The 118,873-nt window shown below is 39.8% G+C and overlaps 2 protein-coding genes, 2 long non-coding RNA genes and 16 gene segments (V, D, J or C); all 20 read right to left on the bottom strand.

Moving 5' to 3' along the window:
* LOC114547185 (immunoglobulin lambda-1 light chain-like) overlaps positions 1-15,581 on the bottom strand; it is a 16,761-nt gene extending 1,180 nt beyond the window's left edge. The window contains exons 1-4 of the mRNA XM_028566423.1: positions 15,514-15,581; positions 15,083-15,383; positions 11,856-11,862; positions 1,837-1,879 (exon numbers count right to left, since the gene is read on the bottom strand). Coding sequence (XP_028422224.1) covers positions 1,837-1,879; positions 11,856-11,862; positions 15,083-15,383; positions 15,514-15,556 — 394 coding nt within the window. The 5' untranslated portion in view covers positions 15,557-15,581. The remainder of the gene's footprint in view (positions 1-1,836; positions 1,880-11,855; positions 11,863-15,082; positions 15,384-15,513) is intronic.
* A 5,292-nt stretch (positions 15,582-20,873) lies between these two features.
* On the bottom strand, positions 20,874-21,224 carry LOC114546408 (immunoglobulin kappa variable 1D-17-like). The segment is given in 1 exon segment: positions 20,874-21,224. A coding segment is annotated over 1 exon segment (351 nt).
* A 17,063-nt stretch (positions 21,225-38,287) lies between these two features.
* Positions 38,288-40,489, bottom strand: LOC114547188 (T cell receptor beta variable 29-1-like). The segment is given in 5 exon segments: positions 38,288-38,377; positions 38,792-39,084; positions 39,217-39,365; positions 40,039-40,317; positions 40,400-40,489. Coding segments are annotated over 3 exon segments (360 nt in total).
* A 6,116-nt stretch (positions 40,490-46,605) lies between these two features.
* Positions 46,606-56,778, bottom strand: LOC114547197 (T-cell receptor beta chain C region-like). The segment is given in 8 exon segments: positions 46,606-46,920; positions 47,035-47,141; positions 47,410-47,436; positions 47,542-47,892; positions 50,662-50,704; positions 55,332-55,336; positions 56,286-56,564; positions 56,720-56,778. Coding segments are annotated over 8 exon segments (882 nt in total).
* Positions 56,779-59,527: 2,749 nt separating this feature from the next.
* Positions 59,528-60,647, bottom strand: LOC114546407 (uncharacterized). Its single transcript, XM_028565167.1, has 3 exons — positions 60,569-60,647; positions 60,109-60,402; positions 59,528-59,832 (listed from the first exon to the last, which is right to left on the bottom strand). Exons 1-3 carry the CDS (start codon positions 60,618-60,620, stop codon positions 59,528-59,530), a joined length of 651 nt encoding a protein of 216 aa, XP_028420968.1. The 5' UTR covers positions 60,621-60,647.
* A 1,817-nt stretch (positions 60,648-62,464) lies between these two features.
* Positions 62,465-63,058, bottom strand: LOC114546406 (T cell receptor alpha variable 12-3-like). The segment is given in 2 exon segments: positions 62,465-62,865; positions 62,959-63,058. Coding segments are annotated over 2 exon segments (441 nt in total).
* A 6,404-nt stretch (positions 63,059-69,462) lies between these two features.
* Positions 69,463-69,977, bottom strand: LOC114547194 (immunoglobulin kappa variable 1-16-like). The segment is given in 2 exon segments: positions 69,463-69,808; positions 69,901-69,977. Coding segments are annotated over 2 exon segments (357 nt in total).
* A 1,667-nt stretch (positions 69,978-71,644) lies between these two features.
* LOC114547191 (T cell receptor beta variable 6-6-like) lies at positions 71,645-74,006 on the bottom strand. The segment is given in 2 exon segments: positions 71,645-72,045; positions 73,939-74,006. Coding segments are annotated over 2 exon segments (378 nt in total).
* A 149-nt stretch (positions 74,007-74,155) lies between these two features.
* LOC114546405 (T cell receptor alpha variable 36/delta variable 7-like) lies at positions 74,156-75,686 on the bottom strand. The segment is given in 3 exon segments: positions 74,156-74,184; positions 74,273-74,554; positions 75,567-75,686. Coding segments are annotated over 3 exon segments (360 nt in total).
* Positions 75,687-76,837: 1,151 nt separating this feature from the next.
* On the bottom strand, positions 76,838-77,447 carry LOC114546404 (T cell receptor beta variable 16-like). The segment is given in 3 exon segments: positions 76,838-76,872; positions 76,960-77,262; positions 77,369-77,447. Coding segments are annotated over 3 exon segments (384 nt in total).
* A 4,002-nt stretch (positions 77,448-81,449) lies between these two features.
* Positions 81,450-82,078, bottom strand: LOC114547175 (Ig kappa chain V region 3381-like). The segment is given in 2 exon segments: positions 81,450-81,859; positions 81,964-82,078. Coding segments are annotated over 2 exon segments (456 nt in total).
* A 4,327-nt stretch (positions 82,079-86,405) lies between these two features.
* Positions 86,406-87,596, bottom strand: LOC114547199 (uncharacterized). The gene is made up of 3 exons (XR_003691119.1): positions 87,509-87,596; positions 86,752-87,416; positions 86,406-86,661 (listed from the first exon to the last, which is right to left on the bottom strand). It is a non-coding gene; the product is annotated as an uncharacterized LOC114547199 (long non-coding RNA).
* A 191-nt stretch (positions 87,597-87,787) lies between these two features.
* On the bottom strand, positions 87,788-88,580 carry LOC114547174 (T cell receptor beta variable 6-6-like). The segment is given in 2 exon segments: positions 87,788-88,116; positions 88,476-88,580. Coding segments are annotated over 2 exon segments (378 nt in total).
* Positions 88,581-88,682: 102 nt separating this feature from the next.
* LOC114547173 (Ig kappa chain V region 3381-like) lies at positions 88,683-89,309 on the bottom strand. The segment is given in 3 exon segments: positions 88,683-88,721; positions 88,769-89,091; positions 89,197-89,309. Coding segments are annotated over 3 exon segments (408 nt in total).
* Positions 89,310-95,626: 6,317 nt separating this feature from the next.
* On the bottom strand, positions 95,627-96,147 carry LOC114547198 (uncharacterized). Its single transcript, XR_003691118.1, has 2 exons — positions 96,074-96,147; positions 95,627-95,726 (listed from the first exon to the last, which is right to left on the bottom strand). It is a non-coding gene; the product is annotated as an uncharacterized LOC114547198 (long non-coding RNA).
* Positions 96,148-96,280: 133 nt separating this feature from the next.
* LOC114547172 (T cell receptor beta variable 16-like) lies at positions 96,281-96,878 on the bottom strand. The segment is given in 3 exon segments: positions 96,281-96,319; positions 96,367-96,692; positions 96,797-96,878. Coding segments are annotated over 3 exon segments (411 nt in total).
* Positions 96,879-100,332: 3,454 nt separating this feature from the next.
* LOC114547171 (T cell receptor beta variable 29-1-like) lies at positions 100,333-100,847 on the bottom strand. The segment is given in 2 exon segments: positions 100,333-100,658; positions 100,792-100,847. Coding segments are annotated over 2 exon segments (378 nt in total).
* A 797-nt stretch (positions 100,848-101,644) lies between these two features.
* Positions 101,645-102,230, bottom strand: LOC114547170 (immunoglobulin kappa variable 1-9-like). The segment is given in 2 exon segments: positions 101,645-101,982; positions 102,115-102,230. Coding segments are annotated over 2 exon segments (396 nt in total).
* Positions 102,231-102,407: 177 nt separating this feature from the next.
* LOC114547169 (T cell receptor beta variable 29-1-like) lies at positions 102,408-102,996 on the bottom strand. The segment is given in 2 exon segments: positions 102,408-102,742; positions 102,903-102,996. Coding segments are annotated over 2 exon segments (399 nt in total).
* A 13,382-nt stretch (positions 102,997-116,378) lies between these two features.
* LOC114547168 (T cell receptor beta variable 29-1-like) lies at positions 116,379-116,991 on the bottom strand. The segment is given in 2 exon segments: positions 116,379-116,713; positions 116,856-116,991. Coding segments are annotated over 2 exon segments (393 nt in total).
* Positions 116,992-118,873: the final 1,882 nt, after the last annotated feature.

The following is a 118,873-nucleotide window of genomic DNA, read 5'->3' as shown; positions in this document are numbered from 1 at the left end:
GATCTACAGCAAACCAATGTGCAATATTAACTCATCTTCATGTGACCTCTCAATACCAGAATTTAGACATGCACCCAGGAGAACCATTAACTCCAAATAAAAGATAATCATTACAGGTTACAGAGCTCACACTGAGAGACATTAAAATCAAATTCCTTCAGAGAAATTATTGGCTTTATGATGCTGTGATCTTACCAAGAACTGTTAGTTTGGTTCCCTCTCCAAATTCAGCAGGATAAGTTTTGGAGCACACCGCTGACTCACATGTAAAAAACTGACCAAGATCTACAACGGCTGAATTATGTCTAACTTTTTGTTTTGTACGCCATTTGTGACTATATAAGCTTGAAATAAAAGCATTAAGTCAGGTTTCTAGACCAAATAGCTGTTTGCTATAGAAAAGTTTCCTCAATTATTTCTGTTGCAGTTTAGGCACAAAGCAACACAATGCTGCTCCAGCGAAGACACAGAGACATTTATTTATTTTTTATTTTTTTATTTTTTTTAACTAAAAAAAAAAGCTAACTTAGTACTTCTCAGATTGAAGTTAAGAGAAGGGCACGAGACAACCATTTCTGCTCATGATTTTAGTAATTTTCTTACCCAACACGGTCAGTCTGGTGCCACTGCCAAAGTAAGCAGGATCGTAGTTGTTCACACTGATACGAGGTTACAGAAAAACTGCTCAACCTCTCACCACTGACAGCTGTACACTGACTTTGGGCTCTTTTTTTTTCAGAAAACTCAACTGTTGTAGAAACAATACATAGTCATACCAAATTGCATTAGTTGCTAAGACCATTAAACTTCTAATTTAGGGTCTATTTAAGATTAGAACATTTGAAAACAACCCTTCGCTCTACTAGTTTGCCATTATATCCTATGGAATATTATGTTATCACGCAGCCTTGTTACATTACTTAAGTTTAGTAATTGTCTTACCTAAAACGGTGAGTTTAGTTCCAGCTCCAAAGTAAGCCTCTGACTGGAACTCACAGTGTCTGACAGCTCTGATAAGAACTGGCTGTGAGAGTAATAATCTGGGCATAGAGCCAAATGTTTTCTAGCTGCAGCACTTTGACTGGAGAACATAGACTAGGATTGTTTTTACTGGCACAAACGGTCTTCTACATTTAACTTCTTTCACACATTTACTCTGTGTTCACTGCCATCAAATAAAATGTCTATTAAATATATTCGTAACATTGCCCATGATCTTAGCATACCAACAAGCTGAGAATCGTGCCCTGAGCTGTTTTGTTGCAGGTTTTCTTACCTAAAACGGTGAGTTTAGTTCCAGCTCCAAAGAAAGCCTCGTTGTAGGAGCACAGAGACCTTCAGCTGGAAAAAAAACTCTTCCTACTGCCTCTCTTCATCTGGGCCACTTTCAAATTACTCCAACTTTCTCTCTCTTTCTCTGACATTTAAAGACTTGAACGTATAGCTTACAAAATAGTCATATCCTAGACTTATTGACCCAATTTAAAAATCTATTCATGCTTTTTGTGGTTATTTTATTATTTGTGTCTATAATTTATCTAATAATGGGTAAAACATGAGTTGTTTGAGCCTTTAAATTCTTAAAAACATCTTAACAAAATCAAAACTTAATGTTTTCTTACCTAAAACAGTTAACTTTGTTCCTCCACCAAAGTAAGCCTCTGCAGCCCCACCAGAGTCACAGTGCACCTGATCAGTGCTCAAAACATGCTGCTTCTACTTTCTACCTTTTTTGCTTTTTTAGTTTTGTACTAAATGTACAGTAACTTTCCTTTTAAAACCAACACCTAAATGAATAAATACAATAGGAGCATCTCTTTTACCAAGGTACCTTACCCAGAACAGTCAGTTTAGTTCCCTGGCCGAAATAGGCTTCGCGCTGACACAGCGTTGAAACTTAAGAACAAAAAGCTCTGAGCACTGAGCAGCACCTAAATCAAAGGAACTCACTAGAATGGAGTGCTGTGCAATTCTTAAAATGAATTGCAATTTTATATTTTCATTTGATTTCTTACCTAAAACGGTTAACTTTGTTCCTCCACCAAAGTAAGCTTCATAACCAGAGTCACAGTGTACTCCATCAGTGCTCAAACCAGCCCAACATGCTGCTTTTACTTACTTACTGAATCTTTGCTTTTTAGTTTTGCAACTTTAAGGTTTATCGCAAGTTGTATGCAACGCAAACTTCTGACTTATCAACCTGATAAACTTTATTTCAACTTACCGAGACCAGTCCGTTTAGTTCCCTGGCTGAAATAGAGTAGTACTGCTTCCAACTGTCAGTGTTTTAGCTTGAGAACAAAAACTTTGAGCAGAACTGAAACTTTAAAGAGCTTGAGTGCAGTAAGTTTAAGTATGAAACACTCCAATAACTGCTATTTTTTCATTTCTTACCTAGAACAGTCAACTTTGTTCCTCCACCAAAGTAAGCCTCTGCAGTCTGGGTCACAGTGTACTCCATCAGTGCCCAAACCAGCCCAACATGCTGCTTTTACCGAGCTTCTTTGCTTCCAGGTGTTTTAAATGTTAGTTGTATCAAATATGACTTTTTCTTTAAATCCAATACCAACATTTGCTGCACTGCAGTCTGGTTATTACAAGATTAATGTGACACAAACTTTCCCCCTCAACAACCAACCTGCTTGTGTATGTTGAACTTCTCCTACAGGAAAATGAATGTGAAGATTTTTGGATGTCTTACTTACCGAGAACAGTCAGTTTGGTTCCCTGACCAAAGTAGGCTTCAGAATTGGCACAGCGCTCCGGGTTAATATCAAAAAGCACTGAGCTCAACTTAGACTATGAAGACCCAAGTACATTATGATTCTTATTGAACCACACATCTTATACAGCTTATGTTCAGGTTTAACCATCCTTGACTTACCCAAAACGGTCAGTTTGGTTCCTTTTCCAAAGTAAGCTTCGTTTAAGTTGTCACAGTGCAAAGAACTGAGCATGAAACTCTCTCCTCTTTCTCTACCAGAATTCTCTTTAGAAAGTTTGTACTGTTTATACTAAGACTCTAAAGCAATGTGACAATTATGAAAACAAAGTAATAAACAGAAATATTACCTAAAACAGTCAGTTTGGTTCCTTTTCCAAAGTAAGCTTCGTTTGCATTGTCACAGTGCAGAATTACTGAGCATGAAACTCAAGTCTTTCTCTACCAAAATTATCTTTGGAAGGTTTTTACCAATACTTCTCTCATACCAAAACTCTAAAGCAAGGTGACATTTATAAAAACAAAGAAATAAACTGAAATATTATCTAAAACTGTCAGTTTGGTTCCTTTTCCAAAGAAAGCAGGATTATTGTAGGTCACAGTGTTCTGTCTTCAGCTCAATATTTCAACATTTTCATATTAAGAGTTTCTACCTTCACTTTCATACCAACATGTCTACTATTGTAAGTTTGCTGCAGTGAACTGAAGCCGTGAGAGATGCTACTTACCCAAAACAGTGAGTTTTGTTCCCTTTCCAAAGTAAGCTTCAGATCCAGCGTCACACTGAATATCTCCTCAACCAAAAAGTCTCAAAACATCCCATAATCAGCATGTTGAGACAGTGTAATAATCCAGGGGATGAAGAAGGTTTAAACATGTAGGATTCGCCTCATAATGTCCAATTATGTTGGTTTTTGTCAAGGTGAGTGGAAGAAGCATCCCAATGCTCCACATTTGAATTAAAAGTCATTTAAAAAACTTTTTTTCCAGCAGATTTTCTGCATAAACATGGACTTTTCAATGCCAAAGTGTGCTGCCTTCAGATTATTGATTTTTCTGCTCTCCCAGCTGTCCCAGGTAGCATGTAGCAGTCTAAACAATGGCTGTTAATGGGAGGAGGTTTTTGTACAGCGGCTCTATGGGATTGTATCACCGTGGCTCCCTGTCCCCACGATGAAAAAGCATCATACAAAAACCTGAAGTCTCTTTGGTTGTCTCCCCTCTCCCTCCCCCAGCCTGCGTCTCCATATCTCAGCCTCCATCTCTCTCTGTGTGAGAGCAGCTGTACAGCTCGGGCTGGCTGACTCCAACCTGACTGCTGCTATTTCTGTGACAGCTAAGAAAAGAAGCAGAACAGAGGGAAGGAAAAGGGAAACTGGTCTTTGTTTGTAGCTGTTCAGAGGGAGTGACATCTCAGCTGGTCACACCTCTTTATCCACCCAGTTATCAGTGAACTGAGGAGAACCATTCACTGACAGATGTGACTGATGCTCTAGGTGATCCTTAAACAGTTTCTTGTCTTCAACGTAACATTGGATTCAAAAGTGGCATTAAAGCAGTTTATTCCTTAACAATAAATGACCACATCACATATTTATAGTACAAACTAGCCTACACAAGTTACGAATTAAAGTCCTGCATCAGTACATTATGTGTACCTAAAGTACTCCAATGCAGACAGGGCCATTTCAGAATCTTATATATTCTAGGATCATAATTCACTGATGGATCTGCAGCTGCTAACTGTGGAGCTAACCATAACTATAAACTCAAATCTATAATAAATCATATTTGTTTATATTTTGTTATTAAAGTGAATCTGCAAAGTAACTAAAGCTACAAAATAAATGTAGTGGAAAAGTGCAATATTGCTTTCTGAAGTGTAGTAAATGTATAAAGTAAATCATGGGTTGAATATACAACTGTTATAAAATAAACATTAAATATATTTTTAAAATCATAACACATTACTGTCCTACATGTTGAGATGATTTGTTGGCTACTGTGAGCTCATGCCTAAAATGAAATTTTTTATTTGAAATATTTGTTTTACAATTAATTGTGAAATATAACAATTGTTACATTGGAGTTGTTCTGCAGAGGTCCCTTGTATGTTAAATGTAGCTTATTCAGCCTAATTCTTCTTTTTTTTTTTTTGGGGGGCTTTTCTGCCTATAATGGACAGGACAGCTAGGTGAGAAAAGGGGGAGAGAGAGGGGGAAGACGTGCAGGAAATCGTAACAGGTTGGACTCGAACCCTGGACCTCTATGTCGAGGCATAAACCTCAGTATATGTGTGCCTGCTCTACCCACTGATCCAACCCGGCCACCCAGTTCTTCATTTTAATACCACTTTAATTATTTGACTGGCTTCCCTTTGACATATCCTGACTTCTAAAAAATGCTTGAGGTGATTATATATATATATATATTTTTTTTTTTACATGTGTAATCCCACATGAACCCTGTAGAGGTCAGTGTATGATAACCTCTTCAATTTAACATACTTTCATCTCGTCAGACTGCACACAGAATTATAGTGAAATAACGGAGACTAAAGTACACAGTGACACAGACGAGACAAACTCTGTAGGACAATAATACTGAATGTGACAAGTAATCTTCAGCATGTTAACACCTGCTCGCTTATCTGAACAGATCAGCTTTGTGGTGTTGTTGCAAGAACACAATGAATTGCAGTGAAGCATTCTTATACCTTTTTGTAATGAATACATTTTTTTTTTTTTTTTTTCAAATTGTCATGTCCCATGTATGTTGGTCTGTTGTCAGACTTCAGCATATTAGTCTGGATCATAGGTCTGAATCAGCAGAAGTACATTTCCATGAAAATTGCCTGACATGATGTCCCTCACCTTCTGCTCCCTGTGTGTTGCCGTTCTCAAACTGTGTTCGCTTCGGGAAACGACAAACTTCGAGCTAGCAAGCTACATGCTGAAAATGTCAAATTTTGAAGAAAATTTGGATTGTGCACCAAAGCAGGCCTGCTTGGTTCTTTCGGGGAATGATTGTAAAGATTTACAAAGAATATGTTTACACACAGCAATACACTGGTAAGAGCAAATGAGGTTCAACCATGTATCAGCTAATTTATATGGGGTCAGCCATGTTCCCACAGCCCTATGTTCCCATATTTCTAAGATTTTTTTCTTAAAATTAGGCCTTATTGAAAATTAGGCCCTATGTTCCCACAGCCCTATCTAGAAAATCTTAGAAATGTGGGAGCTGTGGGAACATAGGGCCTAATTATGAAAAAAATCTTAGAAATGTGGGAACATAAGGTTGTGGGAACATATAGCTCACATTACTGTATTGTGTGAACCGTTAACTTCAGTTTAAATTGTATGTGGCATTTACTTTTCGGGTGCAAATGTTCCACCAAAACAGATCCTTCCTGAGACTGTTTTGCAGAGCCACTGGCCCTCATTTATCAATCTAACGTAGAAACCAGCGCAGATATGAGCGCAGAAATCAGACAGGCTTCACGTGTGATTCATGAAACGTTCGTATCACACCAATCAGAGCGTAAGAATGGTCGTACATTGATAAATGCAGCGGCTGGAAACAATCGTAATTTAAATATCACGCCCCAATATATTCTCGGTTTTGAGGCCTTGCCCCTACAATTTACGACACGGTGAGACGTAATCTGGCTGAGAAGCGGCACTTTTCAGAGGTGGAGATTGAAACCCTGATATCTCTGGTTCATTTGCACTAACGTGTGTACTATTTGGCATCCTGAAAACTGGTATTAAAGGCTGTAGAAAGAATGCGGGATGAAAAGAGATCACGGATGCGGTCAACCGTGTTGCCGGAGCTTAAATACATGTTGATCAGATAAAATAGGATGACAATACACCTCACCGTAGTAAATCGGACTCCAGCTAAAGTTTAGCCTATTTAATTTATCGGAGTGTTTATTTGCACCCCCGGTACGAATAGCCTCGGCCACACAGCTGAGCTATTCACACCTTGTGACGTAACAACAAAAACACGTTGCTCGCGTGCACCGAAATCATGGCGGACGTTCATCTTCCAAGACCGCAGAAGCTGGCATATTAGGGAAGTTTTGTCTCTAAAGTTTATAACAATTGAATTTCTAGCGGAAAATGGATACTACAGTTGCGCTTTCTGTCTTCAGTGAAAGCATACAACCGTTGGTTTGTTAGGTGGTATCTATTTTTTGTATACAGTACAGTTACCTAGCAACCGAGGCTTGAAGAAAGCAAGTGGTAAACAGTTGTTCAACATCCTGTAAGAACTGCTAGGTAAGTGGTTAGAACGCTTACCTTTGGTATTGGAGTTAGGAGTTTGATTCCCCTGTGAGGTGATCTTGATTTTGTAATTTTAGATTGGATAATTTGCATGTAATTGCGTAAGTCAGGACACTCGAACGTGAAATTATTTTTTTTTGCAGGGTGGTAGGGGAAGACTCATGAATATGCCTGCTCTGGTTGGGTTGGTTAGGTTTAGGCAAGAGGAGTGGGATTGGTTATGCTTAGGGTAAGAATGTCAGGGCGATAATATTCCAAAAAGGTGTAACACATGAGTAGTATGGATAACTGTGTGTAAATATATGCCAAGGTACTGTAAATGTACAGGGGTGCAAATAGCATACATTGATATTTGTACCAGACGGGGTATTAATAGAACACATTGCTGTGTGCACCGGCGGGGTACAAATAGCATTCATTTCTAATTGCACCAGGGTACAAATAGCATACACTGCTAATTGTACCAGGGGTGCAAATAGCCCCACCCTTAATTTATACATCCTTGACACATTTTCTATAGTCCTAATAGTAATATTCATGCTTCTATTGTAATCTCATAGGCCTACATGGTGTACCTATATTTAAATAAACACACGGTAGCGGAGTTTATGCAGTGTCTTTTATTTTACTCGTGTTTTATTCATGAGTCAGAACGAGGCTCCCCCCCGTGCTGGACCACCACCCCGACCCAGCTGTCTCCTGACATCAGAGGGGCTGGGAAAACAAGCCGAAATAACTCTGTCAATGGCAGAAATAAATCGTTCACGACAGAGAAATAAAAACCTGAATAATAGATAAAAATGTTGTGCATCGTCATGTTTCCTGTATTGAATATCATTGACAAACATAACACTATAGGCTACCTTTTTAAAAGGGAGGAATAATAATATCCTGTCTCCTTCGTATAGCCCCCAGTTGGGGCTGTGCTGGAGACTGCTCTCTGGGCATCGGGTGATCTGGCTCCATCAGTAGACTACATTTATGGCACCGTGTCTTCCTGCGAGATGTTGTGCAGAACACCACAGGCTAAAACAACGTTGCAGACTTTTTCTGCTGTGTATAGGGTCCCCCCGCCCCCCACTGATGCGAGCCATCTGCCCTTAAACAATCCGATGGAGCGCTCCACCGTGGCACATACGCGTACGTGTGCACTGTTGTACCGGCTCATAGATGTCTTCTAAAAGAGCCAGATCTGCCATTGCTGATAAGTGCACTCCTGTTAAACTGATTATATGCCACCGGCTCAAAACTTGATACACAAGTTCAGACCAAAAGAGCCAGATCTGCCATTGTTCAAATTGATAAATGATCAACTGATGACCTACACCTTCTCCTGTTAAACTGATTATATGCTGCACAAGACGATTTGTGATTGGTTTAAAGCAGGGGTTCACTGACTCAAAAACCACATCAGAAGTTCATTCCAGGTCAAAGTTCCAGGGTTAGGGGTCTCATTTATAAAACTGTGCGATCCTTACTATTTGGACCGGGAAAAGTCAGATTTATAAAACCGTTGACAATGTTCCCTTTATAAATCACAGATTGTCACAAGTGTGCGTACGTGGATCAGCCTCTTATCTTGGACCCCAATTTTTAACCATAAAGTCAATGTAAAGCATAGAATCCTGAAAGATGTTAATGACCCTGGCAGTTCTTTTAAACCGAATCATGAACTGGCGGAAAAAAAAAAAAACTCTACGCCAATTGAATTATAATTCGGGATCTATTTTTATTAATAAATCCCAAAACGGCAGGCATTACGGCACTCAGCTTTGATATACCTGATTCTTCCAAACAAGCCTTAGTGATGAAGTTGAAGTTATATATAATATTTATTTAAAAAAACTCCTGACAGACTGTCTGGCCCCAGAGTGGCGAGGACCTGTATTTGACCGATGGCACGGTGCCCTCATGGACCCAATTCAGTACATAGATCCAAGAGCTCAGGGGAATCTAAATCGGAAAATTAGCCAGTCATCGTCATTGTCCCATTTTCTCCTGATTCTTCCATTGGGGTTAGTCCTCCTGCAGGGCCAGCAGTGCCATCATGCAGCATTACGCACGGGGTCACCGCAGTATTTACAGCAATTTGTGATTAACACCTTGCCAACACAGCAATTCAGTCCGAAGACGAAAGAAAGTGTAATAAGCAAACACACTTTTCTTCATGAAGGTTTTGTTAACAGTTTAAGTTCGGACTGATAATGAGGACATTATAGGTAAAGATTGCACGAGAGCTTAACGGCTGTATTTTCAGACTTTGACGTTTGATGATATATGCATAGTTTTAAAGCTATATATTTAGTTATTTACACTGTGTTCTGCCGTTATCTATTGCCGTTTGATGCTATCCTGTATTCCATGTAGTCGGGCCATCCTCTCCTCCTGCGCTCCGTAGTGGACAATGTGACGGCGAGACAGCGCCGATTAAATATTAAGAACTAATTTTTATTCAAGATTTCAGTTTATGGAACGGTTATCACTGAGTACAAGCGCAAATAACACTGCTGGATTTAATCTTCATGGTTACATGGATGATATGGAGTGAAAAAATGTGCAAGGCATCAATATTTTTATTTTTTCTACTCTTATAGTTATTCCCATTTACTTTCTGCAGTCTGACTTCAGTTCACCACCTCACCATCTGCGTCGCCAATTCCTATTTTGTCTCCATAATGTGCGTACGCACGGTTCAGAGTTTGCATGGAGGACCGCACATTCTCCCGTCAAGTTTGTTTTTTATAAATCACAACCTTTGCGTGGGATGTGGCGTACGCACGTTTTTTTTTTAGCTTTATGCAGTTAAAGTACAGCAGTATTCTTAACTTCATGTAATAAAAGGAAGCTTTTGTCGCTTAGACATTGTTGACATTTTTTTCTGCCGTTTCAGCCTTTTGTATGTGTGCTGTAGCTAGACCTTAGTCCACAGTTCTGTAGAGAGAGGTCTGGCAGACCTATCAATACATTAACCACCCTCATTCATGCCTCCTCTCTGTCGCCTCTTCCTGGTTTCTTCTTGAGGTTGTTGTTAAGCTGCTGAGGCTTTCTGAACCATTGTGCTCTACTGGAGGCACAGTAATACACAGCTGAGTCTCCAGTCTCAACAGGGTGTATCTGCACAGAGGAATGAAGCACTGTAGCCCGGGTCATGCTGTACTTGGATTTGTTGAAAGGAGCTTCAATGCTGCACACATCTTTACCGAGAGAATATGCTACGAGCTGCATTTCCCTACCGCTGCTGCTTTGTCTGTACCAGTACATGTACAAGTATTGTTCGTCGTCTTGTTCACACTGCAAAGTGACAGCATGGGGGTCTCCTTCACGGCTGATTACAAATGGAGGCTGGTGAAGTTTTACACCACCGGAGGAATCTAGAAAGTAGGAAAGAAGAGAACTTGAAATTTAAAAACTTGAAGGAAATCTGTAAGGAAAAAATATTAAACTGTAAAAATGTTCTTACTGGTGAAGATGAGAACGGCAAACAGTAGCAGCTTCATTTTGACATTGATCAAACGATAAAACTAATTTGAAGACAGACATATATTTACAATCGCAACTCTTGTCTTCAGGCTGAACAGCTGCTGGCAGACCTTACTGCCACAGTCACAACTTCTGAAATAAGTGTGAAGGGTTTCTCAGTACATCCTCTGTCTCCTGGTGGACACTGGGGGAGTTTTTTCCCTTTGGGCTGGGTCAGGAGCTGTTGATGCTATTGGTGTGTGTGAAGCTCATTACGTATTCATGTATTCTGCCACCAGCAAATGGTTTTAGTTTTGTACAGTTTCTAGCGGCAACCCTTAATGGCACAGTTCTAGCAGCTAAAGTGACATTGGTGACCATTTACAGTGATTACCTCAAATTTGATTTCTTACAGTAGATGGCAGTTGGCACGCCTCCAATTTGGAGATGCATACATGAGTACCGACACGGAAGCTAAGCAACGTACTGCTGTGGATGGGGTCAACAGCTAAACATTTTAGAAACCTAAAACATTCGGTTTCAGTTTACGCTATAGTCACTGCTTTACTTTGCCATCAGACAGCCCTTTTTGACGGGGAACTAAAGACGTTATATCAATCTCTTCTCTCTTCAAAGCCACCAGACTCCTTTTTGACAAAAACTGTATTTTTACCCCACAGAAAACGGGAGTTGCTGGTCAACTGCTGCCTTGATCAGTTAAGTAAGTTAGTGTTATTTTGTAACTTTGGTATTTGTAAAGGGTTAGTTGGCATTCACCAAAGTCACACAATAACCAATCGTGGCAATGGTAGACCAGCAACTCCTGTTTCTGCAAGGTAAGATTATTGTTTTGAGTGTGGTGGCTTAGAAAAGAGCATACATACTGTAAAAGGTTATAACCGCTTCCCTTTACTGTCATAAAGGGCTGTTTGAGAGCAAGGTAAAGGCACAAATATAACATACACTTAAAGTGATATTGATTGTTTTAGGTGGCTAAAATACATTTATCTGCTGCCCCCGTCCACAGCGGTAACGTACTATCTGTACTCCAGTCAGTTTCTCCAAACTGAAGGCGTGCCGACCCCCATCTACTGTAGCTAATACACTGACCGTTGAGTACCTCATGCAACGGCACTTAAAAAATTCTTTGCCAGACCCTCCTCCAAAGCGCACTGGAGGAGAGTCTGGCTGCTCCACATAGCATTCGGATTATAAATCCACCAGAGGTAGCCCAAAGCAAGGATATATCCGGCCTAAATGAGGGAAATCCCAACGGAGCAATCCCAGAAGTGGAACGTCAAGGATATAGACTACCTGTACAACAAAATAATCTTTTACATATCCTAACAAGATGTTACTTTATTAGTGAATGCAATTTTGACATTATTACTAACGGTATAGTCCATTTCCACAACGTTCCACTTCCACTCTTTTCAGCCAGATGTTCGTTAGCTTCCTCTTTCTTTGTGTTGTAATTTTAAACTCCGGTGGATTTCTGAGGACTGTGGTTAACTGCTCTTCAGATCTCTGCAGGGTAAATCCAGACAGTCGTGCGAGTTTTCTCTTGCACGACTAAAACGAGCTTTAACCTGAACGTACACATGTTCCTTCCCGAGACTATTTTGCAGAGGCACTGTTGCTCTGTCCAGCTCTTGGCGCCGCCCGAGATGAGTGTGATTGGTTTAAAGAAATGCCAATAAATGAGATGAGAAGGGTATGTATCGACTTGTCTTACTCTGGGGGTTACAGTGAATAAGCTAAATTCCCAATAAGTCGGCGTGTTCCTTTAAGCTCCCAACGTCATTTTTAGGTCAGGATTAGGCAGTGGTTAGGGTTAGGTGCCTTGAAGACAATGTTGGGGGCTTAAAACACCATTGAGCGTCTGAGTGCTTGTTTGTCCCAAACGGATCTCTCTTGAGACTGGAACCCTGCGTCTTAATGAGGTTACCTGTAAAAAATGAAGGTAAAATAAAAATGTTATAACTGTCAGTCAATGTAATGTGTATGAAAGTCTATATTGATTTTCATTCATATTTTTAAATGAAACTTTCAATATATACATTATTACACTTTGGTACATGATTGTGGTTATATCTTTTTTTATTTTTATTTTTGCAGTTAATAAATTTACATTAGCAGTACATTCAGTTGTCAAAGAACTAAACCCCTGAGCAGCAGCTGTTAGAAGTCCTAGGAGGTTTTTAGTGAAGCAGTGGCATCAAACCACATCACTGTGTGCTGGCAGCGCAGAAATACACAGCTGAGTCGGATAGATTCACTGTGCGAATGAGCAGAGATGCTTTCGATGTGCCTCCTCCCTTAATCTGGAATCTGGAGTCTTTGAACTGGTCCTCGTAGCTTGGATCACCCTGGAGGACTGTGTACCCGATGAGGCTCATAGAGCGCCTGCTCTGTGTAGTTTGGTGTTGGTACCACAGCATAACTTGGAGGCTGCTGTCATCATGACTGCAGTTAATCCTGAGCTCGTCAGTCCCTTCCTGCACAAGTTGAGGAGAGGACTGTTCAAAGGTAACACTCTCCACTTTTCCTGTGACGAAAGTCAATTCTTAGCTTAAAATACCAAATGTTCACACCATAAGCACACAGAAATTGATGTTACAGAGAAATGTCATACAAAATTGAATCAGACTTACTTGTAAGCATGAGCAGTAAACCTCCAAATGTGTATAAAGCTGGAGGCATCCTGGAAACTAAAACCAAGATTTGTGTAGTAGCGTATACTAAAACCTGGTATCAGAGCTGGAGCATTCACATGTCACTCTACTCTGACAAGCTTATTACAAATGAGAGATGACTATCTTCCATTCTTGATATATCACACCTCCTCTATCCCCACCTTCTTCCTCTGCTCGCAGCTGATCTTCTGCCTGCTACTGCTTCTTTGGTGCATTTTCTGATCAGAAACGAATAATACATATATGATACTGTATATTGTGATGGATTGTCTTGGTGTAGTGGTTTTAGGCCTTCAATTAATCAGAAATGTCTGACTGTAAAGCTGTTGTATAGAGTGATTCTGGAAAACAAAAAATGTGAGAAACTGAACACTAAAGCTTGATGAATTTAAAGGTCCAGTGTCTAATTTATGTTGTAAAACGTGAGAATGACTTTACATTTCTAAAAGCAAGTTTACTGCCTACAGTTCAATAATGTTTCTTCAGAATGGGCATCTGGAGGAATTGGTTTTTGCTGTGCATGGAGTCCACTTGTAGGTTGTTCGTCATGCGGTTGGCTGCAAAGTGCGTCCGGTTCTGACTTGAAGTCAGAACCGGAGTATTCCTCTCCTGCTTTTGGCTGCTTCGGAAGCATTTATTCACCTTTTAGCGTCACCTCACCAAGGTGTTAATTAGCGGTTTGTGCTAACATGTTTATCATATTTATTTATTTATTTATTTATTTATTTATTTATTTACTTATTATATTTACACAAACGATCCGAAATGGCAAAATAAAAGCCTCTTATTTACGGAACCGGTCTAAAAGACCTCCGGGGTCCTAAAGCGGGGTCTCAAAGTGTGACTGTCGGAGTGCCGAGCTAGAGGCCCCGGCATGCGCAAGTTGGCGGCCGCGTCATTTTATGGAGCTCTGAAAACTTTGGAGCAAATTGTCAATTCGGCAAAGATTTTTGCAAGACTGCTTATATTCGAAATATAAACCGTTCATTTCTCGCCTAAAATGTTCTCAGAAGTGAATTTAGTGATGAATAAGATTGCGAAAATTATTAAAATTGTCCCGTTTTTGGGCTGTATGTACTGGAAATCCAACCATCACTGAATGCCGAAATGAATGTTGGGATACAGGTGCTGCGAAGTTCATACAAGTTACCAACCGATGTATCCTCGGTAAATGGGCGTGTCAAGAATACATCCGGGAATTTTAACTGTTCTTGGCGAAATGCGAACTTGTGTATTGGGACAGTACTTTGGCAACACGAGATGACGTTTCACAGGGACACAAGAACACAAGTAGAAAGTGATGTGACGCGTTTTTTAGGCTCCAACATTTTTCGTCCCATACAGCAAACATCTCCTCACTATCTGCTAGCTGCCTGTCCCCTGAACACACTGTAAAAAAAACGCGGTCTCTGTAGACAGCCGAGGCTCCCCACACGGCAACGAAAACAAACTGCGCCAACCTGCCCCACGAACCATAACAAACAGTGTTCCAGCCAATAACTGACCAGAAGGAGCTGGTTGAGCCATCACTGCAGCAGCGTTAGCATGTAGGCTACTTCCACAATGCGTATTCATGACTCGACCAACTCCTTATTGTCAGTTATTGGCTGGAACACTGTTATGGTTCGTGGGGCAGGTTGGCACAGTTTGTTTATCTTGCCATTTGTGGAGCGTGGGCTGTCTACAGAGACCGCATTTTTTATTTTTTTTTGGTGTGTTCAGGAGACAGGCAGCTAAAGGATAGTGTGGAGATGTTTGCTGTATGTGACAAAAAATGTTGTAGCCTAAAAAACACGTCACATCAGTTAGAGCACCTTTAATGTAATAACAGTTATTTAGCCAGCCTTGAACATGAACACAGAGGAAAAAAGAGAACAGGGTTTTGGTGATGGGGTGTCATTAAACCACATCACTGTGTACTGGCGGCGCAGAAATACACAGCAGAGTCTGCTAGATTGACACTGGGAATGATCAGAGCTCCTGTTTGGATGTCCTTTCGTGTAATGTTAAACCGATCTTTAAACTCCTGCTCATATTTGGGCTCACCGCCAGTGTAGCTGTATCCAATTAAATTAATCAGACCACTATCTGTTTGCTGGTACCAGAGCATTGTATACATGCTGTTATCATTATGACTGCATTCAATTTCTACCCTGGATGTTTTGTTGACTATTCTTGCATGAGACCGCTGAAACGTCACACTCTTAACTTGGTCTGTGGGGAAAAACAGATTTAGAAAGTGGTTGATACAGAAGCCAATGTGGGGAAAAAAAAAACAATTGTCTAGTTGCTGTAAAAATGTGTATCACAATTAAATAGTTGTTTTTGCAGTTCATTTCATTACATGGAAGCAAGATGAGAAGAAATCCGATCACAGTTAGAGACATCGTCCAGGTTTGTTTCTGCTGCAGGAGAAACTTCCTTCACTGAGAGTCTGTTTAAAGAGACTCAGAGCCTCATGTGAGACCATGAGGGTTTTTAGTGAGGGAGTGGCATTAAACCACATCACTGTGTACTGGCAGCGCAGAAATACACAGCAGAGTCTGATAGATTGACACGGTGAATGATCACAGCTCCTGTTTGGATTTCCGTTTGTGTAAACCAATCTTTAAACTGCTGCTCATAGCTGTATAGCTGCCACTGTTGCTGTATCCAATCAAGCTCATAAAACTTCTCTCTGTTTGCTGGTACCAGAGCATTGTATATATGCTTTTATCATTATGACTGCATTCAATTTCTACCCTTGTCGCTTCGTTGGCTCTTCTTTTACGAGACGGCTGAAACGTTGCACTCTTAGCTTGGTCTGTTGGGGGAAGACAGATTTAAAAAGAAGTTGATACAGAAGCCATAGAGCAAAAAACATGAATATAAGTTCTGTTTACAATTAACAACACAATTGAATTTCAATTTTTGCAGCTAATTTCTTTACATTGAAGTAAGATGAGAAGAAATGCTATCACAACTTCAGACATCCTTCAAGTTTGTGCTGTAGCAGGAGAAACACTGCCTCTTCCGATGGTTTATTGGGCCTCTTGTGCAAATGCACACCTCATGTACAGGAAAAAGATGAGGGTTTTTAGTGAGGGAGTGGCATTAAACCACATCACTGTGTACTGGCAGTGCAGAAATACACAGCCGAGTGTGACCGGGTTGCTTTGCATATAATCAGAGCTTCTCTCACTGAGCAGTCTCTTGTCAGCTTGAATTGTTCTTCAAACTGACCCTCGTAGGTTGGGGAGCTTTCATATCCATACCCAATGAGGGTCATAGACAGACTGTCCTCTCTTTGCATTACTGGAAGATTAGTATCGTCATGGCTGCAGTTTATCTGGACCTCAGTGCCCTCATTCACTATCTGGGGATCAGATTGTTGAAATGCGCTCGCCTGACCTGTGGAGAAAGCAGATTTAGATTATTGTTTAGCATGTCATATAAATAAAATATAAATAGTGACTACTTTTTATGTAATTCAGAATGACATTTGAGATCTTACAATAAAAAACGATGAAGAGAAAAGCAAAGGTTTGCATAGACCAAGACATTATCAGGCACTGATGTGAGAAATCTAAGGGTGTGTGTGTGTGTGTGTGTGTGTGTGTGTGTGTGTGTGTGTGTGTGTGTGTGTGTAAAGCTGCATACTAAGTGCTGTGCCTCCACCTATTGGTTGAATGGTTTTTCAGCATTCTTAATTATAAATATTAGAATTTCAGCAGACTTTGTATGCCCAGATATTGTGAGAGGTCATTATTTGAATGGGCGCATAGGTCAAACACAAACAATATATAAGTAATATATCGGTACAAGACAACTACATTTTTGCCCTGTTTTTCCCTACTTTTTTTTTTTTTTTTTCTTTTGGGGGGCTTTTCTGCCTTACATTTTTGGGACAGCTAGGTGAGAAAGAGGAAAGAGAGGGGGAAGAAATGCAGGAAATTTGTCACAGGTTGGATTTTAACCCTGGACCTCTGCGTCAAGGCAATAAACCTCTCTGTATATGTGCGCCTGCTCTACCACTGAACCAACCCGGCTACGCCTACCTCTTTCTGACATATGGTTCATTGGCGCGCTCCTGTAACACTCATCAGTTATTCCTTGTGGGATCTTTAACATCTCAGAAGATGAATAAATGCATTAGGTTTAGTCAAACACTGTCACTCTCTCAAAATATAGTGGCAGAAGTAGAATTTGTCTTGAAAGAAGTTGTCCTGAAATTGTCCCATAATCAAAGTTCAAGTTGCAATGCACTGAACTCCGACATCACCTGGGCCACAATCTGCAGACACTGAGTTATTAGCAGATTTTCTGAAGATTTAAAACTTTTTTTTTTTTTTTTAATAACCGTGTTAATACATCTCCACCGCAAGCAGGAAAAACACTCCGCTAAATCTAAAATTTTCATTTTTAATCATTGCTGAAAACTGTAAAAAAGAATCCTGCAGATTCCGTTTGGGCTTGGACATCACCAATGACTCAATTTATCATTTTTGACTAACTGCGCAGTAAAGAGAGCTGTCCATTAATATTGCATTTTTGAAAATGTCTGTATTATCACAATTTGTATTGTCTTTTACTACCTACATTATATAACTTCACTTCAGTTCTAATGAAACCATTTAGTTCTAATGAAGTATTTTCTCCAGAGTTTTGATACTGTGTCACATGGTTTCAGTGGTTTCCTGTTGGCGTGCTGTTATCGTCTTGATCATTTTTGGAGGTTTTTGTACGAGAGCATCACTGTTTTTATTACTGTGTATACTCGCTGCTCCAAAATATTCTCCGCTGTCTTCAGGGTGGCTCAGGTTCAGGATGTGAAGATAAGCTGTTTTCTCTCCATCTCCACTCACGCTAAAGTGGCTTTCAAACGCTGGCTCAACCTTAGGAGTTTTATAATTCATGTAGGCAATCAGCTTGAGGGAAGTGTCTCCTGCTGATCGCTGATACCAGAGGATGGTGTCATAGCTCGGGATTTGATGTGTGAGGCTCAGGTTGGCTTCAACGTTGGGTCTCCAAAACAGCTGAGTCGGAGTCTGAGACACTTGTTTTTCTTTACTGAGGTAAACCCCTGTAGAGAGATCAAGACAACTGTAGTTTGTAGTGCAGTGGATGAAACCTTGTGTGTAAATTACAGTAAGAAATAAGGAATCCATTATCAGTGGATGTAAATGTTCCACCTCAGTTCCTCCACCTATAAAGATTTTCGAGGGTTATATTCTAAATGAGCAAATATGGCTTCATGAATGTGTAATACCTTTAATCCAGAAGACAGTGATGATGGAAAGGATGAAATGAGATGGCATCTTGTTGAATGTGACGAACCAGCTAGAGTCTCTTGACTTTGTGGAGCAGAAGGCGGGACAGGAAGAACAAGTTGACAATGAAAAACCTTTCATTCAGTATGTCTGCCTTTTCTGGAAAGGAAAGACAACGCTGATGGCTGAAACTTTGATAAGTGAAAGTTTACCTTGTGCACTGATGACCTACTTTAGTCTAAAATCTGTAAATGAATGTTGATAGCGGGCACAGAGTGGTGAAAAAAATGCAGCACAGACTGTGCCAAATTCAAGATAATTACCAGAAAAATAGCCTACAATAAATCTAAAGTTGTATTACTTTCAAAGAGGCGATGGTGTTGTGTGACATGGTTTCCTTCAGCAGAGTAGAAAGTCTTTCGTGGTCTGGCATGACATGGTAACCACCAGCTGGGATTGGGAATATTTAAAGTGCTCGTATTATGCTCATTTTCAGGTTCATAATTGTATTTAGAGGTTATATCAGAATAGGTTTACATGGTTTAATTTTCAAAAAACACCATATATTTATTGTACTGCACATGCACATTGCTGCAGCTCCTCTTTTCACTCTGTGTGTTGAGCTCTCTGTTTTAGCTACAGAGTGAAACATCTCCTTATGTTCAATCTTTGTTGGGAGTCGCACATGCGCAGTAGCTAGGTAAGGACTACTAGCCAGTCAGAGTATGAGGGCGTGCCACGCTAGCAGCTAGGTAAGGACTACTAGCCAGTCAGAAGCAGAGTAGGAGGGCGTGCCACGCTAGCAGCTAGGTAAGACTACTAGCCAGTCAGAAGCAGAGTATGAAGGTGTGCCATGCTAGCAGCTAGGCTAGCATTATAACGTGTTACAAAGTGACCCACGTTTGTCTCTGAAGTAAAGGCTGGACTACAATAGAGCTGTTTGGAGCAGTTTGGGAACAGTGTTTTCTGTTGGAGATGGTAAGTCCCTTTGGGGGGGACTTTGGGCTTTTTCACTTTGTAAACTTATAACATGCACAAAAACATACAACCCAATTAAAGAAGGGGGGGGGAGCCAAAAAAAGCATAATATGAGCACTTTAAGGCTTTACCTGTGAGGAATAAATGTACTTGTTTGGTTAATCCCAAAAAATTGCCTGATAATTATAAATCAAGCTATGTTCGTGAGTGTCAATGCTGTTGAGTATGACAAGCTGTGTACAACAGTAAAGGGAAGTGAATTGTGGCAACTTATAAACATGATGAACAAGAGTGATAAGTTGGCAAATCAAAGTGAAACTACAAATAATCACACGATCATGGGGGAGATCATCTTTGACCTACATTCAGAGTGGAGGTTTTTGTCAAGAGCAGATGGATGTTTGATGTACTGTGCTTCTCTTGCTGCACAAAAGTAGGTTGCCGTGTGTTCAAGTGCTTTTAGATTATTTATGGAAAGGGAACCATTTTTTGCATCGCCACTCAAATCTCCGGCTAATTTGAAATGTTCTCTAAATGGCTTTTCCACGCTGTCGTTTGTGAACTGTACATATCCATATCCGACCAGTTTCAGAGCCGTGTCTCCAGGTGACTGCTGGTACCACAGCATCACTCTGTAGTCGCTTTGTCCGTGTGTGCAGAAAAACTTCACATCATCACCGGCCTTTCTGATCGCAGCGGAGGGAGACTGATGGATCTGAACCCCCAGAGAAAAACCTACAAAAAGAGACAAAACCCAAGGTTTATTTTAAAACTGCACGGTATGAGGAAATATGCGACACGCAATAACGATATTACTTGCAATAAATAAACAAGATATTAAGGTGTCCTCGGTTCTGCCTTTCTGCTGCTTTCAGTATTCTACTAAAATACAACAAATTGCTTGTTGAATTTAAAACAAATGAAAGGAAATCCTTACCAATGTTTTATCGAACAAATTGAACACTGACTATAAAAGGCACGACTAAAAAAAAAAAAAGTGATAGTTACATTTTAAAGTGCAGTTTTCTACAGATTTTTTTTTTTTTTTTTTTCAACTAACACAAAAAATCTCTCTGTTGCGATGTGTTTATTGCACCGGTTATCGCGATGATGATAAACAAAAAACGATATATTGTGTAGCCCTAGTTTATTTGCTTCCTCATCTAAAAAAAACTACAAACTTGTTGATTCGGAGAAGAGATAACATTACCTATGAGATGACAACAAAGTAGAAAACGAATCATTATGTTGGACAGTTGTTTGTCCCATGCAGATTTAATTATCTGATGGTGAAGATCATCAGACGTCTACTCTGGCTATATGACTGAACTGAATATGTAAAAACCGAGTGGAGATGCGAGGAAGTCAGGTAGAAATCACATGACCAAGACCTCGACTGCAGCTGGCTGCTGTTGACAAAACCACAGTTGATAAAGTGGGTGTTTTTAGTTTTTGAGCAGTTGAAAGGAGATCCTCCTCAACGTGTATATCGAGCTGCACAGTAGTACGTTGCACTGTGCTCCGGCTCTTTTAGGTCCACTATGAACAGGGAGACATTCTTTGCTGTGTTTCCACTTAGATCTCCGGTGATATTGAAATGCCCTTTATACGATTCTTCATAGCTTATCGTACTATATTCTACATATCCGATGAGTTTCAGAGCCGTGTCTCCAGGTGACTGCTGGTACCACAGCATCACGGTGTAGTCAGGTTGTCCGTGAGTGCAGACGAGCTGCACGCCATCCCCGGCCTTTCTGATCGCAGCAGAGGGAGACTGATGGACCTGAACCCCCAGAGATAAACCTGCTGGAAGGACAGTTGGACACATAATTGATTTAAGATGGCGCTGCACTATATATATATATATATATATATATATATATATATATATATATATATATATATATATATATATATATATATATATATATATATATATACTGCGACATCACAAAAGACACTTCGAGATTTTTTATGTTAGTTGAATGAAAAACTACACTTTAAAATGTTCTTTTAGTGGTGCATTTAATGTTAAATTAATTCAATTAAAGAATATTGGAAATTATTTTCTTTTGGCTTTTTTAAATTCAACAAGCATTTGCTTTTGTTGAGCAGAATACTGAAAAGAGCAGAACGGAGTACATTCTGATACCTGTTCATTTATCGTGAGTAATATCGTTATCGCAACGTTATCGCATATTTTCCTGATTGTGCAGCTTGTATTTAAGATGTGGAAGTAAATACAGTACATTGTACTGCACAGTGAAGCAGTTGTTACCTGTGAGGAGAAAGCAAAAGACAAATCTAATCATCATGTGGAGACAGAGTTAATCTGAAGTCATGGATCAAACTTGGTACTAAGTTATGACAGCGCCTCTTCTGTTTGTTTTCTCTTTAAACAAAGTCACAATAAGTAGGAAGCAAACGTGACGTAGAAAGGAGGAGTGGCTTCATGTTGCACATTAAGCTGATATGCTCTTCCTTTCACCTGATTCCTTCAAAAGAGGTTTTCACTAGTGACAGATTTCATTACAGTACATATTAAAGTGTAACTAATGGCTTGACTGGTTAACATGGCACAGTTGCAGTAGCTGTTGATGATATGATTGCATCAAACCAAAGTTCACCCACAAAAGCAGGTGTTTGGGAGCAGTTTATTCCATGTCTTATTATAAACCACTGATGAGAAAAGATTGAGCAGAGTTTTTGTAAAGTGCAGACGGGATATTTGTCAGCGTGCTTCACTAGCTGCACAGTAGTAAACAGCACTGTGCTCTTGTTCTACAAGTTTGATTTTAAGAGAGGCATTCTTTGCTGTATTTCCCCCCAAATCTCCAAATATATTAAAGGCCTCTTTATATGTATCTTCCATTTTGACATCTTTAAAGTACAAATATCCAATGAGTTTCATAGCCGTGTCTCCAGGTGAGCGCTGGTACCAGAGCATCAGCCTGTAGTCAGTTTTATCATGGCTGCAGAATATCTCCACTTTGTCTCCAGGTTTGGTGATGAGATCAGAGGGAGACTGACGGACATCAAGACCCAGACACACACCTGGAAAAGGGGAAATCAATTAGCAATGCAGAAGATATAGATAAAGTTGTATTCCTGAATTATAATGATGATTACCAATGAGCCAAGAGAATAGGAATAGTGTTGGCATGTTGTCCTCCTGTCTGTCTGAATGAACACAGAGCTGCTGGCAGAATAGTGGCTCTGTTAACTTGAGAATCTTTATCAGCACCCTCCAATCAAATCTAAATCAGCTACATCATATTTCCTAGTGCTTCATGTGTTGAACTGAAGAGTATTTCTGGAACTCCAGCGCCGCCTGCTGGAACGATATCAAAGCAAACATTTGGTTCCTAATCCGCTCACCAAATGTGTTGGCAACCAGTTATTGTTCAGCTGCTCATACTTGTCACATCACTGTGTTTACTGACGGCACAGAAGTACACAGCGCTGTCCTCAAGCTGCAAGTCTTTCTCAGTGATTTCTTTGATGGCTGAATATTTGGTTTGAGGAGCCCCCCCGTAGTCTGGCTGTCCACCAACAACTGTGTAGACAACAAGGGTCATGGTCTCCCCTGGACGCTGTCTGTACCAGTACATCTGGTTATGAGAAATATCTTTGTTGTGGCTGCAGTTCATCTCTGCAGATTGGGAAACATAACTCCAACTGATTTCAGGGTGTTTGCTCACATCCTGGCACTGACCTGTGTGGAGAAAATCCAAAACAAAGTATAATTTGCATTCCTTCTGAAAAAGGAATATTAACAATGTAACACTTGTTAATGTTTAAGATTTCATTTTACTGTTTTCAGTATTCAGAGAGCCAAAATGTTAGTTTCTTTTGCTGAAGAAGCCCACGTCTACAAAGAATGCAAAATCAATTGTAATCATCCTAACAGTGAAAGACAGCAAAAACATGTTGACATGGAAAAAGATAAAGATTGGAAAAGATGGTGATTGAAAACAAAAAGCCCAGTGTAGTCCAAATAAGCATATATACTGTATATACTACCATGTTAATACATGCATGGAAGCAATTACAGATGGTAATCTACTAATCATACTCTCTTAGAAAATACATAAACATATTTATTCTTGTACCTTGAAGCCACAGAGACGAGACTTAAACGTGATGAGATCTTGAGTTGTCATAGTGATCCTGTCAACATGAGATGCAGCTTCAGTAGACATGATGAGTATTTGACAGAGGTTAAACCCAGAAGGAATCTCCCATTTAAATCTCTGATCTTAATAGGAGGAAAAAACTAGGTTGGTGAGAAGGGGTTGATACAGGTGCAAGGGGCTGTAATACAGAGATGAAACAATGTGTGAGGAGGTTTTTGTACGGAGGAGCAGTGATATGTAGCACTGTGTAAACTAGCAGCACAGAAGTACACTGCACTGCTGCTCAGGCTGAGTTCTTTAATTATTAATGTGCAGTTTTGGTCTTTATCTGCACTCCCTTCCATCGTCACATTCACTCCGGTCTCTGGATATCCATCATTATAATACACATATCCCAGGAACTGTAGTTGTCTTTTTGACGGTTTGTACCAGAGGATTTGGTTATAGCTTGGAACTGTGTGTAAACATCTGATTTTGGCTTGCTCTCCTGGGGCCTGTTTCACAAAAGCAGAATATATAAATCCAGGATAACTGATAAAGCGAGGCTTGACCTAGTCTAATCTGTGCATCCTTGCTTGGTGCGTTTCACGAAGGCCAAGCCAGGCTGAGGAGGAGCGACTAGGTCGAGCCAGGCTGAACTAATTCAGATAGATGCGCGTCCACGGATTTCCTCAAAAGACCGCGAGGTCGATCACAGATTTACTGATGCCAAAATGGAGAATACGCATTGTAGATAGGCTACTTTATACAGAGTGAGCAGCAGCTTCTTTTTTTTGGAATACTTTATTTTCATTTTCCAGTTTACAAGAACAGGAACAAACACAAACCAATAACCCCCATCCCCCCTCCCCAAAAGGATGCTCCAAAGTTTTAAAGTAGGTATACAATGTTTCGATGTCAGTCACATTCCAACAACACATTATCCACATAATCTAGATAGGGTTGCCAAATTTTAATAAAGGTGTTGTATCCCTTTCTAAGATTATATGTTATTTTCTCTAAAGGCACACAGTTATTCATTTCTAAATACCATTTAGTCATGGATAGAGGGGAATCAGACTTCCATGTGACAGCAATACACTTTCTGGCCACTGCCAGGGCTATTTCCAGAAATTTTATTTGAAATTTATTAAGTGGTTTATCAATTTTCGCAAAGTTCCCCAACAAGCAAAATTCTGGGTCAACAGGTAATGAAATCTGATTAATCTTAGACATAACGTCACAAAAGTCAATCCAGAAATCTTTCACTTTCACACATAACCAAGTACAGTGTAGGAAAGAGCCCACATCAGCAGCACATCGGAAACATGTATCCGATAGATCAGGCTTAGACTTATGAATTTTCTCTGGGGTCAAATACAGCTGATGAAGGAAATTATAGTGGACAAGCCTGTACCGTGCATTAATTGTGGCAGATAAACTGTCTTGACACAGCTCTGACCAATGTTGGTCTTCAATCGTGATATTTAAGTCTGATTCCCACCTCTCCTTAGACCTGTACAGAGCCGGTTTAGGACATTCAGATATTAACAAAGAATATACCTTAGAGATTAACTTATATGGACCACCATCATGTAACAATTTTTCCATTTCCGTGAGTTTGGGTATAGCCATGGTATTGTTCAAAGTGCTTCTCAGGAATGACCGCAGTTGGAGGTAACAAAAGAAAGTATTGTTAGACAAATTGTTTTCTTCTTAATTGTTCAAAAGTCATGAAGAATCCGTTTTCACAACAGTCCTCCAATTTACGAATCCCATTATGATACCATGCTTCCAGGATCTTATTGTTTACAGTCAGAGGGATAAGGTAGTTTTGTTTTAAAGGTGATTTTGGTGACAGTCCTATCTCCTTGCCAATGATTTTATGTACATCATACCAAAGTTTAATGAGATGTAATAAAATTGGATTATCAGTCTTTTTGGACAAAAGTCGGTAGTTTTATTTGTAAACAAAATCACTGAAAAAATTGTCTTTCAAAGAAGAGAATGCAATATGAGCCCAGGACGGAGTTGCGTCATTCTAAAACAGAGACAAAAGAAATCGCATTTGGGCTGCAAAGTAATATTTTTTAAGATTGGGTAGCTGAAGTCCCACTGATTTATAGTCCCACGTCAATTTCTCCAAAGATATTCTTGGTACCTTGTTATTCCAAATGAACTGTCTTACATTTTTATTAAGAGTTTTAAAAAAAGTTTGAGGTAATGAAATAGGCAGTGATTGAAAGAGGTACTGCAGCCTCGGCAAAATGTTCATTTTAATGCAGTTAATCCTCCCAATCAAAGTGATGGGGAGGTTAATCCATCTGTGCAGATCTTCAATTTTTTAAGTAGTGGACTGTAATTCAATTTATAAAGATTTTTTAAGTTATTGTCCACTACTATACCAAGATATTTTATTCCAGTTGGGGCCCATTTGAACGCAGATGCACTTTGACACGCAGGGTAGTTGAATGTTGTTAATGGGATTATTTCACTTTTATCATAGTTTACCTTATATCCTGAGACAGTACCATAGGTGTCCAATAAATCCGTTAGATATAAGAGGACATCATCGGCTAGTAAGTTAATTTTATGGGTTGTCTGACCAACCTTAAATCCTTTTATATCAGGGTCCCTTCTGATTGCCTCCGCCAGAGGCTCAATGGCTAAGACAAACGGACTCGGGGACAGTGGACATCCCTGTCTACTGGATCTATTTAGGAAAAACGGCGATGAGGTTTGCCCATTAGTAGTGATCCTTGCTTTGGGTTTGTGATATAGGGTTCTCACCCAACTAATAAACACTTGTCCAAAACCAAATTTCGTTAATACCTTAAATAAATAAAGCCATTCCAGCCTATCGAAGGCTTTTTCGGTGTCTAACGCTACAGCCACAGTGTGATCAGATCTTGATTTAGCTAAATGGATTATATTAAAAAACCTACTTAAATTATTGGCAGATAGGCGTTTTTGAATAAAGCCACTCTGGTCCGGGTTAATTATTTTTGGTAATATCAGACTAAGCCTATTTGCTAACACCTTAGAAATCAATTTATAATCTGAGTTCAATAATGAGATGGGCCTATAAGAGGCGCATTTTAGTGGGCCTTTACCTTTTTTAAATATAACTGTGATTATGGCAGTCGAAAAAGATTTGGGAAGCGTATGTGTTTTGGACGAAAGGCTTATTACATCCATAATCAGTGGGACAAGTAAATCTTTAAATTCTTTATAAAATTCGGGGGGAAAACCGTCCTCTCCTGGGGATTTATTAGACTGTAGTGAATTTAGGGCTTTTATAATTTCTGCCCGAGTGAAAGGAAGGTCAAGATTCTTTTGGTCCTCTTCACTAATTTCTTGCAATTTAATTTTAGACAAAAAGTTGTCAATATGAGTCAAATCGCCGGGCAGTTCTGATTTGTACAAATTTGAATAAAAATGTTTAAATGTATCATTTATTTCTGTTGGGTTATATGAGATAGGGCCTGCTTCAGTTTGAATGGCATTGATACTCCTAGTGCTTTCCTCTGCCTTCAGTTGCCAGGACAAGATTTTATGTGCCTTCTCTCCCAATTCATAATACCTCTGTTTAGTTCTTAAAATAGCTCTTTCAATTTTATAGGTATTTAACGTATTGTATTGAAGTTTTTTCTGGACTAAATATTGATATGTGTCCGAAGAACCATTTCTTTGATAATCTTTTTCCAAGAGCAAAATTTCTTTTTCCAATTTATCAATATCCTCTGTGTATTGCTTTTTCAGACCCTTTGTATAAGAGATTATCTGTCCCCTCAGAAAGGCCTTTAACGTATCCCATAAAATAAAACTGTTGGGAGATGAGGCACAGTTTGTTTCACAAAACAATTTAATCTGACCCCTTATGAACGCGCAAAAATCGGCTCTTTGGAGGAGAGTGGGATTAAGGCGCCACTTATAGGGCGTTTCGGGCTTATCTGGGAATAAAATGGACAAGGTCAATGGCGAGTGATCAGATAAAGTTCTAGATAAATATTCCGCATTTAATGCTCTATGAAATAGGTGGGTGGACAATAAGAATAAATCAGTTCTAGTATGGGATTTATGAGGGCATGAGTAAAAGGAATAATCCCGAGTCTGAGGATGCATCTGCCTCCAAATGTCTATTAAATTGAGATCTCTCATATACATTTGAGTGGTCTTGGCTGTCTTGACTTGAAGATGGTCTTAGTCGATTTGTCCAGAGCAGGATCTAAACAGAAATTGAAATCACCTCCTATAAGTATGTTTTGCTGCCCCCCTGCAATTTTTAAAAATATATCTTGCATGAACAACTCATCATCATAATTGGGTGCATATACATTTAGGAGTGACCATTGTTCTGAGAATATTCTACAGTTAATAAAGACATAACGCCCTGAGGGATCAGTGATAGTATCAAGTATTTCCAGAGGTGTATTTTTATTTATCAAAATGGCCACTCCTCTGGCCTTTGAATTGAATGATGACGACACTACCTGCCCTACCCATTCTCTCTTTTAGTTTTTTATGCTCCTGCGAAGTGAGGTGAGTTTCTTGTAGGAAAGCGATATCTACTTGTAACTTTTTAAGATATGTCAAGACCCTTTTCCTTTTAATCGGCCCATTCAATCCATTAACATTAAAACTGACAAACTTCAATATGCTGTCCATAAAGATTCTATTTTGTTCACAAGTTTCCCCTGACCTCTCAAAATATTAGAGTAAACAAAGTATTTGGAAGATAGCGTGTAACATAAGTGGAGCACCCAACCAAAAAGGAAAACAAAAAGGAAAAATACCCCGAAAATAGCACATACAGTAGAACCCCACAGTGCCAGCCCCAAAACAAGTGGCACACCTCCCTTCATCTGAAAAGGTCTTGTATTCGTGAATAACAAATCTAACTTAAATCTAAGGTATCCTGCCCCCCCCGGGGGGCTCTCCGACATATAATATAAGACATTATATTAAACACTCTAGAGTAACAATGACTGCCACGACAGTTTCTTTTAAGAAAAAAAAAAAAAAAAAAACTAGAACAAACTAGTGAACAATATCAGGCAGTGGTAGCTTACATTTTTTGCGATGACCACAAAAATATATCCGGTAACTTGCTTACACCTCTCTTCAGTTTCCCCATGCGTGGCCTCTCACAAACATTGCTGCTTCTTTTGGTGTTTTAAATACTTTCCTTTTCCCATCTGGGAGCGTTATCCTCAAAGTAGCAGGGTAGAGTAAAGCAAACTGGACATCCCTAGATCTCAGCTTATTCTTCACCTGGTCGTATTCCTTTCGGCGCTTCACCAGGCTGGCACTTAGGTCAGGAAAAAACATCACTGGCGTATTCTCGTACATTATGGGGCCTTTGTTTTCTCTGGATAGTTTTGCGGCCGTACGGAGTATCTTCTCCCGGTCCTGGTACTTCAGCAGGCGTATCAACACGGCCCTCGGCCTCTCCTCCACGGATGGTCTTGGTGCGAGTGCCCGGTGTGCTCGCTCTATTATTAGCGGCTCGGGAAAGTGCTCTTGTCCCAACACAGTCGGCAGCCAGTTGGCGAAAAATTTAACCGGGTCACTCCCCTCACAACCCTCACGTACGTTAAGGACGCGGATATTATTTCGTCTGCTGTAATTCTCAAGTGACTCAACTTTCTCCATCAAATGCTCATTGTCTTTAGCTAACTTGTTCACCCGAGAGTCCAACCCGATGAGCTGGTCTTCCGCCGTCCCGATCCTCGCTCCTCCGGGATGTCAGGTTATCAAGCAAAGACTTTAGCCCGGTGATTGATCTCTGCGGGATCCAGTTTATTGGAGAGGGCTTGGTTTCCATTTCGTATCTCCTGAAGTATGAGAGCATTGTCCCCAGTAGATTGCACTTGACCGTGCGCCATCTTGCTAACGCTAGCCTCCTGTTTCGGGCTTTCCTCTTGGCACGATGCAAAGGGCACAGTTACCGAATTTGCTTGCTTATTTTTAGATCTTAGGTCCATTGAACAGTTTATAAATCTGAATAGATGAAATTTTTGGGTTTTTTTTAAAGGGTTAAGAGTGTTTTTTAAGGATAAAGTCTTGGAGAGCCTTCAGAGATGCGTCCTTCTAGCTCTGCTGCATCACGTGACCGAGCAGCAGCTTCTTGTGGAAGTATGATGACGTGAAACACATTAATTGAATAAAAAGAAAATAACAGGGCCGCTGTACTGAAACAGCGAGAGAAAGCTTAGCAGACGATCACGGACCGACTGAATGCGTAAGCAGCCTAAATATCTACATTAACTGACTGAATGGAAACCGTCATAATCCTACCATTCAATGATTAGGCTACTAATCATTTGCACAAATTAACAATTATACTCTTTGCCTTAAAAGTAAGCAGAAGATAATGTTATCCCAGGAAATTTACCATGAAGATCCATTTTCTATAACGCTAGAATATGAAGCGTAAATATCTCTTTCACTCTGTTCCTCCCTCTCTCTCATTGGCTAAAATATTAATTTCCTAAGTTATATTAACTTCCACTACTCGCTTTTAATGCAAAGTGTACAGGTGTTCGTTTTTGCAAATGACAAGTGACACATTGAATGGTTTCATTTAAGAGCAGTAGTTCATAAATGTATATTTTTAGACTATCATTTGGTCTGTCCGCTATTATCTGTCACGCTTTTTCTCGCGTTTTTTTTATTTTTTATAGAGGACGAGTTTCCTTCTCTATATATTATATGCCTTGCTCCCTGGTATATATGGACATAGAAAATAAAAACACTGAAGAAATTGCACTGTAAAATCTAGAAACTATAAAGATAATAAAGTGATAAATTCCATGCACACTATAAACATGAATGGAACAGAGTATATTCATCAGTTATTTCCCCCCAGGCAAAATATAAGGTCAAAAACCATTAAGGTGTCCTCCCCTGTTGTTACATGAATGTACAGTAGCCTACATCACTAGATAGTTACTGGTCCAGTGAACTAAGTCTATAATTTGGGAGGATTGTACAGTTAGGAAATGTTCTTAAAATTGTACAATCCTCCCAAATTATAGTCCCAGTTTACTGGACAACACAAATTGTGTGCTAAGAATGCCAAATACAATGCACATGGAAGCAGAACAAACATGATCCTTATTGTTAAAGAATACAAAAATAAATTATAAACTAAAATAATTTAAGGTGCATTGGGGAACTATAGAAATGTACAGCATTGTATGTATTGCCCTTAGTAACAGACTTCATTTAAAACTCATTTTACATTTTATCAGCCTTTTCTAATTATCTCAACAACTGCCATAATATATTCATCAAACTTCTTACAACAATATGAACAGCAGTCTTCATACAGCAATATAACAGTAACAATGACAAATTTATAATTATAAAAAAAATAATGGTCACAACTTTAAATAATAACAGTACTTAAATGAACAGCAATATGCACCTGTTGTATTTTAATCCAGGCTGATAACAAAAGGGTAAAACCCTTTGGTCAGGACCAGGCTAGCTGCACAGAATAAATCTCCATGGTGATTTATGTGCCTCTGCTTTCGTGAAACCGAGTCAAGGCTAAATTCATCCAGGATAACCAGGAAATCCCGGCTTAATCCCTTATCTTGGTTTTGTGAAACACGCCCCTGGTCTGCTGTAAATGTCAGCTGGAGTCTGGAAGACTTGATCACTGAAAGAGGTGCCTGTTGAAAAGACACAAACCAAAAAAACATGACACAATGTTTAAGAATAACCACAGGTAAATTCAGCAATGTAATAATGTTATGTTATATTGTAACTATCCCTTTAACATTATAATCATTATGTCAACTACCACTCTACGCCACTGACTGGCTCAGTGTAAAGATCTGATTAAAGATATACTACCACCCTACGAAAGGAAGGAATACAGGTGCAGGGGCTGAGAGCTGTAATAAAGACGTGGAACAACATGAGGAGGTTTTTGTACTGAGGAGCAGTGATATGTAGCACTGTGTAAACTAGCAGCACAGAAGTACACTGCACTGCTGCTCAGGCTGAGTTCTATAACTGTTAATGTGCAGTTTTGGTCTTGGGTAGCACTCCCTTCCATCGCCACATTCACTCCGGTCTCTGGATATCCATTATTATAATTCACATATCCCAGGAACTGTAGTTGTCTTTTTGACTGTTTGTACCAGAGGATTCGGTTATAGCTTTGAATGGTGTGTAAACATCTGATTTTGGCTGGCTGTCCTGGTCTGCTGTAAGTGTCAGCTGGAGTCTGGAAGACTTGATCACTGAGAGAAGAACCTGTTGAAAAGACACAAACCAAAAAACATGACACAATGTGTAAAAAATGGTAAATTTAGCAATGTAATATAAAATTCAGCAATGTAATAAAAATACAAAATTCAGTTATAGCTAAAATAACAGTGCCATAGTAAACTTGCTGTACACAAAACTATAACCCGATGTTAAAAATGAATATCTTTTGATGACATTACCTGAAACCAGAATAGTGTTCAAATGAATGCTTAGGAATAGGATGATCATGTTGTCTTTTTGGTTTGGTTATTTTGTTTGGTGGTAATTTTATTGTTTATGAAAGATATCCTCAGCATATCAGCAGTCCTACTGATTATTTCCAACCTCCTCTTTGAGTAAACCCTCCTGTCAGCAAACCAACAGGAAGTCATTAGGTGGGTGGTGTCATAGTTCATCCTCCCCCTTCTCCTCCATTATAACCCTCATGTCAACTACCACTATATGCCACTGGCTCAGTATAAATATCTGATTAAAGATATACTGCCACCTTTATGAAAGGAGGGAATACAGGTATCAGTGAGGCTAAGCTGTTACATCCCAGGAACTGTAGTTGTCTTTTTGACTGTTTGTACCTGAGGATTTGGTTATAGCTTGGAATGGTGTGTAAAGTTTCAGTGTTTTAAGCCCCAAACGTCTCCATCCAGGAAGCGCTGCCTGGAAGGCACTAGGATTAGGCAAGGGTTAGGGTTAGTTGCATTGAAGTCAACGGTGACAGCGCTGCCTGGAAGGAGACTTTGGGGGCTTAAAACACCATTGAGCAGATGTAAACATCTGATTTTGGCTGGCTCTCCTGGTCTGCTGTAAATGTCAGCTGGAGTCTGGAAGATTTGATCCCTGAAATAGGTGCCTGTTGAAAAGACACAAACCAAAAAAACATGACACAATGTGTAAGGCATACTGATTATTTCCAACCTCCTCTTTGAGTAAACCCTTCTGTCAGCAAACCAACAGGAAGTCATTAGGTGGGTGGTGTCATAGTTCATCCTCCCCCTTCTCCTCCATTATAACCCTCATGTCAACTACCACTATATGCCACTGGCTCAGTATAAAGATCTGATTAAAGATATACTGCCACCTTTATGAAAGGAGGGAATACAGGTATCGGTGAGACTGTAAGCTGTTACGTGGACATGAAGAGGTTTTTGTACTGAGGAGCAGTGATATGTAGCACTGTGTAAACTAGCAGCACAGAAGTACACTGCACTGCTGTTGAGGCTGAGTTCTTCTATTGTTAATGTGCAGTTTTGGTCTTTGTTTGCACTCCCTTCCATTGTCACACCCAGTCCAGCCTCTGGATATTTATCGTTAAAATATACATATCCCAGGAACTGTAGTTGTCTTTTTGATTGTTTATACCAGAGGATTCGATCATAGCTTTGAATACTGTGTGAACAGTGTATTCTGGCTTTTTGTCCAAGGTTGTTGTAAGTGTTGGCTGGAGTCTGGTGGACTTGGTCACTTGGAGAGGAACCTACGGAAAAGCAAGTGCAAGACACAAGTTTAATTTTGAAAGTAACTAGGGAGAAAACTGTCCTTTCTCTCCCAATGCTTTCTTTGGATCGGTTTGTACTGGGTGTAATTGAATGTCCATGACAGAGCTCATAGTATGAAACCTAAATATCAAAAGCAAACTGCAAAGAAAAAGAGCAAATGTGCCCCAATTCATTACCTGAAACCAGGATACAATTCAAGGTTATGCAGCAGACAACAATCAGCATATTGTGTGTTCAGACTGAATATGAAGACTGTCTTCTTTCTGGAACTATTTTCGCCACTATACATGCAGATATGACAATCATTCCCGCCTCTTTATTTTCTAAAAAGGCCCTCCTATCGGAAAATGAAGGTGGGCGTGGCCATAGTGCATCTTCCTGTTCAAAGTTAAAAAAGCATAAAACCATAGGGCTACTCCATTATGGAAAAAATTAAAATGTTGGTCAATATTGAAATCCCAATTATTTAACATGATTACTCACTGACTTTTGGAAAGGCGTTGCAATTATTGAACTTTAAAAATTTTTAAACTGTTAAACAAATCAACAGAAAAAAAACAAAACCCCTTAAACTGTGAAATTTCCCCAAATACTTTTTTCATTTAACTTTTTGAATTCCTCTTCAGAAGACAATAAGATAAGTTTTTTTCGATTACATTGTTAGTTGCTGTGATCAATAGGAGTCAAAATCTGATTAATTACAAAGCCCTAGTATCAGGGGTAAAAAAAAAATAGACAGACACCTAATGAAAGGATCTATATATCGCAATATATATGAATAAAACCTATGGCGAAGACCTGAAATGAACAAGCGATGCATTTCTTTTATTATATTGATCAATTCAACTTTCTTTATTAAAGCCCAGATGTGGACATAAAAGTTCATTTTCATTTGTGTTGCATTGTTTTCCCACATAGTTTGTCAAAAAGAAACTGTCACACATCAAAAGATGTGTGGAGAAACACTGCACCCTAACGGATGAAACAAGAATCTAGCTGTCTCAAAGCGAGCCAGCTGTCTTGATATCAGTCATTCACGATGTGGTTTATTTGTCGTTTCATGTGGTAAATTGTGTGCTTGTGTAACCGGCTGCACCAGAGAGGGTTTTTGTTAAAGACGTTGGGGTTAGTGCAGCACTGTGCTTTACTGGCAGCACAGAAATACACCGCGCTGTCCTCGGATCCACTCAGCTTTGGGATATGAAGACTTGCCAGGCTTCCTCCGTTACCACTCACGTCATACGTGTCTTTGAATTGAGCTTCAACAACTGCAGAAGTGAATCGTGCGTAGCCAACTAGGACCATGTCATTTTTCCCAGCAGACTGTTTATACCACTGGATCATATCAAAATTAGTGTTTGAATGGCTGCAGTTCATCACGACGACTTCTCCAGCATGTTTGATCACAGCAGTAGGAGTCTGATGAACACTGTTCTGTGGGAGTTCTGCAGGAGACATTTAAAACAAGTGGTGAAAATATACTTCAATGAAAATATTGAGGTCATTTTTGCATGCAACTAGGACTACAGTTGAAAATTAGCCGACTGGCTAACACTGGCGCATTTACAGAAATGATGATTAATGTGCGTTGTCCTAATCAAATAAATCTAAACACACATACAGTGTGTCATGGATGTAGTGGAAATAAGTCCAATAGTGCAAGGATAAAGTCTAGAGACCAGCATTAAATATGGACAATATAAGAGAATAATGTAGACATAGTAATATACAAACTATAGCAGTGCAATGATAAAGTAAAAAAAATTAAACGCATTGAATATGGGCATTATAAGGGAATAAAGTAGACGGTAGGATAGACACAAATCAACAGTCACTATTACCTGTTAAACAGAACGGCAGAGCTGCTAAATGTACGAGGAGTCTAATCATGATCCTTAACGCAGATAAAAACAAAACTATAATGACTACTGCAAACTGAGTAGAGCTGCCTGGATGTAGAGGAGGAGGAAGAGGAGGAGGAGGGGTCGACTTTATGAGCCGTTATGTCTTCATCTGTGATTTTGTACAGTATCCTGCTGTGTTGGCTCACACAGGTATCCTGATGATATCAATGGTGATTTCCTGCCACAGGCTGCAGTAAGATGCAGGTGTGCTCTTTCTTCTTTAGTGTGGAGTTTACGTGGCTGATTATCAGAGAGGGTTTTTGTACAAGCAAGATTGAAATTGAGTCACTGTGTCTACTAGCTGCGCAGTAATACACGCCGCTGTCTTCTGGCTGTCGGAGTTTCAGTACCTCAAGTTGAGATTTCTTTGAGCCATCTCCAGTCACACTGAAATACGGTTTGAATGGCTCCTCAAGGACTGGGTTAGTATATTGAATATATCCAATGAGTTTAAGGCCAGAGTCAGCCGTCGGCTGCTGGTACCACAATATTACATAGTATGCACTGATTGAATGGTTGCAACTGATGTTTGCTGAACCACGAGGACTTCCTAAAATTGATGATGGAGCCTGATGGACGTTAGTGCTCTGTGAATGACCTGCATTTAAAGAGAGAAAAAACATTAAGAAAACAGAAATGGTTGCAAAAAAAACCCGTTTAGCTAAGAGTTTGAATTGAAACGTACAGGAGAGCCAGAGAAGCAGCAGAGTGATCCTGCTGATGTGTCTGATCATGATGTGTTAATCTTCCTGTCTCTGCATCGACTGGCAGACTGAACAGACGTTACGGGATTAACTTTGAGGGGAGGAGACAGATTTTGGTTATTTTAAGGCACCACTGTATTATACCGTATACAGTGGTGTAGTCTACGCAGGTATACGCAGTATACCCGATAAGAAAACTCCAGGATTTCCACCCACTTAATGCCCAATATCACGCAACAATATACTTTCCATTATATTTTGAATTGTCATCTGTGTTTTTCTTCTTCACATGGGCTAAATAAAGGGATTTCCACCGTAAATTGGAACGCATAAAAGTGTATCTGCATACAGGAAATGAAGTCGTTGATGCTCAAAACTTCCCTAAGGGAGGACACCCACACCCCCCACTATGATATCCCCCCCTTTAAATAGATGTACAGTACAGTATACCCACTACAATACATTAGACTACACCACTGACCGTATGTTATGATAAAGTATAACTTATCGGATAAAAAAAAACATTTACTGGTGCCCACTTCTGAAATGTGAGGACTTTGTGCTGTTTTTATATTACATGTTATATCAGTGTAACTTGAATGTGTTTTTTAATAAGCACATACAAGGTGTCACCTTTTGCACTGGGGGATTGTTGATTGGGGATTTTCAAATAAATGATTAATTGATTAATCGGGTGTACTTATAGTAGTATTTTCTCATCAAGGGTTTGAAATGTTCTTAATGTCAAACTTACAATGTGTCTTACAAGGGGCCCTTTCCCTTTTATGTAACTTGGTATTAGTTATTTTTGTCTTTTTCATGCTGTATCTCATTTTGTTTTTCCACTTTTATCACTTTCATTAGTGTCTGTAATCTTGAATCCAGTAGGTTAAGCAGCTCATTGTAATTTGATCATTTCAGGCAGATTGCCCCACTAAGTCATGTGTGTCTGGTTTTTGTAGATCTTGACAAAAGTTCTGTCTATAGAACACTCCACTGTCACCCTATTCCGCATTTTTTAATGTGGAAGATTCACGCTCATCTTGTCCGGGCTAAAATCCTCAAAGTCTGGCTGCCTGGCGATCAGTTTCCTCCCTTTCCTCTGGCTCTGTTGATACCAGTACATCTGATAGTATTTGCTATGAATATCCCAAATGCAGTTCATCTGAGCAGACTGGCCCCTCTGTACCGATCCCTGTGGACTGGTGTACTTCCAGTGCTACCTGGAACCAAAACCATAAACCAAACCAAACATCAAAACTAATTCAAAGATGTTGGCAAAAGTATAAAACCTGAAGCACAGAACAGAAACCTCGAGAAAATGAGGGCTGAGATAATTTTGAGCTTCTGAACAGATGACAGTGAAGCATTCAATTAAGCAGCTGATCTCAGCATCACATCATCCATCCTGTCACATGATAGGGCTTTCTGTAAGAAGGTACATCATCATAACTGAAAACACACACTTGGATACTTGACAATTCACACTGTCATCTATAATTGGTCTACATTTATCTCAATTAACATTTGTTGGTAGTCAAACAGTGTATTGAACTGTGCTTGGGTCCTGTTGTCATGTGCAAGTCCCTAGCTTTGGCAGTAGACACAGAGGGAATGGTAGTTTATACATAACACGTTTTTTATTCTAGATTCTGATTACAGTACAGTCCTTGTAACCATCGAACAGTGGTTCAATGTAGTTCTGCCATGCATGAAAAGGCAAATAGAAATGTCTACTGAAAATAAAGAGAAACCTAATACATGCAACTTGGCTGTAATTCCAAAGGATGATAATAATGAAATCAGCTCAGCACTGAATTAGATACTTCAAATGTCAGGGCACCTGTTCAGTAGTAGTACAATTATGTTAATTTCACATTTACTGTGACATTATTATTGCTGTAAAAAAAAAAAATATATTTAATGTTGCTACGTTCCAGTGTAAAAGCCATGAATTACACTGAATACTAACCACAAATCTTAACAGTCTACGTGTCTAGAGCTCCCCCTACAGATAGACACAGCTGTCTATTTTTGATTTTTATTCATTGTGACGAATATTAGGCTCCAGCCGTAGATCCCTCCCTACAGTACTGCAGATAGACTCACTAATAGAGCCAACGGTGCTCTGGGGTTTTTGTTCAGCTGTTGAATGTGTCTGTATCACTGTGTTCACTCACAGCACAGAAATACAAGCCTTTATCTTCTGGCTCCAGATTCTTCACTGTGAATGTCCCACTCTCAGCTTCAGTCTTGGTGGCTGAGAATTTCTCTTTGCTGAACTCTCCAAAATCATGATCTTTGTTGGCAGTTGTTGTGAACACGATTAGTTTCATTGTTTCTCCTGGCAGCTGTCTGTACCAGTACATCTGGAAGTAGCCAGCACCCTTGGTGTGGCTGCAGCTTATTGTTGCACTGTCGGTCGTGTTTTTCCACAGTCTGTCTGGAGTCTGGTTGACATCACTCCCATCAGTTAGACCTGTGTGTTTAACAGTAAAAAGTTACCATAAGTGGACATTTATTCTCTGAAATAAACTTGCAGATATTAATGTACTTAACCTTGTATGCAGAGCAGTGATATTAAAAAGCTGAGGCGTCCATGTTTGATAATGTCCATGTTCTAAAACTGAGAGAGTGTCATATACTGTACGTCTGTCGGTGTGGTTACAGAGATATGAAGAGCTGCAGGTGGGAGTGTCTCTGCCGAGTGTGACCTTCTCTGATCCTGTTAGCTGCTCTATCAAAACCCACGTGGTGAATCAAAGTGTAACTGAGTATTTGTGGTCCTTGAGGTCCCCCTACAGTACAGCAGATAGACTCACTAATAGAGCCAATGGTGCTCTGGGGTTTTTGTTCATCTGTTGAATGTGTCTGTATCACTGTGTTGACTCACAGCACAGAAATACAAGCCTTTATCTTCTGGCTTCAGATTGTTCACTGTGAATGTCCCACTCTCAGCGTCAGGCTTGGTGGCTGAGAATTTCTCTTTGCTGAAATCTCCAAAATCATGATTGTTGTTGATGGCACCAGTTGTTGTGAACACTATTAGTTTCATTGTTTCTCCTGGCAGCTGTCTGTACCAGTACATCTGAGCACCCTTGGTGTGGCTACAGTTCATTGTTGCATTGTCCTCCTGTTGTTTCCAAAGTATGGAGGTCTGGGTGACATCACTCCCATCAGTTAGACCTGTGTGTTTAACAATAAAAGGGTCAATAGTGAACTTTTGTTGTTGGATTCTACTTCTATTCTCTGACATCACATCTACAGAAAAAACATGAAAATAATTGTATATAAATGTTAGAATTGATTGTAAGTTACCTGTAGTCCACAGCACAAAGACTGACAATGTGAGCAGGCCTCGTTTAATGATATTATCCATGTTCTGCAGGACAGGAGCTACCAGACTCTCATATGGTTGATACGTAGAGCTGCAGGTGGGAGTGTCACTGTATGTGTCATCCTGTTAGCTGAATACAAGTACAAAGTATAGATGTTGGTATAAGTGATACGGGGATCCCCCTACAGTACGTTACATACTTTCATTTGCATACTGATCAGTATCACTGAGGAGCTGAAGAGTCTAGTTGGATACATTTTATGAAGACAAGACCAACTAGACTTCAGCTGCTCAGTGTTACTGATAACACTAGATTCAAGTTGGACTGACATAACTAAAAAGTGGCAACACTGTATCAATACATGGACGCCAAGTATCAATCTTTTTATTATATAAATTGGACAGGAGAATTGCATTTTGAAGCAATAAAATTGAAGTAAGATGAACAAACAGAGAAACGTATCTTATTAGATAACTATGTTAAAGTTTTCCTTTAGGGACATCATTTGTGTTCTTTGACTTTCTTTCAGATCCTACAACTGCTGAACCTGAACTCAACAATAATACATGATTTGTAATATTCAAATGCTTAAACAATCTACAATTTCACACAGTGACACAAAGAATGTGTGTTGTCCTCAGTGGGTCACACTTGTGTCTTAACAGTAAATGTAATCTTCAAAGCCGCAGGTGTTCAAGCGTCTGAACAGGTTGTCTCTCTGCAGACAGACTAAGGAGAGTTTTTGTATTGACTTGAGGGGAATCTGCAGCACTGTGCCGACTGGCAGCACAGAAATACACACCGTTGTCATTTAATGACAGATCAGAAACGCTGAGGTGGGAATGTGAACTGCCAACTCCATCAAAGCTGATTTTTCCTTTCACGTCGTCCTCGAGATTTACAAAATTTACATTCAGATATCCCAGAAGCTTTAGAGCTCCTTGATCTTCCTGTTTGTACCAGAGAATTACATCATAATTTGTTATGCTGTGCGAACAGTTGATCTCACTGGCAACGGATTCATTATTTCTCTTAATGATGAAAGATGGCGTTTGGAAGACACTGTTAATGTGAGAGGCACCTGTAGGGGGGGAAAAAAACCACATTTTAGTTATTAAAGTCATTACATAACATTTTACTTTGTTTGCTGTATTTTCTCTCACCCTTAATCCACGGCAGATAAAAGAAGCAAAACATGAAGAGCATTAACATCATGTTAAAGCCGACGTGACGCTCTGTCACCTTTCTGTTCAGGTCCTGTCAGCTCAGCACCTGCAGAGAAGAGCACGTCACGATTACATTATGATGAACAGGGGAGGTGTCTGTTATCTACATCACAGCTATCTTCATTAGCACTGCGTTGATACCGTCTATCAGAGTGCAAGCTGTTATCCCCGTTTTATTTGTTGAAGTATGTCTCCCCCTGCTGGTGTGGAACAAACTGTTGGTGCGTTCAGTTAGTGAAAGCTTTGTGTAGTTTGACCATAAAACATTTGGTACCACTTTACTTGAAGTTATCTACATAAGAGTGACATGACACTGTCATGACACATTCATGACACCTGAACCCTAACCATAACTTGTCATGACAAAACCAAATGACACTTACCAAAAGAAGCGTTATGTCATAAATGTTTGACTTGTTTATGTTTATGACCCGTTCATGACAGTGTCATGTCACTCTTATGTAGATACCTTCAAGTAAAGTTTAACCAAAAGTCTTTCCCTTGAACAGAAATAAAAACAATATAACATGTACTACGATAGAGAAACTTAAAATGCACACTTGATTGGTCTGTTGTGTTAGCTCTTTAATATTTAAAGAAAAAAACCCTCTAATAGACAATTCAATGTCTTAGCCTCTGGAAATGACTGGAGAATATCTTATTTATATTTACAAGTGTATACTCGATATGCAGTTTTAAAGTATGCATTAGTAAGTCCGATCGTGATTCAAAGGCATAGTACTTGAAATCAACTTCCCTGGTTTGGACCCTGATTGTGTTTTATAGCTGTGACTGTCTGCTGTGTTGCAGGTTTATCCAGCAGATGGCACCCAGACAGTCTGCAGACTCTGCTGTCTGTCTGAGCAGAGACAGCTGGAGCTCAGAGTCCAAGGTCAGTGTTTTAGTCTTTACATCAGGCTTGTGCAAAATTCAGAATTGGCCTCCGTTCAATTCATGAATTGGAATTTTAATTGAATTGAGTCCGCCCCACAGGAAGTTGAATTTGAACATCAGGAAGTGGAATTAAATTCATGGAAATTCAAAGAAATTCCACACAGTCACACAACAGACGGAATGTGTTGAATCTCACATCCATTCAGTGTTAGGAAGGTTACTTTGGAAATGTAATTGCTTACTGTTATAAGTTACCCATTATAAATGTGGTTTGGATTACTTTAGTTGGATTACTTTATCAATTAAAAGCAGTTTCCTTTTGATTTGATTAGTAACTAATTGAATTACACATTTTACCTCAGTTATACAACTAAATACAATTACATTCATTTTGTAATTTAATAACATAATTTCATTACACGTAACTAGTCACTCCTCAACCCTGCATACATTTTGTTCCAAAATATAGATAATGATGATGAGTAAATCTCATCAGCGTCAGTGAGCCAATAAGCACGTAGTATTCTCGTTTTATCTTTTAATTTTTTAATTCTTGAAATTGTTTTTGAAATGTGAAGTAGCCTTGATGGAGCCACAGAGTGGAGCACTGCAGCGCTTGCATATGGCTCTGTGGTTTCCAGGTGTTTTTGTTGGAATTGGTTCTTCAAAATGAACTATTACAGATGACCTTTTAGAAACTGCTATTTTCCATGTCACTGTTATTACAGGTGTGAAATCTATAAACGTGTGTAATCTGAAGTTGTAAGGGACTAATGAAACTTAAAAAGTCCAGTGTTGACCATCAAATTGTGTAGAAAAGAAGCTTTCAAACAAATGTCCACCTCAAATTGTTTGGCAACCATTTAAAATACTTGGTTAAAGTAAGGCATTCTGGGAAATGGAGTCATGTTCCATCATGTTCCACAAAATTACAATTGCAATAAATCAAACTTAATTACTTGTTCTGTGACATTTCCTGTTCACACGAATATCATTCATAGAATATGTATTGCAATCATATCAGATATATACTGTAAAGCTTTATTGTTAAACACATCACTTAAATTATGTATAAGAATTTCTTAGAATTATTATTGAATTGCAATTCTAGATCCTGGTTTTGACATAAATTCAAAAAGTGTGTGTGTGTGTGTGTGTGTGTGTGTGTGTCAACAACATACTAACACTTTTCAGCCAAGTATAAAGACAGTTGAAGTGAAATTTAGATGGATTTAAGGTGTGCAAAGTCCCAGTGAAGAGCTGAGCCTGACCAATAGACTGTATAAAAACTAGGCCCCGCTAGTGTTAACAATATAGGAAAGTTGTCAAAACTTTCTCCAGTTTTCATCCATTACAAAATTCTGACTTCTGTGTGAGCATTGAAGTAGGCATGGGCTAGTTACCGGTTTCAAGGTAATAAAAAAGTCAGTTTCAAAACCACCACCACAAGTTTTTTGAGTCTTCCAGGACAGAAAGTGCAGTTTATAAATCCCTCTCCCTGCCCTGCAGTGTGTTTCAAAAATAAATACTCCCCCGGCACGGTTATTTTTTGCTATAACCATAACCGCCCAGACTGGGGGGGGGGCTGCATAAATTAGCCAGCAGCTAGCAGCTTAACACCACAGTAAATTTCCGCCTGCATGTACGTTATAGATAGATAGATAGATAGATAGATAGATAGATAGATAGATAGATAGATAGATAGATAGATATTCCGAAAATTAAAATTGAATACCTACCCATCGAATGAATGTTCAGATCCAGCCCTACTGATGCTAAAGGGATTTTGGACTAAACTTCTGTTTAATGTGATGAAGCCAATATTAGACATTTTAAAATAAGTGATCACTCACTGAACCTGGCCTACTGAACCTCTTGTGTTTTCTAGATAGTTCTTACTAGGTATGATTTCACATCCAAATCCAGTGAATCTTCACTGGTGACATTACTCCATATCTGCTGTACTGTTTGAACCACTTTTTTATTATGTTTTATGTCATTTCTCTGACACGGGGTTGTACTTGACTTGTACTTTTTTAGCTTGATATAATTATTTGTAATAAAAAACCTGTGTTGGCTTGAATTACAGCATGAATCCTACACATGACAGCACAGGGGTCATTCAACATGACAAAGTTACATTCAGCTGCTTAAAAGTAAATATGTGGTGTTTTCTTTGTATCTAGTTACTGAAAGTTATAACCCATACCACTGAAAAATAGTTAATCTAATCTCCATCTAAAAGCGACAAAAACATCAAAAAGGTGTCAAAGTCGACCAAAACTAACGACCAAAAATAAGTTTGAATTTACAATTTTGAGCCAGAAAAACTAAACATTGCATGGCCGACGGGAAGACAACCCATGTTTTAACCACTGCTAATAATGCATACAGCAGGTGTGCCAGACAATCGGTATCAGATGATGTCACATATAGGTCATGTTTTTTCAATGTGATGAAATTATTCTACTATTCAGGTTTTCAGTCTTTTTATTGATATACTATATCATCACATGGTTGCTTGCAAGACCACTCTATCAAAACGCGACACCCTTTACCACTCCACTATCAGGTTTGCAACTCACTGGTTTCACTTTATTTTACAAGACCCTTCTTGGCTGATCACCTGCTTACTTGGGTCAGCTGCTGCAGCCAAAGTCTGTCACGTACAATACCCGGTCCCCACTTGATCTTCAATTAAGCATTCCCCAAACCAACTCTGCCTCTGGTCTCGCATCTTTTCAATCTGCTGCCGTTCGCAACTGGAACGCTCTGCAGAAGATTCTCAAACTGGACAAACTAATTTCCATTTCATCCTTCAGAGCCACCATATCATCCTTGTTCACCGTTTATATGCAGTTGCTTCACTACATAATCATTTTCCCAGCTAAATATTTGTTTCTCCCTCTCCTACTCACCCGTGAACCTGTGCACTTATCTCGTTACAAGTGTTTATTGTTTTCTGTGCAGTACTTCAAATTGTATTTTATGTCATTTCTAAACTGTATGTATTTCTAATGTATTTATTATCTAGCCCTCCTTCCCTTTCCCTAAGTGGCTATGCCACTTGTCAGGCCACTATTGTAAATAACAACCTGTTCTTAATGTCTATAGATGCACCTTTTTATTTACTTGGTTTAGTATCTATTTCTCAAAATACTTCCTTATGATTTAAAATGTTGCTCTATTTCATATAGATATCCATTTTAATTTTTTCTTAGTATTGTCTGTAATCATTATTGTGATAGTGACATTTATTTATTTATTTTTTATTAAAAGCCGTTGATTAAAACTGAAAACCTGCCTCTTCAGTGTATTTCTATCAACATGATGGCCCAGACTGGATGCTGAGTTTTCATCCTGCAGTCTTCAGCTCAGCTGTTTAAGTCAAATACAGAATCCCATTATGAAAATGTACAAATTTATTAGGGAGCATTTACTGTAGGCCTATATCAGATCACTTTGTTTGCATCTTGAACTATGGTTTATTAAAAGGAACGTATCGTTTTTATAACGGAGACACAGTGTGAAATTGTATTTTCCGACGAACGGATGGAAAACAAGAATAACTTCTGTAGATCAGGGTTTGCAGGAGGAGATCTAATGATCTAGCTCCCAGATGTCAGATGCAGCGTGGTTCTGTTGCGCTCTCAGACATCGTTTCCTGTTTATGAGGCTTGATTGAGCACAAACATGTTTTTTAAAGGAAACAAATGGAGACAATAGGAAGTGTTGTTCCTCAGTTTTTCTGTCCCACAGGGGTCTTTATTAATAAAAAAACTAATCTAAATTTGGATGGAAACGGTTTAGACAGACACATTTATCAAATGGCCATGCTTCAAATATAATCCTATATTCTTATTGTAGATCTTGATTCACATGCAGAATTACAGAGGAGATTACAATTAACGTTTTTATGATTTTATTCATTAATTAATGGTGATAATTGTCCTTAGTCTGTTACTGTAACAACCATGAATATAAAAGACAGTGATTACATATTAAATATCTGCACTATAAATGCAGTTATGAGATTATATTTGATTAAATGCATTATTTGATCTCTTGGAGCTATAATAATCCAAATTCTACTAAATGTTTTTTTTAGTTCCTTCTAGACATGGAAAGTTTTTCGATCATTACTTTGAATAAAAAACAGAATTGATGAATTGGTAGAGAAATGCAAGGATTATATAGACAACATGAGCCTCTTTCATCTTAGGTTCCAATTGCAGCAAATCTAAAACTTAACCCCGGTAAGATGGCTGCCATGAGGTTCCGTAGGCCTACTGAATTGGCAAGTCAGAACTACATGTCACATCTATCCATGGCAACAGCATTCATTTTATAGCTCTTATCAACTGCAACATAAAACCATCAAAATGTATTTCTGCCCCAGATGAGAGTAAACAGCTGTTGCATGAGATATAGGACACATTTGTGTGTTTGTGTAGCTTCAGTTGACCCAGAAATGTAAGTTTAGCCAGCGGTTTGCTCGGAGCCTTGCAGTGCGGGGGGGCGTTGGTGCAGAGCTGCAGCTGCACTCTGCAGCCGGAGGTTGCGGTGAAGAGGAAGGTTGCACCTTCATCGCTTCTCAGCAGCGAGACGGCTCTGCAGGCTGCTCTGTGACCACATCCTCTCCTCTGCTGTCGCTCTCTGCTTGTTTTCAACCCCCCCAACAACAGCTCTGACCTTCTTCTGTACACAGACCAGAACGTCTGCTTCCTGTTGTCATGTGGTCGGCTCACACTCTTCCATTTACTCTCCTACTGACGCCGTTTGAACTAAAGGAAGAACTGCTTTATTCATGTAGAGAATGTAAACCGTCGTAAGCTTCTCTCACTCGTAAAGTGAAAAAAAGATAGATATGACTTACAGTATCAGTCAGACCGATACTGTAAATAAACCCAGTTTAACAAGTTCAAATGGTTTCTTACAAAGAACAGAATTGAATCAAATCAAATGTCACTGGAGAAACTTTAGTCACCTCTCAGTTTGCTTAATGGAAAATGTTAAGACCCAAATGAACCTGCTGATGAGGTTTCAACATGATGTAGCTGAGAAATGACTGATTTCTCAGAAAAGATGCAGATAGGCGAGCAGCTAAAAATACCTGACAGTCTGTGGAAAAAGTGATGTTCAGTGCTGTATGTAATCTTTGTCATTTTTAGGACGGATTGCCAAAATCAAGTCATTTAGTCTTTTAGCAGACACTTAGGGGCAAAGGTTTAAAGGAAAATGAAACGTGATTGACAAAATCCTCTGACATACTTTTATTGAGTAGAAAATGAAGCATCAAATAGTTCACAACCACAAACATACAAAAGATTATAAAATCTACACCAAACTTACTTCCGTGCCAGTTTTGGCTTTAGAAAGTAATGAGAATATGCTCGTCTATTGGTAGAAGAATTTGGTTGGCTTATTTATATATGAATGCAAATATGTTGTGACGTACACAGTTGTGGAAATATAACCATATAATATGTTCTACAAATGTTATTTACAGAAACTAAGGTTGGTTCAGACCTCAGCTCTCAGTTGTTCCGTTTTCCGGCTGAACTCTGCAACAGACAGAAAAGACACAATGTCACAAGCTCTTTTTGTTACACGTTAGTTCACATATTACATTGAACAGAGCCTGTTCTTTTTTTATTTATTTTTTTATGTCAACAAACCTGAAGCTTCCACACCAGAAAGGCCACAAAGGCTCCATAGAGGCTGCTCTTGATGATTAGAAGAGCGTAGGAGAGTTTGGCCGTCTGTGAGATCTTCAGATAATACTCTGCAGAAAGTTCAAACATTTACATACAGTTAAATGACATGAAGAGGAAACAACCGGTGCACTTTGTGGAGATCAAACAAGGAACCAAACACTAAATGGTAGATCTGATGCATTGAGGTGTACAGAATTACAGAATATTTAGATACTTTATTCATCCCAAGGGAAATTTTAGGCATCCAGTAGCTTAGACAACCATAGGACAACAAACACACATATATCTCACATACATAAAAATCACACACAGAAATGTAAAGAGTTAAAGACTTACCTCTTGTCATGACGTTTTCACCTTCACCTGATGAGAGACGAATAAGAAATGGATTAGATGAGGACAGATAATCATTTTCCCCAAAACAAAAAGATTCAGATTAGATCATTTCTGAGTTCCAAAAGAACAGACCTTCAACACCCGGAACTGTAACTTCATGACTGATTGTTTCCTTTCCATTGAAGAATTTGACGATGCAGGTGAAACTTTTGCCGGGTGTGAACCAGTCTTCTACAGAGACACTCAGCCTGCTGGTGATTCTGTAAGACTTGTCTTCTACCTGCAGGGCATCGTTATCAGTCGCCACACCGTTGGTGACCTTATCCCCGTTGACCTTCCATTCAACAGTGACATGGTCTGGGTAGAATCCACTGGCCACACAAACAATGGTCTTCTTCCTCGAATCGTCTTTCTGCTTTTGACACTCATTTTCTGAAGGTGGAAGCACTGTCACTGTTGGTTCGGTGATTTCATGGCTTGGGTCTGCAAAAATAAAGGACACAAATCATTAAATTAAAGCTGCACAGTCCAAATCCTGGAGCTCCACCGTGAAACATGAACAATGTTAGATCTAATAAGAAAAGAAACATGGTTGTCGCAGGTTTTTGTTCTCGTATTACCAACTCTTCTTTTCATTTAAAGGTTTGTTTTTATGACGTTATCTTACCAAGACTAGACACTGTCAGTCCCTCTCCAAAATCAGCAGAATCATTGACGCGCATGTAAAGAACAGCTGACATGAACTGGCTTGTTTGTTTTTTTTTACTTTATTTGTGAGTTTTTGCTTTTACCAACCAGCACACATACAGTGAAATCACAATCACCATTTATCTCACAGATGTGTGATGAGTTTTTCTTTTTTTTTTCCTTCACTTCTCGTGGTGTTGCAAATGAGACACCATTTGCTGTTGTGAACAATTTTAGTGCAAAATGCCAAATTCCCCAGCTCTAAGCTGATTCATGAACTATACCAACAAAGTCTAGCGCTCGGACCAAATGTAGCTGTTTTTGTCATACGATTTAAAAGATTTATCCTGTGAGATGAATTAGACATTTTCGGTGGCACTTTTGACAGCAAACCTACTCAGCAATCACTGAATAAAACAAACATAGCATTTACTTCACAATAATTTAGCAGACTTAGGTCCAATAAATCTAAGGAACAACCATTTCTGCTCATGATTTTAGTCATTTTCTTACCCAACACGGTCAGTCTGGTGCCACTGCCAAAGTAAGCAGGCTCATAGTTGTTCACACTGATACAAGGCTACAGAAAAACTGCTCAACCTCTCACCACTGACAGCTGTACACTGACTTTGGGCTCTTTTTTTTTTTTTTTTCAACAAAAAAAATGAAACCGTGCACACAAAACTCCTGAAGAAATGCTTTAACCGAATTCAAACTTGACCGTATAATACTGCTGATTTAAGGTCCATTTAAGAGCATATGATTTTAAAAAGAAAACATAATTGGTAGCACTCATAACTTGACATCATTTTCTATGATATTAATGATGATATTTTGATAATGTATGTCAGTAGATATGGAATAATCTTTACTGTCTTACCTAAAACGGTGAGTTTAGTTCCAGCTACAAAGTAAGCCTCTGACTGGAACTCACAGTGTCTGACAGCTCTGATAAGAACTGGCTGTGAGTAATAATCTGGGCATAGAGCCAAATGTTTTCTAGCTGCAGCACTTTGACTGGAGAACATAGACTAGGATTGTTTTTACTGGCACAAACGGTCTTCTACATTTAACTTCTTTCACACATTTTAAAATAAGCACACTCTCTCTGTTCACTGCCATCAAATAAAATGTCTATTAAATATATTCTTAATATTGCCCATAATCTTAGCATACCAACAAGCTGAGAATCGTGCCCTGAGCTGTTTAGTTGCAGGTTTTCTTACCTAAAACAGTGAGTTTAGTTCCAGCTCCAAAGAAAGCCTCGTTGTAGGAGCACAGAGACCTTCAGCTGGAACAAAAACTCTTCCTACTGCCTCTCTTCATCTGGGCCACTTTCAAATTACTCCAACTTTCTCTCTCTTTCTCTGACATTTAAAGACTTTACTTAGAATCTACTTTAGTTTACAGAAGAGTCTGATCTCCCTTCGGTAACTTTTTGACTATTGTACGATTATTTCAACGAGCAATAATCAGCTACAGTATAAACGGGTTCAATCATGGTTTATCATTGGCGGTTGGGAGTCTGTAGAGCCTTATAGTATCTTTACAGTGTCCGAAACATCTTAACAAAATCATAACTGAACAATATTTAAGGTTTTCTTACCTAAAACAGTTAACTTTGTTCCTCCACCAAAGTAAGCCTCTGCAGCCCCACCAGAGTCACAGTGCACCTGATCAGTGCTCAAAACATGCTGCTTCTACTTTCTATCTTTGCTTTTTTAGTTTTGTACTAAATGTACAGTAACTTTCCTTTAAAACCAACACCTAAATGAATAAATACAATAGGAGCATCTCTTTTACCAAGGTACCTTACCCAGAACAGTCAGTTTAGTTCCCTGGCCGAAATAGGCTTCGCGCTGACACAGCGTTGAAACTTAAGAACAAAAAGCTCTGAGCACTGAGCAGCACCTAAATCAAAGGAACTCACTAGTATAGAGTGCTGTGCAATTCTTAAAATGAATTGCAATTTTATATTTTCATTTGATTTCTTACCTAAAACAGTTAACTTTGTTCCTCCACCAAAGTAAGCCTCTGCAGCCTGGTTCACAGTGCACCTGATCAGTGCTCAAACCAGCCCAACATGCTGCTTTCACGTTTATGTGTTTTATGCCCCCAACGTCTCCTTCAATTAGGACTAGGATTAGGCTAGGGTTAGGGTTAGGTAAAGTCAATGGTCGCAGCGCTGCCTGGAAGGAGACGGGGACTTAAAACACCATTGAGCTACTTTTACTTTGAATCTTTAGTTTCTAGTTCGGTAATGAATTTACTAACTTCCCTATTTTTTTAATAAGTTGCAATACAAACCTCTTAATTAGCAAATGTACCATTTCAATTGATTTGATATCTTACCTAAAACAGTTAACTTTGTTCCTCCACCGAAGTAAGCTTCATTCCCACTAGAGTCACAGTGTACTCCATCAGTGCTCAAACCAGCCCAACATGCTGCTCTTACTTTGACTCTTCAGTTTCTAGTTTTGTAATAAATGTAGCGACCAACCTTTTATACGTTTTTACTTTGCTTTCAGGCGGATTCATGCAAAGACATTTTGAGCGCTTACTTACCCAGAACAGTCAGTTTAGTTCCCTGGCCGAAGTAGGCTTCATACTGACACAGTGTTTAAACTTAAGGACAAAAAGCTTTGAGCACAGCTTTCAAAAGGTTGGTGCAGTACAGCAGGTTTGTTGAAGAACTATTCCACTCACAATGCTTTTTATATTTGTTCTAATTCTGATCTTACCATAAACTTTAGCCTGTATATGCAGTATATCTTTTCTTACCTAAAACGGTTAACTTTGTTCCTCCACCAAAGTAAGCTTCATTAGCACCAAAGTCACAGTGTACTCCATCAGTGCTCAAACCAGCCCAACATGCTGCTCTTACTTTGGCTCTTTAGTTTCTAGTTTGGTAATGAATTTACTAACTTTGCTATTTTAATAAGTTACAATACAAACCTCTTAATTAGCAATGTTACCATTTCAATTGATTTGATTTCTTACCTAAAACAGTTAACTTTGTTCCTCCACCGAAGTAAGCTTCATTCCCACCAGAGTCACAGTGTACTCCATCAGTGCTCAAACCAGCCCAACATGCTGCTTTTACTTTGCTTCTTTGCTTTTTAGTGTCGTAATAAATGTAACTTTCCTTTTTAAACCAACACCTAAAGCCTGTTTTCAAGTTGTATGCAACACAAACATCTCACTCATCACCCTCTTAGACTTTTATGTTAACTTACCCAGAACAGTCGGTTTAGTTCCCTGGCTGAAATAGGCTTCGTACTGACACAGCGTTGAGACTTAAGAACAAAAAGCTCTGAGCAGAACTAAAACTAGACTTAAATGCTGTACATTCTTTAAAGAAACACTACAATTACAATCCTTTTTTTTCCTCATTTGTTTTCTTTTCTTACCTAGAACAGTCAACTTTGTTCCTCCACCAAAGTAAGCCTCTGCAGTCTGGGTCACAGTGTACTCCATCAGTGCTCAAACCAGTCCAACATGCTGCTTTTACTTTGACTTTTTAGTAAACTAGACTTAGTACAGTAAGAAACACTCTAATTCCAGTGCTATTTTTTTCACGTGATTTGATTTCTTACCTAAAACAGTTAACTTTGTTCCTCCACCGAAGAAAGCTTCATATGCACCAGCCTCACAGTGTACTCGATCAGTGCTCAAACCATCATTTAGTTGCTTTTAAGTGTTTAATGTATCAAATATCACTTTTTGCTGCACTGCAGTCTGGTTATTAAAAGATTAATGTAACACAAACTTTCCCCCTCAACAACCAACCTGCTTGTGTATGTTGAACTTCTCCTACAGGAAAATGAATGTGAAGATTTTTGGATGTCTTACTTACCGAGAACAGTCAGTTTGGTTCCCTGACCAAAGTAGGCTTCAGAATTGGCACAGCGCTCCAGTCTTAATATCAAAAAGCACTGAGCTCAACTTACACTATGAAGACCCAAGTACATTATGATTCTTATTGAACCACACACCTTATACAGCTTATGTTCAGGTTTAACCATCCTTGACTTACCCAAAACGGTCAGTTTGGTTCCTTTTCCAAAGTAAGCTTCGTTTATGTTGTCACAGTGCAAAGAACTGAGCATGAAACTCTCTCCTCTTTCTCTACCAGAATTCTCTTTAGAACGTTTTTACTGTTTATACTAAGACTCTAAAGCAATGTGACAATCATAAAAACAAAGTAATAAACAGAAATATTACCTAAAACAGTCAGTTTGGTTCCTTTTCCAAAGAAAGCAGGATCAGTGTAGGTCACAGTGTTCTGTCTTCAGCTCAATATTTCAACATTTTCATATTAAGAGTTTCTACCTTCACTTTCATACCAACATGTCTACTATTGTAAGTTTGTTGCAGTGAACTGAAGCCGTGAGAGATGCTACTTACCCAAAACAGTGAGTTTTGTTCCCTTTCCAAAGTAAGCTTCAGATCCAGTGTCACACTGAATATCTCCTCAACCAAAAAGTCTCAAAACATCCCATAATCAGCATGTTGAGACACAGTGTAATAATCCAGGGGATGAAGAAGGTTTAAACATGCAGGATACGCCTCATAATGTCCAATTATGTTCGTTTTTGTCGAGGAGAATGGAAGAAGCATCCCAATGCTCCACATTTGAATTAAAAGTAATTTAAAAAACTTTTTTTCCAGCAGATTTTCTGCATAAACATGGACTTTTCAATGCCAAAGTGTGCTGCCTTCAGATTATTGATTTTTCTGCTCTCCCGGCTGTCCCAGGTAGCATGTAGCAGTCTAAACAATGGCTGTTAATGGGAGGAGGTTTTTGTACAGCGGCTCTATGGGATTGTATCACCGTGGCCCCCTGTCCCCACGATGAAAAAGCATCATACAAAAACCTGAAGTCTCTTTGGTTGTCTCCCCTCTCCCTCCCCCAGCCTGCGTCTCCATATCTCAGCCTCCATCTCTCTCTGTGTGAGAGCAGCTGTACAGCTCGGGCTGGCTGACTCCAACCTGACTGCTGCTATTTCTGTGACAGCTAAGAAAAGAAGCAGAACAGAGGGAAGGAAAAGGGAAACTGGTCTTTGTTTGTAGCTGTTCAGAGGGAGTGACATCTCAGCTGGTCACACCTCTTTATCCACCCATGTTCACTTAGTAACATTCACTACTTCACACTGTAATCATGTTTAGCCTAGTTGATATTGACGACGTTTCATTTCCGGGATTGTTCAGATGCCACCGGAAATTCTGCCGGATGTCCCTCATTTTGGCTGGATGTCCATCACCTTTCTCTTTGTGTTGGCGTTCTAAACTCCGGTGGATTTCTGAGGACTATGGTTAACTGCTGCTCAGATCTCTGCAGGGTAAATCCAGACAGCTAGCTACACTATCTGTCCAATCTGAGTTTTCTGTTGGACGACTAAAACAACTTCTGAATGTACATGTTCCACCAAAACAACTTCCTTCCTGAGGCTATTCTGCAGAGGCACCCTTGCTCTGTCCGGCTCTTAGTTCTGCCCAAGACAATTATGATTAATTAAAAGAAATGCCAATAAAACAGAGCATGTTTTTCTCCCATCCCGGAATCCTGTGTGGACTAGCCAGACCCCCCTCCGCAGCGATGTGGAGGAAGGTCCGCCAAAGCGAGACTATGTGGCCTAATGTATCGCTCATCGTGATGAACGAATAACTATTACCTGACTCTGCGGTGCCCCTCAGCTATACAGTATGACGAATTTTAGTGTTTTTAAGCTCAAGTTTAGGTTTTATAGTGCCACTATCAGTATTTTTGTTTCCAGCTGCGGGCAGCTATTTTCAGTAAAAAATCCCTGATTGATCTGGTTGAGTGTGCGCCCCATGTACAAAGGCTTAGTCCTCACCGCAGCGGCCGGGGGTTCAAATCGGACCTGTGGCCTTTTGCTGCATGTTATTCCCTCTCTCTCTCCCCTTTCTTGTCTTCAGCTGTCCTGTCAAAGTCCCAAAATGGCAAAAAAATTATCTTAAAGCTATAGTGCGTAGTTTTTAATTTCCATGAGGAATTCTATGGGCCTTTTTCACGGCAGACATGTTGACATGTCATAGTAGGAAAAGCACAGGTGTATTCAAACCCATTAATGATGGCTGCATTCCACTTAGGAGAGGCCCTGGTATTGTACATGCTGACACACTGAAACAGCTTACTGGGACACTTGATGGAATTGAGCCATCGTTAAGGTTATCAGTTTCAGCTGTGCTTTTCCTACTATGACAAGTCAAAATGTCTGCTGTGAAAAAGGTCCATAGTAATGATAACAAAACTGTCGGTGTGTCCACATCTGTCCCTAAATTAAAAAAAGAGCTCTTAACAACATTCACTCTATCCTTTTATTAATTTTGTCTTTAAACTAATTTAGTTAAAGAGTGTATTTACATCAGGGACTACATGAATAGTCTGTCGCTTTCATTTCCGAATAAAAGTAACAGCACTATGATACATTTTAAGCATTGCTGAGACCATTATATTATGTCATATTTACTCTTTTTACTTCTATGTAAACGCCCCCACATTCCGACCACTTAATAAATATATAGCTCAGTATGATAACACTTAAAAGTAAGGTCAGTACAGTGTGTAAAAGGGATGGCCAGTCAAACTAGCACATCCAAGTGTAATCCCATATGAACCCTGTAGAGGTCAGTGTATGCTAACTTCTTGCTAACTTGATAAACTTGCACGAAGTATGAAGTAAATATAATAGGAAAGTATAGACATGAGCACAGAATGACCCAGATGATTCACTGTACACGCCAGTATATGTTGTATGGGATGTTTAAACCTTCCAATGTTAACACCTGCTCACTTATCTGAACTGATCAGCTTTGTGGTGTTGCAGGATCATCACTGAGCTGTGGAGAGGCACTTCCTGTACCATTCTTTAATGAACTAGTCGAGTTTATCATGCTGATTCTTTTTTATTTGATGTCCCAATTCTTACTTTATTGTCACATTGATGTTAGTCTTGCATTACCAGACCTATCTCCACAGCGCTATAGGTCTGGCTTCACCACACTCTGCAGTTCTTTCAGCTCCTACTTCAGGGCAGAGTCTTTTCCCTTTTCCACATAGGAACCCTTAGTGACCTAGCAACGTCTGAAACACAAACGGTACATATTCACACAACAGGAACATTGCGATTGCTGGTTTGTTGTTGTATGTGGTGCTAAAGTCAAGTGACGACGCTATAAAGACCGTTGCGGTGCTTGCGTCGCTCCCTTACCCCTCCTACCAGTTCTATGGCCACTTGGCCAGTGTGAATGCAAATGGGGGAGAGTAGTTAGTAGAACTGTTTCGAAGGGGAACTGTTCCTATAACTATGTTCCTGTAACTACATGGTCGGAACGAGGCTATACATTCTGGGATAGGAGAAAAAAAACGTTCTGGGTTGTTTGCATTTCTTTCAACCAATCACAATCGTCTTGGGCGAAGCTCTGGACGCAGAGACGGTGGCTCTGCAAAATGGTCTCGGTAAGGAACTAGTTTTGGTGGAACATTTGCACCCCGCAAAAGAAAACGCTACATACAATATTAAAGTTAACTGTTCACACGACACAGTAATGTCAGTTATTTAAATTAGCTGGACACATAGTAAAACCTCATTTGCTCTTAACAGTGTATCACTGTGTGTACTTTGTCCACAGTAATCCCACCAATCGGTCCCAAAACGTCTCCGTTAGAGAGGAAACGTTGTAAACACATTCTTTTTACATTTTTACAGTCATTCCCCGAACAAACCAAGCATGCCTGACTAGTTGCACAATCCAAATTATCTTCCAATCTAGTGAGTACTGGCCCATTTCAGGCACTGGTTGAAGACTTCTTACAGGATATAACCTAAAAAGCCAATATTAGCCCCGAGTGGACTACTTCTTCCATACATATTGTTACAAGTATGCTAGCTCATTCTGTTAGTAGAAAATGTGTATTAGAATGGATTACTTCCTTTATAAATGTAGTTAAAAGTAGGGTAGCTCATCCTGTCAGATAGAAAGTAGATATAATTGTGTCTTGCCCTATTTCAGGACTTAATCAATGATATAATTTCTTTATTTTTCCACCAATTGACTATAAAATCCATACAAGCCACAGCTCCTGTGGCAGGAGCCTGTGTGCCACCACCTGTGACAGCCACAGTTATTTGTATGACTGTGTGGTCTGTGTGCATCACTGTGACTGGCAGCACAGTAGTAAGTGCTGCTGTCATTCAGGAGCAGCCCAGTAATCTGAAGAGAGAAGTTGTTCTTGGATGTTTCCAGAGACGGCTGGAAGCGCCCCTCAGTTTGGTCGTACTCTTTGGTGAGGAACTCCAGCAGTTCTCCGTAGTGGTTTTGTCGATACCAGAGCATGGTGTAGCTGCCCATGCTGAACCCTGGACCCATGCTGCACTCAAAGTTCACTGTCAATCCTGGGTGGGACATTTGATCTCCAGACTGAAGAACTACCACAGTGAGACCTGCAGCACATGAAGAGGATGTTTTATTGCGTCTCACCTCAATGTACAAAACGGTAAATTCACAGAAACGTATGCCATGTAAATGGGACTGGAACTTGATCATTCAAGCAGCCAACAGTTAGTACATCCATTATGAATAAATACATAAAACCCACCTGAGTGTAAAAGAAGCGACAGATAAAGGAGTGTGCTGAACATGTCAGAGGTGAACACGTCTTCCAGCTGAATGAGTCCCACGTCACTCTGTTCAGCACCAATATACCATGAGGTCACATGATAGGGATGTGAGACTGATTGTTCTTCTCAATCACGGATGATATAAGCACAGGGAAGACTATTTCTGTCTTGTATTTAGACTGAGGTTGTCAGTACTTTGTTTTGTCAGGCTGGAGCTGCATCTGAAACATTTACACCAACGTGATTGGTGTGAATTCTACATTCAAACTGAGACTAATTTTTTTTTGGTAATATTTATGGTATAGTGATGCTTCTTAGCTACTCAAGATAAACTAAAATGTATACATGGTTTTCAAATAATACATTTATAACAAGCAGTAGAGCATGAATTGTATAATTTCTTGAAACATAACTGAATAATACACGGATGTTGCTTCATTACAGTGATTCAAAGTAATGTAACATAAAGCATATAAGTGTAGTATGTAACATATATTATTAACTTCCTCTTGTTATAAGTTATATTTTTAGCCCATGCAATTGTCATTAGTTTAAAATATGTGACCGATCTTCAGGTAATGTATATATGTATGTACATATAGCTCCAGGAATCTATTTGATATAATTAATTTATGTAATAAAATGTTTTAATCATGATTTTGTTTAGTGCTGAAACCAGAAGTCACGAAGTGTGTTTGTTGATCAACAGAAAATTAATTGACAGCTATTTTGATGATTGATTGATTATTCAGTAATTTCAGTACCTGGTGTTCAACATCTTTGTGTTTTGGAGTGTTGGTCAGACAAAACAAGATGTCTGAAGACCACATCTCGGCTCTAAGAAATTGTGGGCATCTTTCAAAATTTTCTAACATTGAATGAAACTAATCAGAATTTTTTTGGGATTTGCACCTTGGGGATATTTCAAGTCATTTTTGATATTTGTACTCTTTCCTACTTTGTACTGCAACTGCTGCATAACAATTTTCGACTTCCTCGAGATAAAGATCTATCTTATTTCATCTTATTTGTAGCTCTATACTTAACTACTTACAGTAAAATGATGTAGCTAAAACAATAAATCAATCAACAAAATCAACAATTTTATGAATGTTATTTATCTAGAAAAAATGCCAATAAAAACTAAACCAGCTTTTCCAACATTAGGATTTACTATGTTATTTCCTTGTCAATTGCATAACAGAACAGTAGATGAAGCGATAATGAAAACAACTATTTACTAACTTCATTATGCACATTTTTGGCTTATGGAATGATTGAGGCTCTCTGTTAATGCCATTGGTTAATACCAGAACCCTTGGTGGAAAGTGATTGGGATGCCAACTGCCGTTAAACTCTAAAGAAGAAGAAGAAGAAGAAGAAGGAAAGTGATTGGTCACAGCCGATTTCAACACATTGCCCCGCCCACTCAGTTTTCAATTTCGTAGCTAAGTGCTATGCTAAGTGCTGACCGTCCAATTCCTCTCCAGGACAAAGAACAAAATATTTTAGTGTGTTAAACTTACAGAAAGATTCCATAAACATTTACTACAGTTTGTATCTCATAAGCGAGTTTACTTCCAACAGTCGGGTTATGTCGCCTCAGGACGGCTGTAATGACCGTGTTCGCCACTTTTAGCTGCTGTAGCCTAATGCTAGCTGGGACGCCATCAACGGTTCTCCTCTTGAAGTCTGAACTTGACTCTGCTGTTGCCTCTTCTCAAATACATCACTGCGGTCTAAGATGCCGGAAGTTACTGCGTTTACCAAGAAGGTAAGCCTTTGTTTCTTGTATGTCATGAGTTGAAGTTTAGGCTGTGTTTTCTTGGTGTTTGTATGCTTGGCTAAGCTAATGGCTGTGGGGCTGCTTAGCTAACGTTAACCTTTTTGCTCTGCTGCTGTGTTTTGTGGTTGATGGCTGCTGATTCTTTCTTTTTGTGTAATATTAGAATTGACATTGATTGTGAATTGGCATTATTCATTTGGTTTTGATGCTGGTGGTTTGGTGAAATATACTATGAGTATTGAAGTGTTTGTTGAAATTGTAGAGGTGTTGATTCAACTTCATGGCTAAACGTTAGAGTTTTTCTGTCGGTTTTAATTTTATTGGGGGTTAAATTGTAAAGGTGACACAAAGCAATGCATTTCCACACACCATCGAACTCATGAACAGTTTCATTTTTATGTCAGAACAATTCCTGTTAGCCTATAGATATTCGCATTGCAGTTTTACACACACTGCAATATGTACATAATCTAGCCTTTTATACTTAAGGCTCAGCAGGGTACCCCCCTCCCCCCCATTAATAAATATTGTATCCATACAGTATTATATACATTTGCATCTTGGGGATATTTGATATGTATATATTTTTATAAATATTTGTACTCTATTCTACTTTGAACTGCAGCTGCAGCATACCAATTTCCCTCGGGATGAATACAGTTTACCTACATTTTTTGCAATGCCTGGACTCTTGCACTGACGTTAATGCACAACTACCCTGTATGTGCAGTAGGCTAACTACCGATCTGACTTGTATAACTCTGCGTTGTTCTTGTCCAGCTCTTCTCTGTAGGCATAGCTACATGTTTCACTATGCTTATATTTATTATTTGTTAGTAGTTATCTTTTACGTCTGTATTGTATCTTTAATGTAAATTTGCTCTTTATGTGCATATTGAGAGCTACAAAGTCAACTTTCAGTCTCAGGATCTTTGAACATGAAAACAACATGGAAAAAAAAGAGAACAGGGTTTTGGTGATGGGGTGTCATTAAACCACATCACTGTGTACCGGCGGCGCAGAAATACACAGCAGAGTCTGCTAGATTGACACTGGGAATGATCAGAGCTCCTGTTTGGACGCCATCTCGTGTAATGTTAAACCGATCTTTAAACTGCTGCTCATAGTTGGGGTCACCGCCAGTGTAGCTGTATCCAATTAAATGAATCAGACCGCTCTCTGTTTGCTGGTACCAGAGCATTACATTAAGATTATTATCATCGTGACTGCATTTAAAATCCACCCTGGACGTTTCGTTGACTATTCTTGGATGAGACGGCTGAAACGTCACACTCTTAGCTTGGTCTGTGGGGGAAAAAACAGATTTAAGAATCTTGGTTGATACAGAATCCTCTGTGAAAAAAATATGAGCTGTATAAAATGGTATAAATTAGTTATTTTTGCAGCAAATTTCATTACATGGAAGCAAGATGAGAAGAAATCCGATCACAGTTGGAGACATCGTTTCTGCTGCAGGAGAAACTTCCTTCACTGAGAGTCTGTTTAAAGAGACTCTGCGCCTCATGTGAGACCATGAGGGTTTTTAGTGAGGGAGTGGCATTAAACCACATCACTGTGTACTGGCAGCGCAGAAATACACAGCCGAGTGTGACAGGGTTGCTTTGCGTATACTCAGAACTCCTTTCAATGAACCGTTTCTTGTCATCTGGAATTGTTCTTCAAACTGACCCTCGTAGGTTGGGGAGCTCTCATATCCATACCCAATGAGGGTCATAGACAGACCGTCCTCTCTTTGCTGATACCAGAGCATTATTACGAGGGAAGCATCATCATGGCTGCATTTAATCTGGACCTCAGTGCCCTCATTCACTATCTGGGGATCAGATTGTTGAAATGTGACAGCGCTCGCCTGACCTGTGGAGAAAGCAGATTTAGATGAAGCGGTTATTGACACAAAAGACGAGGATACAGTATTCATAATTTCATAGAACAGGTTTTTTTTGTGTGTTTTTTTTAGCCTTTTAAACATAGCTAATCAATCATAGTTTCATGTAATTCAGGATGGAATTTGAGATCGTACATGAAAGCCAGATGAAGAGAAAAGCAAATGTGTGCAAAGGTGAAGAAGACATTGTGAGGCACTGATGTGAGGGGAAGAATTGCTGTGAGAAAAACGAGGCTCAGGGTGAGGAGGGAGGGCATTGTGTCATCATCATATTCTCTTGATAACCATTCTCTTCATGCCAGGTGCTGTGCCTCCACCTATTGGTTGAATCTATTCAGGACAGTAATGTGCATGGCTGCAGTTGGTTACTTTACAGGAAAACACAGACATAAGTTATTTTTTATAAAAAATAATCAATAATATATTTTATCTTTTAGAGAGCAGTTTATTCCTGATTGACTTTATTTTTTGCCTTTTGTCCCTTCCATTAATATAAGTGAAACCTGTATTAAACGTCACTGATATGATCTCTGCAGCGTGGTTGAGTTCCTTTCCTTATTTGAATTATTATTGTTATTTTTTATTATTATTAATGTGAGTCAGGATGCAGAACAATAAATAGAGCTGTAACAATTCCAAATTTTACTGTAGAATTAACTGTCTCAGAAATAATTGGGATTGACAATATAATTGTCTCTTTCAGTCAAATGAATTAATCAAATAAATGAAAGTTCTGAGTGAATGCCAGAATACATGAAAACATGAAACCATCAACAGTCATACCCCTTAGGATCTTAGCTGTTAGCAATTAAGCGATGAGACAATTATGTAAGAACTGTTACAGGCCTAACAATAAACGGCCTCTCCGTCTCCATGTTTATGTCACAGATGTGAGGTCTGTAGACTGGCAGCACACAGATAAACAGCCTCATTCTCCTTCTGAATGCTGTTTTTTTTTTATATTTTTGATTTTTTTCACCAGACACCACTGCTTCTACTGTGAACTGAAAACCTCCTCTCAGCTCTCTGTAGCAGTGCAGGTTAATGTTAGGCCCCACTATTATGTAGTTAGGCCTGAGTGATCAGCAGACAGAGAAACATCTGAAACACAGAAATCAGAAAAGCTGTTGCCAGCATAATAAAAAAAATACTTTATCTAACTAACTAAATCACTTCAATATAAGTCATGTGTTTACATGCTTTTTTTTTTATATGTATATGTATTTTGCTTTGTTAAAACAGTTTAAATCAGTTTGCTTCAGATTAGGGCTGCGCAATTAATTGAAATTTAATTGTGATTATGATTTTGGCTCCCAATGATCACAGAAACGGAATAATTGAGAAAAACAATTATTTAGCTCATTACGTTTTGCAAGTAAACTCTAATTTTCTCTTGTGTTCTGACTGTAAAAATGAAATATGAAATAGGAAAAGTATTAAGGCAAAGTTCACAGTTGTATGTTTTTTTTTTTTTTTTTTTTAATACTGTTGATTTATTTAACTTTTTCCACTGTTTTTTAAGTTCAATAATTGGAACATCTTTCAAGAAGTCAACGAGTTTCAATATTGACCGAAATAATCAAAATAAAAAGATTATATTTTTTCCCATAATCCAGCAGCCCTACTTCAGAGCAACAAATGATGAAGATGTACTCTATATTAAACACCAAAAATATTTTAACCACACATTTGATGAGAGGGAGCCAATTTGTTTCTTTTTTAAATAGATATTAACTTTACCTGCATCCTATTTTGATTTAGGAAAATAAAATGACTGAAAATACAATGAGCCAGCACTGCGTGTGTGGAGTAAATGACATCAGACTCTCTGCAGTATTAAATAGACCAAAGAGAAGACCTACAGAAGGAAGAAGACTGGAGCGCTTGTGTTTGCGAGGTTTATGTGCACAACGGGCATTTTTAGTCCGTCTTTTGTTTGATTCATCGATCATAATTTGTCCAACGCATTACTTTTATGCCTTTTTTTTTTTTTTTTTGTTAGTCTTCTCAGCAGGGAAAGAAAACAACTCTTTATCGAGCAGTTTGGCTTGTTGATGCAGGTGCATGTGACTGTGGGCCACCAGCTTTTTGTAAAGGAGCCAGAGGAGTTGAAACACTGTGCTTACTCGCTGCACAGAAATACTCTGCACTGTCTGCTGGGATTATGTTGGAGATGACAAGCTGAGCTCGGCCTTTTGAGTGGCCCGTCATCTTGAAACGTGCTTCAAAGTTCTCCTCAACGTTTGGGTTTTCGTAGTGAAGCAGTCCGATCAGCTCCATGCCCCCCGGGCCTCCTGCTGCCGACTTGTGCCGGTACCAGAGCATGTAGGGGTAGTTGTTGTCTCCATGGTAACAGTCAAGACGGGCTTCTGCTTGCTCAGGTTTTATCAGAGGAGGTGATTGTTGGATTGTAAGCGACGACATCACAATGTCTAGAGTAGGAAAAATAAAAACTGAGGGTTGACAGACATTTATGGTTTATGTCATAATGAGTAATTACACACATCTTGTGACTCGTGCAGTACCTGTTAGCAAAGACAGAGAAAAAAACAAAATGACAAACATTTTAAAATCCTCATCTAGGCATAATATTCACTGTGGTGGCTCACATCTGAACTGGGACTAATACAGAGATATGCAAAGGCATTAATGAAAATACATTGCTGTGAAATCATCCTTTTATTGCATGTTGGTAATGAGGAAGGAGGAGCTTACTGACTTCATGTCGGTGTGTTTTCACTGCTCTCTGCTGTTCAGTGTTCTGATTCTGACTCATGCAAAGGGGATCTGAGGCCTAGTACACACGGGTATTTTGGAAACAGGGTTTTTCCCTCCTTTAGTTCTAACAAAAAATCCCGTCCGCACAAGCACGGTTTAAAAAAAGAATCTCAGTCCGAGTGACAACACAAAAACCCAATGGAAGCGCTGTCAGGAGCGTGCCAGAACCAGGGCGGTGATATAGGGCTGGGTAATTCATAACATTTGGATCATAATTTTGATTTTGGCTCCCAGCGATCACCAAAACAAAGTCATCGGGGAAAAATGATTATTTTGCACATGACATTATGCAAGTCAACTCTTATTTTGTCTTGTGTTCCGAAGGGGAATTCAAAAAGTTCAAAAGGGAAAAGTATTAAGGCAGATTTTTGTTTAACTGTTTCCAAAAGTCAAAGAGTAATCGTGTCAATATAGTGGAAGTAGGAGTAAATGTACATTTATGTAAAAGTCCTGTTTGCAAGGATAGAACTAGCACTATTTTGGCCACGTCCTCCGTTGCATTAAATGTTGCCTCCTTTGGTTATTGTGACTAATATCTGTAGAGTGGAGAGAGCTGAATAGCAAAAGATCTCATTAATCAATGACATAATAAATATCAGTCTCAGTAAAATTCTCTTACTTTTACAACCACTTTTCTCTCAAATGTTCATAGTGTTGTATACTCTCTCCCCCCCCCTAAATGTAGCCTACATGCTAAAGGAACCTAACTCATCCTAATCAACCAATACTAATGCTTTTTGGTTCAACGTTTCGATTCTGTGTCACGTGGTTTCAGTGGTTTCCTGTTGGCGTACTGTTATCCTCTGGATCATTTTTGGAGGTTTTTGTACGAGAGCGTCACTGTCTTTATTACTGTGTATACTCGCTGCTCCAAAATATTCTCCGCTGTCTTCAGGGTGGCTCAGGTTCAGGATGTGAAGATAAGCTGTTTTCTCTCCATCTCCACTCACGCTAAAGTGGCTTTCAAACGCTGGCTCAACCTTAGCAGTTTTAAAGTACATGTAGGCAATCAGCTTGAGGGAAGTGTCTCCTGCTGAGCGCTGATACCAGAGGATGGTGTCATAGCTCGGGATTTGATGTGTGAGGCTCAGGTTGGCTTCAACGTTGGGTCTCCAAAACAGCTGAGTCGGAGTCTGAGACACTTGTTTTTCTTTACTGAGGTAAACCCCTGTAGAGAGACCAGGACATAATCAAATCTTTGTGCCTTTGGCATTAACTACACAGTTGCAGTTATTTGAGGAAATAAACCCTTTGAAGTATATGAAACCATTACTATTTAAATACCTCTGTTCCTCCACTGGCACTTAAGGTTTTTTGAGAGTTAATTCCAAATTAAATAGAAAAAGTGACGTCGTCATGAGTGCTCAATACCTTCAATCCAGAACACCGTGATGATGGAAATGATCAGACGAGCTGGCATCTTGTTGAATGTGAAAAGCCAACTGGGGTCTCTACAGAGCTTTGTGGAGCAGGAGGAGGTGGGGGGGGCGGGGCGGCAGGATGTGACGTAGAGAAGTCAGAGCACTGGTTCACACTGACAAACCTTTCTTTCTTTCAGTCAGTTTGTCTTCTAGGAGGAAAAATATCTGCCTGTGGAAATTGATGTAGATGTACAAGAAGCAATTTCTCACGTTGAGCACACTAGTGCGTGTGTCGTTTATTTTTCAGGAAGATAACTCCCAGAGAAAAAGGCGCTGACCAGCAACAAACCTCGTAGGGTCTAACGTCATCACGCATTCAGAACATTTAAAAGGGCCGCGGTCCCTGAACAATGATAATTACATGAAGTGACTTAGGACAGTAAATTACATGTATATGTATTACGTTCATCACTGCATGTAGAACCGTATTAAGCACAAAGTGCTGCGTTAATAATCAACAGTCCGTAGAACCACACCTAACAAATAAGGTGAATTATGTATGTCACATTCACTACATGCCTTTCTTTTTGTTGTTTTCCTCCAACTGAACAAGAGGAGGAGGAGGAGGAGGAGGAGGAGGATGCTTCAGTTGTAGAGAGCCTTGTAAAGGGCAGATGGGTGATATACTAGGGGTGGGGGGGAAAAAAATCGATACAGCATAGTATCGCAATATGTTCTGTGGCAGTACTGTATCGATACACAGACGCCAAGTATCGATCTTTTATTAGATATGTGTTGATCAGTTTGTCTGCTTGACAATCTGATTTTGCAGCAGTATAATTGAAGTGAGCTGAACAAACAGAGAAATGTATCTCTTTAGATAAAACAGACGTTGACAAAGTTTCCTTTTGGGGACATAATTTAAAATTGGGAAAAATTTGAAGTTGGAAAAAAGGTAATGAATTGCAATATATCGCAGAATATTGCAATATGTTTGAAATCGTAATAATAATCGTGATGATATCGTATAGTGATATAAGGTGATTCCCACCCCTATGTACGGTGGCTGAGAAGGGTCACAACAAATACAAACGCCACAACAACTGCATATTCAGAAAACACCTCCAAATTCAGAAAACACATACAAACGCCACAACAACTACATATTAAGAAAACACCTCCAAATTCAGAAAACGCATACAAACGCCACAACAACTACATATTCAGAAAACACCTCAAAATTCAGAAAACATACAAACGCCACAACAACTACATATTCAGAAAACACCTCCAAATTTAGAAAACGCATACAAACGCCACAACAACTACATATTCAGAAAACACATACAAATTCAGAAAACACATACAAACGCCACAACAACTACATATTCAGAAAACACATACAGACGCCACAACAACTACATATTCAGAAAACACATACAAATTCAGAAAACAACTTCGTCGATTTCACATCACGTACGCTGCAAATATTCACAGCACGAGTAAATAGGGAAACGAACTGCAAGCTGCAAAGACGACAACGGAAATGTTTCCAGGGATGCCATAATCAGTGACGGACCCGCATCCATCCGGTTGTCTTCTCGCTATCTGCCGTTTCTCATTGTCAAGGATCCTTCAGAGGGCTAGGCCAGACTCCTCCTGAGCATTCGGACAACATGTACATTGGAACAGGCTAGCAAGTGCACGTCATTTCGTGCTTGCGTCATTGAAAGTGTTTCGCCACCTTCACTTCCGCGCTGCATTTCAAAACACTGGACGACATGGATGTGGAACTGTGAACTGTGCTGTTCAATGTTTTTGTTAAAATGAAGAATATGAATCAGCGTCAGTCTGCTTGCAGGAGGAGAATAATCTGTCGGCAACTTTGCCGCAACGTGCTAAGGTAGGTAACGTTACCGACACTGTTATGCTTTAATGTAAGCAATAGTCGTTTTCTCTTATTTATCCCATGTCAGTAAATAAAAAAAAAATTGTGAGAGTTCATGTTTGCAATTGCATTAATCTTAATTACATTATCTTTACAGTAGAAGTATACATTAGCTCATAGTTTACTAAATGTATGTAACATTAGCCCATTGTCCAGTAGCTTCTAGCTTTCAAACAAATGCAGTGCAAAATATGATCAGCATCTACAAGGTAAACACTACCAGCTAATGAGCTACCACAGGCAGTATGATATGCAGTATGCTTAAATATATTTGTGATACAATTCTAATCTTACCAGGACAGGTGAGATAACTACTGGACTAACCTAAAGCTTTCTCCTTCTGTTTGCAGTCTTGAAGCAACCCCATCATCAGCTGCTGAGTCTGGTCGCCGCTTCATATTGAATATACTTGTGTACAGTATAGTAATGTTTGAATAAATGTTATAATAAAGATACACGTTTCATTAATGTCTTTTTAGAGCTTATATACCTTACAAGTTATTGAAACAGGTATCATCTGAATATAATTATTCAGTTAGAAATTGAAATTGAAAAACGTTTATATTATATACACACCCAAAAACGAAATGACAAAGACAAACCAGTTAAGTTAATGCATTTATTTTCAGAATGGCAAATAATCTAGCTATTCAACATCTCTCTTTGGCCTCTGTCTCCCTGCTTGTCTTTTGCTTTCCCATCATCAGTGACCGCCTCCGTTTGTCCCTGTTAAAAGACAGCAAACACAAGAAAAATATGTTGACCATTATGAATTCTATAACGTAACGTTATATGCAACGTTATACTTGTTACATGGGATACTACTCATATATTTTAGCCTTCATGTAACGTTGATAGTGAAGTAAATAAGGTGCAGCGTTACCTGCCATCCTGCAGCTACAACTGATAAACACACATTTCTAAATCTCGGCTAACGTTATATAAAAGAGATGAAAATGCCACCGGACAAACTTTAAAAACACAAATGGTACAAAAAGACAGCAACCTAGCTAGCTAACAGCCTACTGTTAATGATAGCTTAACGTCAGCTCGGGTGTATCTATCTAATTACTATAGCAATTTGTACCAGCATTGAAGCGTTAAGCGTTACATTGATGTAAAACATTAACGGTGATAACACATGTACGACACACTAAAGATACTTACATTTAAATTATTATTTCGCCGTCAGCAATGTTGCTCCAACTCCCCGCTTAGGTCCGACGTTTAATTTTTTTAAACGAGCCGGCAAAGGCGCGCGCAAAGGATTGTGGGTGATATGGGAGTGCATACCGGGTATGCATCCTTTGCCGTCTATGGGAAATTCTCCGAACGAAGGACTCGGTCCTTGGAGGAATTCGGAGGATCCTCGACATTGGAATGGTCCTTCGACGGACGTCGATGACGTAGCATCCTCCAAATTCTGGCTTTGAAGGATTCTTCCTTACACCCCGGATGCGATATTACGAATCCCACTATGGCCACGCCAAGACCCGCCCTTCAATAGCGTTCACACGCTACTATTGGCCAGGTGTCCATGCTTACAGTCCTATACCCTGCCCAATCCCCTGACCCTAACCTTAACCACTCAAGGTGAAATGCCTAACCCCAACCAATCGAGCTGCTTCGTAGGGCGGGTCTTGGCGTGGCCATAGTTGGATTCGTAATTTTGCACCCCGGATGGATGCGGGTCCGTCACTGATTATGGCACCCCTGGAAACATTTCCGTTGTCGTCTTTGCAGCTTGCAGTTCGTTTCCCTATTTACTCGTGCTGTGAATATTTGCAGCGTACGTGATATGAATTTGACGAAGTTGTTTTCAGAATTTGGTGGTGTTTTCTGAATATGTAGTTGTTGTGGCGTTTGTATGTGTTTTCTGAATTTGTATGTGTTTTCTGAATATGTAGTTGTTGTGGCGTTTGTATGTGTTTTCTGAATTTGGAGGTGTTTTCTGAATATGTAGTTGTTGTGGCGTTTGTATGTGTTTTCTGAATTTGTATGTGTTTTCTGAATATGTAGTTGTTGTGGCGTTTGTATGTGTTTTCTGAATTTGGAGGTGTTTTCTGAATATGTAGTTGTTGTGGCGTTTGTATGTGTTTTCTGAATTTGGAGGTGTTTTCTGTATATGCAGTTGTTGTGGCGGCGTTTGCATGCGTTTGGCTGAAATTGTATGTGTTTTCTGAATTTGGAGGTGTTTTCTGAATATGCAGTTGTTGTGGCGTTTGTATGTGTTGTGACCCTTCTCGGCCCCCGTACCTATGATATACTGTGGCTTACTAAGTAGAGCTGTAACCATTCCAAATTTTGCTGTACAAATAATTGTCACAGAAATAATTGCCATTAACAATATAATGGTTTTTTTTTTTTTTTTTTTTTTTTTTGTCAAATTTTAAAAATGTATTACTTTCTTAAACAAATGTAATAACACAGATACACAGCCTATGAAGAAAAACTACGTCTCTTTATTATCATAAAATATTTGTTCTAACTGTATCTCCCCCTTGTAATTTTTGTTGCTATGAACTTGTTGGTTATTTTGAAGTCGTGGATAAAATGCAGTGTAAAGTTATGACAGCGCCTCTGCTGTTTGGGCTTTCTCACTAAACTGAGTCACATGAAGGAGGATCAAATGTGATGTAGAAGGAGGTAGGAGTGGCTTCAGTTGCATATCAAGCTGATATCTAGCTATATATGCTCTTCCTTTCACCTGGTTTCCCCCCACACAGATGTTTTGCTTTTGATTGCTTTAGATTTCCTTTTTCTATTTTAGAATTTAACTCCTCTGGTTTATTTAGACTAAATAATAGAAACACAGTTGCAGTAGCTGTTGATGATATGATTGCGTCAAAACCAAAGTTCAACCACAAAAGCAGGTGTCTGGGAGCAGTTTATTCCATGTCTTATTATAAACCACTGATGAGAAAAGATTGAGCAGAGTTTTTGTAAAGTGCAGACAGGATATTTGTCAGCGTGCTTCTCTAGCTGCACAGTAGTAAACAGCACTGTGCTCTTGTTCTACAAGTTTGATTTTAAGGGAGGCGTTTTTTGCTGTATTTCCCCCCAAATCTCCAGTGATATTGAAATTCTCTTTATATGGCTCTTCCTTTGTGACATCTTTAAAGTACAAATATCCAATGAGTTTCATAGCCGTGTCTCCAGGCGAGCGCTGGTACCAGAGCATCACCCTGTAGTCAGTTTTATCATGGCTGCAGAATATCTCCACTTTGTCTCCAGGTTTGGTGATGAGATCAGAGGGAGACTGCTGGACATCAAGACCCAGACACACACCTGGATAAAGAAGGAAAATAGAGAAGTCATTTTTCTAAAATGAAAGCTTTTTCACATTCACAGGAGCTAACTGTATTTGAACAAGTTAATACCTGCTAGGCAACAGAGAAAGAGAAAACCGATCATTTTTAATTCCTCAGCATAAAATAGTTTGCTCTCGATGTCATGGTATTAGGGATGTAAACTGTTGAGATCTGGCATCAGATTACACAGTCTCACTATTAGTAATAGAACTATACTGATGGGTTTGCTGAGCTGACTGAGGTCTGGAAAAGAAAGGGAAGTGCTTTAATAACATTTCCTGTACAGTGGCTGGCAAACATAATGGTGTCAACTCAAGAGCAGCTGGCTGGGAGGGGCCTCTTGAGGTTCTAATTTAAGGTCATACGTGTTGATAGAGGTTGGAGTAGTTTTTGTATGAAGGAGAAAGAATGAACAGTCACTGTGCTAAGCTGGCTGCACAGTAATACGCTGCACTTTGCTGAAATCCAGATCTGAATATTAGAGAGGCGTTCTTTGCTGTATCTCCACTCAAATCTCCAGAGATTTTAAAATGTTCTTTATATGGCTCTTCCTTTGTGTCAGCGTTGTAGTTCAAATATCCAATGAGTTTCATAGCCGTGTCTCCAGGTGAGCGCTGGTACCAGAGCATCACCCTGTAGTCAGTTTTATCATGGCTGCAGAATATCTCCACTTTGTCTCCAGGTTTGGTGATGAGATCAGAGGGAGACTGCTGGACATCAAGACCCAGACACACACCTAGGCAGAGAAAATGAAGAACGTATTCATTGTGATAGGTTATACATTTAAAATGAAGCCATTTCCACGTTCATACAGTAGGATCTAATTGTATTTAAGTCATTACCTGCTAGGCAACAGAAAAAAAGAAAAGTGATCATTTTGACTTGCTAAAAATGAATACGTTACTCAAACGCCTTTTATAGATTACTTTTGCGAAGTATGTATCCTAGAGTTTTAGAGGTGTAAGTCGCTGACAGTAATACCAACCTGGGTCCTGTGAGCGATGGAGATCCAACTGAGGCCTCTACTGAAACGTTAAAGGAAGTGAAGATGAAAAGGCATCACTGTATAATGTCTGACAGACGATGGCAGCGAATCAAGAGCAGCTGGCTGGGAGGGGTTCTTATTCAAAACCATACATGTTGATCAAAGTTGGTTGAGAGTTTTTGTCTAACGGAGAGGGGATGTTCAGTCAGTGTGCCCTGCTAGCTGCACAGTAGTCCACCGCACTGTGCTCAGGGGCCTTCAGGTTGTATATAACCAGAGAGCCGTTCTTTGCTCCGTCTCCACTCATATCTCCAGTGATGTTAAAATGCTCTTTGAAAGACTTCTGCTCTATGTTGCTGTAATACACATGTCCAATGCGTTTCAGAGCTCATCTCCAGCTGATTTCTGGTACCACTGCATGACTGTGAAGTAGCTCCTTTCATGGCTGCAGACCAGCTCGACTTTGTCTCCAGGTCTTCTGAGAAGTTCTGGAGGAGTTTGGTAGACTTCATCACCCAGACAAACCCCTAGAAAGGAAGACAGACAGAGGGAAAGAAAATGAATGAACCACATAGAAACTTTAGATCAGGTGGTATTCCTGAGTTATAAAAATGATTACCAATGAGCCAAGAGAAGAGGAATAATGTTGGCATGTTGCCCTCCTGTCTGTCTGAATGAACACAGAACACTGAGTGGCTCCAAGCGCTCGACTCCAACAACAGTTCACTAGACTCTTTTATTAATGCCCTCCTCTGTAACCTGCTACATCATATTTCCTAGAGCTTCATGTGTTGAACTGAAGAGTATTTCTGGAACTCCAGCGCCGCCTGCTGGAACGATATCAAAGCAAACATTTGGTTCCTAATCCGCTCACCAAATGTGTTGGCAACCAGTTATTGTTCAGCTGCTCATACTTGTCACATCACTGTGTTTACTGACGGCACAGAAGTACACAGCGCTGTCCTCAAGCTGCAAGTCTTTCACAGTAAGAGCCCCGCTCTCAGTGATTTCTTTGATGGCTGAATATTTGGTTTGAGGAGCCCCCCCGTAGTCTGGCTGTCCACCAACAGCTGTGTAGACAACGAGGGTCATGGTCTCCCCTGGACGCTGTCTGTACCAGTACATCTGGTTATGAGAAATATCTTTGTTGTGGCTGCAGTTCATCTCTGCAGATTGGGAAACATAACTCCAACTGATTTCAGGGTGTTGGCTCACATCCTGGCACTGACCTGTGTGGAGAAAATACAACTTTAAATATAAGTAGTTTTCCTTTTAGTTAATTTCGAAAGGTTATTATTAATGTACAGGGTGTAAAATCCTAATATTTTAACTATCAGGTCAATATTTTCCTATGCTGGATTCTCTTTAATGCTAATGGTGATTTATCTTTATGCAGGGCTTGACATTAACTTTTTGAGGCACTTGTCCTTCGGACAAGTACATTTACGTTTCACTTGTCCATGCATAAAAGTCACTTGTCCGGGTAAATATTCATCATTTTATAAAAGAAATAGTGTTTTGCTAATGCAGAATTTGAACAAACCATTGAAAGCATCCAAACACTATCAACATTAATACAATTCTGTTGAAACAGTAGAAACAAACGTGCCCCAGGTTGATTTCCTTCAACAAGAAAAAAGGATCTCCAGACTCCATAATACAAAGTAATATGTTGCCTGCCGGTGTGCAGAAGTTAATATATTGAGATTCTAATTCAATATTAGAAAGTTTGTCATTACTTTCAGGTTCCTAGTCAATATTCTAAGTTACTTAGTCAATATATTGAGATACTAAGTAGATACTTTGAGATATTGAGTCAATATATTGAGATTGTAAGTCAATATTTTAAATGTTCTTATTGGTTTGAGATTCTTTGTCAATATTCTGAGTTACTAAGTCAATATATTGAGATACTAAGTCAATATTTTGAGTTAAATCAATATAGTGAGATATTAAGTTAATATATTGAGATACTAAGTCAATATTTTGAGATAAGTCAATATATTTAGATACTAAGTCCATATTTTGAGATAAATCAATATATTGAGATACTGAACAATATAGTGAGATATTAAGTCAATATTGAGATACTAAGTCAATATTTTGAGATAAATTAATATATTGAGATACTAAGCCAATATATTGAGATTCTAAGTCAATATTTGACATTTTCTCATTACTTTGAGATTCTTAGTTTATATTCTGAGATACTAAATCAATATTTTGACCAGAAGTAGTGGATACTTGAACTTCTACTATATCTAAAATAATTTTGTAGACATAACAATGGAATTTGCCACTAAATGTTGGTGTTAACTTTTTTTATACAATTTCACAAATTTCTACCCGGCAGAGGCTGAGTTACCGAAAGGATCCTTTTAAAAAGGTGTAGCTACTTTACAGTTGATTATTACCTGATATTTAATCTGCATATTGTTTTTATTATTTTTGTTCAAAAAGGAGCAAAAAAAAAACGACATTATAGAACGGCTTGTTTATTGCTAAGGGAAATTTAAATGATTTATTAAAAATGTAACAACAATAACTTATAAAAATAACTTATTTCACCAGTAAGTTCCTGTTAAACGACAAAAACAACCACTAGCTGTCAGCATTTTAACTGTTTACTCCAGCTGCTAGCTAACGATAGGCTAACGTTACCTGCTGTTGAGTGTAGTGTTAACTAGCGTAACATGCGGCAATGTTTAGGTTGCCTCTAACATCCGTTTTTGGAGCATCCGAGAGAAGCGCAGGCATTTCAATTATCGTTTCAAATCGGTAACATAGACGTAATGAGTGGCACATGACGTGAACTAACATGGCATTTTAGTTTGTTTGAGTTTTAACTTGTCCAGTGGGACAAGTAAATTTCTCTTCCACTTGCCCTACAAAAAATCCACTTGTCGCGGACAAGCCTTAATGTCGAGCCCTGTTTATGCATAAAAATAATCAAATAATTTCTCTTAAGTCTACTATTACTGAATCTTTGTTAGCCCTGATTTATAGTCAGAATTTGAGACTTCATTTATAGGTCTTCATCAGCCTATTTTCAAGTTAGTAAATACACTAGATAACAATAAATCTCTTTCACTTTACAAAAATATTAATGTTTAGCCTTGTACCTTGAAGCCACAGAGACAAGACTACAAATGTAATGAGAACTTGAGTCATAATAGTGATCCTGTTAACATGAGACGCCGCCACAGCAGACCTGATGAATGTCTGAGGCTGCTTTTTATAATGGGAGGTGGGAGGTTAAAGGCATCGCTCTACAGAAAGGACCTCCCATTCTAATTTTGGATCTTAATCAGAAGAGAGACCGACATTGGTTAGACTGGCTTATTCCAGGTGCACGGAGGCACTGTGAGCTTTAATACAGAGATACAAAATCAGTGAGATAAAGAGGTTTTTGTACTGAGGAGCAGTGATATGTAGCACTGTGTAACCAAGCGGCACAGAAGTACACTGCACTGCTGTTCAGGCTGAGTTCTTCTATTGTTAATGTGCAGTTTTGGTCTTTATTTGCACTCCCTTCTATCTTCACTCCCAGACCAGCCTCTGGGAATCCACTGGTTGTAAACATGTATCCCAGGGGCTGCAGTTGTCTGTCCGATTGCTTGTACCAGAGGATTCGGTTGTAGTTCTGAATACTGTGTCTACAGTTGATTTCTAACGTTTCATCAGGTTTGTTGAACACATCAGCTGGAGTCTGGAGGACGTTGTCACTGAGAGAGGAACCTGTGGAAAAAGGATGCATCAGACAAAATGGAACATGAGCATCAACACGGCTGGATTAAAAACCAGACTAATTTTAAATGTATAATAATGCAAACAGCATCTGAAACAGCAGCACTATATGAGACTGGCTGTACACAAGCCAACCTTTACAATTTAAGAACTTTAATTAAAATCTCTTCAAACTATTGTGAGTACGTTACCTGAAACCAGAATAGAGGTACAAGTAATAGAAAGGAATGTGATGATCATTGTGTGTTATTTCTGAGTGTTGGGTGGTTTTGGAAAATCTAGATCAAAATAGGAACATCAATTTGGTGTCGCAATGAATGAAGCAGTTGTACTAACGGAGTATTTCCAGCCTCCTCTTTGAGTAAACCCTCCCAGGTCTTTAGGTGGGTGGTGTCATTGTGCATATAACTCATGGTAACTAGCTTTTACACACCACTGGCTCAGCATACAGATTTGAGTAATGATATACTGAGGAAGGAACACCGCTGTGAGGAGGTTTTTGTACTGAGGAGCAGTGATATGTAGCACTGTGTAACCTAGCAGCACAGAAGTACACTGCACTGCTGTTCAGGCTGAGTTCTTCTATTGTTAATGTGCAGTTTTGGTCTTTATTTGCATTCCCTTCTATCTTCACACCCAGACCAGCCTCTGGGTTTCCACTGGTTGTATACATGTATCCCAGGAGTTGCAGTTGTCCGTTTGATTGCTTGTACCAGAGAATTAGGTTGTAGCTGTCAATACTGTGCGAGCATTTGATTTTGGCTGTTTCTTTGGGTTTGTTGAACACATGAGCTGGAGTCTGGTAGACTTTGTCACTGAGAGAAGAACGTGTGGAAAAAGCATCAGACTTAATACAACAGGAGCATAAACCCTGGTGAATTGAATGAACTAATGTAAGACATTTAAAAAAAAAAATCTACTAAGACAGCTTACATTGCAGCAGTGTCGGAGTTTTGTAAACGGATTTTGTTGAAAACTTGAAAAGAAATGATTTTGATATTACCTGAAACCAGAATTGTGTTCAAAGTAATGCTGAGGAATAAGATGATCATTTTGTTTTCCAAGTGTTTGGTTATATTGAACAATACACACGATCAAAATCTTGTTGCTGTGAATCATTGTCTTTCCAACCTCCTGTTTGAGTAAACCCTCCTGTCAGCAGATCCTCATGAAGTCATTAGGTGGGTGGTGTCATAGTGGATCCTCCTCCTCTTTACATTCTTAACCATCATGTTGACTACTAGGGTGGGGGTAAAAAACGATTCACGTATGTATTGTGTATTTTTATTTTGCTATGTTGCCAGCGGGGGGCGCTATGACCGGAAGTCAATTTTGGCCTGTAGGTGTCCTCAGGCCTGGACCCTTGTCAATCATTAGAAATTTTGGGCAGATACGACAACGTACACTGAAGTTACAACAACTTCTTTGTTCATCGCTAAACACTCAAAATGGCCGCCACGCCCACACCGTCTGACGAAAAGTTTTTCTTTTAACAACTTTTCATCTTTAACATCTTAAGATGGCACAGACCGAGTTTGAAGTTGATCGGATGAAATCTCTAGGAGGAGTTTGTTAAAGTACGACATGTGGAAATGGCCAAAATCACACTAATTTCGAACTTGGAAATCAAAATGGCGGACTTCCTGTTGGGTTTAGGGTATGGCTCTCATGACGTTTTTTTTGTACATCTTGACATGCTACATATGTATACCAAGTTTCGTGAGTCTACGTTAAACGCACTGCAGGGGCTCAATTTTTTTAACTTTCTAGGGTTCGCTAGCGAGCCATTTTTGTGCGCCTATTCCGGAAACCCTTAAAATATGTAAAGTTTCACCAGACTTGATGCGACCGCCAAATTTGGTGAGTTTTTGAATATGTTAAGCCCCTCAAAAAGCCAATTCATTTGACGGGAAAAAGAATAGAAAGAAAGAGAAAGAAAGACAAACAATAATTCCTTCAGTTTCAATAGGGCCTTCGGTGCTCGGGCCCTAATAAATGACTGACTGACTGACTGACTGACTGACTGACTGACTGACGATGCAATGTGCATTCTTCTTAGGAAACAATTTATTTTTGGAAATGTCTCTGAATATATTGTCTCTAGAAGTGTATGCTTCAACTTCTGTTAAAGAAGGAAAAGAAAACCGCAACACTCCATACTATCTAACCACAGTACTTCTACAATCGCAATAAATGATATTCGCAATACAAATCGAATCGGCACTTATATATCGTCAAAGAATCGAGTCGGGACAAAGGCATATCATCCCAGCCCTATCGACTACCCCTACACCCAGATATACTGCCACCTGATAAGATGTGAGGAGCTGTAATACAGAGATAAGAGAATGTGTGATAAGGAGGTTTTTGTACTGAGGAGCAGTGATATGTAGCACTGTGTAAACTAGCAGCACAGAAGTACACTGCACTGCTGTTCAGGCTGAGTTCTTCTATTGTTAATGTGCAGTTTCGCTCTTTATTTGCACTCCCTTCTATCTTCACACCCAGACCAGCCTCTGGGTTTCCACTGGTTGTATACATGTATCCCAGGAACTGCAGTTGTCCGTTTGATTGCTTGTACCAGAGGATTTGGTTGTAGCTGTCAATACTGTGTGAACAGTGGATTTTGGCTGTTTTTCCTTGTTCGTTGTACATTACATTAGCTGGAGTCTGGTAGACTTTGTCACTGAGAGAGGAACCTGTGGAAAAAGAACCAACAGAAAATACACATTTGTATATGAGTGTGAGTCCTCATACAAGTAAAAGAACAAGAGTTTGAGATAATGTTTTGAAAACGTACATTACCTGAAACCAGTATGACATTGAGGGCTATGCAGAAGACTACGATCATCTTGTTGTGTTTTAAAGACTGAATTTTAGAACCTTGTTACCCGTACTGTGTTTTCATCACTGTAGTTCTACTGAATATTGCTGGGTAAACCCTCCCTTCAGGAAATCCAGCTTCTAGTCTGGGTGGTGTGATAATGCATTGTCCTCCTCCTGAACTGACACTACACACCACACCACACACTGACATACTGTACTGCAACCTTATGACAGGAAACAGTATGAGCGAGACCTGAAATGAACCCTGAAACCCAGGCGTTACACACTGGATGCATCGCGCAAGCGTGCCAGCTGTGTGGCGTGTCCGTTTTATATTTCGGCTCCCATGTTAACAGGTTAGAGCTTACACACTGCCTGCCTGACACGCACGTCTTAGGCGCGGCAAAAACACGTGCATGGTAGAAATACAACCAACGCCTATTTTTCACGCGACACGCAAGTGTGTTGGAAGCGTTTCCAGGCAAAATAGAATAGAAAAAGATGTTTATATGTCATTTAGACACAAATGCATATTAATAAATGACATGTTGATGTTTGAAAGCCTCTAGGTTTTGATATAAATGCTGATATAAATGTAATAAAAAAAAAACTATTTTCTAATATTGCACCTGTCAATACAGAACGAAATATTCTGTAGCCTATTTTGCCGTCAATACTGCAGACGTTGTCTTTGCTGTAATCAAATCAGTATATATTTATGTTTAACATGGTATTTCATTTTATCAATGGGATACATGTGTCCAGACTACTATTACTGAATCTTTGTTAGCCCTGATTTATAGTCAGAATTTGAGACTGCATGTATAGGTCTTCATCAGCCTGTTTTCAAGTTAGTAAATACACTAGATAACAATAAATCTATCTCTTTCACTGTACAAAAATATTCATTTTTAGCCTTGTACCTTGAAGCCACAGAGACGAGACTACAAATGTAATGAGAACTTGAGTCATAATAGTGATCCTGTTAAAGGGGTGATAGAATTATTATATAGAGTATTTCACACTGTTCCTTATGGTCTCCTAATGGGGTATGCAACATTGGTTGGGCTGAAAATGGCCTGGTTGATATTTTATTGGCCCTTATGCATCCCTGTGTTTTGGCCCTATTTGTAACAAGAGCTTTTCTTCCAAATATGGTATGCTCGTGAATATTTAGATGAGCTGCGCGCTGATTGGTTGAGCGAATTGCCATACGCGGACATTAGAGATGCACGCTGATTGGTTGAGCGAATCCCCAATACACACATTAGAGAAGCGACAGGATCTCATATTCCAGACACTGCAATGTTTCATTACCAAATTCACTTCTGAGACTTTTTTATGTGAGAAATCAACTATATAAAGCTCAAATATGGGCCGTTTTACGAAAATTGATGGCTAATTGCAAATATAGTAAGACTGTGTGTCGGACTTCAGCGGTGGTGCTGCTGCCTCGCCGCCCGGCCAGCCTTCCTTCACAGAGCCCGGCCTGCTGTGAGCTCCGTTAGGCTGGCAGCCCTGACAGAGCTCCAGGGCCTGTAACTCCCCTCTTCCTGCTAGCTAAATGGCCCGTTGTGTGAGAGTGAGAGCGCGGTCAGCGTGCTTGTTACACCAGCAATCTCGACTCTTACCACATGTTACACACATTGTCACGCCACTTAGCTATACAACATATACCTAAATGTCTTATAAAGCTAACAACGGTGTCCGATTTCAAGTTAATTAACATTTGTGAAGTTTAGCTAGGTGTTTCCTTAGCTGCGACTGTAGCTACAAATCACGGATAGTTAGCTTCATTTTTGGTCGTAATTCGAGTATATTTACAGTTTGAATTTCGTCACGCCACTTACACAAAATCTAACTGTCTTATAAAGCTAACAACGGTGTCCGATTTCAAGTTAATGAATATTTGTGAACTGTAAGGGTTTCGTTAGCTGCGACTGTCCTTACAATCCTGTGTGTACAAGATTGCGGCTAGTTAGCTTCATTTTTGGTCGTAATTCGAGTATATTTACAGTTTGAATTTCGTCAGGCGAATCCTAGCTGTGTGTAGCTACAAATCACGGATAGTTAGCTTCATTTTCGGCGTAATTCCGAGTATATTTACAGTTTGAATTTCGTCACGCCAGTTATACAACATCTAACTAAATGTCTTATAAAGCTAACAACGGTGTCCGATTTCAAGTTAATGAATTTTTGTGAATTCCAGAGGAATTCTAAGAGGAGGCTAGCTAGCTCCATCCAGCCGCAGGCTCTATCACATCCAGCCGCAGGCTCTATCAATGAGACTCGCAGACAAGAGGCGTGTATTTCACCAATCGTTTGTTTAAATAACTCAACACATCATAATTACACACATTATAAGATTAACTGGAACCTGTGGTAAGAGATTGCTGGCGTAACAAGCTTGTTGACCGCGCTCTCACTCACACACACCTGGCATTAGGAAGAGGGGAACTGCAGGCCCTGGAGCTCTGTCAGAGCACCGGCGTTTAGTAGTCCATTAGCCCACGAAACGGTGACTTTGCGCGGGTATGAAGTGCTGTGGGTTGCCAGCCGTAACGGAGCTTAATCAAGCTCACAGCAGGCCGGGGTCTGTGAATGAAGGCAGGCTGGGCGGCGAGGCAGCAACCCAGGCAGCACTGGCCGCAGAAGTCCGACATATATAGTCGGACAAAATTTGCATTTAGACATACATTTTTGTAAAACGGCCCATATTTGAGCTTTACATAGTTGATTTATCACATAAAGTTTCAGAAGTGAATTTTGTAATGGAATAGCCGAGATTTGCGTGACCTAGATTCAGAAGACTACCTGATCTCAGGTCAGTTGTGTAGCCTATGTAAATGTTGGGGCGTGACCGTTCTCTTAATACACCCACGGCTGTGACAAAGGTTCCGGATTTTGAGATGCTTACGTAAACAACTAGCTTTGTTGAGATTCGCCCGTTTTCAGCGGCAGTTTCAAAATATGAGATTTTCATAGTAAAGGGGTGTCAATGGGATTTTGAGCTCATATGTATGTCCTATTTACCCACTAAACTGTCGTTATTCAACTATGACAGGGTAAAATCAGTTTTGCGTTCTATCACCCCTTTAACATGAGACGCCGCCACAGCAGACCTGATGAATGTCTGAGGCTGCTTTTTATAATGGGAGGTGGGAGGTTAAAGGCATCGCTCTACAGAAAGGACCTCCCATTCTAATTTTGGATCTTAATCAGAAGAGAGTAGACTGTTAGACAGGCTTATTCCAGGTGCACGGAGGCACTGTGAGCTTTAATACAGAGATAAAGAATGAGTGTGATGAGGAGGCTTTTGTACTGAGGAGCAGTGATATGTAGCACTGTGTAACCTAGCAGCACAGAAGTACACTGCACTGCTGTTCAGGCTGAGTTCTTCTATTGTTAATGTGCAGTTTTGGTCTTTATTTGCACTCCCTTCTATCTTCACACCCAGACCAGCCTCTGGGAATCCACTGGTTGCTAACATGTATCCCAGGAGCTGCAATTGTCTGTCCGATTGCTTGTACCAGAGGATTCGGTTGTAGTTCTGAATACTGTGTCTACAGTTGATTTCTAACGTTTCATCAGGTTTGTTGAACACATCAGCTGGAGTCTGGTGGATGTTGTCACTGAGAGAGGAACCTGTGGAAAAAGGATGCATCAGACAAAATGGAACATGAGCATCAACACGGCTGGATTAATTTTAAATGTATAATAATGCAAAACACATCTGAAACAGTAGCAGTATGTGAGACTGGCTGTACACAAGCACATCTTTACAAATTTAGAACTTGATCTAAAATCTCTTCAAACTATTGTGAGTACGTTACCTGAAACCAGAATAGAGGTACAAGTAATAGAAAGGAATGTGATGATCATTGTGTGTTATTTCTGAGTGTTGGGTGGTTTTGGAAAATCTAGATCAAAATAGGAACATCAATTTGTTGTCGCAATGAATGAAGCAGTTGTACTAACTGAGTATTTCCAGCCTCCTCTTTGAGTAAACCCTCCCAGGTCTTTAGGTGGGTGGTGTCATTGTGCATATAACTCATGGTAACTAGCTTTTACACACCACTGGCTCAGCATACAGATCTGAGTAATGATATACTGAGGAAGGAACACAGCTGTGAGGAGGTTTTTGTACTGAGGAGCAGTGATATGTAGCACTGTGTAACCTAGCAGCACAGAAGTACACTGCACTGCTGTTCAGGCTGAGTTCTTCTATTGTTAATGTGCAGTTTTGGTCTTCATTTGCATTCCCTTCTATCTTCACAGCCAGACCAGCCTCTGGGTTTCCACTGGTTGCTAACATGTATCCCAGGAGCTGCAGTTGTCCGTTTGATTGCTTGTACCAGAGGATTCGGTTGTAGCTGTTAATACTGTGTGAACAGTGGATTTTGGCTGTTTTTCCTTGTTCGTTGTACATATTAGCTGGAGTCTGGTAGACTTTGTCACTGAGAGAGGAACCTGTGGAAAAAGCACCAACAGAACAGACACATGAGTGTGAGTGTGAGTCCTCATACAAGTAAAAGAACAAGAGTTTGAGATAATGTTTTGAAAACATACATTACCTGAAACCAGTATGACATTGAGGGCTATGCAGAAGACTACGATCATCTTATTGTGTTTAAAGACTGAATTTTAGAACTTTGTTATCTCTACTGTGTTTTCATCACTGTAGTTCTACTGAATATTGCTGGGTAAACCCTCCCATCAGGAAATCCAACTTTGTTTTAGTCTGGGTGGGGTGATAATGCATTGCCCTCCTCCTGAACTGACACTACACACTACACACTGACCTACTGCCACCTTATGACAGGAAACAATATGAGAGAGACCTGCAATGAACCCTGAAACCCAGGCGTTACGGTACATTTGAGTTTGTCTGTTAGTTAGAAGTAGAGCAGAAGTTTGGCTTTAATGGAGGAAGCAGTGCACTTTTATGTTTGTATCATTATTCTCATTTTCATTGACTAATATTAAAATTATTATGGTGTGATTTTTGCAAGGATCTGTACCAAACCAAACCTAAATCCTGGCTGCAGTTGAACACATCAAAAACGGTAGCAATGTTCTTCTCCAAGTCCCACAGAAACGGCAGTGTTGAGCCGGATGTTTTAGTGTTGGGGGAAAGGCTGCAGATCGTGTCAGAATACAAATCTCTGGGGGTTTTAATTGATTCAAAGTTGTCATTTACATGTAAAAAGGGACTGTAATCAAATCAAATTCAACCTCACCAACTTTAGATACATTTGCCATCAAATGTCCACACAGGCAGCAAAAATGTACATGTACTCTATGATCGTCTCACATATCACTTACTGTTTACCCGTTTGGTCACAAGCTAGTGTTACATCTCTGAAACCTCTGCAATCACTTCACAAACAAACTGTTAAAATCCTGGACATCAAACCAAGCATTTTTCATCATTGTCCAATATTACAAAAACACAGATTTACTTAACTGGGAAAACATGGTCAAATATTCCCCGTAACCATCAGAAATCTAAACCCATACAGTACATTCAAGATCCAGTTTAAGAAATGGCTTATTGATAATTAGAACTGTCAACATTACCATTAATTTCTTGACCTGCTCTCGCTGCCCCCTGCTGGCTTCTTTTGCCTTGTGTGTGTGCAGGTGTTCATGTCTTTATCTGATGTTTGTCTGATTGTTGGTCTGTTATGTTTCTATTGTACATTTTAGCTAAATAGTACTTTTTACTAAATGTATTTTAATTGATTATTATGTAAATATGTAATTTTACTTTCTTTTAGGGTGACTTTTACCATCTGTCTAGGGACTGCAGATGAAAAATAGCATTCTGGTTAGCTCTGGCATATTGACAGAAATGTTTATTAATATGCACTGTCCCTGTAATAAATAAATAAATAAATGGATGTACTAGGGCTGGGCGATATGGAGAAAATCAAATATCACGATATTTTTGACCAAATACCTCTATAGATACCGCAACTATATTGTAGTGTTGACTATCGGTGCTTTCACAAAATATTTACACAATGAGATTTTTGATAAATAATCATCAGTAATGTGGATATAATGTCTAAGTGGGTAAAGGCAAATAATAGAACAGTTACAACAGTTTGGTGTGTTCAGAAAATGACATCACTTTACTGTAATGCAGCCTTTAAAACCAGGAAAAGACAACACTTATGCCATATTACGAATTAAATCTAAGACGATATCTAGTCTCATATCACGATATCGATAGAATATGGATATATTTCCCAGCTCTACTTCAAAGTAAATGCAGCTGGCTGGGAGGAATTCCCCCCCCCCCCAACAAATAGGGTTGGGTACCGTTTGGATTTTTACGATTCCGATGCCAAACCGGTACTTTTAAAACGACCGATTATTAAAAAATTAACCGATTCTTGAAAAATGACATAAAAGGCTTTTTTATGGAGTTTTTTTAAAATAGAATTTTTTTTAAATTGAACAATATATAAACGTTTTAAAGTACTTAAATATATAATAGGTAACCTAAGTCACCTAACGCATAACTACAATAATTTAACAAATAACAGCTCCACTATTAACAATAACAACTAAATAAATGTTGGGTTGGTATGCCAACCAGCTTCAAACTTTAGCAGTTCTTTGGCAGAAAAATGACCATATTTTTCCTTCTCTGGCAAGATACTACACCTCTCCTGACTTATGGCACAGGAGAACACTCTCTCAGATGGTGTCCAAGAGGTCTGTACACACCCAGGTATGAGTTTGAAAGGGCAGACAATTTGGGGAGGCTGTCCTGCCTCCCCCACCACCAGGCTACAGGGTCTTGTCCTGAACCATAGACTAGCAGAGCAAGTGTAATATGTTTACTAGCTATCCCGTGCAGTGAATGGTTAATATGCTTTTACGTCTGTTGTGGTGAGCCCAGAGGGAAAATATGGCATTTTAAAAGTAGCCTTAATCTACGGTAGCTAGCTAACTGTAGACTACAGAGAAAGTCCGTTTCGGAGCGTGTATAAAAGCCGTCTATCACCAGGGATTGTAGAGTGCATGTCCAAGAATAGCGCGGACACGCGCTTCACACCGCAAGCGGGCACGTGCGCCACTCGGCAGAAAAGGGAGAAAGAAAAAAAGTCTGCCGCTGTCCAGAGCGACAGGGGGAAAATATTTCAGTCGGAACCAAAGTTTGCGTCCGAAAACTACCGTTTACATAGGAACCGGTTCCATAGTGGAACCGGGTTTCGGTACCCAACCCTAGTAACGACACATTGATCTAGATCAATATATGGACTCAATCCTCAAGGATCCAATATTATCGATACCAAGTGAAAATATCAATGCAGATCGTCATCATTAAGATGCACCTTTTATTTTGAAATTCTTACTTTATATTTATTCTTTTTATTAAAGAGAAGATGGTCTTTAATTTAAATGGGCTCATGGTCTCGTAAATCAAATCCTATCGTGGCAGACATTGTGATATCAATAAATATCGTTGAAGAAGAATCAATATAATTACTGTGAGAAAACGTGCATGCACCTTGATGTATTTTCCTTTCAATAAAGTAGAGTGTTTGTGTTCTACCCGGTGGCATATATAAATTGTGCTTAAATAACGTGCCTTTTTAAGCCGGCTATTTATGACGGGACTTTTAAGGATTGGATGAATAAGGGCCTGACTGCTTTCTGTATAGCTATTAAAAACAACAAGATGAAGAGTTTTCAGGAGCTAAAGGATAGTTTTGATCTAAATAACCATGATTTATTCAGATACTTACAGTTGAGAGATTATTACTGCAAAGAAATTAAGGGGATTCCTTCTGACGTGGCAAACCCTCTTATTGAAATAATGTGTGGTGCTTCTCAACAAAGATCTAATAAGATCGTGTCTAAATTCTATCGGAGTCCGATAGAGAACTTGAAAAGCAAAATGGGAATGTGAATTAAAGGTTGTCCTCACGGAGGATGAATGGTATCAAACATGCTGTCTACTCCAGACCTCCACCAACTCCCAGCAGTGGAGAGAATTTAATTGGAAGTGTTTTTATGAGGTATTTCATCACTCCTTATTTGAAGAGTAAGCAACTTGGGATACCTCAAGACTGTTGGAGAGTCTGTGGTAGCAGGGACGCAAACCACACACACATCTTCTGGACATGTCCTAAAATTCAACCATTTTGGAATATCGTTAATACATTACAGAAGGTGTTGGCTTACACTATACCAAAGGAATGTAAAGTTATGTTTCTTGGAAACATTACAGAATGTGTGCGGAAGGAGGACCACTATCTAACCAAGATTTTATTATCAGGCGGCCCGGAAGGCTATTACTAGACTTTGGCTCAAATCGAGCATCCCAGATCAACAGCAATGGACAAGTATAACTCAAAGTATTTTTATAATGGAAAAATTGACCTATTCTATAAGGTTAAGAGAATCATCATTTAAGGAAAAATTGAGAAAATTGGTTCATTTTCTGGCTCTAGAGACTGCATAACTGTTCCTCCCAATAGAACTATGCACTGTGTGTTAACTTGATGAGATTCTACTGATTGGTAAACTTACACAAAAGATGGTAGAAGTACGGTATATGTGTGGTGTATTGATCAGTGATTCCGAAGATCACAATTTGACTTATTTTGTTTCAACTGTACTAGATACCTCCTCCTTGGCCTCCCTTTGATTGGGTTCAATGTATGGTATTTGTATTTGTTTTATTTTTCTTTCTACTACTGTCTGTTGTTGTTCCCATAAAACTCCAATAAAGATGCAAGTATAAATAATGTGCCTTGTTGAATTAGACTGGAGCGACGAGATATAAACAGTCACATTAGTTAATGTCAGTCTGATTGCATCAAACCAAAATACAACCACAGTAGCAGGTGTCTGGGAGCTTTTCTTATTCAAAACCACAGATGATAAAGAACTGTGTGGAGTTTTTGTTAGGTTCAGAGGGGATATTTGTCAGCGTGCTCTGCTAGCTGAACAGTAGTACACTGCATCCTGCTCAGGACCAACCACTTGGATGATTAGAGAGGTGTTTTTTACTGTATTAACCCCCAAATCTCCAGACATATTAAAATGTTCTTTATATGGCTCTTCCTTTGTGGCAGCTTTATAGTACAAATATCCAATGAGTTTCATAGCCGTGTCTCCAGGTGAGCGCTGGTACCAGAGCATCACCCTGTAGTCAGTTTTATCATGGCTGCAGAATATCTCCACTTTGTCTCCAGATTTGGTGATGAGATCAGAGGGAGACTGCTGGACATCAAGACCCAGACACACACCTAGGCAGAGAAAGAAATAACGTATTTATTGTGATAGGTTATACATTTCCACGTTCATACAGTAGGATCTAATTGTATTTAAGTCATTACCTGCTAGGCAACAGAAAAAAAGAAAACTGATCATTTTGACTTGCTCAAAATCGTTACTCAAACGCCTTTTATAGATTACTTTTCCGAAGTATGTATCCTAGAGTTTGAGGTGTAAGTCGCTGACTGTAATATCAACCTGGGTCCTGTGAGCGATGGAGATCCAACTGAGGCCTCTACTGAAACGTTAAAGGAAGTGAAGATGAAACGGCATCACTGTATAATGTCTGACAGACGATGGCAGCGAATCAAGAGCAGCTGGCTGGGAGGGGTTCTTATTCAAAACCATACATGTTGATCAAAGTTGGTTGAGAGTTTTTGTCTAACGGAGAGGGGATGTTCAGTCAGTGTGCCCTGCTAGCTGCACAGTAGTCCACCGCACTGTGCTCAGGGGCCTTCAGGTTGTATATAACCAGAGAGCTGTTCTTTGCTCCGTCTCCACTCATATCTCCAGTGATGTTAAAATGCTCTTTGAAAGACTTCTCCTGCTCTATGTTGCTGTAATACACATGTCCAATGCGTTTCAGAGCTCGGTTTCCAGCTGATTTCTGGTACCACTGCATGACTGAAGTAGCTCCTTTCATGGCTGCAGACCAGCTCGACTTTGTCTCCAGGTCTTCTGAGAAGTTCTGGAGGAGTTTGGTAGACTTCATCACCCAGACAAACCCCTAGAAAGGAAGACAGACAGAGGGAAAGAAAATGAATGAACCACATAGAAACTTTAGATCAGGTGGTATTCCTGAGTTATAAAAATGATTACCAATGAGCCAAGAGAAGAGGAATAATGTTGGCATGTTGCCCTCCTGTCTGTCTGAATGAACACAGAACACTGAGTGGCTCCAAGCGCTTGACTCAACAACAGTTCACTAGACTCTTTTATTAATGCCCTCCTCTGTAACCTGCTACATCATATTTCCTAGTGCTTCATGTGTTGAACTGAAGAGTATTTCTGGAACTCCAGCGCCGCCTGCTGAACGATATCAAAGCAAACATTTGGTTCCTAATCCGCTCACCAAATGTGTTGGCAACCAGTTATTGTTCAGCTGCTCATACTTGTCACATCACTGTGTTTACTGACGGCACAGAAGTACACAGCGCTGTCCTCAAGCTGCAAGTCTTTCACAGTAAGAGCCCCGCTCTCAGTGATTTCTTTGATGGCTGAATATTTGGTTTGAGGAGCCCCCCCGTAGTCTGGCTGTCCACCAACAGCTGTGTAGACAACGAGGGTCATGGTCTCCCCTGGACGCTGTCTGTACCAGTACATCTGGTTATGAGAAATATCTTTGTTGTGGCTGCAGTTCATCTCTGCAGATTGGGAAACATAACTCCAACTGATTTCAGGGTGTTGGCTCACATCCTGGCACTGACCTGTGTGGAGAAAATACAACTTTAAATATAAGTAGTTTTGCTTTTAGTTAATTTTGAAAAGTTATTATTAATGTACAGGGTGTAAAATCCTAATATTTTAACTATCAGGTCAATATTTTCCTATGTTGGATTCTCTTTAATGCTAATGGTGATTTATCTTTATGCATGTAAACAAAAAAAAATCAAATAATTTCTCTTAAGTCTACTATTACTGAATCTTTGTTAGCCCTGATTTATAGTCAGAATTTGAGACTGCATGTATAGGTCTTCATCAGCCTATTTTCAATTTAGTAAATACACTGGATAAGAATAAATCTATCTCTTTCACTTTACAAAAATATTAATGTTTAGCCTTGTACCTTGAAGCCACAGAGACAAGACTACAAACGTAATGAGAACTTGAGTCATAATAGTGATCCTGTTAACATGAGACGCCGCCACAGCAGACCTGATGAATGTCTGAGGCTGCTTTTTATAATGGGAGGTGGGAGGTTAAAGGCATCGCTCTACAGAAAGGACCTCCCATTCTAATTTTGGATCTTAATCAGAAGAGAGACCGACATTGGTTAGACTGGCTTATTCCAGGTGCACGGAGGCACTGTGAGCTTTAATACAGAGATAAAGAATGAGTGTGATGAGGAGGTTTTTGTACTGAGGAGCAGTGATATGTAGCACTGTGTAACCTAGCAGCACAGAAGTACACTGCACTGCTGTTCAGGCTGAGTTCTTCTATTGTTAATGTGCAGGTCTGGTTTTTTTCTGCACTCCCTTCTATCTTCACACCCAGACCAGCCTCTGGGTTTCCACTGGTTGTAAACATGTATCCCAGGAACTGCAGTTGTCCGTCCGATTGCTTGTACCAGAGGATTTGGTTGTAGCTGTCAATACTGTGTGAACAGTGGATTTTGGCTGTTTCTTTGGGTTTGTTGAACACATCAGCTGGAGTCTGGTAGACTCTGTCACTGTGAGAGGAACCTGTGGAAAAAGCACCAACAGAAAAGCACATTTGTATATGAGTGTGAGTCTTCATACAAGTAAAAGAACAAGAGTTTGAGATAATGTTTTGAAAACGTATATTACCTGAAACCAGTATGACATTGAGGGCTATGCAGAAGACTACGATCATCGTGTTGTGTTTAAAGACTGAATTTTAGAACCTTGTTACCCGTACTGCGTTTTCATCACTGCAGTTCTACTGAATATTGCTGGGTAAACCCTCCCTTCAGGAAATCCAACTTTTTTTAGTCTGGGTGGTGTGATAATGCATTGTCCTCCTCCTGAACTGACACTACACACCACACCACACACTGACATACTGTACTGCCACCTTATGACAGGAAACAGTATGAGAGAGACCTGAAATGAACCCTGAAACCCAGGCGTTACACACTGGATGCATCGCGTGAGCGTGTCAGCTGCGTGGCGTGTCACAGGCGCGGCGAAAACACATGCATGGTAGAAATACAACCGACGCCTATTTGTCACGCGACACGCAAGTGTGTTGGAAGCGTTTCCAGGCAAAATAGAATAGAAAAAGAAGTTTGTCATTTAAACACAAATACATATTAATAGACATGCTGATGTTTGAAAGCCTCTAGGTTTTGATATAAATGCTGATATAAATGTAATTAAAAAAAAAATATATATATTTCTAATATTGCACCTGTCAATACAGAACGAAATATTCTGTAGCCTATTTCGCCGTCAATACTGCAGACGTTGTCTTTGCTGTAATCAAATCAGTATATATTTATGTTTAACATGGTATTTCATTTTATTAATGGGATACATGTGTCCAGACAAGGCTAGCAGCAGTGCTGCGTCAGACGTGTTTCTGGTGTGTAAAGACATAGAAAAATCCACGCAGCTGACACGCAACAGAAACGCCACGCTCACGCCACGCAGCCAGTGTGTAACCGACCTAAGTTTGCCCCGACTAGAGCTGCACGATATGAGGAAAATGCGATTATTTTGACTGATATTACGATCACAATATGATCGACGATATTGAAGGGAATGATCGTGTTTGTATCATTATTCTCATTTTCATTGTCTAATATTAATCTTAAAAAAAATAAAATTATTATAGTGTATTTTTTTTTTTGCAAGGATCTGTACCAAACAAAGAAGTTTTCTGTAGTCTGTAGGATAGGATCTGTAGGCCGGGACTTCTCTGCAGCACCACAATACTTCATTTAGAATGGTTTGACACACATTTTGCCTTTAACAAATATCGCGCCCCTCTGTGAATTGGATATTGCACTAGTCCATATTGCGATTTCGATAAATTTGTGATTAATTGTGCAGCCCTATCCCTGACAATGCGTTAACTTTACATTAAGTGAATGAAAATCATCATTTACAATCATTTATGACGGCTCCAGTCAGTCATTTCTGTCCATACTGTTTAAAGTAGGGCTGTCAAACAATTACATTTTTTTTTAAATCGCGATTAATTGCCAAATTTCTATAGTTAATCGTGATTAATCGCATGTTTTATCACATGAATAAAATTGTATTTTTTTGCATTTCAGAACTGTTTTTAAGTACATATTGACAATGGAAAGCAATTACCAGTGCATCTTCATTGGGAATCAAATGAATGCAAAGAGTTACTTTATGAACTTGACTTTAAGATTTGTAATTGTTTAGTATTTATTTACTGTAAACAAAAGAAAAATGTGTGAATCTGTCATTATTGCACAATTCCTCCAAGAAAGGCAAGGCAAATGTATTTGTATAGCACATTTCAGCAGGGGTGCAACTCAATGTGCTTTACATAAAACATTAAAACATAGTTAGAAGTTCAGTACAAAATTAAAAATAGTTAATACAGAATCAAAACAATTCATACAAAAAAAAAAAAATTAAAAGCAGATTAAATACAAAAATAAAAGAATAAAATTCCCAATACAGTGCAGTACCTTACTTAAGTAACCTAACTGAGATGTAACACTAACACTTTGCTTATACAGTACAAACAAAATGGTCCAAAACCAGAGGCCACAGCAGGACATTTGTGACCTTTACATTTTTCTAATAAGGAATGTAACAATTCTCCTGGACAGAAAAGGGGGTGGACAATGTCCCAAATGACAAAAACAGTCCAAAAATAACCCGATACAAACAACACAGTCCTACATAGTCAATATAGTGTGCAGTAACTCCTATGTAAATAATTCTGATTACTCACTGATGTCCAGTGATCACCGGTTGATGAGACAGCGTTTGCACTTTGCAGCAGTTCCAGTGTGGCTGCTGTCTCCGTGGAGTACAGGCTGTGTGTGCGTGAAACTACTGTCCCCCTCGACGGCTTTTTAACAGTAAACATTTCCATTCAGAATCTTATTGGCATCCATTTCGGCGTCTCGCCCTCGCCATCCACTCAAAACGTAACGTTGGGCTACTACTCTTTGGCCGGCTCACAAGCCCAAACAAGTGTGTGCGGCGTGCCTGTTGTTTAGTTTCCGGTCTAGCTAGATCCGGTGTTGCGTTGTAGTTTTTCTAACGTTACTAGTTGTTGCAACAGCATGTGGAAAAAAAACTACAAAGTTTGCTAGGCCAAAAAGAACGTTAATCTCGAGATTAAAAAAATTGACGCCGTTAAAATGGGTTTGCGTTAACGGCGTTAACGCATTTAACTGATAGCACTAGTTTAAACCAAACATAAATCCTGTATGTACTACGACTGGGCGATATGGAGAAAATCAAATATCACGATATTTTTGACCAAATACCTCTAACGATATTGTAGTGATATTGTGTGCTTTCACAAAATATTTACACAATGAGATTTTTGATAAATAGTCATCAGTAATGTGGATATAATTAAGTGGGTAAAGGCAAATAGAACAGTTAAAACAGTCTGGTAAGTTGAGGAAATGACATCACTTTACTGTAATGCAGCCTTTAAAACCAGGAAAAGACAACAATTATGCCATATTACGATATCCAAAATGTAAGACAATATCTAGTCTCATATCACGATATAGATTTAATATCGATATATTGCTTTACTTCAAAGTAAATGCAGCTGGCTGGAAGGAGTCGTGTCCAATCAATCCAATATCGATACAAAGTGAAAATATTGATACATATCATCATCTTTAAGATGCACCTTTATTTTGAAATTGCCACTTTATATTCTTTTTATTAAAAAGAGTATTTTGTCTTTAAATATCTGGAAGAGCTTAGTAATGAAATAATCAAATCATATTTTAGTTGCTTTTAGTAAATCTACCTATATAAATGTAACTGATTGTGTTAAATGGGCTTATTGTCTCGTATCGGTCGCAGGCCCCTGAATTAAATCAAATCATATCTTGGCAGACTGTGTGATATCAATAAATATCGTTGAAGAAGAATCAATATAATTTCTGTGAGAAAACGTGTGATTTGCACATAGACAGTATATAATGGACCAATAGACCCCGTTGCTCTGGACGGAGACCAGTGAAGGCTATTAGAAGCACTTTTCCGGTGATTGCCAGCTTTACTGCGCAGCTTCCAACAAATAGAGTCTTCAAACATTTCTGATGTAAAGTTATTCGCAGTCAAGTGACGTAAAAAAAAAATGGCGGTCAGCGGAATGCTAACAGGAGGTGATGGCCAGTTAGCAACAAAATGGCGCCACAGATGGCTCGAGTTCTGAAGCGAAGCTTACCCCCTTGGATTTACACCCCTAGTTGAACAGATTATGGTTATTTAGAAAGCACAGCCCCTATAGGATTATGAAATACAGTATTCATGCCTGCATGCAACTTGATGAATTTTCATATAAATAAAGTAGTGATGAGAAAGTGTTAGGGTTGGGCGATGTCCCCTAAATTGGCAGTTGACGATGTTTACAGTAAAACATCGTGATGGACGATGATATCGTCGTCGGTGCTGGGGGGTAGCTCATCTCTCTTTACATAGATATTTTTTTCTAGTACTATGGGCCAACAGTTAACATAGAAACAATTAGAGATACATTTAAATGCCCCTCTGTAAATGGTGCCCTGCTGGTAGGTTTCACAACGTGACCTACTTTCACTTAAGTACGGTGCAGTAAAGTCAATCAGATGTCCGTGATCTGCGTAACGACAGTACAGTGGGACGTTTGCCTTCAACAGAGCGACAGTAATAACCTAATATACCATCATTACTGAGTTTAAACTACATTCTCGATTATGTTTGCACTGAATAACGCATTCAATAAACAGAAACATAACTCTTGCAGCGCACATGGACAGATGCGCAATATTAGCTCACACATAAAATAGCACCCTCGTGAATTAGCCTACTGTTGCTAACGTACATTCATAAATGTCGACAAACTTAGTCCAATGAGGGGAGAAAGGAAAGTGTAATAGCGTTCCACTTTTAACACTTTTTTTTCTCTCTCACTCGAGGCTGCTGTGTCCAACGTTACTAGAAGGTAGAGCGAGCTACAGCTGACAGGGAGAGAGAGAGAGAATGTATCACTACAGCCAATCCAGTCTGCTCAAAGCGATGGTCTTTTTCACAAATAGGTTGCACGTAAAGGGGGAAAAAGTAGCTTCCACTTAAGGAGCCCTATGTCTTGTCTTTGTGTCTTTGCTAGTTTAAGACCGACGCACTTGTCAATTTCCCGTCCAGCACCCGTGACTAGGATTAGTGTGTTTGACAGGGTGGGGGGGCATCACGATGGTGGCTCTCCATCGTGATGTCGGCCAGCCATCACGATGGACGATGATATCGTCCATTGGCACAACCCTAGTTTGTGTGACTACTGGTGGAATATATAAATTGTGCTTAAATAACGTGCCTTATTGAATTAGACTGGAGCGATGAGATATAAACAGTCACATTAGTTAATGTCGGTCTGATTGCATCAAACCAAAATACAACCACAGTAGCAGGTGTCTGGGAGCTTGTCTTATTCAAAACCACTGATGATAAAGAACTGTGTGGAGTTTTTGTTAGGTTCAGAGGGGATATTTGTCAGCGTGCTCTGCTAGCTGAACAGTAGTACACTGCTCCCTGCTCAGGTCCAACCACTTGGATGATTAGAGAGGTGTTTTTTACTGTATTAACCCCCAAATCTCCAGACATATTAAAATGTTCTTTATATGGCTCTTCCTTTGTGGCAGCTTTATAGTACAAATATCCAATGAGTTTCATAGCCGTGTCTCCAGGTGAGCGCTGGTACCAGAGCATCACCCTGTAGTCAGTTTTATCATGGCTGCAGAATATCTCCACTTTGTCTCCAGATTTGGTGATGAGATCAGAGGGAGACTGTTGGACATCAAGACCCAGACACACACCTAGGCAGAGAAAGAAATAACGTATTTATTGTGATAGGTTATACATTTCCACGTTCATACTCTAGGATCTAATTGTATTTAAGTCATTGTGAGCCTGTCCTGTGAGCGATGGAGATCCAACTGAGGCCTCTACTGAAACGTTAAAGGAAGTGAAGATGAAACGGCATCACTGTATAATGTCTGACAGACGATGGCAGCGAATCAAGAGCAGCTGGCTGGGAGGGGTTCTTATTCAAAACCATACATGTTGATCAAAGTTGGTTGAGAGTTTTTGTCTAACGGAGAGGGGATGTTCAGTCAGTGTGCCCTGCTAGCTGCACAGTAGTCCACCGCACTGTGCTCAGGGGCCTTCAGGTTGTATATAACCAGAGAGCTGTTCTTTGCTCCGTCTCCACTCATATCTCCAGTGATGTTAAAATGCTCTTTGAAAGACTTCTCCTGCTCTATGTTGCTGTAATACACATGTCCAATGCGTTTCAGAGCTCGGTTTCCAGCTGATTTCTGGTACCACTGCATGACTGAAGTAGCTCCTTTCATGGCTGCAGACCAGCTCGACTTTGTCTCCAGGTCTTCTGAGAAGTTCTGGAGGAGTTTGGTAGACTTCATCACCCAGACAAACCCCTAGAAAGGAAGACAGACAGAGGGAAAGAAAATGAATGAACCACATAGAAACTTTAGATCAGGTGGTATTCCTGAGTTATAAAAATAATTACCAATGAGCCAAGAGAAAAGGAATAATGTTGGCATGTTGCCCTCCTGTCTGTCTGAATGAACACAGAACACTGAGTGGCTCCAAGCGCTTGACTCCAACAACAGTTCACTAGACTCTTTTATTAATGCCCTCCTCTGTAACCTGCTACATCATATTTCCTAGAGCTTCATGTGTTGAACTGAAGAGTATTTCTGGAACTCCAGCGCCGCCTGCTGGAACGATATCAAAGCAAACATTTGGTTCCTAATCCGCTCACCAAATGTGTTGGCAACCAGTTATTGTTCAGCTGCTCATACTTGTCACATCACTGTGTTTACTGACGGCACAGAAGTACACAGCGCTGTCCTCAAGCTGCAAGTCTTTCACAGTAAGAGCCCCGCTCTCAGTGATTTCTTTGATGGCTGAATATTTGGTTTGAGGAGCCCCCCCGTAGTCTGGCTGTCCACCAACAACTGTTTAGACAACGAGGGTCATGGTCTCCCCTGGACGCTGTCTGTACCAGTACATCTGGTTATGAGAAATATCTTTGTTGTGGCTGCAGTTCATCTCTGCAGATTGGGAAACATAACTCCAACTGATTTCAGGGTGTTGGCTCACATCCTGGCACTGACCTGTGTGGAGAAAATACAACTTTAAATACAAGTGGTTTTCCTTTTAGTACATTTTGAAAAGTTATTATTAATGTACAGGGTGTAAAATCCTTGTTAAATATTTTAACTTTTAGGTCAATATGTTGGATTCTCTTTAATGCTAATGGTGATTTATCTTTATGCATGTAGACAAAAAAAATCAAATGATTTTTACTACTATTACTGAATCTTTGTTAGCCCTGATTTATAGTCAGAATTTGAGACTTGATTTATAGGTCTTCATCAGCCTGTTTTCATGTTATTAAATACACTGGATAACAATAAATCTGTCTTTCACTTTACAAAAATATTAATGTTTAGCCTTGTACCTTGAAGCCACAGAGACGAGACTACAAATGTAATGAGAACTTGAGTCATAATAGTGATCCTGTTAACATGAGACTCCGCCACAGCAGACCTGATGAATGTCTGAGGCTGCTTTTTATAATGGGAGGTGGGAGGTTAAAGGCATCGCTCTACAGAAAGGACCTCCCATTCTAATTTTGGATCTTAATCAGAAGAGAGACCGACATTGGTTAGACAGGCTTATTCCAGGTGCACGGAGGCACTGTGAGCTTTAATACAGAGATAAAGAATGAGTGTGATGAGGAGGTTTTTGTACTGAGGAGCAGTGATATGTAGCACTGTGTAAACTAGCAGCACAGAAGTACACTGCACTGCTGTTCAGGCTGAGTTTTTCAATTGTTAATGTGCAGGTCTGGTCTTTAGCTGCACTCCCTTCTATCTTCACACCCAGACCAGCCTCTGGGTTTCCACTGGTTGTATACATGTATCCCAGGAGCTGCAGTTGTCTGTTTGATTGCTTGTACCAGAGGATTAGGTTGTAGCTGTCAATACTGTGTGAACAGTGGATTTTGGCTGTTTTTCCTTGTTCGTTGTACATTACATTAGCTGGAGTCTGGTAGACTTTGTCACTGAGAGAGGAACCTGTGGAAAAAGTACCAACAGAAAATACACATTCGTATGAGTGTGTGTCCTCATACAAGTCAAAGCACAAGAGTTTGAGATAATGTTTTGAAAACGTACATTACCTGAAACCAGTATGACATTGAGGGCTATGCAGTAGACTACGATCATCTTGTTGTGTTTTAAAGACTGAATTTTAGAACCTTGTTATCTCTACTGTGTTTTTCATCACTGCAGTTCTACTGAATATTGCTGGGTAAACCCTCCCATCAGGAAATCCAACTTTTTTTTTTTAGTCTAGGCGGTGTGATAATGCATTGTCCTCCTCCTGAACTGACACTACACACCACATCACACACTGACATACTGTACTGCCACCTTATGACAGGAAACAGTATGAGAGAGCGCTGAAATGAACTCTGAAACCCAGGCGTTAACGGTAAATTGGAGTATGTCCTTTAGTTACAAGTAAAGCAGAAGTCTTTTTTTTATTTTGTTAGAATGTTAAGTTTGCCCTGACAATGTGTTAACTTTACATTAAGTGAATGAAAATCGTTTTTTTACAATCTTTTTAGGACTGCTCCAGTCATTTCTGACCATACTGTTTAAACCAAACATAAATCCTGTATGTACATGAGGGATGTCACGATACTAAAAATCTAGTATTTGGTACCGTTACCAACAAAATACACAATACTCGATACTAAAGTCGATACCACGGGGTGGGTGTGTGAAAAAATAACATGACCGCGTCATGTCACTCTCTTCTTTTAGTGTTTTCTTTTAGTTTCAACTTTCTGTTATGGTGTGGAGTGGAGGGGGCAAAGAGAGCGTGATGTACAAAAACGTAAACGTCTTCTGGACCCCACAGCCCGTTGCTTTGAAGCCTGGCGTCACCACAGCCAGCGTACGGTACCGTCTTTCATGAGTTCACCCGGAACTCCCAGACAGCAAGCATGTTTAGTTACGTCTGTTTCTCTCTGCCGTTGTTTTTTTTCACAAAGAACCGGTCTGGTTAATGTTAACTGATGTTCTAGAGGTCCCGCCTACCGGCAGGATCCACACAAGAACTCCAGCAAGACCAGAGGAGGAGGACTGTGCATTTTTATGCATAATGATTGGAGTACCAACAGCAGGATCGTTGCCCATTATTTTGCCCATTACCTCACCTGACCTGGAAGCCCTGTCGGTAATATACAGGCCATTTTATTTACCACGAAAACGGCACACTGCCGTCTACATAGCCCCCGATGCTAACGTTAGCACAAGTTTGGCTCACCTGCTAACCGTAGTGAACAAACTGCAGCGTGATCACCCGGAGGGGATAAATATTTTAGCAGGGGACTTTAACAAGGCGTCCTTAAAGTCTGTACTCCGCAGCTTTTTCCAGCATGTAGATTGTGCTACTAGAGGGAAGAACACACTAGACCATGTATACTCTAACATCAAGAAATCATACAGAATTACACCTCTCCCTCACCTGGGCCAGTCAGATCACATCCAACTACTCCTGATCCCAGCATACATCCCGGTCAGAAGGACTATACAGCCAAGTAGGACTATCCAAACCTGACCTGACGCTGCCCTGTCCCAGCTCCAGGACTGCTTCCAATAAGGACATGGTTGTGTGCAGTATGTTACACAACAGAGCCCTTTGTTTATTATTATTTCATCCACTTGTATGCTGCACAATTTACATTCAGGTGTCCAACTGAATGTTTACTCAGAGTTCAATGTTCCTACACTAGTTCAATTATTATTTTGTAAATTCTGTAAATGAAATAAATAAGAACTGTTTTCATTCAACATTCTGCCCATTATTATCATCAGTGATTAAGTAACTCTAAAAAAAAAAAAAAAATTTTTAAAGGATATCGTCTAATTATCGTTATGGTCAAAATAGCCAAAAATATTGCGATATTATTTTTTTGTCCAAATCGCCCACCCCTAGTCGGTGTTGTTCTTCAGCATTTAGCGGCAGTCTAGAACATTTTTAACATTAGGCGTATATACTGCCTCCTTCAGGGCCGGAAGGATTGCATCCCCTGGTATTTGGAAAAATGAGTACAGGCACGTTTTCCGAATTTTGGTACCAAGTTGGTACCGATGTACATGTATCTACATACATGTATGCAGATACAGATTTCCTGACATGCTACCTCTTATTGGCCTGTTTCACCCCTCTATTTAAAAACATCACTGACATTAAAAGACCTTTAACTGCATAAGAAACATTTGTAACTTAGACTAAGTTCTGCCCAGTGTTTGTCTATTAAATTACCTCAATAAGCCAGCAAAAAGCATTCGTTATACGTTAACATGCTTAATGACACTACATGATGATTAAAATCTTTGAAATGTGGTTGGAGCTGGGCAATATATCGCTATTATATCGATATCGTGATATGAGACTAGATATTGTCTTAGATTTTGGATATCGTTATATCGTAATATGGCATAATTGTTGTCTTTTCCTGGTATTAAAGGCTGCATCACAGTAGTGATGTAATTTTATGAACTTACCAGACTGTTCTAGCTGTTCTATTTGCCTTTGCCCACTTAGTTTTATATCCATATTACTGATGATTATTCATCAAAAACTCATTGTGTAAATATTTTGTGAAAGCACCAATCGTCAACACTACAATATTGTTGCGGTATCGATATCGAGGTATTTGGTCAAAAATCTCGTGATATTTGATTTTCTCCATATTGCCCAGCCCTAGTTGTGGTGTTCTGCTTTATGTTGGCTTGTAACAAATGCATTCTCATAAACAATTTTATATGTTAATACATGTTTGGTAATATACAGACATTCATTAAGTGATAAGAAATGATAACATAAAGTGAACTCAAAGCTATCTTACGGTCATTGGTAAAAGGGTCCAGTAAGTGGACCTTGAGTTAAAATGATTTTGTCAAGGTACATTACTGTTTCTATGAACTTTCATGCTTAAACAACATTGAGCTCTTCCACCACTCTCCCTTTCCTGAATAGGTTTGAAAGTTTAGAACACAACGCAATCCATATAGGGACTGTAGAAATACCTGGAAACATGTCCAGTTAGAGTACAGAGTACATGTGGAGTTACATTCATTGTGACATTATTGATCCTGCAAAGGATATGACATTTCTTTTTCCACATGTTGAAATTATCTTTTGCACTATTACTACAAATAATACTGAATGTAGAACTGAAAAGATAACTGATGAGTTGTCAACTATTAAATGAATCGCCAACTATTTTGATAATCAGTTTGATTCATTTTTTTATTAAAAAAAGTAAAAAAAAATCAGTTTCACTGACATACTGTACTGTCACCTTGTGACAGGTAACTATATAACAAAAACTTTTCTTCACTCCTCTGTGACAGTAAACTAAATATCTTTGAGTTGTGGACAAAACAAGACCTTTTGAGGTCGTCCTCTTGGACTTTTGGGAAACACATAATTTCTAGACCAAACAACAATCAATTAATCTAGAGAACATTCAACCGATCAATCGACAATGAAAATAGTCGCAGCCCTACCTGAATGCTAACAGGAATCTACATGTGCAGTTGGTAACAGATATCAGTATCAGTGTTAGTTTAGAGCTCCCTCTGTAGTCCATCAAAGAGACTGTTATCTTCTATTCACATGAGTATTTGTACAGCTGTCTCAGTCACCTGCATCACTGTGTTGACTCACAGCACAAAAATACACTCCTCTGTCCTCAGGCAGCAGCTTCTCCACCGTCAAAGATCCAGTCAGAGCATCGCTCTTTGTTGCTGGAAATTTCTCCTCACTGAAGCCACTTTCATATTTATGTGGGGGAGTTGGAGTTGTGAAAACGATTTGCTTAATTCCCTCCCCTGGCAGCTGTCTGTACCAGTACATCTGGAAAAAAGTAGCATCCTTAGTGTGACTGCAGTTGATTGTGGCCGACTGACCCTCGGGCCTCCACAGCAGAGGCTGCTGGGTGACATCACTCCCATCAATTAGACCTGTGAGGGTAAGAAATAAAAAAAATAAACCGTGACCTCATGTTCCAGGACCACCAACAATCAATATGGTCAGCATCAACTCATTAGTAGCATGTAAAGCTAAAGCAGCAGCTCCTCCTCTAATGTACAGTACCTACAATCCAGAGCAGAGCTGCAGAGGCTCTGATCAGACCTGCTGTCACCATTACTGTGTTGTGAGCTAAATGAACTCCGAGACCAGAGTCCCTGTCAGTCTGTGTGATGGGAGGGGTTACAGCAGAGTAGGGGTGTAAATCACAATAGTTTTATCACAACACGATATTATAGCGATTCTTTGGACAACCATATGATATTTGCTGGTATCTTACTGTAAAGTGTGTCACGATACACATTCAATTCATGGGCCTGCGATCAATATAAGACAATATCATAATTCTATACGGTTACATTTATAGCAACTCAAAAATGCAACTTAAATATAATTAGTCAGTTTTAAAACTCAGCTCTTCCAGGCTTTTAAATTAATAACAATTTTTTTTAAAGTTGTTTTTTTGGTGGCATTTTAGGCCATTATTTGACAGGACAGCTGAAGACACGAAAGGGGAGAGAGAGGGAGAATGACATGCAGCAAAGGGCCACAGGTCGGAGTCGAACCTGCGGCCGCTGCATCGAGGAGTAAACCTCTATATATGGGCACGCGCTCTACCAGGTGAGCTACCCAGGTGCCCAATAACAAACTATTCTTGGAGAATCTAAAATAAAGTGGCTTTTTACAGGTGATATGTATCAATATTTCACTTTGCATTGATAATATTGGATCGTTGATCATTGAATTGATATTTTAATCTGGATAGATATATCTTTACACCCCTACAGCACAGATATGAAGAGTTATAGGTGGAGGTGACTGTATGATGCGATGTTCTGTGATTGTACTTGAGGTCCCCCTACTGTACAGCAGATAAACTGACTCACTAATAGAGCCAACGGTGCTCTGGGGTTTTTGTTCAGCTGTTGAATGTGTCTGTATCACTGTGTTCACTCACAGCACAGAAATACAAGCCTTTATCTTCTGGCTCCAGATTCTTCACTGTGAATGTCCCACTCTCAGCTTCAGTCTTGGTGGCTGAGAATTTCTCTTTGCTGAACTCTCCAAAATCATGATCTTTGCTGGTGGTTGTTGTGAACACTATCAGTTTCATGGTTTCTCCCGGCCGCTGTCTGTACCAGTACATCTGGTAATAGCTGCCACCCTTGGTGTGTCTGCAGCTTATTGTTGCACTGTCGGTCTGGTTTTTCCACAGTATGTCCGGAGTCTGGGTGACATCACTCCCATCAATTAGACCTGTGTGTTTTAACAGTTAACAGGTTAGTAGTTTAAAGTAGATTGCTTTTAAATTCATTGTCACCCTCTGCTGCCAATCTTAAAATACTGTAACACTATAATGAAACAATGAGTTCTTAATGTATTATTCACCTTGTATGCAGAGCATTGATATTAAAAAGCTGAGGCGTCCATGTTTGATAATATCCATATTCTAAAACTGAGAGTGTCATATACTGTACGTCTGTCGGTGTGGTTACAGAGATATGAAGAGCTGCAGGTGGGAGTGTCTCTGCCGAGTGTGACCTTCTCTGATCCTGTTAGCTGCTCTATCAAAACCCACGTGGTGAATCAAAGTGTAACTGAGTATTTGTGGTCCTTGAGGTCCCCCTACAGTACAGCAGATAGACTCCCTAATAGAGCCAACGGTGCTCTGGGGTTTTTGTTCAGCTGTTGAATGTGTCTGTATCACTGTGTTGACTCACAGCACAGAAATACAAGCCTTTATCTTCTGGCTCCAGATTGTTCACTGTGAATGTCCCACTCTCAGCGTTAGGCTTGGTGGCTGAGAATTTCTCTTTGCTGAACTCTCCAAAATCATGATCGTCGATGCCGAATCTTGTGAACACGATTAGTTTCATTATTTCTCCTGGCAGCTGTCTGTACCAGTACATCTGGCTGTAGCCAGCACCCTTGGTGTGGTTGCAGTTCATTGTTGCATGTTCACCCTTACTTTTCCACAGTATGTCAGTCTGGGTGACATCACTCCCACCAATAGGACCTTTGTGTAGAATAGAAAGTTATCAACTCATAAACTTTTACTCAGCATTCCGTTAACGGAGATCACTTTCAACAAAACGGCAATCAATTAAAATTAGAGCAAAAACATGAAAAAGTAATTAAATGTAAAGTTGTACATAGGTGATTTTATTGTGAATTACCTGTAGTCCACAGCAAAAAGACTGACAAAGTAAGGAGGTATTGGTTGGTTATGATGATACTCATGTTCTGTTAGACAAACTACCAGTCTCAAGTAGTGACAGAGACATGAAGAGTCGAAGGTGGGAGTGTCATTGCATTAAAGTGTAGATAGGTGGGTGTCTAAGTGGTACAGTAGGTCCCCCTACCGTTAATCACTGCCATGACATGCTACCTGTAATTAAGTTCAGTAACATCGATAAGGCTGAGGAAGACAAATATTATGTGATGTATTTTGTGATGATCGTGGAACAGAATATGGATGATATTTCTGTACTAAAGAATGTCATGAGGGATGAAGACTTATTACAAAATGTGGGGATGTGTTTTTTTTTTTTTTTTTTTTTTTTTTTTTTTTAATAAACCTGAACAGACTGCAGGAATCAGAACAGTTTGAATATGTTTTTTTTTTTTTTTAGCTCTCTCTGTAGTTCCAGGTCCAGGAGACACTATCTCAAAATTGATGTTCTGCACATCCAAGGTTGATAACGAATGTGAAATTTTGGGCCTATAACATGACCTCCGATGGGCTCAAAATTGTGTTTAAAAATAAATAAATAAAAAGGTGATAAAATCTTCAAAGGCTCTGTTTAGATGGAGGCTGGCTGCAGGTGTTCAAGAGACTCAACATGTTGTCTGTCTGCAGACTAAGGAGAGTTTTTGTATTGACTTGAGGAGAAGGACAGGAAACTCAAGGAGTCAGAGAAAGATGAAGAGATCCGCCTTCTTAAGGAAGGTTTGACCAAAGAAAAAAAATCTCACAGAGGCAGTGAAAAGCCACTGGAGTTCAGAGTTCAAACAGTTCAATGCATCCATTAAAGAGGAGAACAAGAGGATGAGACAGGCCTGGCAGGACGAGGTCAGTCTTATCAAATTGAAAAACAAGGATTTAATGTTGTAAAATTTGTTGATGTTGAAAAAGAAGGATATGATGTTGAAAAAGGATTTGATGTCGAAAAAGAAGGATTTGATGTCAAAAAACAAGGATTTGATGTCAAAAAACAAGGATTTGATGTCAAAAAAAGGAGGTGATCTCCGAGAGACTGCAGCAGCTGCAGAAAAAGAGCAGAGAGATGGAGGATGGGTGGAACATCAAGGTGGCTCAAAGAGAAGAAGAACTGGAGATCCTCAGAGGGCACAACACTGACCTCCAGGTTCTTCAAGTCAGCCTCCAGGAGCTCGCCCAGAAAAGTGACAAGGAGAAGACCAAGCTGAGAAGACAGGAAAAGAAGGCACAGAAGGAGGAACTTAAAAGACAGAAGAAAGAAAAGGAGGAGATGGAGAAAAGAGACAAGAAAGCGAGGAAGCAGGAAGCAAAGAGAGAGAAGAAAGAGAAAAAGGAAAATGAGAAGAGAAAGGAGGAGGAATTTAAAAGACTTAAAAAAGAAAAAGAGGCGGAAAAAAAGCATGAGAGGAGAGAGAAGTAACATCCTTTCTTTCCTCCTTCCCCTTCTCGTCTCCTCTCCTATTCCCCCAGCCCCTTCCCCACCTACTACCCTCTACCACCAGACTTGTGTGAAGTCTTGTGTGAACTCGGCATTCTCTTCTCCATCTATCTCCCGTCCATCCTCTCTCCCTCCTCTTCTGAGGCCACATGGCAGCTCAGTGATTGGGACTGCAGCCTCACAAAAAGGAGAAGCAAGCGTGGCCATACTCTGGCTGATCCAGTTTATTACCACTCTCCAAAGACTAGCAGGTTCCACTAAAGAAGAATATTGTTACTCTGGGTGATCCAGTTTATTACCACTCTCCAAAGACTAGCAGGTTCCACTAAAGAAGAATATTGTTACTCTGGCTGATCCAGTTTATTACCACTCCAAAGACTAGCAGGTTCCACTAAAGAAGAATATTGTTACTCTGGGTGATCCAGTTTATTACCACTCTCCAAAGACTAGCAGGTTCCACTAAAGAAGAATATTGTTACTCTGGGTGATCCAGTTTATTACCACTCTCCAAAGACTAGCAGGTTCCACTAAAGAAGAATATTGTTACTCTGGGTGATCCAGTTTATTACCACTCTCCAAAGACTAGCAGGTTCCACTAAAGAAGAATATTGTTACTCTGGGTGATCCAGTTTATTACCACTCTCCAAAGACTAGCAGGTTCCACTAAAGAAGAATATTGTTACTCTGGGTGATCCAGTTTATTACCACTCTCCAAAGACTAGCAGGTTCCACTAAAGAAGAATATTGTTACTCTGGCTGATCCAGTTTATTACCACACTCCAAAGACTAGCAGGTTCCACTAAAGAAGAATATTGTTACTCTGGGTGATCCAGTTTATTACCACTCTCCAAAGACTAGCAGGTTCCACTAAAGAAGAATATTGTTACTCTGGCTGATCCAGTTTATTACCACTCTCCAAAGACTAGCAGGTTCCACTAAAGAAGAATATTGTTACTCTGGGTGATCCAGTTTATTACCACACTCCAAAGACTTGCAGGTTCCACTAAAGAAGAATATTGTTACTCTGGGTGATCCAGTTTATTACCACTCTCCAAAGACTTGCAGGTTCCACTAAAGAAGAATATTGTTACTCTGGGTGATCCGGTTTCCTGCCACACTCCAAAGACTTGCAGGTTCCACTAAAGAAGTGTAGGGTTACTCCGGGTGATCCGGTTTTCCTGACACAACCGAAAAATGATTGAAATAAAACGACAACAAAAGAACAAAATTGAAAAAAATTCCCTTATCTGTCTATTTGTCTTTTAAAAACAGGTTGTTTTTAAACTAACACAATCATGTTGAAAACTCGACAGCAAAGGTTTTATATATTGAACTTCTTTTATTTTCTGTAAACTGAAGCCGGTCTCTCATTTCCAACTTAACACTATATGAAGTGATTCTGGAGTCTGAAGGCTTTACTGCAGCTGCTACCTTTCTTACAGCAGGGACATTCTGCCCTCCGTTAAATAAACTTTAGACTTTGGAATAGTTCAGCTTGTCGATGAGAAGATATGTATTTTAGGAATTATGTATTTAACTGAAATCTTTTGTCAAGATACAGTGGGGGAAATAAGTATTTGACCCCTTGCTGATTTTGCAGGTTTGCCCACTTACAAAGAATGCAAAAATCTACAATTGTAATCATATGTACATTCTAACAGTGAAAGACATAATCCCAAAGAAAATTCCAGAAAATCACATCATATGAATTTATTAAAATTGATAACCATCTGATGAGGAAAAACAAGTATTTGACCCCCTGGACAAACAGCAAGTATTCTGGCTCCTACAAGCCAGTTAGTCTTTCTTTAAGACAGAGCCCCAATCCGAACCAATTATCTACATCAAATACACCTGCCTCACCTCGTTACCTGTATAAAAGACACCTGTCAACACCCAAACAACCAGCATCCAACATCACCACCATGGGCAAGACCAAAGAGCTTTCTACGGACATCAGGGACAAGATTGTTGATCTGCACAAGGCTGGGATGGGCTACAAGAGAATCGGAAAGCAACTTGGAGAGAAAAGATCAACTGTCGGTGCAGTTATCAGGAAATGGAAGAAGCACCACACCACCGCCAACATCCCTCGGTCTGGGCCTCCACACAAGATCTTGCCTCGTGGGTGTCCCTGATCATGCGAACGGTGAGGAATCATCCCAAAACCACAAGGGGGGAACTGATGAATCAACTGAAGGCAGCTGGGACCACAGTTACAAAAGAAACGTTGGTAACACACTACGCCGTCATGGATTGAAATCCTGCAGCGCACGCAAGGTCCCCCTGCTCAAGAAGAAACATGTACAGGCCCGCATGAAGTTCGCCATTCACCACCTGGACGACTCAGAAGAGGCCTGGAAGAAGGTGATGGGTCAGATGAGACCAAAATAGAACTTTTTGGCCTCAACTCGTCGTGTTTGGAGGGCAAAGAACACAGAGTACAACCCAAAGAACACCATCCCCACCGTCAAGCATGGTGGTGGCAACATCATGCTTTGGGGGTGCTTTTCAGCCAAGGGGACGGGACAACTCCATCGTATTGAGGGGAGGATGGACGGGGCCATGTATCGTGGAATTCTGGACCGACATCTCCTTCCCTCAGTGAGAGAGCTGAAGATGGGTCGAGGATGGGTGTTTCAGCACGACAACGACCCTAAGCACACCGCCAAAGCAGCAAAAGAGTGGCTGAAGAAGAAGCACATCAAGGTTCTGGAGTGGCCTAGCCAGTCTCCAGACCTGAATCCGATTGAAAATCTTTGGAGGGAGCTAAAAATTCGTGTTGACAGGCGACAACCTCGGAACCTGAATGATTTGGAGGCTGTCTGCAGGGAGGAGTGGGCCAACATCCCTGCCGAAATGTGCACAAACCTTGTCACCAACTATAAAAACCGTTTGACATCTGTGCTGGCCAATAATGGCTTTTCTACAAAATATTAACATGCTGTTTGTCCAGGGGGTCAAATACTTGTTTTTCCTCATCAGATGGTTATCAATTTTAATAAATTCATATGATGTGATTTTCTGGAATTTTCTTTGGGATTCTGTCTTTCACTGTTAGAATGTACATATGATTAAAATTGTAGATTTTTGCATTCTTTGTAAGTGGGCAAACCTGCAAAATCAGCAAGGGGTCAAATACTTATTTCACTGTAAATCTTTTTATATTTTTACTTTTGATTCCATGATTGAAAGGTTAAACATTTCAATGACTAAAACAACACTAAAAAGCACTCAGGGCTGCAAAATACTGCTACTGTAATAGCAGAAACTGGTACTATCTATCTATCTATCTATCTATCTATCTATCTATCTATCTATCTATCTATCTATCTATCTATCTATCTATCTATCTATCAGGGGTGTTCTGGTAGCTAAACAGCAGCTTTAAAGTAGTTTTTAAAATGTCAAACTATCATACATTGGATTAAAAAATAAAATGGCTTAATTAATTTAAGTGTTTATGTTAGGATTTTTTTTTAGCAGTGGGGGCAGGTCAGTCCGAACAACAATTTTCTCCATATCGCCCAGCTCTACATACAGAATTGTTATTTATAATTCAAATATTAAATCACCAGCAACTTAGTTATACATCTTTCAAATTAACAGGAGATGGAACTCTCCGGAAATTGATGATGGAGATGCTCAAAGATGACAACTCCGATGATTTCAGATTATAGGCAGCTTTATTCAATATTGAACAAGATTCTCATGAGGGAGAGCGCCCAGCCATGCACCGCTGCACAGACCCAAGTGCTCTCTCCGAACTTCGGATCGACCTTACAGTCTTATAGATCCTGAAACTCACGTCTGGAAACCCTCATCCATGATATTATCCTAATACTGACAGGTTTCGATGCTCTGATAGACTCAAGCATCCTGTAGGCCCCCTCCAAAGGCCATCTGTTACTCAATTAGTTACTCAATCAGTTACTCAATCAGGGCCTCTAATTTGTTATTAACTTAAACATCTGAACCAGATCCCACCATCGCACGCATAGTGGCCTCTTTGCTTCCCTGTGACCTTCTCCCTCGATCGTTGTAACACATTATAGAACATATGAAATATGAAAATACATTTGAGTACATGCAGGCTTGATTATTTCACCTATCAAAGCGTAGGTCAATAGCTTTAACGAGAATTCCAGGATATAACGTATTTTGTATATGAACATAGAATTGAATAGATCGGCCCCATCGTCACGGATACTCGATCGGGCTATTTGAGTCCGTATCGGATTGGTGCATCTCTACAATACAATAAAATGCATAAATACATTACAGAAGTAGCAGAAGCATGTAAAAACAATGAGAGTATGTAAAGGAAGGTGCCAGAGATGAGGTGGTATGATTACTCATGTTAGCAAACTTGGTTTGATTTTAAATTCAATAGGAAGACTATTCCAGTAGTTGTGGCTCTGACTCGAGACCCAAACTTGCTATGTCTGATGTACAACACAGTCCCTCTGGTAGTGACCTTTGTTGTCCTGCCGCTTCTATATACCATGTGATCCACTCACATCCAGAGTTTAAAATTGACAGGGATGTTTCTTTTTACTATTAAATGTAAACCTTAAAAACGGTTCACTCATGGTGCGCCCATGTGCAAAGGCTCAGTCCTTACCGCAGCAGCTGTGGGTTTGATTCCGACCTGTGGCCCTTTGCTGCATGTCACGCCCCCTCTCCCGTTTCCTGTCTTTAGCTGTCCTGTCAAATAAATTCTCCCGGAAATAATCTTAAAAAGAAAAGAGCGTAGTCTCAGAAGAGGTCACAATTGTGCCAGAACAGTTGATAACATCTTAAGTCTCAGTTGGAGCCTGGCTGCAGGTGTTCAAGAGACTCAACATGTTGTCTGTCTGCAGACTAAGGAGAGTTTTTGTATTGACTTGAGGGGAATCTGCAGCACTGTGCCGACTGGCAGCGCAGAAATACACACCGTTGTCATTTAATGACAAATTAGAAACGCTGAGGCTGGAATGTGTACTGCCAACTCCATCAATGCTGATTTTTCCTTTCACGTCGTCCTCGGGGTATGGGTGGATCACATTCAGATATCCCAGGAACTTTAGAGCTTTCTGTTCGTCCTGTCTGTACCAAAGAATGTTATCATAATTTGTTATGCTGTGTGAACAATTGATCTCACTGGCAACCGATTCACCACTTCGCTTAATGATGAAAGGAGGCGTTTGGAAGACACTGTTGGTATTAGAGGCACCTGTGGGGGAAAAAAACAGACACGATTTTAAATACTGAAATTATTAACTGTGCAGCGTCTAACTCTTTTTGGAATATATATATATTTTTTTTATTTCTCACCATTATTTCCCGGCAGATAAAGAAAACAGAATGTAAAGACCATACATATCATGTTAAAAGAAGATGAGATTTGACGCTCAACTATCAGCTCTCCTTTCCAGTCCTGACAGCTCAGCACCTGTGGAACAGAGTGCATCACTATTTACAGTTCAATGAACAGGGGTGGTGTCAGAGAGGGCTCTACGTCACAGCTTTATCAGGAGGGAGGAAGTAGGGTTATCTAGTCTAGTCACTGGAAGTGTAGGTTGGGATCTAGAGCTGGGTATCGCCAATGATTTCCTGAATTGATCTGATTCCAATTCACAAGGTTCAGATTCGATCACATTTTCGATTCTAATATCAATTAGGGTAGGGAAATTTCATATACAATACCAGTTTTGCTTGGATATAAAAGATTCTCAGAACTGATGCTGCAAATTGTACTGCAAGCAAAAAGCAACCCCTCAATTCTTTTTTTTTTTTTTATAATGCACCAGGTTAATGTATTAAGAATTGAACCCCAAAATGTTTGTTTAAAGTGCATTTTACTTAACAAGACTAACATTATATGAACATATTTAACATAAAAGATTGATTTCGAGATTTTATTAGTCGATGTCAGATCACTTGATTGATTGGTTTAACCCAGTCCTATTGACATCCTCATTTCATTTGTTGAGGTTTGCTACCCCCTCCTGGTGTGAAAAATACGGTAAGTTGCTTGAGTAGGAAGGCTTGGAGGTGTTTTTCAAATTTTACAGATATTTACGTACTCTATGGCTGATAGTTCAGATCGGTGCAGCAGTTTGTGGGAGTGTGACATGATTTGGTACCCGCCTCTCCTCTAGAGTAACATATCTTTGGTCATTAGCGTTTTTGTCATTATCCGATGACTGTAAGGGCGTTTTCACACCAACAGCCTTTAGTTCGGTTGAATCACCCTAGAGTTCGTTTGCCCCGCTGGTGCGGTTCGTCAGGGCAGGTGAGAATGTGGCATTCGCTCTCGGGTGCGCTCCAAAAGCGGACCGAGACCTGCTTGAAGAGGGGGTCTCGGTACGCTGGCAGAGCAGAGCGAAGTCTCGGTGACCAGAGCAGACGTAGTTACATCTCTCGCAAAACCATGTCTGATAATTTTAATGAAATGAGCTGGTTTAACCATGGAGATGCAAGAATGCGCTAGTCCGGAACACAGGACCTTCTTCCTGTATTCTTCCTCCCGCCCCCAGACACATCGGACCAATAAGAGGGCTGGACGTTCTTGCGTGATTTGTAATGGCGCATTTTGGTATGCTTGGATTTTTCCAAGTGTGAAACCAGACCAAACCGACCGAGGGCAAATCGCTCCAAGTTTACTACCTCACCAACTGATTCGGACCAAAGCAAACAAACTACTGGTGTGAAAACACCCTAAGGTTGCGTTACACCAGCCTCGTTTTGTCCGTTTAAAACCCTGGAGCATGTGGTCAGATAGTCCGGTTTGTTTGGGCTGGTGTGAAAGCTCATCCGAACTCTGGAGCGGATCAAACAAACTAACTCTGGTCCGCTTGAAAACGGGAGTCTCGGTTCGCTTCCAAGTGGACTAGAGTTCGGTTGCCCTCAGGTAAGAATGCGAACCGACCCAGATACAGGAAGTGAACCAAACACAGAGCATTTCCTAGCCTGCGATTTCAATCTTGCACACAATTGACCACACATCGCTGGTTGTCTGTGTGACCTCATCATCTCCCTCCTTCACTCGCTGTGTGTCAGCTGCTCATTGTTTGCCTTCTTCTGAATATTAAACACCAAAGCAGAACCAGGAGACCCAAGACGTTATAAATGTGGTGTTACTCCATTATTCCTGAGACCAGAAGTGTCTGCATGCTGTTTTGGATATTTTGTCCAATAAACAAGCAACCGTCTTGACCGCGTGGCGTGTGTTTACAGTGTTTGGTGCGTTTTGACGTATTGCCGCGTGAAAGCAAACCGAACCAAATGAAAAATGCAACAATGTTGCAACGTCACCCCCAAATTGCACCGAGAGGTGGGAAAGCGCGTCATCCTGCCCAATGTATTTTAGATTCTAACCACAGGCACATGAAGACAGAACATGGATAATTATTTTTCATTATTCTGTGTTCTTCATTCAGTTCCATCACGGCCTTTATTTTTAAGGGACTCTCAGAGGCTTTTAAATAATTATGAATGATTAAGATAATATGTTAACTATTCTCTCATCCATGTAGTTCATTTGCAGTCCAAATTTACAGAAACTCGTTAAAATAGCTCAAAACCTGAATTTTTACAATGTCAAACCGGTTAACTGTGCCACAGCACAGAAATACAAGCCTTTCAGTGTTTCCTCTAGGATTTCTTTTACCAGTGGGGGCAGATCTGTCCGAACCCCTCCCCCCCCCCCGCCGCCAAATGTTTTACATATTAAACAGACATTCGCTGCAACACAAACAGATATATTTATTCACCTCTATTCAACACAATGAGGCATATTTTCATTTTGTTTTGATTGAACTGTATTTTTGAGAAACTGTAGGTCTACAAAATGAATTTTACAAGAAATTCTTCATAGGGAAACCAAAACCCAAAGTAGGCTATAGTATGAAACCATTCATAATGAAACTAATTGCATATTTACCTCAGTGGCAAAGTTTGCAGCCTTGCTGTGTGCATTTTATTTTTCTTGGCTTTTGGAAAAATAACTCCAAGGCTCGGCTATAGGGGAATTCAGAAAGAGGTGGCCCATTAATGCTGAGTAGCATACATGCTGCTAGATGGTCCCCCTGTGGCCTGTTCTTTTACACTAGAATGGCCAGGACGGTCATTTTGACAGTTTTGAAATTTACATGTGTAATAAATTTGCTAAATAGAAAAATACAATCCTGCTGGTACCTGAATTTTCCTAAAAGTCTGTATTTTCATTTAAAATTTTTATATACTGTACATTACACAAAAGGCAAAGAAAATGCAATCACTTTGACCTATTTTGGCCATACACATATCATCTTTTGCGTGGTAGAAGATGCATCTTGGTAGCTTAGTAATAATCATAGTCTCTGTCAGAGAAACGTAACTAGCGGTCTCGAGTAACAAGTGCGGGCATCACCGATGGGCCGAAGGCAAAGCCAGAGTCGGTAACGTAGGCTACGGCGTGGATGGACTCAGTACTGAATCAGAAGAAAAGCACCGGGTGATCGCTCTGTGAAAGGCGCGGTGTACACGTAGATGGCCGGTAGCTGTCTACGTGTTCATATAACTTTATACATGCTACAACTGGCTGGAATCATTACACACATCCTCTCCAAGGAGTGCACCAGCTGTAAAATGTCCCGGAGGAAGTTCATGCAGCAACTGGCAGAGGAGCTGAGAGCAGAGTTTATGGAGGAAAAAAAGGGAAGCGGCACATGGTCCAAACAGCACTGTGCACCACAGCAGACACCAAATCGGAGGCAGTGCCAGGTTAGGTTAGGTTATAAATGTTCAAATAACATACTTTTAATTATTTGGCTGTGAATTATGTTGAATGAATTTGTTCATGAATGTATAAAATAATCACTGTTTAGCCTACTCTGCCATGATACGATATCAAGGGCGTTGTATTGAATCAACAGCCACGTGCAACTTAGCTAGCAGGTGAAGGTGAAACTAAAAATGTGCAAGAACTAGACTAATACAGGCTTAAATTAATTGTGGCAGGAGAAATCTAACCGTGAATGTCCCACTCTGTGTCAGGCTTGGTGGCTGAGAAATTCTCTTTGCTGAACTCTCCCAAATCATGATCGTTGTTGCCGAGTCTTGTGAACACGATTAGTTTCATTGTTTCTCCTGGCAGCTGTCTGTACCAGTACATCTGGAAGTAGTCAGCACCCTTGGTGTGGTTGCAGTTCATTGTTGCATTGTCGCCCTGGTCTTTCCAAAGTAGGTCAGTCTGGGAGACATCACTCCCATCAATAAGACCTGTGTGTAAAAAAAAAAAAAAAAAAAAAAAACGCTCAGAAAAGAGTGAGAGAAAGAAAAAGGAGAGGTCGCAGTTCGGTTGAGATTGTGTGTGTGTGCGTCCTCGAAATCTGACCACACAAACGCACGTCGCAGAGCTACCCACACCTATGTTTCTACTGTTGCTTAATTAAATAAAACCTTAAAAGAGAGAAGTTGTCTGAGTCCGTGTTTTAAACAGACACACCTGGGGTGAAGTTAGGAACCAGAATCAGCTTTAAATCCAGTCCTAATGTATTCCTCACTAACACGGGCCCAATTATAGTAACTACATGAAAACTTCACTGTTGTCACATGAAATGTCGTTTGTGTTTAGCCTACATCATCAGTTTCTATCATGTGAAATAAGAGGCCAAGCCAGCCTGAAGCTGCAGACAGATGCTCCCCAGCAGTAAGCTCCCCCTGCTGCTCATAAGATGCCTGTGCACCCCTTTCGTTTCAGACCCTCCCACCAGCCTTTGGGCCACGCCTCCTCATTTACATTGACATGTGTCAAGTCCAAATGAAAAGGCAATGTTAAATGGAAATTGAAATGCCAAATATTAAATGAAAATTAAAAGCCAATGTTAAATTGAAATTCAAAAGCCAATTAAAGCTGCGAGCAGCGATGGACGGGCCCTCGCACCTCTGCGCGCGTCGGGTTACCGGCGGACGCCGCTTGCGACCGCGCATTTGCGCGGCACTCAGATGCCGCGAATCGTCAACAATGAAAATGGAACTTCCCGCCGAGTACAACAATAGCTCACACAAGACTCTACGTCATACGGTTCATTAGCTGTGAAAAGGGGCGTGGCAAAAGCGTAGGGGGCGGGTCAAACCATCACCAATTAAAAAGGAAGTCTGTGCTGAGTTCAATGATACCTCACACAAGAATCTACCTTAGATGGATCAGCATTTATTCAAAAGGGCGTGGCTTCAACATAGGGGACGGGCCAAACCATCACCAATGAAGAAGGAAGTCTCTGCTGAGTTCATTGATACCTCACACAAGGGTCTATCTTAAATGGTTCAAATTTTAAGAAAGGGGGCGGGGCTTAAGCATAGGGGGCGGGTCAAACCATCACCAATGAAGAAAGAAGTCTATGCTGAGTTCAATGATACCTCACACAAGGGTATACCTTAAAAAGTTCAAATTTTATGAAAGAGGGCGTTGCCTGAGTAAGTGGGCGTGGCCATATTATAGGGGGCGGCTCAGTATCACACGTAGACCACACATTCTGAGTTTCATGCAAATCGGATGATGTTTGTCATATAAGGCAGATTTCCTGTTGCCAGCGGGGGGCGCTATGACCAAAAGTAAATTTTGGCCTGTAGGTGTCCTCAGGCCTGGACCCTTGTCAATTGTGAGAAATTTTGGGAAGACACGACAACGTACACTCAAGTTACAACAACTTCTTTGTTCATCGCTGAACACTCAAAATGGCTGCCACGCCACGCCCACACCGTCTGACAAAAAGTTTTTCTTTTAATAACTTTTCATCGTTAAGGTGTTGGGATGGTACAGACCAAGTTTGAAGTCCATCAGATGAAATCTCTAGGAGGAGTTCGTTAAAGTATAGCACCTTGACTTTTAGGCCTACTTCTTGTTGCCACTAGGGGGCGCTATGACTTTAAGTAAATATCAGCCTTTATTTGTCCTCAGGGTTGGACTCTTATGAATCCTGAAAAGTTTTGAGGTAATCGGACAACGTACACTCGAGTTACACCCACTTCCTGTTTCGGCGGCAAAACGCACAAAATGGCCGCCCCGCCACGGCCACGCCCTATGACGAAATTTTTTTCTTTTAACAACTTTTCATCTTTAACATCTTAAGATGGTACAGACCGATTCTGAAGTTGATCGGATGAAATCTCTAGGAGGAGTTTGTTAAAGTACGACATGTGGAAATGGCCAAAATCGCACTAATTTCGAACATTTAATTCAAAATGGCGGACTTCCTGTTGGGTTTAGGGTATGGCTCTAATGACATTTTTTGTATATCTTGACATGTTACATATGTATACCAAGTTTCGTGAGTCTACGTTAAACGCACTGCAGGGGCTCAATTTTCGTAACTTTCTAGGGGGCGCTAGCGAGCCATTTTTGTGCGCCTATTCCCGAAACCCTTAAAATACGTAAATTTTCACCAGACTTGATGCGGCCGCCAAATTTGGTGAGTTTTTGAATATGTTAAGCCCCTCAAAAAGGCAATTCATTTGACGGGAAAATAATAATAGAAAAATAATAAGAATTCCTTCAGTTTCAATAGGGCCTTTGCCGGTGTCGGCGCTCAGGCCCTAATTATGAATAAATATTTCCTCCATAGGTGAAATCATTCCCATCAATAAGACCTGCGTGTGAAAAACAGTGTTACCTGAAGTGAACATGTAAACTTGTGTACTGCAGAACCTTAACAGCAATTTTGAACTTGTTATCTCTCTATTAGTCGTGTAAGTCATTATTGTGTTCTGGTTTCTTTGGACTTTACCTTTCATGCAGAACAGAAACAGTACCAAGCTGATGAGAGCGTGTTTGTTGTTGTCCATGTTCAGAAAGTCAGAAAACTGTCAGTGTAGTCACAGAGATAAAGAGTTGCAGGTGGGAGTGTCATATATTGTGTGGCTTCTGATCAAAAGTGTAACTGAGTAGTTGTGGTCCTTGAGGTCCCCCTACAGTACAGCAGATAAATAGACTCACTAATAGAGCCAACGGTGCTCTGGGGTTTTTGTTCATCTGTTGAATGTGTCTCTATCACTGTGTTGACTCGCAGCACAGAAATACAAGCCTTTATCTTCTGGCTCCAGATTCTTCACTGTGAATGTCCCACTCATAGCATCAGGCTTGGTGGCTGAGAATTTCTCTTTAGTGAAATCTCCAAAATCATGATCGTTGTTGCCGAGTCTTGTGAACACAATTAGTTTCATTGTTTCTCCTGGTAGCTGTCTGTACCAGTACATCTGGAAGTAGCCAGAACCCTTGGTGTGGTTGCAATTCATCGTTGCGTTCTCCCCCTGTTTTTTCCACAGTATGTCAGTCTGGGTGACATCACTCCCATCAATAAGACCTGTGTGTGGAAAAATGGTAAACTTAAAAGTGAACAGGTTATCTTGTATACAGCAGACCATTTAGTAAATTTGAAATTTTCCTTGTTATCTGTCTGATAGACGTTTAAGTCAGTATTGTGTTCTGGTTTCTTTGGACTTTACCTTTTATGCAGAGCAGAAATAGTACCAAGCTGATGAGAGCGTGTTTGATGTTGTCCATGTTCAGAAAGTCAGAAAACTGTCAGTGTAGTCACAGAGATAAAGAGTTGCAGGTGGGAGTGTCATATATTGTGTGGCTTCTGATCAAAAGTGTAACTGAGTATTTGTGGTCCTTGAGGTCCCCCTACAGTACAGCAGATAAATAGACTCACTAATAGAGCCAACGGTGCACTGGGGTTTTTGTTCAGCTGTTGAATGTGTCTGTATCACTGTGTTTACTCACAGCACAGAAATACAAGCCTTTATCTTCTGGCTCCAGATTCTTCACTGTGAATGTCCCACTCTCTACTTCAGTCTTGGTGGCTGAGAATTTCTCTTTGCTGAACTCTCCAAAATCATGATCTTTGCTGGAGGTTCTTGTGAACACGATTAGTTTCATTGTTTCTCCTGGCAGCTGTCTGTACCAGTACATCTGGAAGTAGTCAGCACCCTTGGTGTGGCTACAGTTCATTGTTCCACTATCCCCCTGTTTTTCCCACAGAATTTCAGTCTGGATGACATCACTCCCATCAATAAGACCTGTGTGTGAAAAATGGTAAACTTAAAAGTGAACATGTTATCTGGTAAACAGACCATTAAGTCATTTTGAAATTTTGAACTTGTTATCTCTCTAATTGTCGTGTAAGTCATTATTGTGTTCTGGTTGCTTTGGACTTTACCTTTTATGCAGAGCAGAAATAGTACCAAGCTGATGAGAGTGTGTTTGTTGTTGTCCATGTTCAGAAAGTCAGAAAACTGTCAGTGTAGTCACAGAGATAAAGAGTTGCAGGTGGGAGTGTCATATATTGTGTGGCTTCTGATCAAAAGTGTAACTGAGTATTTGTGGTCCTTGAGGTCCCCCTACAGTACAGAAGATAAATAGACTCACTAATAGAGCCAACGGTGCTCTGGGGTTTTTGTTCAGCTGTTGAATGTGTCTGTATCACTGTGTTCACTCACAGCACAGAAATACAAGCCTTTATCTTCTGGCTCCAGATTCTTCACTGTGAATGTCCCACTCTCAGCTTCAGTCTTGGTGGTTGAATATTTCTCATCATTAAAGCCTGGTTCAAAGTCAGGTTTACTGTTTGTAATAGTGAACACTACCAGTTTCATTGTTTCTCCTGGCAGCTGTCTGTACCAGTACATCTGGTAATAGCTGCCACCCTTGGTGTGTCTGCAGCTTATTGTTGCACTGTCGGTCTGGTTTTTCCACAGTATGTCCGGAGTCTGGGTGACATCACTCCCATCAATTAGACCTGTGTGTTTTAACAGTTAACAGGTTAGTAGTTTAAAGTAGATCGCTTTTAAATTCATTGTCACCCTCTGCTGCCAATCTTAAAATACTGTAACACTGTAAAGCAATGAGTTCTTAATGAATTATTCACCTTGTATGCAGAGCATTGATATTAAAAAGCTGAGGCGTCCATGTTTGATAATATCCATGTTCTAAAACAGAGTGTCATATACTGTACGTCTGTCGGTGTGGTTACAGAGATATGAAGAGCTGCAGGTGGGAGTGTCTCTGCCGAGTGTGACCTTCTCTGATCCTGTTAGCTGCTCTATCAAAACCCACGTGGTGAATCAAAGTGTAACTGAGTATTTGTGGTCCTTGAGGTCCCCCTACAGTACAGCAGATAGACTCACTAATAGTCCTCGTCTTTCCACAGTATGGAGTAGGGCTGAATGATTAATTGCATTTGCAATAATATCGCGATATGTCAAAATGCGATTTCCTAATCACAAAGGCTGCGATTTGGTCAGTAGGCCTGTCGCAATATGCAATAAATCAATTAATCGCATGATAAATAAAAAAGAGCTTGATAATTTTTAAATGGAAATTATTGCAGGCGGAAAAATTTCCATTTTATTTAGTGTTTTTGGTTGTGTTTGGTTTTCATTCCAGTGCATTTTTTGTTAACAGAGACTGAGAGTCCACTTTATTTATTCTTTTTGGTTGTTTTGTTCAAGTGCACACGGCA

Source organism: Perca flavescens, chromosome 20 (assembly GCF_004354835.1).
Source record: "Perca flavescens isolate YP-PL-M2 chromosome 20, PFLA_1.0, whole genome shotgun sequence".
NCBI classification, from domain to species: Eukaryota; Metazoa; Chordata; class Actinopteri; order Perciformes; family Percidae; genus Perca; species Perca flavescens.
Note: the sequence above shows the minus strand (reverse complement) of the source record. Positions and strands in the feature narration are given on the sequence as shown.

Bases quoted from the DNA above. Each gene is read 5' to 3' on its own strand.
- LOC114546407 (XM_028565167.1), bottom strand. From the start codon at position 60,620: ATGTCTTCTTCACCTTTGCACACATTTGCTTTTCTCTTCATCTGGCTT. The intron at 60,403-60,568 runs GTACGATCTCAA...CTTTCTCCACAG, and splicing joins TCTCTTCATCTGGCTTTCAT to GTCAGGCGAGCGCTGTCACA. The intron at 59,833-60,108 runs GTACACAGTGAT...TTTCCCCCACAG, and splicing joins TGTGTATTTCTGCGCTGCCA to ACCAAGCTAAGAGTGTGACG.